Below are 140,794 nucleotides of genomic sequence, written 5' to 3' on the forward strand. Positions count from 1 at the left end.
GGCAGACTCTAAAATGAAGGCAGAAATTCAAGCTTTGACCTTCCTATCATCAGATTATCTTTCCAGAGTGTACTTACCCAACAAATTAAAATTTGGAGGATGGATATAAAAATATATCAGAATATATCTTGTGATTGCAAGAGGCTTTTCATTAGTTTTGTTTTCAGCAGTGGATGCTGTTGTGGAAAGAACATATGGTCTTAATAAAATAATTTCCGTCAATTGTATTTTTTGTCAAAAAAATGCTGCACTCTAATTTTCTTCAGAAGGCTTTATTTTATCCTTCTCTGTAGAGACTAATTTCTATCCTATGTTCTAAAGTAAATCATAAAAGAATGTATGTTATTTTGACTTTTAAATTTTGTTTGAAAAAAATGTTTACACATGTCATCAAAGTCTGCAGAAATATTCTATTTACTTTCTACAATACAAGTAATGTTAAGGCATGGAGTATCTTATTAGTAACAAAAATAATAATAACCTAACTTTGAGAGGTTGCAAATGAATGATAGTGTCCAGCAGTTTCTTCTTAGTTATATTTTCCTTTGTCTTCATAGTATAAGGGTCATACCTCATTCATTTACTGTGAAATTAGTAATGTTTATTATGAATAAATATTTGGATTGATGTAGTCTTCAGTGCTTTGTTTTGATTTTGAGCATACTTTTTTTTTAATAATATACTTATTTGAAAAATTTCCTCAGGGTTGTATCAGTTCTCACCCAAATTCAAGTCACCTGAATTCTTCTCTAGTCTAGGTTTAGAGAACAAAGAACTTGTTTTAAGATTAACAGAAACCTCAAGTTTTAATGAGGCCTTTCTATAACAGTAAAGATGTGATCTTTTCCTCTCATAAACTTATCTTAATTTTTCCAGAGATGGGTTTTATGATTTTATTCTGTACTTTCAATAAAGTTTTAACTGCACTGGAAAGTTTATTGTAATTGTAAGCAAGATTATGTATTTATAAGAGAAGTAAAGAAATGTTGGGTTAGTTTTTTATTGAGATAAATAATAATAATAGATATTTCTGAGAACTTGTATATGCCAATCACTGCTTACACGTTATCTTATTTAATTCTCCCGAGAAGAGCCTTGTCAGGTCAGTAGTTACACTTAAGAGTTTACAGGTGAGAACACTGAGGATGTTGCGTGTCCAAAGCCACACAGCCAGATGTAGGGGAACGGGGACAGTAACACTATCTACCTCAAGAGCAGGGCCGGGTGCAGGATATTTGGGGCCCAGTGCAAAAGGTAAGCGTAGGGTCCCTTGTTCAAGAGTTACTAAGAATTTCAAGATGACAGCAGCTGAGAATTAAACCGAGCATGGGGCCCGTCTCAGCCTGGTGCCCAGTGTGACTGCACAGGTAGCACAGCCATGAAGCCAGCCCTGATCAAGAGGTAAATAAGGTCAAATATAATAATGAAAGAAAATACTTGTATAGCACTTACTGTGTGCCAGGTATTCTTCTAGGTGCTTTATGAACATTAATTTCATTTTCACAGAAACCCTATGAGCTAGGTACCTTTCTTATCATCCCCATTTTACAGATGAAGAAACAAACATGCAGAGAGGTTAAGTAACTTTCCCAAGGTCACATAACTATCAAGCAGGGGAGGTGGGTCCTCATCCCAGAGACTCTGACTCCAGAGTTCATGCCGTAGTCGCGATACTGGTACATGGAAAGTGCTTCACGTTTGGCCGGGCAGGCACACCGCTCAGGACGGGTCTCCAATTTCTGTTGTTGGCGAGGTGTCAGATCAAGGCTCCCTGATGTCAAGCGTGTGGCGTCGCGCTTGTTATGTTACATTCTCTAGTCACAGCAGAACCAGGCATTTCATGCTGAGAACACTCTGGCAACTGTTAATTTGACTTACTTGCGAGACTATTGAAAATTCTAAAAACATTTTATAAATCTCACGTTTTTCTTTGAATTTATGCCATACTCCCTCCCTGAACAGCTAATAATCATTGAATTTTGACAAGTTTTGCAAAGGAGAAAAATACTAACTTAGAAATATATGGTTAAGCCACAAAATGTCTGGGTTAGGATACACTGTCAAAACGGGAAGGAATAACAAATTCTATAATAGCCATTAAAATTGGAAAATAAATTTGAAGAAGGCTTGCAGATACATTCAGTTTGGATAATTCATTTCAAGTTTATATTTGGAAATTTACTTAAAATAATTTTCATTTATTTGGGAAATGAAAATGGGAGGAGAGCAAAATGCACTGAGTTTGGCTTTGCTCCCTGTCTTTATCAGATGCAGCTGAAAAGTTAATGTTAGTAGCTATTTGGGACCCAGCTAGAATTCTCATTCTTAAGATTTGTTTCTAAAGAGTATTACTGTAAAATAGGCAGCTGTTTAAAATGGCAACTGACAACAGACATCCCCTCTACCATGTGTATTTATTATTTATTTGTTTATTTTTTATAGCTCACTTATTAGATTCAACACATAAAATAGTCAACTATAAAAGTTTCTAAATTCTTAATCTTATTTTCTGAATTTATCATGGACAGCTAACAATTTGAGGACTACACTGACTCCATTAGCTACACTTGGAGCAGCTCTATGCTATGTCACTTTTTTTTTTTGGCGGTACGTGGGCCTCTCACTGCTGTGGCCTCTCCCATTGCGGAGCACAGGCTCAGGAAGCGCAGGCTCAGCGGCCATGGCTCACGGAGCATGTGGGATCCTCCCGGACCAGGGCACGAACCCGTGCCCCCTGCATCGGCAGGCGGACTCTCAACCACTGCGCCACCAGGGAAGCCCTATGTCGCATTTTGAGCCATTTCTTGAAGGAGCTTTCTAAGAAGTCTCTCATAATGAGTTTTAACCTATATAGATCTCTCCCTTCCTCTGAATCTCTCTTTCGGCTACGTTGGGTCTTCATTGCTGCACGCGGGCTTTCTCTAGTTGCAACAATCGGGGGCTACTCTTTGTTTCGGTGCTCGGGCTTCTCACTGCGGTGGCTTCTCTTGTTGAGGAGCATGGGCTCCAGGCGCGCGGGCTCAGTAGTTGTGGCTCGCGGGCTTAGTTGCTCTGTGGCACGTGGGATCTTCCTGGACCAGGGCTCGAACCTGTGTCCCCTGCATTGGCAGGCGGATTCTTAACCACTGTGCCACCAGGGAAGTCCCTGAATCTCTTTAGCATCTGCTAGTGTTAGAGGGTCTCCTGCAGAGGCGGGGGGTGGCTGTGTCTCACCGTGAGGACAAGGACACTGGCAGCAGAAGTTCTGGGAAGTACTCCTCGGCGTGAGCCCTCCCAGAGTCCGCCATTAGCCCCACCAAAGAGCCCGGGTAGGCTCCAGTCTCTACCATCTGTATTTATTTTTAATATTTCCATAATTTTAATCAAGAAAGAACATTTGGATTGGAGTCTGTTTATAATTAAAGTGAATAAAAACTGGTGCAACGAAAAGATGTTCAGAGAATCTTGGTTTTTTCCTTAAGGGTTCATAATCACCCTCGTAAAATAAAAGCTCTCGTAATATCTCCAGGTTTCTGGGAAATTTAACCGTCATCATTGATGATGCTGATTGATTTCAGAAGTCATGATTTCATGAAAAAAGAAACCCATATCGCACTTTCTACAAAATAGGCAAAAAACACTCCAGGATTTCTATCTATAACTTCCCTTAATGAATGTCTCAGTTGAACTGTTTGATGTAGATACCTGTTCAGTGGTGCTGAAAAGAATAGATGCTGTCAAAGCTAAGCCACAAGTACATGTATACTAAACAGTATTTTCAACAGGATGTTTTTGTAGTGAACTACTGAGAAACATTACATTTCTGTAATGGACTTCTGTTCACCATTTAAAGGTTATGTATCCCAAGAAAATCTTGTAAAAACAAGCCAAGGTCTCCCTCTGCTGGCAGAAGCTCTATGTTCTCTCAAATCCTTCCACTGTTTTGGATGGACATTTATTTAAAATATATTCGTCCCAAGAGGGAGGGGATAGGGGGATAATGTATGCATATGGCTGATTCACTTTGTTGTACAACAGAAACTAACACAGTATTGTGAAGCAATTATACTCCAATAGAGATCTATTAAAATATATGTATTCAAGTCCTTGTTTTCAGGAATGGGGTGGAAGAGTCTGGGACACAACAAGAGGTTGGGAAAACCATGAGGATTTCTGTGTGAGACTGAACACTTGTAGACAGGAGCCCATTTTGTACTGTCATCTTTGGATGCCCCCAATTCCTTGTAAAGCTACACTTAATGTGTGCTTCGTTGCAACCAAGCTATTTACAAAACCTTAAGACAACGTATTAGGACTTTTTAATTAAAATAACAGAATTAAAGATCACTTCAAATGAAAAGGAACTGATACTAAAATTACAAACATTCAGTTTCTATTTACCTAGAAATGGAATATAAACTGTGTAGTCATTCATAAATACTCCCTTGTGTAAAAAACTGCAGAAGGGTATACTAATGTGAATAATAGCCATGACCAAAATTTAATTTTACTTTTTATTTTTAAAAATTTTCACCTAGACTTTTGGCTTAATAATCATACCCATGGATACAGATTGTTTTGATCCTCCTTTTTGTTTCTGAGGGAAAAAGTGAGGTGAAGCCACAGACTGCCATCTCTAAAGTCACATTTTGAGGGGCAGACTGCTTGCATCCCAATTGCACTTCTACTCACTGCCTCTGTAGCTGGGAGAAGTTACAACCTGGCCTTCATTTCATCAACTGTAAAATGGGGATAATAGTGATAATACCTAACCTATAGTGTCATTGTGAGAACAAGTGTGGGTTTGAAATAACACTCTTTAGAAAGAGTCAGGGAGTGTTACTGTTATATTTGGGTACACATGCTGCTACCATTGTTCCACTGATGGTATATGCAAAACCAGCTTGTCGATTACATACCCCTAAACAACAGAAAGATTTTTTTTTAAGCATGCTGAATAACCAGTATTGTACATAACAGAGGCTTCTGGAAGATTCCTTGGGCATGGAAAATATAATTCGACAAATATTAAACACCAAAATATGTAAGACTGTGCTTGGTGCTATATACATGGGCTTAAGACACAAAGTTTAAAATCTAGGAAGCTAGACAAGGCGAATACACCCACAATCTTATGAGACAGAATATGATAAGCACTGAGAGAGCTTTGAGAGGGCTTTGAGAGTTGAGAGATGCTATGAGATGATCCATTTGGTAAAGAAATTACAGGAGATGGAGTATCCAGTGCTTAAAGGAGCTATTACTATTATCATCATTATTTAGACGAGAGGTTCTGAACCTTGCCTGCATTTTAGAATCACTCGGAGAGCTTTTAAAAAATATTAATTCCCTCGTTCCACCCCAGAACAACTAAATCAGAATCTCTGAGGGTGAGGCATCAGTTTTTTTTTAAAGTTTCCCCACGTGATTCTAAACACCTCATCTAGATCCTCGGTGCTCAACTGCGGTCCGTGGCCTGGCAACCTCAGCAGGGAGTTTGCTAGAAATGTAGGTTCTCAGGCCCACACTGGACCTTCTGAAACTGCATTTTATAACAAGGTCCCGCGGATCCTCAGCCTCCCTGAAGATGTCAAGGCTTTTGGTACGCAGCCCACGGTGAGTAGTAAAGGAGAAGGGTCAGTGTATGTACCACAACCTCAGGAGATCCCTTCCTCTGTTTTTCCTTCAGACATTCTTAAAGGGGGAAAAAGCAACCAGCTGAAATATTCGGAGTTGGCACGTGTGCGCCATAACAGCCCCTTAATATTCCTATGGAACCTTACACTTAGTAAAAGGCCTTCATATGTGTTACTTTTACTTGAACCTAATTAAGAATAGCCCTGGAAGTTAGGCATTATTATCCCCATTTCACAGCTGGAAACTGAAGTCCAAAGAGACCAGTTGGCTCAAGATACCCCAGTCGCAAATAGGGAGACCAGGGCAGGAAACCAGGTAGCGTCCCATCAGCTTCTCGAAGGATGGCCTTAAGAACTGGCGGCAATCGTAATTTTGCTAGACTTGTCATTCACAAGAGAAAATTGTTAACTAACCTTCACCAGCCGGGGCCGCCGATTTATCAGAGCAGTCGCTCCGCAGCTGCATCGGGTACACCAACTTTCGACCAATCCGCAAACTGCTGGCACGAGGACTTCTTCTTGGCGTCAATAGTGCTTCTGCGCATGTGCGATTCCCTTCAGGGAGGAGGAGCCTTTTCCTTCCTTTCCCTGCCTTCCGGACAACACAGGAAGTGGCTCGGAGACGCATGCGCAATGTCTCCGCGGTAATTAGGGCTGTTTCCTCAACCGGCGTGAGAAGACCTCAGGCTCCCGGGATTCCAGTCACCTGGTTACTGCCTCCTCCGCGCCCGAGCCGGGTCGCAGGCTCCCGAGCTCTTTCCGCTCTCCGCCGCCGGCTTCCCTCCGCGGCGCGACTCTCAGGTAGGCCTCGTGCCGCTTCCCCGCGTTCCCCGCCGCCATGGCGCCGCAGAGGCCTGGTCCTCCCGGGCGAGTGCGGCCCGCCGCGAGGTGCTGGGGCACGAGCAGGACTGTTGGCGAACTCCATTAGTGGCCCCTGGGAGGGACGTCAGAGCTGCAAGGGGCCTTACGGGTCACCTCCGGTCTAACCCCCTCGTATTTCTCGTGGAGAAACCGAGGCACCGGGAAGGGTCACAGAGTGGATGGCAGCCTCTGTTGCCTCTCCCCTTCCTCGTCACACGTCTGGCTTCTCATCAGACACAAGCCGCCACCTCGTTGACCTTCCCGGACCGTTCTTCTGCGGAAGGCCATCCCCCTTTAGTCTCCCCCGTGGTAACCGGTTTCATCTCCTTTGTTGCATTTATCTGTCTCTGAAACTGGTTCTTTGTTTCTGTTCCCTCCGCCAAGTAGTCCAGTATCCACGTGCACACACTGTGCCCTGGCAAGTGTCTGTGAAGCGCCAGGCGCTGTGCTGAGGGCCAGGTGTGTTTTGGGGGAGCGTCCAGGTTGCTCTTTGCCGTGGTGGAGCTGGCACTCTCCTGGGGAGGCGACTGACTGCCAACAGGTTCCAGATGGGGACAGGTGCTGTGAAGAAGACGGAGATGCGATGGAGGATCCAATGTGTTACATTAGGAAGGCAGGGAAGCCTCTGGGAGGGGCCTTCCTTTAAGAAGATGCTTTTAACAGCTTTACTGAATGTCACTTACAATAATCCGTTTAAAGTGTACATTTTGATGATTTGGGGAAGTTTAATAGAGTCGTGTAAACATCATCACAGTGCGGTTTTAGACCGTTTCCATCACCCTCAAAAGTTCGCAGGAGGCCCCTGTTAAAGTGGGACCTGAAGATTCACACTGAGACAGCTGGGGGTTTGGGGGAGGGCGGATCACCCCAGGCTGGAGGAACAGCTGGTAGGAATGCTCCAGGGCTGGGAGGAGCTTGCATTGTTCACGGGCAGAGAGGAAGCCATCAGAGCTGGGGTGCAACCAGGAGGGAAGGAGCGCGCGCTTCGGTAGGCTGGAGACGTATGCTTGTCTTCCGAACTTCTAGAGGGTTCTCGGTGTCCTGCACAACATGTGGCCCACGTAGGCTGATTAATGCTCGATGGCCCTTGTTCTTCTCCCTTAGTTCGTCCCTAATGGCAGAAATGCTCTCTCCCAACTTGATGGTTGAAGAGAGGAAGGGACAGGCGTTTCAGGCACTGTGTGTACAACCTCACTTGGTTTTCGTAACTCTGTAAAGTGGATTTCAGGGTCTGTTTTTACAGGTGAGAAAATGAAGGCTAAATAATGTGCCCAAATCATATATGTAGTTCCTGGACTTGACTGCAGAAGCCCTTCATTCCTTTGTGTGCTTGTGCAGTTAACTGGTGTTTCAAATACATCTCAAACATTTGAGGCAGAGGTGGTCAGCAAGCACCACGGCCTCGCACAGGTTGCTTTCTGAGATACTAATGCTTTCATAGACCTAGTAGGTCTACACTTGATTATTTTTCATAAAGCTCGGGAAATTCAAATACCTCCCCAGAATTCCTCACAGTTTTCCCATTCTATGTTGTCTTCTTAAGAGATGCTACTGTTGTTATCTCCTGTCACATGAGCTGTATGTTATTGGGTTAGTCACTTTTGTCACTCAGCTGCTAGCCTCCTTTGGGAGAGGTTACTGATATGGTAGGCTTCTGGGTGTAAAAATTTACTAACCAATGACAGAATTGAAAATGTGGCATCAGTGTATGTGAGGCATCAGAGTTATAATACACAGACTTTCTCCTTGGAAGGAAAAAAGGGAAAGTTGTTTATGACCCACTATGCACTAGACACTGCGCTTTCTACATAGATAATCTGATTTGATCCTCAGAACAGCCCTGGAGAAGCTGTTAATATTCTCTATGTTTGCAGGATAGGGAAAAGGAGGCTTGGTGAGAGTAGGGTCCCAGCTCTGGCGAGTGGCAGAGGCATGGTTCTAACCCAGGTGGGCCTACTAGACTGTGGTGCCCAGGAGAAAACTCAAAGTGGGGAGATTCTTGCTGGGCAAATGTCCAAAACATAATGCCAAACCTTTTGCTACTTAAGCAGACCAAAATGGATTACTTTTTTTTTATTTTTATTTTTTTGCGGTCCGCGGGCCTCTCACTGTTGTGGCCTCTCCCGTTGCGGAGCACAGGCTCCTGACACGCAGGCTCAGTGGCCACGGCTCACGGGCCCAGCCGCTCCGCGGCATGTGGGACCTTCCTGGACCGGGGAACGAACCCGTGTCCCCTGCATCGGCAGGCGGACTCTCAACCACTGCGCCACCAGGGAAGCCCTGGATTACTTTTTTTAAACTCCTACGATCGCTGCCAGGGTTGGTTGTTTTTCTGAGTAACTTCATGCAGAGATATTGACCTAATCCAGAGTGCGGAAATTAGTACAAAGACAGTGAACTGTCACTAAGTGGGAAGCTGGAAGAATGGGGCCTTCTGCTGGTTTCCAGTTGTGTTCCTGGTGCTCAGCAGTGTGTCTCTAACTGTGTGAAAAGAAATGAGCAAATTTATATTTTACCTGGTGACTGAAAAATACTCTGCTGTAATGTGTCAATATTGGTGAATTAATTGTGACAAAGTTAAGAAGGAAACTGGATGTGGGGTGTATGGGAACTCTTCTTTTTTTAAAAAAAAATTTATTTAATTAATTTATTTTTGGCTGCATTGGGTCTTTGTTGCTGTGTGCGGGCTTTCTCAAGTTGTGGCAAGCGGGGGCTACTCTTCGTTGCAGTGTGCAGGCTTCTCATTGCGGTGGCTTCTCTTGTTGCGGAGCACGGACTCTAGGCACGAGGGCTCAGCAGTTGTGGCACGTGGGCTCTAGAGCGCAGGCTCAGTAGTTGTGGCGCACGGGCTTAGTTGCTCCGCAGCATGTGGGATCTTCCTGGACCAGGGATTGAACCCGTGTCCCCTGCATTGGCAGGCGGCTTCTTAACCACTGAGCAACCAGGGAAGCCCAGGGAACTCTTCTGTCTTAAGAATTTTCCATTAAAAACTATTCTAAAATAGAAAGTTTATTTTTAAAAAGCACTCTGCTTATCGCATATTTAGACCTCTTCAGAAGAGAGAAGCCTGACATCAAGCCATTTATTTATTTACGCTCTATTTCCCTTCCATAACTTAATTATCTTTATCTTGCCTCTCAGTGATGTTTATTACTTAAGAGAGGACCTGTCCTTAACTTTTCCCATTATTTTTTAGGGCCAAGATGAGCCTGTTTGGAGCAGCCTCCGGGTTTGGCACTGGGGGAGCCAGCATGTTTGGCAGCGCCGCCGCAGATAATCACAACCCTATGAAGGTACCGCCTAAGGCTTCATGGGTTTGTAGAGACACTGCAGGGGGCCCCACGCTTGTGACAGCGAGAGAAACCCAGATGGCTTGGGAGCCTCCTTTGGCGGTGAAAACTCTGAAATTTTGTCCAGGCTGCTTTCTCAAATACTGGAGCAGAGAAACTGTGTGTCCCCTGGACGAGTGTCCTATTCCCCCTGACATTCCTGATCACTGGAATCACTCGAGATGCCTGTTAAAATTGCATGTTCCTAGGGCCCAGCCCACAACTGTTGACTCAGAATTTCTGTGGCGGAGGGAGGCAGGTGATGCTGTGATTGAGCACTTCGGGGCAAGAGTGACCGGGTGGGCCATCGTCTGGGAAGTATGGTTGTGGGCCTGCCTTTGAGGGTGCTGCTTGTAATCCAGCAGCACCAGTGCTTTCACTGGCTTAGTTACACTCCCCCTTTTTATCAAAGTAAGAAAGGTCTAATTCACTTAGCTCTTGACACAAGGGAAGGCCACCATGAGGTGCTAGTGAGAAAGAAGGCAGTTTTGAATTGAATTGTGACGATGTATACATTTTAACACGGACTTTTTCCACCCCAGGATATTGAAGTAACATCCTCTCCTGATGATAGCATTGGTTGTCTATCTTTTAGCCCGCCAGCCTTGCCGGGGAACTTCCTTATTGCAGGGTCGTGGGCTAACGATGTAAGTGCTCCTTAAACGTTTGCGTGTTCTCTCTGGCATATCTCTTTGTATCGGCACAGTTAGTGTTAGCTGTTTTGTTGTTGTTGTTTTTTTTTTTTTGCTCCAAGTGAGTGAAGCAGAGAGTTCAGGCTTATTCATGGCTTTTTTTAAGCACCGAGTTTAGAGTGTGAACCCGTCTGAATGGCAGGCATCCCTTCTTGTGCCGATTTTTGTTAAGAAAGCAGGATCATATGCGGCATTCAAAAATTCCTACTCTAGTTCAGTATCTTGAAGTATATTCCCAGGTCTGTAGTATTCATTGAAAATAAAAGTTGTCCATGACGGTATGTACAAATTTCCCTTCTAGGCATCCTGCAAATGTTCTTCAGGCATATGTTAAAGTTTTTTCACCTTTAGATATAGCATAAATCCTGCACAGACACTATACTTAGCAAAAAGAAATCATAGCATATGAAAAGAAAGATAAAAACTGTGGTGGAAAAATAGGCGAAGGGTGTTTAGAGGCACTTCACAAAGGAGTGCAAGTGGCCTGCTGGAGTAATCTTGAAACATTCAACCGCATTCCTAATCGGATAAACACATAGTGGCTTTGCCACTCTCTTAGATATGGGACCTGGGCCAGTTATCTTAGTTAAGCCTCGTGTCCTGTTTCATGAGATGGAGATGACACTAAGTTCACAGAGCTTTAGCTGTTGTAGAGATTAATTCAGATAACGCATGTAAAGTACATCATGGGAAATCTTCAAGTCCCGAAATAGTTGAGACACAGGGTACAGACTTAAGGATTTCAGATAAATATCCTCCAGAAGAGCTGTACCAACTTACACATCTGCCAGTAGTACAAGTCTCAGCTTATCCGTGCTGGCGCCAAGTACTATTCATTTTACGTTTGTTCATTTGATCGGAAAAAAGTGTCTATAATGTAAATTTATGTTTATCTGATTATGGCTTGGAGCAAAGGGCTTAAAATGCATATAATGTATCATTAATTGGCTGTTTGTGTTAATTTGTTTTATTATTATAGGTTCGATGCTGGGAAGTTCAAGACAGTGGACAGACTATTCCAAAAGCCCAACAGATGCACACTGGGCCTGTGCTAGATGTCTGCTGGAGTGATGTAAGTTGCATTCAGTTTTTTCATGTTTTCAGAGTGTATATAAATGTATATGTTTTTATATAACCTGAAACACAAATAGCAAGTATGTGTACACATTGTAGAAGTGCTGTTTCTGAATTTAAATATAGTAATTTATTGATACTCATAATGTAGTCAGTTAACTTTAGTCATGTTAACTTTAATCTCTCTGAAAGCTTTTCTTGCATTAAAAAATCCATTAATTTATTGACATATTTCCTTGAGCAAGGGACTAGACAATTTTTTAAAGCCTTTCCTACCTCTGCATGTGCCATGAGCTTATGTTGTTTTAAAATTAGAAATTACTGTCCCAGAAAATAAGTCCTAGGGAAAGAATCAATCCTTTTCCATTATTAAACTTCTGAAATAGTTTGTTTTTTTGGAAATCTTTTTCCTCCCAAATCCTGAACATCAGCAATGTAGGTAAATGTGTTCAAGTTTATTCAGCTCTGAGCTCTTCTTTATTTTTCTTTTTGGGGGAGTGGGTGGGTGATTGGGGAGTTTAATGAAGGTACCATTTACAAGGAAACCAGCAGGGATGGTGAAGTCACACAGCAAGAGCTGCAGCTGTGGAGGACTCACCCCTCCCTACAGGAGGAGCCCAGGATCGACATCCCAGCCTTTCTCTCCTCCCTTCTGCTGATGGCGGAACCCTGCAGAAGTGAGAAAACAAAGGGGCCTGACTGAGAGTCTGGGGCAGCTGTGCTGAGGAAGCTAAGCCTCAAGGTCCCTCCTCAGGCTCATGCAAATTTTTTTTATTAGATGCGATTCGCAAACAGTAAAATTGAACCTTTCTAGTGTATGATTCTGTGAGTTTTGAGAAATGCATAGAGTTGTGGTCAAAATATAGAAGAGATCCATCAGCCCAAGGATATCCTCCTGCCCTTTGTAGTCAAATCCTCCTCAGCCCCCAGTCCCTGGAAACCACTGATGTGTTTTCTGTCCCTGTGGTTCTGCCTTTACTAGAATGTCATAAACAGAAGCCCTTTGAATCGGGCTGTTTTGAGCACACTGCATTTGAGGTCCATCCAGGTTGTTGTCTCTGGCAGTAGTTTGTCTTCCTTATTGCTGAGTAGTAATCCATGGTATGGATGTATCACTCTTTGTTCACCATCCACCAGCTGAAGGACATTTGGGTTGTTTCCCATTTGGGGTCATTACGAATAATGCTGCTATAAGCATTTGTATATTGGATTTTCTGTGAATATAAGTTTTCATTCCTCTTGCATTAATATCTAATAGTGGGCTTGCTGGGTCATATGTAATATATGTTTACCTTTATGAGAAATAGCAAACTACTCACACCGTACATTTGTGTGATCTTACTTAGCTTTCAAATAGGAAATGATTCTACTATTTATAAACATTTTGAGATGGTTAAGGAGCCAGAGTTGCTCCCATTTTAATCATTAGCTCTGACAGCCTTCTCTAAAGCATTTTTGTTACCTGTAAAATGTATTTCTGACATGTCTGATTGGGTTATTATGAGACTAATAATAGTTTTAATTTACCTGTAGAAAAATAGCAACTTGAATAGATTTTAAATATTTCTAATTTATTTTGCCTGTCTTTCTTTACTGATCAGTTAACAGATCAGAATTGTAAGTTTCTTATCAAGTATGGTAAGAAATAGAATTAACTGACACCGGAATTCTGTTGCTCGGATGGTACTGAGCAGGCTGTTGGCTTTTACAAAGACGTGTACCGCCTGTCCTTTCTCCATCACCATTAGAGTTGTGCGCCATCTAGTGGAGGCATCGAGACATAGACATGAAGAGTTCCTATTCAGTGAGCTGAGTTCTGAGAGAGGCAGGATGCGCTGTGCTGGGTAGACAGAACCCAGAAGGCAGCTATAAAGTTTGGGAAGGGGGCTGTGAATGCTCCACAGAAGAGGCAAGAATTGAGCTGAATCTTAAAAGTAAACCATCTGCTTATATAGCTTTAGAGCATTGTCTCATCCATTCCAGGCCTGGGTTCAAATTTCGGCTGTATCTCCACTTTTTGACTTTGCCAAGTTATTTAATCTCTGTGAGTATGTTTTTTCACTTATAAGATGACGATAATAATAGTTTTACAACAGGTAATAACATTATTTAGTTCAAATAATTGTCTGGCACCTATTGTATGCTAAGCGCTTGGGATATAGTGGAAGTCAAAGTAGGCGAGGTAGGCAAATCCTGTGCTTATGGAACTCATGATCTCTTAAGACTGACATAGAGAAACAGAAGGATTTCAGGTAGTGGAAATCAGTGACAGCTAGATTCAGCCACGTAAAGACTAGCGGGGCACCTGTGGGAAGTGGTTAAGAGATTTGTTTGAGGGAATATAGGGGGTGAAAGGCTGAGCCCAGACTTGGACCTTCCTGGCTCCAGAGCCCACGCACTTAACAGCCTCCCTCACAGGGGCTTACAGGAATAGGAGCTAGCCTGGGAGAGAAGGGCAGGTGTGGAAAGGCACAGAAGCACAGAAGAGCCACAGTTAACGCTTGAGGCATAAAAGCCAAAACTTGGTGAGGGTGATTCTCTGGCAGTCTGAGGACGGTCAGTCTGGCCACAGCAGGTGGACCTGAGAGGAGCTGAGTCGAGAGCACTTGGGAATCTCGTTTCTGTGCCCCAGCCGTTAGACAGACTGGCCTCTGTCTCAGTATGTCCACTGCGGCCTGGCATCCTGCAGCTGGTACGACTGGCGTTTTATGAGATGAAGGGGCCAGTGTTTCACTCAGCCTCGGGGCATCCCTCTCCATACATTATCGTCTTTCCAAGCGTTTGTGGAGTTGCCCTCACAGCTTCATTAATAGGGAAGAAGGTTTTCTCTCTTCTTTCACATGGGGAACTGGCGACTGCAAATGGGAAGAAGTTTTTGCTAGGGGAAGATAGTGGTAAATCTTTGAGCTGTGGAACCAGAAATGAAGTACTGTAGGGCAGGGGTCAGCAAATTGTGGCCCATGGGCCAGATCTGACCCATTACCAATTTTTGTGAATAAACTTTTCTTGAAACACAGCCACATCATTCATTTACATAATGTGTATGGCTGCTTTCAAGCTACAACAGCAGAGTTAAGGAGTTGCAACAGAGACCTTTTGACCTGCGAAGACTAAAATATTTACTATATGGCCCTTTAAGAAAAAAAATTTGTTGACAGCTGGTCTAGAATTTTCAACTCAGTACTTTTTGTTTTTAAATTACCTTGTGCTTCATGTTGACTAACCTACTTTATGAGTTCTGTGTGTGAGTATTTTAAAACCACTATACAGTGACTGCCAATTTTTTAAGCTATTCTATAGTTTACATTGGACCAGTGACTATCATAAATTAGTGTAGTTTTATTGCATGCACTTTCGAATGCTATGAGATACTGAGCTGAAAAATAATCATGATTGTACATGTGGTACAGAGTGGGAATGGGGGGGTAGAAAGATACAGTAAATGTGGCAAAGTGTTTACAAGTGGTGAATCTAGGTGATAGGTTTATGGGTATTCATTGTATTATTCTTGCAACTTTTGTGAAGGCTTGAAATTGATGAAAATAAAAAAATTTTGAAGTGGCTCCTGGTAGGTAATACACATCGATACAGGATGTACAAAGGCTGTTCTTGGAGGACATGCCAGTGGCTATGGCTGCCTCTGAGTGGCGAGCTGGGGTCAGGAGAGACTTCGTTTTCACTCTATAATTCTAAATGCTATTCAAGTTTTTTTAACCTTTTTACATATTATCTCTTAGAAAAAATTAACAATTAAAAAGAGCAGAAAATGTGTTTTGTATATGATACTGTAGCTTGCAATACTCTGGCCCCCAAATAATTGGAAAAATTAAAATTGCAAAATAAAACCTGCCTTGGTATGTTCAGTCTGATACCTAGATGTTCATATAGACGTTTTATTTTTCTTAGAATGTCAGATTTTTTTCTATTTTATTTTAGGATGGGAGCAAAGTATTTACGGCGTCATGTGATAAAACTGCCAAAATGTGGGACCTCAACAGTAACCAGGCGATACAGATAGCACAGGTAGTAAAAACTTACCCTCTGCAGGAAGGCTGGGCAAGGCTGGTGCCCAGGGTTGCGATGATCCCTTAATTACAATAATTCTCTATTATAGGAAAGATGCAGTTTGACCATTCCAAATCAATTAGATTTAAATATACCAGAAACCTCTGTAGCACAAAAATGACACCAATCTTGTACACATTCTCGTTTTATCTAGTGTTTCATAAATTGTTCTCTCATGGGTCTTCGTAGTATGTGGATGGGGAGGGCATAATAAGGAGCTAGTGACATTAAAACCTGTAAATGGTACAACTCATCCTCAGCATTCTGACACCCGTGTGCGGCTTGCCTTGTACCAACTGCATTTGGTCACACATTCATTCGACAGGTCTGTACTGAATGAATGCCTGTGATACTCCAGGCGCTGTCCTTAGGAGTAGAGATAGAGCAGTGAGTAAGAGGGACCCTTCCACACGCCAGGAGCTTTTACGGTCTGCTCGGGACAGCAGGCAGCTTCTGTGAGAAGACTGCTAAGAAAAGCAGAAATGAGGAAGATGAGAGAACCTGGAACCAGAGGGTCTGGCCTGGTGAGGAAGAGCCTCTTGACACTGAGACATTTTCAGGAAGGTGTTGTGTACCGTGAGGTTGCAGTACTGTGTGCTAGAAGCATCTCCTCAGTCTCTGAATGCGTGTCATCTAAGTGATACAACTGTGGTGGAGTTCCCTATGAGTTACTCCTGAATATCTCCCCCTTTCACTCTCACATGCTAGTTAATTATGGTTAAAATCAAATTAAATTTTGTTAGAATGGAAGGTAGATACATGCTCTTGATGTTACATTGAATGTTTTGGTCATGGGGAAGAGCTGAACTATCCTTTGGTTTCTGTTTGGTGTGACCTCAGTATTTAAGGTTCCTTCTCTTTGAATTTCCAGAACCAAAGCTGTGTAGCATATTATTACATTCACCTTGGTGTATTTTGGTTTTATCTTGAAAGCACGATGCTCCTGTTAAAACTATACACTGGATCAAAGCACCAAACTACAGCTGTGTGATGACCGGGAGCTGGGATAAGACTTTGAAGGTATAATATACTGTTGAGGGACTGCATGGCCTGACCAAGATTGGCGTTTATTTTATTTTATTTTTTTAAAATTAATTAATTAATTTTATTTTTGGCTGCATTGGGCCTTCGTTGCTGCGCGGGGGCTACTCTTCGTTGCGGTACGTGGGCTTCTCATTGCGGTGGCTTCTTTTGTGGCGGACCACGGGCTTCAGTAGTCGTGGCACACGAGCTCAGTAGTTGTGGCTCGCGGGTCTGGCGCTCCGGCTCAGTAGTTGTGGCATACGGGCTTAGTTGCTCCGTGGCATGTGGGATCTTCCTGGACCAGGGATTGAACCAGTGTCCCCTGCATTGGCAGGTGGATTCTTAACCACTGCGCCTCCAGGGAAGCCCGACATTTATTCTTGCACTATTTGGACTTTAGCTCTGAATGGTCACTTATTGGGTTTTTGTGGTTTTTTTTTTTTTTTTTTTTTGTCTTTTAGTTTTGGGATACACGATCATCAAATCCTATGATGGTTTTACAACTCCCTGAAAGGTGTTACTGTGCTGACATGGTAAGGAATTTTTAACTTAATGATAATTATTTCCTTTAAAAAAAAAAAAAAGGCACTTCTTACCTTATGATATCTTGCAATCAGAGGGTAACGTAAAAATCCTTCAAACTTTAGGAATAGATGTGGGATGTAGTTTGGATTGCCTCAGTCATCTTAAATCTGTAGATTTTTGTGCTGCATATGTTCCAGAATTACAGAAAACTAGATGTCGCATTTTTTTAGTCACTTGTATGAACATACGCAGATAGCCACATGCCATGCTGTCCCCAGAATGACATGCACTGTGTGGCTGTAGGAAGACTGGCAGTAACTTTGTGGTGTGGTGCTAGAGCTTTGGTGACTGTCTCTGAGTGAGCGGGATAGAAAGTAAAGAACTCTCTGTTGGTTTAGCAATAAGTTGAAGTTTTATACCAACTGTCCAGTAATTCCACTTTTAGGAATTTATCATGAGAAAAGTAAAGATGCAAATGTTTTTTGTTTTCTATAATATAGTAAAACATGGGAAGTGACCCAGTGGGCCAACAAGACAGACATGGTTAAGTGAACCCTGTTGTGGGTTCATTTGAGGGGATGTTAGATACGTGGCCACTGCTAGTGTTCTGTGGAAAATGTGTGGGGCGGTGCTCACTAAACATGCTTTGAGTGAAGGATCAGCATTATACAGAAACATGCATATACACACCTGTATAATGTTCAGGAAAAAAGACGGGGGTTAACATACCATAATGCTAACAACAGTTATCATTTGATGGGGTGAGAGAGGTGATGTTCATTTCTTCTCTATTTCTCAGTACATTTTCTAAATGTATACTTTGTAGTTATAAAAAATGAGTCTTTTAAAAAGATATGAATGTTCTACTTTCAAATATGATTTCTCTAGGTTACCTTGAAATGTGATAATATCATTGAACTGTTAAGCTTGAAAAAAAATTCAGGCTTACTTTTTGCGACTCTAAAAAAAATTGATCTAATACTTTGGTATAAAAAAGAGTACAGTCCACTTTAAGCATGTCTCTGCTTTCCCCTGTTTCCCAGATATATCCTATGGCCGTGGTGGCAACTGCAGAGAGGGGACTGATTGTCTATCAGTTAGAGAATCAACCTTCTGAATTCAGGAGGATAGAATCTCCACTGAAACATCAGGTGAGTCACAAGTCAAATCAAGAAGCTCATGTTTAGCACTTGTCGCAGGCAATCTGGCCATGTGGCCACATATGGAAATCGTTGTACTTTCCGACATTCAAAAGGGGGTGAATTTAAACACAAATATTTAGTGAGTAAATACCATCTTCTGCAAACATCCCCCGGGTGCGCTGCATGTTGCTGAATGGGTGCACACCTCGGTGGATCGGTTCCATTGTGAATCCACAGCTTCCGTCTTTAGCTTGGTCTTCACCTGCCACGGATTCTTAGATCTCCTTCACTCTCTTCAGACCCCTGGACGCTCCCTCCGAGAACATAGAAGCTGATGGTTGGGAACTTCCCCATCTTCCTCCTGCTGCATCTAGAACTCTGGCTACACCTGCATCTTCCCTGCCTTTTCCCAGCTGTTAGGTGAGCCTTCTCAGGAGCCTTAGGTTATCAACCACCTGCCTCTCTCCTATATCTCATCTCCCCTTTTCTTGTACTTCATTGGCACTGAACCAGGCTCAAGTCCAATCCTAGGAAACAAGCTTCTTCTGACCCCCACATCCTCTGCCACCTCCGTCCCTTTTTCCCTTTGAAGTCAAGTAAGTGTCTTACGTGAGCTTCCTTGGTTCCCTTACGTCCCATTCATCTCTCACCCTCCTTTGAGACTTCTGCCCCCGTTACTCCGCTGAAACTGTTTCTGGCATGGCCAGTGATGGCTTTCTAATCAGTAGCTCCAGTGGGTACTCATCAACCCTCATCTTACCGTGGCAGCAGCATTCACTGCTGTTCTTATCACATATTCTTAAACCTCTCCTTGGTTTCTGTAATGCCAGCCTCTTGCGTCCTGCCTCTCTGGTTGCTGCTTTGTCTTCCTTGCTGCTTCTTGCTGCATGTTGAGGTTCCCCAGGCATCTGCCCTTGGCCACTGGCTCCTCTACATCTGCCGGCCGTTGCTGTTGCTTAGGTACGCCTTGTGGGCTGGAGACTTGGATCCCCAGCAGGCCTTGCCTCTGTGCTCCTGACAAGGACACCCACAGTCTGGCAGCTCCTTTGCATCCTCCTCATGTCTCAGCCCCAGAGCATCCCATGCCAAACCCAGGACCACTTTCTGCAGATCATGTTACCTCTTCTCAGGATCCTCCCTGCTCATTCTCCCCAGGCTATATATAGAGAGATACGTGTGTGTGTCTTATATATACATACGTGTAGATTTTACTCATCTTGTTTTTTTTGACCAGAGCACAGACTCAGTGAGAGCAGGGATTTTGTGTTTGTTGCTGCCTCATTCCTGGCACCTGCAGCCAGGCCTGAATAGAAGGCATTCTGTGTGTGCCGAGTGAGCAGTCTTTACCTGCCCCTCCCCACCACCCCAGCCTGCTCTTCCCTGTGTGCTCTGCACCTCCGCCCCTTAGCTGTCTAAGCCAGAAATCAGGAGTCGTCCTTGATTCACTCTCCCTCCTCTCCTCCTCTCCCATGTCATCAACCACCAAGCTCACTTCTACCCTGTATGTGGTTTCAGATCTGTTCATTTCTCTCCTTCCCTGCGTCCACATTTAATGCACCTCTTCTTGATTGACAATAAGAATGTGGATCTGTGCTCCTTTACCCCTGGAGGCTGGGCCGTGGGCTGTTCCTGTGGGATCTTCTGTGGAGTCCAGGAAACCCTCCTTTGGGCCCTCAAACTCAGCGTTGGATCGAGTGTAGTGTCTGGCTTTTGCATAGCTTATTCACGGTTTAGAAATTCCTGGCCGCGTCCACTGTATGCTTGACCCTTGGTCCCCCGTGCTCCACAGGCAGGCACTACTTCCCTTTTCCAGTTGGGGACGCAGAGGCTCTGGAACGTTGGGTGACTTGCTGGAGGGCACTCACCTAGTCAGTGGTGGGCTGTGAATCAAAGTGACATGTTCTCCCGACCCACCAGGGGGCCAGCACCAGAAAAGGACCTGGTGGGGCTCTGAGGGCCGCGTGCCCTGCTGCAGTGACAGCAAGGCCTTCAGGGTGGCAGAATAGGACCTGGCGGGGCTCTGAGGGCCGCGTGCCACGCTGCAGTGACAGCAGGGCCTTTAGGGTGGCAGAGGGAGAACGGTGCCTGGATGGAAGCACTTGGTCCGAGGTTTATTCATAAAATCATGTGGCTGAGTAAAAGGAAAATAACGCTCACTGGAGGAGTAGAAATTATCTTCTTTACCGTATTTGAGAAATACTGTTTCTGGTTCTTTCAAAACCCGAAAATGGGGTAAAAGCTGTGTACAGTCACGTTAGTTATGGAATGTTACAGCTTCCATTGTGATGATATACTTTTTCCCCCCAACTGTAGCATCGATGTGTGGCTATTTTTAAAGACAAACAGAACAAGCCGACAGGTTTTGCCCTGGGAAGCATTGAGGGGAGAGTTGCCATTCACTACATCAACCCCCCGAATCCGTAAGTGAGGCCTGATCAGCTTGAAGATTTTCACTTGAGGCTTTTTTTTAAAAAGGAAAACTAAGTTGGGCCTTTGTTTTTCAGTGCCAAAGATAACTTCACCTTTAAATGTCATCGATCTAACGGAACCAACACTTCAGCTCCTCAGGACATTTACGCGGTACGTTTTTAGAAACTGTAACCCTGAGAATGTGTCTAGAAACTAGACTTGGAGGTGGGTAGCTGAGTCATTATGGGGTCAGAAAAGATCACTGTCATCGTGTGTGTTCGCGTGCAGAGATAAATGGCTTACGTGAGAGGTTTCAGTTTTCTGTTTTTATGAACATATTGACCGTCTTCGTTCTCTCTGTTTCTGAATGCAGGCTTAGGAGTTTTGGGGAGCGACTTCCACCTGTATGAGTGCTGGTAGACAGTTGATACACTTAGCTAAAACCGAGAAATTGCTATTTGCTGAAAAAGAAAAAGGCATTTTCCTGAGGTTCGCTCCTTGGTGTCACTAGCTTACATACTTATTAACCTCTGCTGACTCGTGTTTTGAACAAGAGACGAGATTCAGTCCTGGGCTGCCGATTGGTTCAGGAAGTGGGGCTAGTTTCTCTTGTCATCAGTGGGCCGCCAGCTCTACTGAACTGACGGTCTGTTCCATTTTGTGTCCTGACTGAACCAGGAAGTCTGCATTGGCGAGAACCTGATTTCTCCTCCCTCCTCTGCCTCTGCTTCTCATTGTACATATCCATCATTTGTAGGTGAATGGAATTGCGTTCCATCCTGTTCATGGCACCCTTGCAACTGTGGGATCTGATGGTAGATTCAGCTTTTGGGACAAAGATGCCAGAACAAAACTAAAAACTTCGGAACAGTTAGATCAACCGATCTCGGCTTGCTGCTTCAATCACAATGGAAACATATTTGCATATGCTTCCAGCTACGACTGGTCAAAGGTGAGAATTCCCAACCCTGCGTTGGGCCCCTTCAGGCAGCAGAGCCAGGCTCTGGAGTCGGAAGGCCTGGGCTTCAGTCGCAAGGCCTCCACAGACACGCTGTGTGTCTGCAAATGGCATGTCACCGTCACCTGACTGCAAAGGGAACAGCAGGGCCTCCCTCCCATCCTTTCTCTGAGAACGTGCCCACGTCAAGTGTTTGGTCACTGTAAACCCAGCGGCCGCCACTCTGGGGGGTCCAGTCATCCAGTGATGCCAGGGGTTGTTGGGCGAGAGTGAAGAGGGCTCAGCAAGGCCGTGGGGCTTCCACCAGAGGCATTGGCTCTTTGCTTGTTTGCTGTGTGGGGAGGAGGGAAGTTAGGGACTGACAGGGTCCTGGCTGTGTTTTGGAGTCATCCCAGTGTGATGGTAAAGAGAGCAGACCTGGGTACTTGGGCTCCATAGCCGTAGTGTCTTCCTTGTTCACATCCACAACGTGTCTGTCTTCCCTGGCCCTGCCCCCCGCCCTTCCCCGAGACACACACAACACACAGCACACATCTCTCTCCCTCTCCCTCTCCCTCTCCCTCTCCCCCTCCCCCCTTCGTTCTTCTCTACCTGTCCCCTGTCTCGTTCCCCCGTCTGTAGGCACACCGTCTCTTCTAACACAAGTGTTAAGAAGCCTGGTTTCCCTTCTGTTAAACTTGTCCAGAGTGGTGACCCCCTGCCCTCTTTGTTCCCCCGCCTCTGTCTCCTCCTCAGTTTCCTGGACTGTAGTCAGGTTCTTGCTGCCTTTCTTCTTGTCCAGTCCAGAAGCTTCCTTGCTGTCTGTGCTGGGCACCGGTCCATCCCTTCCTCTTTCCTTCACAAAGCCCTCCCCTTGGTTTCTCTGAGCTTTCCGTTGTATGTTGTCTTCCTACTCCTGTCTGCTCCTTGCCATCTCTGGTGGCTTCTGCTCTCTGCCCACCTCTTGTACGCAGGCCTTTTTCTGTGGTTCTCCTTCGGGTCCTCGAGGCGCGTCTGCATTCACGAAGCAGCAGCTCTTCCAGCCTAAGCAGGTGACTCTTTCATGTCTAACTTGGCTCCTGACCTCGCTCCCCACTTCTTCCGGTGTTCCAGTCCCAACGGGATGTCCGCCCCTGGCTACCCCCTAAGCACCTTAACCTAGGAGATCAAAATCTGGTGGATTCCGCCCCCGCTGTGCCCTCCCGCTTGCTGCTTCTCCTGTGTTCGTTCCTCTTTGAGGCAGACACCTCCTGGGCAGTGGGGTGTCGGTCTTGGAGTCGCCTTGGGTTCTCTTTCTCAGAAGAGCTGGGCAGTCACGGAGCTCTGTCCACTTCACCTGCGGTACATCTCGCCCGCTCAGCGCAGTGTTGTGATGCCTGCTCAGGCCTGTGGGAGGCGCACTCTCTCTGAGCGTTTGCTTATGTGAGCCGCATAGCTGCCTTTTTTTCCAGCAACTTTACTGAGTTGTAATTGAAAGGCAGTAAATTGCACACACTTAAAGTGTAGCTTGATCAGTTTCAGCATCTGTGTATATACCCAGGAAACCTTCGCCACAGTCAAGATAACGTACACTTGTGTCTCCCCCAGAAGTCTCTGTGTCCTTGTAATCCTTTCCTTCATGCACACAGTGATCTGCTTTTTGTCATTATAGGGGATTTGCGGTTTTCTAGAATTTTATATAGGCGGCTTCATATACTGTGTACTCTTTTTTGCTCTTGTGTCACTAGTTTGTTTTTACTGAGTAGTATTTCATGGTATCTGGATGTATCACAGTTTGTTTATCCATTCACCTGTGGAAGCCACGCACTCAGTTTTGCAAAGTGCGTGCTTTTTTGGTTCTGCCTGGCTGGGGTTGGACCCAGATTGTGGCCTGAGGCCTCAGTTTCCCTGTGGACCTCTTCGATGGATCTCCGCTGCTTCACCTGCTCAGCCTGCCGCCACATTAAAACTCCATGTTTAACTCACATCACACTCATGGCTCTGTGTGTTTCAGGCGTTGAAAAAATAATTGTAAATTGTAAGCAGTGTCAAATCAAAGCTCATCGCTTTGAATGCCACTCAGAATTAATTCATCTGAGCAATTAATGTCAACCGTGGAACACTTAAATTATAATCTTTTAACTTAAAGTTGCTTACGAATTTTCCATTGTTCTTAGTTGAAGGACAGTTATCCCCACATATGATTAATATTATTAGCTTGTTGCTTGAGCGTAACTGTTCCGAAAAGCTGCACTTTGTGTATTACGATGAGACTTAATGGTCATTGGGTGAGCAGAACTTCTAGAACTATCTTGGCGTAACTGTCAAGGAGTGAGAATAAAGCATATCGTTGCACTGCAGGCGGCAGAACGCACCCAGAGGCGCTTCCCACCTCCCTGTTCCAGGCCTTTTGGTTACCTCGGGTTTCCACTCATCTGTCTTACCCACACCACTCTGCTGTCTTCCTGAAACATAAGTCCTGTCATTGTCACTTAGCTTTGTGGCTGCCATTCCTTTTCCCTGTGGGACAGTTTTCACAGGCCTCAGCTTGTTCACAGCCCTTTCTAGCCTCGCCTGAGCTGGGTGCTTCCGACTCCCCCAGTGTCACACAGCCCCGCTTCCTCCTCAGCACAGGCGCAAGCAGACACGCTGACACCTGCACTTCACCTCCCTCCGCGTCTGCGATGGCGCATCCTGGGACTTGCCCCGCTCCCTGTGACGTCACAGACCAGAAGTCTCCTGTGCTGAGAAACCTCCAGCTCATCCTCCGCCATCCTCCCCTCCCCAGGCTGTGCTCACTGAGGGGGAGTCATCTTGGCATTAAAGCGGTGGAAGGTTGACAAAAGTCTCAGTGCTGAAAAGATAAATATGTAGAAAATCATCCTTCTAAGGGGCACATTGAAGACATTTCCACCAAGTCCTTAACCTTTACTCTGAGGATTAAAGTTTTTGTTTAACATTTGACTTTTATTTCTCTCCATTTACCTGTTTTATTCCTCCAGAGAGATTACACATCATGCATGGAGCACAAGACTTGGCATGTTAAAAGTGCCCACAAAATGCTAACCGGATTTTTAATCAATTTTTAAGGTACTGTTTTTTTTCCCCTTTAGGGACATGAATTTTATAACCCCCAAAAGAAAAATTACATTTTCCTACGTAACGCAGCCGAAGAGCTAAAGCCCAGGAATAAGAAGTAGTGGCTGGAGACTTGTGGGTTGTCCAGAGTTGTCTTCTCTCCACTCTGCCTCATCTCTGTACGAATTTGGGTCCCAGCTTTCAGTGGGTTGTCAGCCATGGATGTGGATTTCAACCCCTGAAGAAAACGATGTCATTGTTCAGCAGTCAGGAGCCTGGCGGCCACGGTGACTGTCCATCTCTCCATTCCACTGCCGGTTACAGGTTTTGTCTGTAACTCTAAGATCTTAGATTCATGTGGGCAACTGCCAGGTATTTTGCAGTGCTTCATTCAGCAGTGTATGTATTAGGGAACATTGGGAAACATTCTACGAGCCCTGTACTGTATTTTGTAATAAAATATTTAGAAGATTGTCTCCTAAGATCCCTTTGTCCGTCTCTCCCCTTGCCCACCCCGTAAGCTCTGAAGTGGTTGCCCTGCTCAGCATCATCATTGGGTTTTGATTTGTGATTGCAGATGCCCTGTGGGAAATGCAGAAATTTTGCCCCTTTGGAGAGAGGAACCCCTGAGCTGGGAGTATTTCTGCTGTGTGGATTGTCTAGCAGCAGTCTCTCCAAGCATTGGTGGGCAGAGTTTGAATGTGTTTTTCTTTTGCTTCCTTCATTCCTGTCTTGGACATTCCAGTGCTTTTCAGTTCTGCAGGGCAGATGTCCTGGTGACTGGAACAGGGGTGTTCGTGTTCTGAGTGACAGGCCTTTGTGGGCAAAGCGCAAGTGGGTGATGCATGTGTGGCCTTCAAGTTAGAACTCAGGTACCCTGCCTGGGAAGTACTTGGAGCTGGTGCCCCCAGTAGCCATAGGTTTGAGGTGTTGCTTTTTTATTTCATGTAGTTCAAAATTCCTGATCGGTAAGTATCTGAAATGAGAGTCTGTTGTGTTTTTGCCCTGCAATCCCGAATGCTTTTTCTGCTTTACTCTTCGGGGCTGGTGTGTAAATTAACTTCCTGAGTGTGGAGCTCTGGTATTGATAATACTGTAAGACATGTTTGCCTACTCTTAAAAGACAAAATAAAGTTTTCTACTGAAAGACATTGCCAGCACTCAATGGTTTAAATTCTTTGGTAGTCAGATCACAGATGAATTCAGACCATTAACTCTCTGGTTCTTTTGGCCTGAAAAGTTTTGTTTTGGGTTGGTTGTTTTTTTCTTTTATTTTTTTGAGAGAGAGGGAAAGGCAAGTGCACTAGAAAAGTCTTAATATTCAGGTTAACTGTTTACAGCTAACTTTTTCCTTCCCTTTATGAATCAGCCCTGCAGCTCTGCGATCTCTCTGTATCGGCAGACGGCGAGTAGGAAAGATTGCCATGAGGAGAGCCAAGCTCTAGCCAAGCTCAGGCTATTTCAGTAGCCAACGTTCGTTGGAGGTGAGAATAGATGGATCACTTTTAGTTTAGCCGCAGTTATTTTTTTTTTTTTGCGGTATGCGGGCCTCTCCCGTTGTGGAGCACAGGCTCCGGACGCGCAGGCTCAGCGGCCATGACTCACGGGCCCAGCCGCTCCGCGGCATGTGGGATCTTCCCGGACCGGGGCATGAACCCATGTCCCCTGCGTCAGCAGGCGGACTCTCAACCACTGCGCCACTAGGGAAGCCCTAGCCGCAGTTTTGTTACTCTTTTTTTACAAGCTAGTGGCTGGCTATGGTTGAAAATGACCACAAAATAGTGAGTCTTAAGTCATGAGCCTTTTAGAGTATTCTTTTCCAAGACTGGGCCTTGTCACATCACCAAGGGGATAGTTTTTCTAATTGGCAAATTTAAAACATTTGCTTAAGTCCAGGGTTGGACTTGGGGCTGCCAGAAACCAGGAGTAAAGTAAGCTCCTTGCTGGGAGACAGGCTCAGTTCTCTGTCGGCCTAGAACCCAGAACATAAAAGTCTGCTGTATTTTTTCTAATGATGAACCTGTAAATATTTGTTGAAGTCATTAAACTTAAGATGCTTGTTCTCATGCTTCCTAAAAGGTATGCGAAGTCTGAGGAACTCTCCAACTTCAGCATCCTCATCCCTGCAGGCACCAGTACTGTATGTTGCATACAGCAGGTGCTCAATAGGTAGTCGTAAATTTGATGGCATCTTCTAGTTTGGAAAGATACAAGTGTAATCTTGACTGTGCTTTAATAAGTGTCAAGTCATACTGCCATTAAAAATTTACACCCAGTTAAAAATAAGAGTTCCTGCTTTTACTGAAGGTGGAATATGTAAACCTCATGGAGAAGACAAGTTTTGTTTTCACTTACTTTTTTTCCAACATTTTTAAGGAAAACTTTCAAACATACAGAGGAGTTGGAGATTTGTAGTGGCCATATATCTACCACCTAGATTCTACAGTTAACATTTTGTTTCCATTCAATTTTCCACTTGGTTTTATTAGGCTTCTTCTCATCCCTATTTATAACATAACTTTCTTGATTAATTGTGGACATGATCATATTAAGATGCTGCTCAGGACCTCCATGGCGGTCCAGTGGTTAAGACTCCGCGCTTCCATTGCAGGGGGCGTGGGTTTGATCCTTGGTCAGGGAACTGAGATCCTGCGTGCCTCACGGTGCAGCCAAAAAAAAAAAGATGCTGGACAAGGTGTCCTTACGGTTTTTCCCAAGCTTGAGTACAGGGAGGAGCACCTCTCTGATCCTGTTAGTTTGGTCTGACCCCAGGTTCAGAGGGGCAGATCCTGGAAATGGCAGGGCACTGTGGTTCTCCGTGTGTGAGTGCAGGTCTGCAGGCCTGCGTCTGAGCCTGCCTGGGAGAATCCCGCTCAGGCAGGGGGGCCTTCCGAACCCTCCCTGCCCAGGGCTGCTTTACGGGCGGCTTCATCTGTCACCAGCCCTGGACAAGAGGATGCAGGGGTTGCGTTGGGTGGAACTATGTGTGTGCCCGACTCCCTGCAGTGAGGGATTGCAGTCCTTCCAGAGAAGTGGCAGTTCCAGCAGGGGAGGAGCTCCTCAGAGGCGGGGCCCTGCGCTGGACAGCGGGTGTCAGTGCAGCTTCCCAGGCAGGCTGAGCCACCGCTTCCACTGGTATTTACTGATTTTTCTTTAAATCGATCCACTTCTTGAAAACATAGTTACCTTTCAAAAATGAATTTGTTGCTGCCATAAATTTAGAGAAAAAATTTCAGGATATGGAAAACTAATATCTCTTGCCCAAGGTATTGTAGAAAGTAACCATAAAAAATAATACAGTGAAAATAAAGCAATGAAAATGAGACAGGAAATAATACAATGGAAGTTAAAACGTACACCTGAAAGTCGTCTTCAAGGTACAAACATACCTCGCTGGAAAATTCTGTAAAGGTGACATTATTCCATGTGTTCTAGGCTACTTGGTAGAGTGGAGGGATACTTTTTTTTATTCAAAACTTGAGTTTCCTTTTAAGGACGGGCTCTGTAAGAAATGAACCTGGAATGCATATAGGAACATCTAAGCCAGCATTTTCCAAATTAAATCATGACTCATTCATAGGTGGTACAATGACTGTAGTTGTAGCATTTTTTTAAATGGAGCCACAAAAGTTGACAGAACCCATTCCAGTACGTTGCATACAGTAATGGTAAGTATTGTGCTACCATTACATGTGTATATATGAATCTATGCATGTATGTATGATATATTTTAATATCGGAGATGGGCATTTTTCTCTGTCCCTGTTAATTTTTATATGGTTTAGGGTGAGTTCTTGAGGTTCAATAATAACCTCAAGTAGTATTGCATGAGTACCAGTCATAAGTATGTCCTTGCCTTCTCCCCAAAATGGGAGGGGTAGTTATAGCAATTCTAATGTGACATTTGAAATGGCTGTACAACGTTATAGTTAAGAACATGCACTCAGAGTTGGATTGCCTGTCTTCACATCCGAGCTCTGTCACTTACCAACTCTGCGACCTTGAGCATGTGATTAAACTTCTCTGAGCCTCAGTGACCTCATCTGTAAAATAGGAGACGTTAAAAGTAGCTACCGCAGAAGGTGGGTGTGAGTAAAGAGCTAGAGCATGCCAAGGGCTTCTGTGGCTGGCACGTAATAAATGCTCCAATGTCAGCTGCTGCTACTGTAACTTCATGGGGGGATGGCATCGGTGGGAAGTTTCCTATCCCACGGAGTCTGCTGGAACGAAAACGTCCCTAAGGATTGTCGCAGGGGGAGGCTGTTTCAGTGTGGCCAGCAGATGGCGCCAGTGACGCCAGTGGCAGTATTGGGGACAAGGTTCTGTATTCAGTTTCACCGGCTTCAGCTGATTAAAAGAAGTGGCATGTTTACTCTCCGTTTGCTGCTGTCAGTAAGCTTGTCAAATAGTTGGAAAGTGGAGTCAAAGATTATTTATCCTGCTAGAAGACTATTCTTTAAAATAATACACTTTTATCTTTAGAAGATGGATGGCCTCCTTAGGAAATGCTGAAGGGGACAATTTTTCAGTGGTCAGATTCCTGACTTTTCTACTTAAAATTTAATGCCCCCATTGGTTTCCTCCTGGGACATTGAAGCCTTGTTGTGTGGGGTGCAGGGGGTTCTGAGCACCTGCTCACCCTTTAGCATCCCTGCCCTGGTTTGGGAAGGAAAGATTCGGAAAATCTCCATCCCAGATGGGCATTGGAGACAAACAGGCCATTTTACAATGAGTTTTAGTAACTTTGGGTGCTCTAGGCCTCTGCGTGACTAGTCAGAATTGAGATGTAAAACGTACACAGAAGATTTCAAACAAAAAGAAGAATGTAAATATCTCATTAACTTCTATCAATTATACGTTGAAATAATATTCTGGATGATAAAATTAATTTCACCTGATCATACTTCTGTACCTGTAGCTCCTAGAAATGCAGATCTACTGCTCGCAGTGTATTTCCCTGGGACGTTGGGGCTCCAGGCCCTCTGACTTTTTGTAGGTTTCCCCACTCATCACATCATATGTTAAAATACACCCACATCCCTCCTTAAATACACATTCTTGCTGCAAATTTTCTGAAAATTTTTGTTTCATGTGTTACTTCTGAAATTATTTGGCAGTCTTTAATTCACACTTGGCAATGATTTCTTAATGATCACCTTGAATACCAGGAAATTTCTCATACATGTTTTCTGACAAATTTTTGGAACACTAAACCGTTGATAGTATTACATTTGTAGACACAATGAAATGTTAATTTGGGGTGGTTTTTATATTTTGAAGCCAATTTCCTCTCTCTCTCTCTCTTCCCCCCCCCTCAACCCCTCTCTCCTCCCACCCCCAGACACTTTTGTAGGCCCTTGAACAAGCTGTATAGCCCCAGTCATTGCGTCCACAGTGCCCGGTGGGAAATCTCTCGGGGCTGCAGTGTTTGGGAAAGGCAGTTTCAACACAAGCGTCCTATTTCCTTGAGAGGTGCTGGGTTGATAGCCAGAGACTGCCACCGTTTCGTAGCTCTGCAGGATGTCCTGCTAAATGAGGTTACCCGGATTTCACAGATCTTGTTCAGCAGAAGGTGGGAGAAGGTGGCAAAACCATGCGGCTGCAGTTTTGAGAGTTTTTCATCACAACAGGTGTTATGTCACCAAAAGGCAAATGGAAGCAGAGTGAGTAATGTTGTAGCCTTTTGTATGTAAGTCTATTGTAAATTTTGCATTGATGTATGTTGGGAAATATTCTTTAAGGTGAGGGCCATTTCCAAAGCAAATAAGAAAAACCTGTTACACACTTGCTGAAATAATAAGTCAGCCCCTAAAAAGCAACGGGTGTGCATTCTTTTGGTTTTTTCCCCCAGGCGTGGGGCAGAGGCAGTGATGGGGAGAGGAACTGGACACAGTACTAAGAAGAAGCTGTCAATCCCCAGCATCCCATGGATCCAAATCAGCACCACCCTTCGGGTCATCATGGCCACTGGCAGTGCCGGGTCACCCCCGCACCTTCAGTTTCTCTTCCCCGTCACTGGTCAGCAGTGAAGGTCTCTCCCTCTGCTTTTGAGTCTTGAATTTAGATGTGGCCGGGAGCCCCTGGGTACAGTGTCAGCACTGCTCCAGGTGAGTTTATGGGCGTTGGTCACTCACCAGATTTCACAAGGCTGCCTGGGGACTGGGAGGGGCTGGCCGATGCTCCCTGTGACCCGGGCTTCCGGCCAGGACTCGCTGCTTGCAGTGGAGTCGGACCCCGCTTCCTCCTGACCCTGGGCGCCTCCTCGGCCACCATACCTGCCATCGTTTCCACTCCCTCACAGATCTTGCTGACTCCTGGGTTGGCCCTTAAAACAGAAGTGCAATGGAGACCGATTCTTTTCTGAGAGTGGGAGGTACCCGCTGTTCTCAGATCAGTGCGTGTCTCCTGGCGCCAGGGCCCAGGGGCGCCCCCAAGGCTCTTCAGCTCTCGGACTTCATGTGACGTGAGCCTGTTCCTTGGCCGCATCGGTGGGACTCCGCAGTGAGGGCCCTTGACCAGTGCGGAAGGCCCCGAGCGTGATTCTGCTTAACAACTCAGTCGCCTGCAGATGCAAAGAAGGTATTTGTCATGGGCTGAGCTGTGCCCCCTCATTGTATCTTGAAGTCCTAACTCCCCAGTACCTCAGAACGTGACTGGATTTGGAGAAAGGGCCCGAATCCAATATGATTGGTGTCCTTAAAAGAAGAGATTGGGATGCAGACGCCACAGAGGAAAGACCATGTGATGACACAGGGAGAAGACGGCCGTCTGCAAGCCGCCTTGCAGAGAGAGAGGCCTCGCAAAAGCCAGCCCTGCCCACGCCTTGACCTTGGGCTTCTGGCCTCCGGAACTGTGAGGAAATGAATTTTGGTGGCGCTTTGGCCCAGCACCCTGAGCTAAGTGTTCCCAGGGAGCCATGTGAATTTCAGCTGTGTGACAAGGTGTCCCCCTTGGAATAGAGCCCATGTTCATGTTGCACCTACAGGAACCTTCACACACGCTCCTGGGCTCCCAGAGCTGCCAGGCTGCCTCTGCCGGGGCAGGGTCTCCCACCAGCGCTCACTGGGAAAGACCCCTGCCAGCAGGGAGGCGCCCTCCCCCCCCCTGCAGGGACAGGCTGGCCCTTGTCCTCAGTGTTGGTTCTCGAGGACCACTCTCAGCCTGGGGATTAGCCACACACCATCCTGGGGAAGGGGCTTCTGCTGGCGGGACAGGCTTCCCAGCACCCAAAGCTAAGACACGTGTAGCCTTCCAGGTGGGGTGGGGCTGACTGTGTTTAGTCCACATTTTCACACCAGCAGCAGCCGCTCCTCTAAGGCCGACAGAGGTGGTGTCCCAAGGTGTGCACTGACACACCATCCTCAGTCCCCAAGGCGTCCCCTGCTTCCCACGCCACCCCACACGGTAAGAGGGGCTTTGCAGATGTGACCAAGGCCCTGGGCCTCGAGATGGGGAAATTATGCTGGATTACCCAGTGGCCCAGTGGAGTTGAAAGGGTCTTTAAAGTGGAAGAGGTGGGTAGAAGGGAGAGAGCGTCAGAGAGATGCTGTGGGAGAGACACGACTCTGAATGTGGAGGAGGAGGCCACGAGCTAGGGGTGCAGGCGGCTTCTAGAAGCCAGAAAAGGCAAGCAAACGGATTCCCTCCTGGAGCCGCCAGAAGGACCACCCCTGCCTACACCTTGACTTAAGCCCCGTGAGACCCGTTCTGGGCTCTGACCTCCAAAACTGTAAGAGAAGAGATGTCTGCTGCTTTAAGCCATAAAGTGTGGGCACTCTGTGACAGCAACAACGGGAGCTAATGCAAAGGGGTCCTTACCTGGGACCCAGAGATCCCATATGTAGACTTCGGGGTCCATGAAATGGAAGGGGGGAGTGTTCATCTTCAGCAACCAGAGTCAGACTGAGGCACAAAGGAGCCACAAACTTGGCCAGGGCCCCACCACCAGCAGCAGCTGTGACCCAGCCACGAGGCTGTAGCGCACCGTGTCTCTGATATCCTGACACAGCCGTCTTGCTCATCAGGCCTTCACAACTACAGACTCACTAGCTGGATCTTATTGCTCAATGCACTAGTAAGGGAGCACATGCTTGCTTTTCACTGTTGTAATAGCTGTGTTTTAGTATGATTGTTTTCCTAGGCATTTTATTAAGTGTCTAAGGCCATCCGTCTGAGGAGGGTCCTTCAGTCTCAGCAGACTGCCCAGGGCTCCGTGGCCTACACAGAGCTGTGGGCCCCTGGGAGGGGACATGACTTGAGGAGGCTGGGCCCTTTGGCTCTGGTTTGGAGAGCAGGGAAGGCATCTTGAACAAAGGGATCTGGGACTCTGCCCCAGGGCACTGGGGAGACACCAAAGCAGCACACGTGGGAGGGCTGCCAGGGTCCCTGGAAACTGATGCATGCCTGGTGAGAAAACCAAAACTGCAGGAGTTCGCATTGACCAAGCTCCCATTCGGTAAGAGGATGAGCTCAGCACCCTGTGTATGATCTCACTTCAGCCTCACCGAAGCCCTAGGAGGAAGTCACTGTCGTTATGCCCGTTTTACAGATGAGAAAACTGAGGCCCAGAGAGGTGTTGGCTAGCAAGCACGTGATGCGTGCAGGACACAAGTGTGGCCTGCCCTCTGCCCGAAAAGAACGGGGAGGGACTTCACTACCTGACGGTGATGATCAGAGAGGAGCCCAGGGGTCAGGTTACTCTTGGAAGCGGAAACAGCAGAGCTCAATCCATGCCCGGCTGGCGTGCAAAAGTCTCTCGCGCTTCCTCTTTTGGTTCGCCGTGTCGGTTGTTTTATTTCAAGGCTCCTCGGGCCTCCGCCGGTTTGGGTGGAGGTGGGTGCAGGTGGCCTGCACGGCCCCAGCTGCAGCCCAGGTCTGGGATGCAGAGGGGGCTGCCCAGGCTTGACTCCACAGGAACACTGCGTCGCGTGCATCTCGGTTAAGATAAACAGGCTCTGGGGATCCCTCCACGTTCCCAGACTCAGTCTTCTGGAATGCGTTCATTCACGCATTTGTTCCTTCACTCAGCACATCTTTACTGAGTGCTTTCCATTTGCGAGGCCCTGGGTACACGTCAGTGAACAAAGCAGCCAGCAGCCCGTCCTCCTGGAGCTGGCCTCTCGTGGGGAGGCGGTCCGCACAGAAACAAACAGATGTATAAAGCAGGGTCGGGCAGGGACACGAGCTTTTGAGGGGTGCTGGAGGAGAGGCCTGGATGGAGTCCGAGTCCCAGGCCCTGAGAGCATCCAGTCAGCGACAGCAGATCCAAACACCAGGTCAGCTGCCTTCCAAGACGGGCTGGAAACTGAGAACCTGCGTCGTTCCTGGGGCTGCGGCCAGATGCCGCCTCTGAGATGCAGGTGGGGATGGACGGTGGGGTCTCAGCCTGGCTACTCGCTGAGTGAAAGGTCCAGACTCAGGAGACTGCCAGGAGGGGGGGCAGGGAAGGTGGGCGCGGGTTCCATTCCCAGTGGGGGTTGGGAGGGAAGGATGGGACCGGACATAAACTGGGGATGTTTTAAGTGAAAGGATCCTTAGTTGAACCCCCACTTTTCCCAGCTGAGCAGCTGAAGCCCAGAGAGGTACAGGGGTGCTTCCCAGTCCCCGGGGAGTCCCAGGACCATCACGTGGCTCTGAAGCCCGTTCCAAACCATGAGTTTGACAGCCGTGATTCCACCCGCTCAGGGCTGTGGCTTCCTCTCCCCTCCGGCCGTGCTAGTCTTCTGGGGCTGCTGCAGCATCTGACCATGAACTGGAAGACTTAAGACAACAGAAATTTACTCGCTCACAGCTCTGGAGGCCAGAAGGCCGAAGTCAAGGTGTCGGCAGGGCCGACCTCCCCGAGAAGGCACTAAGAGGGAAGACTGTCCCCTGTATGCCTTTCGGTGCTGTGGGTTCCGGGGCCGCCAGCAATCATGGCACTCCTCGGCTTGAAGGCGCATCTCTCCAACCTCTGTCTCTGTTGTCACAAGGCCTCCTCTTGCATGTCTGTGTCTTCACGTGGCCTTCTGATAAGGACAAAAGTCATTGGATTAGGCCCCATACTGCTCCAATATGACCTCATCTTAAATGGATGGTAGTACAAAAATCCTATTTCCAAATAAGGTCATATTCACGGGTACCAGAGACTTGAATATATTCTTGGGGGACACAATCCAACCCGTGGCAAATGCCCACATCCAGGCACAGTCTCAGAGTAGGGTCCTGAGTCCAGGCTCCCCTCATGGAGACAGTGACAAAGCCTGTAAACCATCTCCTGAGTGAGCTGTGTCAGGCGAGGGTAGGCAGTGGGCAGGGGGACAGGGCTTTATCCACTTGCCACATTCAGAGCTGTGAGCCTGGGAAAGTGTCCTCAGGGGAGGAGAGGCAGCACGTGTGCTGGGCAGCAGCGGACAGACCCACACCCCGAGCAGCCTGGCCTAAATCGTCACTCCTGTGTCTTTCCATTTGGCTTCCCAACCCCCCTTCCCTTCTGCTGGTGATGCAGGGATCTAAGGGGACAGAGGATGAATGAGTCAATGATTCAAACCTGGCTGTCCTCTTCTTGAGACACTGATGTTCCCCCGTCCCCTTCCTGGCTGGGCCCGAGTGCAAGGTGCATGCAGTGAGCCCACCCACCCGGGGGTGACCAATGTCCCGCCCGTGTCCTGCTCTGTCCCCTTGTGATGAAGGGCTTGGAACTTTAGAGAGAGGAGCATCGGCCCAAAGGCCCAAAGCGTTGGGACCAAGATCAACCTCTGGGCTGACCTCCCAACCCACCATGTGATGGACACCAAAGGAAGCAGGGACAAATGACCCCTGTCCAGCCATGCTGGCCCCTTCAGTAGAAATTATCAAACTGCATCTGCTTCATTTGGGAACGCTTTCAGTTGTCATCATGGAAAACCCAACTACAGTGGCTTAATCATGTTGGGATCTATTCTTCTTACCCAACAAGGAGCCTGGTTGTTGGCCTTGGTTTAGCCCAAGTTTTCTCAGTTTCAGCACTGCTGACATTTTGGGCTGGATAATTCTTTGTTGTGGGTGCTGTCCTGTGCAGTACAGAATATTTAGCAGCTTCCCTGGCCCCCACATTCTAGATGCCAGTAGCGTTCCTCCCTCAAGTTGTGACCACCAAAAATGTCTCCAGACATTTGCCAAATGTCCCCTGGGTTTAGCGGTATCAGGACTGGTGTCTGTGAGTCGCTTGCACTTTGCCTCAAGGTCGTAAGTCAGCTGCCACAGCTCTGAACATCCCAACCACGTTCAGAGCGGAAATAACAATAAGGGGCTGGTACCAGATACCATTGTTTCTTTGAGCAGAAGGCTGGAAGCCAAACAGATTTCTACTTGGTTCTCACTTCACTCGACCTCTCTGAGGTCTCACCTGCCCAGCCCTCAAAGCAGGGAGACAAGGCCTTCTCTAAAGGCTGTGGGAGGAAAAATGGGATCATGGATTGGCCATTTACTGCTCTGGGTGGCCTTGGGGGAGTCACCCTGAGCTTCAGTTCCCTCCCTCTTAAAACTGGGCTAATAGTACCTACCTGAGAAAAAAAGGTGTTTTGAGGTTAAATCACCTAATTACATGTGCCACCCAGTTCAGGGCTGGGCTCAAAACAGGAACTAAAACAACTGACCTTTATTATTATCAGTGGTGTGGGAGGATTAGCCACTAAAAGTGCCCGGCACTCAAAGGTTATTCCGTTAGTGATGGTGGCTGGATCTCCTGCCTCTAAGCTTTTGCATTGTTACCTGTGCTGTCCCCTATGCGCCAATGGCTCTGGCTCTCACCACTTGCTCTCACCAATTCCCAGAGGCCTTACCTGACTGTAAAGAACACCTGTCACTTTTCTTTGCTCCCATCTCAGGACCCTCCTGGAAAAATTTTCTCCCATCTCAGGACCCGCCTGGAAAAATTTAAATGTAAATATAATATTCATTCATTCATTTTCTCTCCATTCCTCCTAGAATGTAAGCTCGTGTGTGTGTGCGCGTGTGTGTGTGGGTGTGTGTGTATTGGGGGTGGGGTACGTCATTAGTTTCCTACTTGCAGTCTTCCCGGGGTCTAGAACCCTGGCCTGGCACCTAATGGATCATTAATAAGGATGTGTTGGGTGAATAGCTAATTCTCAGGCAGAAGTTGGTGACACGTGGGCACGTGGGGCCACCCGACGGGCGGAGAGATTGGTGACGCAGAAACTTAAGGGCCGGAGAATGAACACGTGAAAGAACCGTAGCGGGCGCATCCGCCTTTTAAGAGACTGACGCCCCCTGCCCTCTTCCGGGCCGGGCGGGAGCGCGAGATGCACTCAACGAGCCTGCCCATCCCGGGGCGTTTCCCTTTTCTGACCCCGTGTCCCCGTCCCGGGCGCCAACCGCCAGGCTCGAGACCCTTCGGACCCCGCAGCGCCAGCACGTGCTCTGCAAACGCCCGCCGGCCGGCGCGCAGCCGCACTCCCCGCAGCGCCCCTCCCTGCGCGGCCGCTCCGCCGGGAGGGGCGAGGTGGGCGGGGCGGGGCGGGGCCGGTCCGGGCGGCTCTGGGACTTGTAGGCCTGGAGTCTCGCCGCCCGCGCCCCGCCTGCCCCCGCCCCTAGAAGTCCTGTCTGTCACGGAAAGGGAAACTGAGGCCCGCTGATGGGACCCAGTGTGCCCAAGATGGAGCGGCCGCACGGTGACCGCCTTCCCTGGCCCAAAAAGTGGAGGTCACACTTTCGCAAAGTTTTCCAAGGGCGCGCTGAGTGTCCCTTGTCTGGTCGAGAGCTCTCCTCGGCTTCTTCCTTCCATCGTGCATTCACTCAACAAACATTTCCCGGGGGCCCTCTGCTTGCCAGGCCGCACAGCTTGAGCAAACCATCCAAGGGCCCACCTCGCAGGGGAGAGAGACCTTAAACCCATGAATAGGTAACGAGGGCTTGGGGAGGTGAAAGTACACTGAAGGAAAAGAAAAGCAGAATAAAGGGCGAGCGATGAGGTCCAGCCCCGAGGCAGGAGTGGGCCTGGGGAGTTGGAGGAAACTGGGAGCGACAAGACCAGGGAGAAATGAGGGGAGACTGAAAAGTGTGTCCCCGGAGTACTCGGGGTTCCATTCCCAGCGTGAGGGGGCTGGGGCGGGGGTTTGGGGGGAAGGAAGGTTCAGACCAATGGTTGCCGGGTGGCGCGCGGGGTCAGGGCGTCCAGGGGCTTGAGGCACAGCTGGTCTGGGCCTGGAATCAAACGCAGCCTGACAGAGAAGGTGCCTGATAAACACCTGAAAGACTAGTGAACGCTTCGCCTGCCTCCCTGTACCCCTCAGTCCGCCAGGAGCTGGGGTCACCAGGAGCGACCCCACTCAGAGCAGTGGTAACTTAAAAAAAAAATGCACAACCTAAAAGTTAAGAATTATGTTTTACTTGGCGGACTTTCTGCGGACTCGAACCCTTGAAGCAGCTCTCAGGGACTGCTCCAAAGAGGTCAGGGAGGAGCCAGGATATAGAGGAGTTTTTGCAACAAAAACCAAAACGTGGGAACATCAAAAGATCACTGTTAGTTAAAGAAAAACCAGACATCTCAAGTTAGCGAATTTAGCGCTTTTCTACGTATGCGAAGATGCAAGAGTCTGGGCTCATTGAAATCATTCCTTTGATGTGCACCTTAACCATCTAGGGCCAGTATCCTGTTTTGTTCCACCCCGAATCCCCTCAGGGTACACAGTTGGGGGTGGCTGCAGTGGCTGATGGCTGCAACATCTTTTGTTTACTGACATGGCAGGTGACATTTTTCGCCCACAGCAGAGTCCCGACTGCACAGGACATCACAATGCTGGTGCCTGGACATGTGGAGGGTTTGAGATCCTCAGGGCCTGGCTCTGCACGGCCGTGTGACCCACTGGTTGGGGGGGGTGCTGGTGCCAGGGCCTCGGGTTCAGTGCTCTTGTCAGACATGAAATTCCTAATAACTTTGGACAAGATGCCCTGACAATTCTGTAGCGGGTCCTGCTACAGAGACCCAGGGGTGGGCCTGTTTCTAGGGCTGGGGAAGGGAACAGGGCCACCCTCTGCTTGTTTTCCCCCAAGGATGGCCCATAGAGATGGAGGGATCCTTGGCACAGGGATGGACTTTTGAGGAGGCCAGAACTACTTCCCCTGTCCAGTCACCTTCTCAGAGGGGCCTCCGGGACCACTCTGGCCACTCCTGGATGGCAGCACCCTGATTTATTTCTTAATGGATAGTACATTGTATATTTACCTGTTTGTCTTGTTCATAGAAGCTCTGTGGGGTAGAGTGTGTTGCGTGCATTTCTGCATCCCCCACGCCCTGATAAATATTCGTCGAACGAATTATATTTACATATAAAAACAAAGGCTGTTTCACCTTTAATATGCGTTCCTGTACCGTAAGCTGCGCTGGGGAAACGATTCAGACTCACTAAACATGGTCTGAATCGTTTACATCTCATTCGCTAGACGGTGCGCTCCTCGAGAGCAGGGGCCAGGAACCCAGTGAGCACGTATTGGTGCCCCCAAAACACCCGGATGCGCTCCCTACCCTTGTGCTCGCCCTGCCCCTGGGCTTCAGCAGGGCACGTGGGGCGTGGCGTGGCGGGGCCGGACTACGCCTCCCGGCGGCCCCCGCGCGCCCGGGCGGGGATGAGGGGGCGGGGCAGGACGCCAGGGGCGTGGCCTGGGCGGCCGGGGGCGGGGCCGACTACAAAGCCCGGGTGGGCAACGGGGCGCAGAGTTCCCGCAGCGCCGGCACGAACGCGACGCAGCGCAGTGCCGCGCGTAGAGCGGGAGCGACCCGCGAGTGGACGGGCCCGGCGGCTGGGCCGGCGCCCCTGCTGCCCCGCTCGCTCCCCGCCGCCCCCAATGAGCGCAGCCTCACGCGGCCCGGGTCCGTAGACGGCGGGGCGCCCCCCATGCTGCTGCAGCCCGCGCCGTGCGCCCCGAGCGCGGGCTTCCCGCGGCCCCCGGCCGCCCTCGGCGCCATGCACGGCTCGCAGAAGGACACCACGTTCACCAAGATCTTCGTGGGCGGCCTGCCCTACCACACCACCGACGCCTCGCTCAGGAAGTACTTCGAGGGCTTCGGGGACATCGAGGAGGCAGTGGTCATCACCGACCGCCAGACGGGGAAGTCCCGCGGCTACGGCTTCGTAAGTGGCCCCGCGGCCGGGCGCTCCCCGCCCCGCACTTATCGCGGCCGGGCCGCTGAGTCAGCCGGCGGGCGCACGCCAGCCCCGGGCGCCTCCCGCCGGCTCGGCACCTGCTGCCCCCTCTCGGGCTCCAGCCGGTCCTGCCCCCGCCCCCCAGGCCCCGTCTCCCTGCCCCCTCCCCACGCCCGGTTTAAAGGGAGAGCCGCTGTGTTCAGTTAGGTCTCCGAAGTTTGTGGAGAGGTTCTCGGCACTTCCTGGAGCAAAAAGCGAACGAGGAGCCGGGCTTCAGCCCCGGGCGCTCAGGAGCTCTGAAGCAACCCCATTTTATTTTCCAGCAGCTCCCTCAGACACCCCAAACAACCTAAGTAAAAATGGGCCTGAAGACACCTCTTCTACTTCCTTTCTAACTAGGGTGTTCCTAAACCCCTCCCACGAGGAGGTTTGTCGTCCCCACTGGCCGGGACCCCTGCCTCCCTTCAGGGTGGCCGTGTCTTCCCTGGTGGTTGTTTCCGTCCTTGAGGGCAGTGTTTCCTAGCACTTGAACTCGGGGGAGGAGCCGGGGCCCAGGGGCAGCTTTGGGAGGGCCCCAGGCTGGGGTCAGAGGGGACTGGGCTGGACGCCTTGGGTAATGGGCACCCGGGGCGGGGGGAAACGCGGGCCCCGTGCCAGGGCTCTAGAGCCCTCTCTCCGTTCCCCCCGCCGGCAAGGGAAGCCCCTGATGCGTCTGTGCTCCTCCAGGTGACCATGGCTGACCGGGCGGCGGCTGAGAGGGCTTGCAAAGACCCTAACCCCAACATCGACGGCCGCAAGGCCAACGTGAACCTGGCCTATCTGGGCGCCAAGCCGCGGAGCCTTCAGACGGGTGAGAGCCCTGTTCTCCTTCCCTGGCATTTCTGGTTGCTATATTCAGCGTTGGTATCTGTCGGGTGAAAAGGCAGCCGCCCGCCCCCCCGCTCCCCCCCCCTCCAGGGGTGGCAGTCGGCTGTCATGTGCTCCCAGAGAGCCATCTCAGAGTAGTCATCTCCCAGCTTGGAAGCTGAACCCCTTCCTCTGGCTGTGTGTGCCGGTGGGACAGGGCGAGGAGGGCGCGTCACCCGGTTGTCAGCTGTCCTCACCGGAGGGAGGAAGTTGGCCCTGGGGCTGGAGGTTGGGAGGACCGACACCCAGAGGCTGCCGCCTCTCGGGTCCCTCGGCCTCCTTCGGCTGGGAGTTTCGGGGTTCATGTGGAGGTGGCCTGGGAGGGGAAAGGAAGCTGATTAACGCGTTGGGTTAGAGGTGGGTGATTGTGAGGTGCTTTCCTGTGTCAGGCCGGGCCCCTAACTGGTCCCTCGTTTTAGGCTTTGCCATCGGCGTGCAGCAGCTGCACCCCACCTTGATCCAGCGGACTTACGGGTGAGTGGACAGGGCTGGCTGGGATGGGGGCGGTAAACAGGCCTTGGAAGCCAGGCCGGGGGCTGTGGGCTTCCCGGGTCTTCTAGTGCAGGCGCCCATCGGTCGGAGGGAGCCTCTTACCCTGGGACCGCCGACCCCACGGTGGTCGGTTGCGCTGTCTGCAGCCACCTTTCTGCGTCTGAGAACCGATCTTTGCTCCAGCCTTTCAGAAGCGTGATTGTGTTTTGGGAGTGGGAGGTAGACAAGCTGGGAGAAGGGGGAGAAGGCAGGTTGCGTTTCTCTGTCCCCCAGAAAAGGCCGCACCACAGAGACATGGGAGCATGAGCTCTGGAGCCTGTGGCCTGGGTTCAGATCCCGGTTTCTCCTCGCTGGGTGCGTGACCTCCGCTCACGCAGCCACCAGTGCCTCAGTTTCCTCACCTGTGATATGGGATGGTGACAGCACCTCTGAGTTCTGTGGGTGGAGGCCTGGCATGGGCCCCATGCAGGTTAGGTAAGTATGCTGGAAGGGTTTGCCGACTAGGAAGCAGGCCAGGCTCTTTGAGGGTGCCCCTCTGACCTGCTCCAGTGCCCGACAGATGGCGGCAGCAGGTCACTGCCAACCGGTCCAATGTTTGCGAAGCTGCAACAGGTGAGCCCGGATCAGGGCCAGATGTCCCCACCCGAGTGGGCCCGGCCTGTGGACGTTTCGTCTGATGTGCTTTAGAGCAGTGTGTCCCAGCCTCCTCCATCCGAAAAGGGCCTTCGTCGTTGTCTTTCTTTGTTTTTTTTTTTTAAACGTCTAATAAGGTCTAGCAGGTGCTTGGGAAAGGAAAGAAACTTTAGGGGCACAAAGGAGCCTGCCATGCCCTGTGATTGATGCCGGCTGTGTGCCCCAGTGCAGGGAGTGTGCTGATGGGGATGGGGGTTTGTTCTGGGGGGGCAGATATAGAACAGGCAGCCCCTTTTAGAATGTTAGAACTTCTTAAGCTATCAGAGACTGAATCCCAGACCTTGCGTTTTGTGCTGAAAGTTGCAAGTGTGTATGTGTGTGTGTGTGAGCGAGCGTGTGTGTGAGCGTGTGTGTACCTGCCCCAGAGACTTGGTTTAAGGGGCCACCTGGCTCACTGGGGCAGCGTGAACCGGGCACTGGAGCAGGTTGGGAGTTGGGCTTGGGTGGACTGGGCAGGTCAACCATGATTCGGGGCTGCTTACCCTGACAGGCAGCCTCTGTGGCAGCACAGTGGCCCCCACGTGAACTGGAGGAAGTGTGTGAGCCCAGGTCGCGGTCTGTTCTCCTGAGAGGAAGCCTGGAGGGCGGCAGGGAACAGGGGGTTCTGGTTTCCTTCTCGCCCTGGGATCTGCTTCACCTGTGTCTGCAGCCATCTTGGAAGGCGTTTGGGGACACCCCTGTCTTCCTGCCATCACCCAGGTTCTTCCTGTTTGGGTTCAGGCCATACGAGGAGGGTGTTCCTCACTTTCCACAGCCCTGGCTCTGTTCCCCAGGGCAGGGGCTGGGCCAGGGGCTGGCACGGAGATCCGGGCGTGAGCCCCGAGCATGTGCGGCTCTTTCCTGCTTGAGATGCGACCGTAGCTTCCCGCCCGAGCCTGGGCTCCCTTTTGATCTGTCACAACTGCCTCTGGGACTTGGTGAGCATCAGCACTGGGCCCCTGGAGCCTGCAGACCTGGGTTCAAACGCTGACCTTGTCACTTACCAGTTGGTCCATCTTGGCAAGAGATGTTCTCTTCTGAGCCTTCACTTTCCTCATCCGGAAAATGGGAATAATAACCACCTGAGGCAGTGCTGGCACGTGGGGCCAGGGGCTCCATGCCTGTCTGCCTTCTCTCCTGCCCTCGCGGCAGCTCTCTAAGGTTGGGACCGATATTACTCTTGCTTCTTAGGTGGGGAAACTGTGGCAAAGAAAGGTTAAGAAGGTTAACAACCTGTCCAGGGTGGCTGAAGTGACAGGATTTGAACCCACGCGGGCTGGCTCTGGAACGCGCGCTCTCAACCGCTGCTCTCTGGGGCGGGTGGGTGGGAAGGGTGCTCCGACCGTTTCCCTCGCGGTCCTCAGAGCACCACCCACGGCAGGGTGGTCAGGCATCGGTCACCAATTTTACTGCCATGTGCTCCCGACTGCAGGCGACAGCGTTTTGTAAGTGAATCTGCTGGCTGGCCATTTAATACCTGTGACGACGAAGAGGCTGCTGGCCCTATTTGTGGGTTACCAGGGGGGTGGAGACCCAAACAGGGACAAGGATCAGAGGGACAGTCCAGCTCTGCATTTCCAGCGGCCGGTGGACCGCAGCCTCTCAGAGCTGTGCCGCCTCCCGCCAGGCCTCGCTGAGACCCCAGGGGGCAGGAAGGGTGCCGGGCCGGGCTTTTGGGGTCAGCTGTCTCCTCCCAGCGCCCGCCCGCCTGGCTGGAGAGTTGGGCCGTCAGCGTCCCTTTTGATTTTGCAAACAACGGGCCTGGGCTCGGCCGGGCCTGACTCAGCGGTCGGTGGTGGTGGCTCTGGGTTGGCAGCAAGGCCTGGGCAGCCCAGCGTTTGCAAGCCCGTTAACCCTCTCCTGCCCCGCGGAACTTTCCCCGACTTTCTGGCCCCGATCGTGTGCCTGGGACAGCTCTAAAGATTCCACAGCTTGCTTCTGGGCAAGGCCGCTGCGGAATCCTCATCTGGCTGGGTCGTAAATGTCAGCATGGAAAGAGTTGCCAAAGAACTTCTACACTCGCTGCTTTTTGCTTGGATTCCCTGCCCGCAGTTTTTCTTTTCTTCAAGAACGGGATTTTTCAGGACCTGACGCGACCGGGACACTTCCGTCATGTTACCTACGTGGGGCCGAGGGTTAGAGTTAGGGTTAGGGTTTGGAGAAGGCTTCTTTGGCAGGTGGCAGGTGGCTCGATCCCGGCGGGGGGGACTGCGGCCATAGACCCCCCAGCCGACCGGCCCTTTGCTGATGGGGTGGGACAGTCAGCAGACTGCAGGCACAGGTCCAGGCAGAGTGTTGGGTCTGGCTTGGACGGGGCCTCCCAGTGTCAGGGCTGTCTGTCCAGGCCTGGGCCTGAGGCTTGTAGGAGCTGAGGTTTGTCCCAGGCCTGGCTGCACTGGGAGCCTCTCCTTGGGTTATTTCTGAAGGGCCAACTGCTTCTCCGGGCTCAGCTCCCCACCCCAGCTTCTTAAGGGTGCCTTGTTGTGGGCTCCACAGCCATCCACCGCAAGCCGCCCCCCTCGGTGCTGGGTTGGGGCCAGTCTCTAGGTCCCAGATGGCAGAACAGGGTCCCGGGGCTGCTGAGTGTCAGGCAGGCCTCGTGCTGGAGCAAGGCCCCGGGCTCAAGGCCAGGCCCAGCCCCTTCTCTCTGGGCTCATCTCCCCGTCTGCGGGGTAGGGACTGTGTCGGTGCCACCTCCCAGGGCCCACTGGGGATGGGACCCTCTCCCGGGCACGTGCACACGCTGTTCTTCCTAGAGTTTCAGGGCCCCTACACCCTCTGTGTGAAGGGCCCCAGTGCCCAGATGGAGACCTGCTGCCCTTACTGTGACCAGGCTGTGGGTGTGTGCCTGCCCAGGGGGTCTGAGCAGAGTGTCTGGGTCCCCAGGGCGGGAGAGGGGCCAGAGAGTGACAGGAAGATGTCACGGAGCACAGTGGGCTGGGCAGAAGGCCGAGAGCTGTTCCCAGAATCCTTCATTCTTTGTTGAGCGCCTGCTGGATACTTTGAATAAAAAAGGTGTGGTTGGTTCTCAATCTCGCTTTCTGGCGGGGAAGCCAGACCATTAGACATCCACGTGGGCACCCGAGGGCCGAGGTGGTGACGGGGACAGCTGGACAGGGCAGCTGGCCGGCGGAGGGCCTCGTGGCCTGGGACAGGCCTGTGTCGAGATTGTAACGGTGGGTGGGTGACTGTGCGTGCGATACAGAATCATGGACTTACACCCGAGGACACCCCTGAGCTGGTGGAATCCGAGCCAGGCCCGGAGCCGAGCTCAGAGCGACGGTCCGGCGTGCGCCTCCTGGGTTTGGTAGCATGTTGGGTTATGAGACGTCACCTCTGGGGACCCCACGGGAGGGCCCTTGGGGCCTCTCTCTGCTGTGTTTGTGCTTTCCGGAGAGTCTCTCGTGATTTCATGATACGAAGTAAATAAAGCCGGGGGGAGTCGCAGCGCCTGAACAGGGGGCCTGCGCCTTGGAGGTGTGGCAGGAAGTGAGGTCAGAGCCGGAGGGTATGGGGGCAGAGAGGAAGCTGGTGCCCTCCCGGGTGGTATCACGTGGCTTGTTTTTACTTTCAGGGTGTCTGGGGTGGCCCTGCCCCTCCCCAGCCCGTCGCTTCCTGTTTGGCACTCGCTGGAGCGAGGAGTGGGCCGGCGCGTGGCCCTCCCTGGCGGGCGGCCCGCGCACACCTGTTGTTTGTCCCCGTCTGCTGTAACAGACACTGGCTTCAGGGGCGGTTCTCGGGCTTCTGTCCAAGGATGAGCTCTTCGCCGGCCCCAGTGGCCCTGGCAGGAGGGGCCCCCGTACCGAGGCCTCGTCAGGAAGCCTCTGGTCGAAGGGAGAGGCCTGACCACTCGCAGGCTGATGTGGGCGTCTCACTTGGCCTCACGGGTGTGTCCCAGAGCAGGGACCCGGGTGGGGGGCGCCCAAGTGGGCGGGGCCGCCCCTTCTCACTGCAGCGGGAGGAGGCTGTGTAAGGAGCCTGGAAGCCCCGCGACTTGTCCGTGTGACCCTTTGTTCTCACGACGAGTTTTCGTCCTTGAGCCTCAGTTTCCCCATCTGCCATGTGGACGTGATGCGTGCCCTGCAGCGTGCTGACGGGGGGCGGGGTGCATCTGGATCATTCTCCTGACCCCTCCCACGTGGCTGAAAGGAGGAAGCTGTGCTTTCGTTCAGCCAGTTTGTGGCAGGTTGGGGACTTCGTGGAGATGGAGGGAGCCCTGGCCCTGCTCGTGATTACGGAGCTTCCTTTGGCAGAGCGGTGGCGGCTCGGGTGGCGACAGGCGCTCTGCGGGGAGAGGGGCAGCTGGGCAGGGGAGGCTGGTGTGAGTGGTGGGAGATTGGCGGGGTCAGAGGCCCAGCAGGGTGGCCTCAGCTCACGTCGGGCCTCGGTGGCCCAGGGGAGCATTTGGATTTGCCTGAGTGCTGGGGGGCCGCTGTGGGCCCTGAGCAGATGAGGGCCAGGTCACTTGTGTCTTATAGCGTCTCTTCAGCTGCTGGGTAGGCCTGAACCACCGAGGCCAGGGTCGGGGCGCCACTAGGGGACCTCGCAGTGATCCAGTCCACGTGCGAGGCCGTGGTGGCCGCCCGGGAGTCAGGAGCTGTGGGGTTCTGAGCACATTTAAAGAACGTGTGAAAGAAAGTCTGAGAAGATTCCAGAACTTTGGGCCTGAGCTAATGGTGGGTCAGTTGGCCTTGGCAGTGAGGGGAGGCTGCAGTTTGGGGGGAAGAGCGGGCGTCTGGGTTTGGACAGGTTCCGGTGGAGATGCCGGGCCAGGGTCTGGCACTGCCCCGTGGGAGATGTGTTTTACCTGCTTTGTGGTCCGACGGCCCCAGGGAACCTGGATGTCCCCCCTACGGAGAGCCCTGGGAGGCCCCTCCCCGGCCCGAGGATCCCGAGTTGTGCCCCAGCGGCCGCCGGCTTCTCCAACCCCTCAGGCTGAACCTCCAGAGAGCAGAGAAAGTGAAATGGGCTCATTTGCCTTTTTTCTTTCTATTTTTGGGGATAGCTGTGCATTCACCAAATGAGTGCTTGGGGCTGCAGCTGATCCCTTTCCGCTGACAGTTTTGCTCTGAGTATGTGGGTGGCGTGCCCGTCTGTCTCCCGGGCGCCGGCTCCCTCGGCCCCCTCACCTGCCCCAGCGTCCCCGGACGCTCCTGCGCAGACCCCAAGACCTCTGCCTTCAGGGCTCCAGGGGAGGCTCTGTTGGACTCTGTAGCACCCTCAGTTTACCCATGGGGAAACGTGGCCAGAGAGGGCCGATAGACTTGGACAGGCGCGGCCAGGACCCAGGCTCGGTCCTCGCCCGCCGCCCTGGTCTCCATCGGCCGAGGCAGCTGGCTGGCTCCTGGCTGTGTGCCGCTTGCCCTGGGTGCGTGGGTCTGGGCAGAGATCTCGGCCATCACCCTTTCAGCAGGGGGTGCTCAGCCTGAGCGTGTACCCCCCCAGGATGGTCTGGCCTTCTTTTTTTTTTTTTTGTGGCGGTATGCGGGCCTCTCACTGTTGTGGCCTCTCCCATAGCGGAGCGCAGGCTCAGTGGCCATGGCTCACGGGCCCAGCCGCTCCGCGGCATGTGGGATCTTCCCAGACCGGGGCACGAGCCCGTGTCCCCCGCATCGGCAGGCAGACTCTCAACCACTGCGCCTCCAGGGAAGCTCTGGTCTGACCTTTTGAACCTGGCTGGCTGCAGCCCTCTTCCCAATCTGGGGGTTTGGGGGTTTGCTTTGCCCAGGCCCTGGGCATCGGGTCAACTGACTTTTAGGTTCTGACCCCAAACCTGACCGTCCTGCTAGCTGGTTTGCTTTTCCCTCCAGGGCCCCGGGCTACCCTCCATGGGGCTGGGCTGGGTGGGGGCTGATCTTGCTCTCCCTCAGGCTCGAGGAGGGGGTCTCTGGGGTGTGGAGAGGGGGCAGTCCCGGCCCCTGGGTCGAGGCCGAGGCTGGCAGGTGAAGAGCCAGACTTGAACTGAGGCTGCGGGTTCTGCTTCCCCAGGGTCCCCGGCTGTGTCGGCCGGGCTACTTCCTCTGCCTCCCCAGGGCCGTGACTCCCGGCCCAGGAAGCGGCAGCAGCCCCGGAGGGGCCCCTTTGCCACTGGGTGCCCGCAGGGCCCTTGGCATTTGGGTTGGCTGGGCACTTGGGACCCAGCCGTCCAGGCCAGGTTCCCGCCCTCGTGGGGCTTGCATTCTCGTGGGGAAGACAGCGGCGCAGAAGATGGATGACAGGGTAGTCTGGGGTTGTAGGAAGGAAGTAAGGCCGGTGGGGGGACGTGGTCAGGGAAGGCCTCCGAGGAGGTGAGGTTTGAGCTGTGGGAAGGAGCCTGCCAGCAGCGGGAGCAGCAGGTGCAAAGGCCCTGTGCTCGGAGAAGCAGGTGCAGTCTGGGGGACGGAAAGGAGCTCTGGGAGGCCGGAGTGGGGACAGTGGGCTGGAGGTAAACTGGGGAGGTAGGCTGAGGGAGGCCCTGGGGGGTGGGGAGCAGTCAGGGTTTGGCTCTGGGCAAAGGGGAGGCCCCTGTGGGGACGTGCCTGAGTGGCATGGTCTCCCGGACTGTTTTTAAGACGACCCCTGGCCGCAGAGTAGGGGGCTGCGCAGCAGGCCTGCCAGGTCTGGGTGGCATGCAGGCTTGCTGCTGGGGGATGGGGGGGAACGGGGGCAATTGGGGGACTGGGGGTGGGGTGGACGTGGGCAGGGGAGTCCCCGAGGACAGAGCGTGCCAAGCCTGTGCCCTTTTCAGAGGCCTGCAGAGCAAGCACACGGAGGCCGGCAGCACCCTGACCTTTCTGGGGAGTAGGTGGGGCGCTGAGGAACCCGCTGGACGCCCACCCTGTTCCCCGGTGCCAGGCGCGTGAGACCTCCCCCGTTGTGGTGTGTGGGCCTGGGAAGGGGGCGCAGGGGCTGTGCTCAGATGGGGCCAGCCGGTGGTTTGGCTGGGGTTTCCTTTTCATCGAAGAGTCCAGTGGGTTCCCGTCGGGGGGCGATGTGTGTGCACCAGCTCAGTCCCTTGGTCCCTGCCTGGCCTCTTCCCAACCCTCTGCATGGGTGTCAGTGGTCGTGACAATGGTATTTGCCTTTTTCTTTGCAGTTTACAGCAGGGTCTCGACCTTACCGTGATGCTGGAGGGTTCTTCGTGGTCGGCGGGGGGGTGGGGGGGGCATCCTGTGCACTGTTGGTGGTGTCCCTGGCCTCCACCCGCTGGCTGCCACTGGCACCCCCCAACCCCCAGTGTGACACCAGGAATGTCCCAGATGCAGCTGAATGTTCCCTGGGGGCAGAGCCGCCGTGGCTGAGAAATGCTGTTCTGGTGGAGGGTCTCGGTTCTCAAGCCCTGACGTCAGCCTCTGCCAGACCCCTTTTACAGATGGGAAAACTGAGACTCACAGAAGCTCTGTAACTTCAGCGCAGAGCTGAGGGCCCCGGTCCCCTTCCTGGGGGTGGAGGGGGAGCTTCGCAGCTTCCTCCCACCTTGACTCAGCAGTGCTTAACCCAGTGGCAGAACCCACGCCAGCCGTTGTCTCCCTGGCCGTGTGACTGCTAGTGCCTCGGCCTCTCTGAGCCTTGGTTTCCCTCTCTGGGAAATAGGGTAACAGCAGCACCTATTTTATGGCTGTGAAATGCTTCATAAGTCATCTTGGGCTTTTCACAAACAGAGTGGGGAGTGGGGAGAGGGTGCTTGAGGGAAACAGGTGAACAAATGCAGACACGCAGTGTCCCCGCAGGCCAGGAAGCAAGGGAGTCCCCCTTCCTGTCACCCTGAAGCTTATTCGCCCACACCGTGTCTGAGCGTCCCCCAGCAGGGCAGCTCTGTGGTGGCCAGAGCAGAGCTTAGTCCTGACGACGCTGAGTGTCAGAAACCTGGTAAACGTGACAGCTGCCTTGGCCAGCAGCCTTGAGGCAGGTGTGGCCAGAGCCCCGGGTACTTCTGCCGTGGGGACAGCGTGTGCCTGGTCCAGGTAGTGGTTCTGCAGTGTCTGTGTATCCGAATCTCCGGGGGCCTGTCAGATGCAGGTTCCCGGCCCCCATCTGACTTGGCAGTCTGCGGGGATCCACGTTTTTAGCAAATGCTGTCTTGAAGCAGTGGTGCGCCTGCCCGTGTTGGGAGAAGTTCTGGGCTCAAAGCTTCCGTAGCTTCCCACTAAGGAATGTTCTAGGGTTCCGGGAGCCGCGTGGGGCTCACGTGGTGGGGGCATTGATGATGCCCAGGGCAGCACAGTGGGCACCGCACCAAGACGCGCTCCATCGTGTCTCCACTGGCTCCTTTTCAGAGAGACATCCGGGCAGCCGGGGCCCCTTCCCTTTCTCGGAGGGGTCTGTGCCCACCGGCTGTTGGTCAGCACCGCGTGTCCAGCCCCTCCCATGGCCCGGCCCTGGGCGAGGCACCACCTGCTCATGTGAGGTCCAGTGGGGGAGATGGGCCAGGAGCTCGGGCTCCGAGCAGCTGCCCCCTCCTCCGAGAAGCCTCCCCCGACCACTCCCAGCTCTGGCTCACGGGTTGGTGTGTTTGTTTCCTCTGGAATCCACGCGCCGAGAGGCCAGGGGCTGGGTCGTCTGCTCACGGCTGCCTCCTTGCCCAGAGCACACGCGCAGACACGTGAGAAGGCTGGTTGCAGCGTGGGAGACCAAGGCGGGATTCGAACCCAGGCCCTGCTCTGTTCAGGGCTCTTGTTCCCACCAGGGAGGCAGGAGGGGGTGGGCAGCAGAAACTCCTAATAGGGCGGAGAGGGAGAGTGGGAGCCATGGCCTGGGCGCAGGGTTCCTGGCCAAAGCTGCCTGGCTTCCTGACAAGCAGCAGTGTGTGGCCTTGGCGACCATAGGAGTGCTGCCACCCAGGAGGGCAGACGACGGGGAGGCGGGGACCCGGTGTAGGCACTCCCTGGCCGGGGGGAGCTGGGGCCCCTCCGGGACAGGCCAGGTGTGCCCAGCCTCTCACCCCCAGGGGTTTGCTGCTGGATCCATGGGGCTGTGGTGCCCGTCGCCACCCCAGCTCTTTCCTCGCTGGGTCGTTCACCCCTCGCTCAGGATTTGCCCCTTGTATTTGTGCGTTTGTTGTGGTAAGGCACGCGTAATCTCAAATCTGCTGGTCTAGGGCATGAAATATATTCACACAGTCGTGCGGCCATCACCACTGTCTGATTCAGAACTTTGTCGTCGCCCGGAAGGAGGCCCGTAGCATTCACTCCCCTCCCCTGCTTTCCGAAGCCCCTGCAGTGTAACCACTTTCTTCCTGGGTTTGCTTTTTTGGAGATGTCACGTGAAGGGAATCATTCAGTCTGTGGCCTTCTGTGTCTGGTCTCTTTTGCTCAGCATCGTGTCCTCAAGGTCCATCCACACAGTGGCGTGTGTCAGTGCGTTATTCTTTTTTATGGTGGAATGCTCCTCCTTGGCGTGGGCACGCGGCAGTCTGGAAATCCATTCATCAGTGCATGGGTGCTGGATGGGTGCTTGCTTTTCCTTTTTGGCTCTTGTGAGTAGTGCTTCTCATTCGCCTTTGTGCCTGTGAATCCATTTGCCTTTTAGAGATGCTCAGACCCACGTGCAACCCTGACACAGCCTCCTTCCAGGCCTTTTCTTTGCGTTCAGAACATTGCCCCACATAAAGTTGCCCTCAGTCAGCTCTTGGACCCATAAAAATGGCAGCTCCATGCAATTCCACCTCACCCGTCCTCAGCATGGATATAAATACACATGTGATTTTTTTTAGCATGAACATTATCACCATTCAGTATAAATATCACAGTTTTGCATAAACAGTATCTCTGTTCTGCGGCTTGGCTTTCTCTCCCGGCAGCGTGGAGGGGAGCGGCTTGGGGCTGAGCGTGGACCTCGTCCTGCTGCCACGTGGGGCGGTCTGGGGACACTGGACGCTGCTCCGTCCCTGTGGACGACACTCGGGTTTCTCTGCTTTTTCGCTGTTCCCAGGGGTGCCGCCGGGACCCACTGAGCCCCTGTGCTTATTCGGGAGGGAGGGCTGCTGGATGCCGAGGGGCCTGGCAGGGGCAGGGAGCCCAGCTTCCAGGGCCCAGCTTTCTGTCCACTTGCTCTCCCAGAGCTGCCCCAGTTTCTGCCCCTGCCAGGCCTGCGGGAGCACCGGGAGGAGACGGTTCCCTTTTTCTTTCAAAGCAGCTTCTCTTTGGAATGGAAGGGGGGCAGACCAGGGGTCCGGGGCCTGTCTCACAGGCGTGGAGGGACGCTGGGGCAGACCCCAGGTGTGTAACCACGTCAGCCCCATCCCGTGTGACTTGTGCGGGCCCGAGAGGAGGAGGAGGGGCTGATGCTGGAGGCCACGGCGTCTGCCCTGCCGAGGCCGCCGTGTGTCCACCGCTGCCGTGGGGCCCGGCGCTGGCTGCAGAGCGGGCACCTGCTGGTACTGCCTTCCCGACCCTCAGTTTCTCTGTCTGCGGCGTGTTGGGTTGCCCCTACAGTGGAGGGCTGCACGCACGGAGCCCGCGGGGGCATCCTGCAGGGAGGGACGAGTGCGGGGTGCAGCTCTCAGCTCCCAGGCTGATGCCCGGGGGGCCTTGGGCGAGGCACCTCCAAGACCAGTTTTTCTGTTGTAAAATGAGATGGTTACCTGAAGGCCAACCTGGGGGAAGTTTCAGCCAGTTCCTGCACGTGAGGCGTGGCCGCCGGCCTGCTGAGCCTTGTCCCTGAGGCTCTGGCCATCATCTTTTTTTCGCAGCACCGTCATTGCGGTTTTGCGGTTATGCTTGTACGACATCGTTGTCTTCGTTCACTCAGCAAGTGAGCCCCCGCCTGGGCCAGGGTCTGTGTTGTCAGTTCACGGGTGGCTGACGTTGTAGTCAGGGCAGACAGATGTGGTGAACGAGTAAACTGTGCAGGTGTCACTGCAGGGAGTGGCACGTGCTGGGAAGATGAGCCCAGGGAAGTGGGGGGACAGGACTGGCTTCATGGACATGTGACCTGGGTGATCACACAGGGACCTGTGCCCAGAAGGGCTTGCGCTGGATTTGATGCTGAAATTGTTCATCATTTTTAAACTCCCCACGCCTGCCCCCAAATCATGTTGTGTTGCTCCTGTGAGGGATGTGTGGTGTTTGGGGTGTAGGGTGGGATGGGGGAGGCTGCCTGGAGGGGTTCACGGAGGAGACATTTGAGTGCAGACTTGAAAAAGGGAGGTGGGAGCCCTGTGGGTCTCTGGGGAAAGTGCTGTGCAGGTTGTGGGCATGGCCAGTGCAAAGGCCCTGTGGTAGGAGCACCATTATTGTTGTAATTGCACCCATTTTACAGATGAGGAAGTAGAGATGCTGGAGGGGGGACACGGCATCACCCGGCTCTTCCGGCACCTCCACTCCACCCGAGCCAGCTGTGTTGCCCCGCTCTGTCGCCCGACCCTGACCCTGACCCTCTCTGCTTGGCCCCACAGGCTGACCCCCCACTACATCTACCCACAAGCCATCGTCCAGCCCAGCGTGGTGATCCCGGCGGCCCCAGTCCCGTCACTGTCCTCGCCCTACATTGAGTACACACCGGCCAGCCCGGCCTACGCCCAGTACCCACCGGCCACCTACGACCAGTACCCATATGCCGCCTCGCCCGCCACAGCCGCCAGCTTCGTGAGCTATGGCTACCCGGCCACCGTGCCCCAGGCCCTCTCAGCCGCGGCCCCCGCGGGCACTGCCTTCGTGCAGTACCAGCCTCAGCAGCTGCAGCCCGACAGGATGCAGTGAGGGCCGTTTCTGCCCCTGCAACTGCGGCACCATCACCACGCGCTGGGCGAGTGCCAGCTGAGCCCAGGGGTGCACACCGCACCTGTGCCTCGGGAGACCCTGCGGGACCCCGCCTGCAACCCGGGTGGCCCAGAGACCACTTCTCTTTACACCCAGGACCGTCGCGCCTTGAGGGAGGACTTTGAGAGAAAAGAGTGACCGAGAGCCATTTGAAGATCAGCCTGAATGTCGCGCACGCACTGTCCCCATCCTCCCGCACCCCTGGAGCCCATGGGCGGTCCCCCCAGCATCCTGTGGGGCCTTCTAGACCCTCCACAGACCCCAGCGGCCCTCTGGGGTGAGCAGAGACTTTGTCCCGCTCAGAGAGGCCTTGCTCCAGGGAAGCCCAGGATCGCGACGTGTGTGGACTGTTGTTGCTCTGTCTGCACAGCTGTGAACCGTGCACGGGGGGGATCACCGGCCCCCTGAATTCCCATTTTCTAAATGCTGGCCCCGGGGCGCTCCCCCTCCCCCCGGCCCCCAGACACCCAGGTGCGGCAGGGCCACCAGTGACCAGCGACGGGGCAGCTGGCCGTGATCCTTTACGTCGAAGCACTGCGACTTTTTTTTCTTATCATCATTGTTTTGCTACTAAGATGATTCAGAATTTCAGTCTATTTTTTCAGCAGAGACTCTCACCACCAAGAATCCAAAACCTGTTTTTGACTTTGAAAGACTCGCTTTTGTCGATGGCTCTACACCCGAGGAGCCAGTGATAGTATTTCTGTGATAAGGTGTCTGCTGGCCCAGGTGCCCAAGCCCCTCAGAGGGTGGGCGTCTCCAGACAGTAAGTTGTCTTAAGCTTGTCCCCCTCCCTGCGGCCATGACGGGGCTGCGGGCCGAGGGGCTGGACCGCAGCGCCCTGGCTGGCAGGGTGGAGGCTCAGAGTGCCCCCCGCGGTGTCGCCTGCTGTGTTTGTACCAGCCCAAGCAGCTGCGGGATTGAGCTGAGACACATCTGCTTGCCTTGGGGGTTCGGGGACGGGGGAGGTGACAGTTCCCACAGCCCACGATGGGGCTCCTGGAGGGGGAGGGGAGAGTGAGATGAGGGGACAGGCCCGAGGGGGTTGGGGCATGCGGGCCGCTCCTGCAGACCTACCTCAGGGAAGTGGGAGGCCTCGGGGCTGCTGCACACGGGCAGGCGCTTCCCTGCACGCCAGGGCAGAGTCAAGGCCCAGAAAGCAAAGTAGCTCAGATTCTAATAATATTTTTATTAGAATGTTCTGATTATAAAAATAAAACTTGTTTTCTTTAAAGAAAAAGTGGGTCTGTAGTTTTTCCCTCGAAGTGGGCGCCTCTGAGCCCCATAGACACCGGGCTCAGTCTCTGATGTGCTCAGAGCAGGGCCCTGGGGGCAGAGGCTGGGCGGCTCCTTGGAGAAGGCAGGGCACTGCTGGCAGAACCCGGGCAGGAGCTGCTGAGAAGGCATAGGAGCAGGTGTCCAGGCCCCCTGCCCTCAGGTTGCTGGCAGCCGGGCGCGGCGCAAGTCAGGAAGGGACGTCTGGGTGTGCGGGAGAGGGGCTCCATCCCGGGCTGGTCCCAGCCTCTCCCACCATCCAGCTGGAGCCCCGACTCAGCACTGAGGGAATCACGGGGGCCTCTTGGAGGGGGTGTGAAGGCTGGAGAGGAGGTTCATTCACTCATTGCCTCACTTTCTCCCTCATTCATTCATTCTAAGAAGTGGCGTGTGCCAGGTCACATGCAAAGCACTGGGGATAGTCATAAAACACAGTCCTGCCCACTGGGTTTATAACGTACTGGGGGCACACAGCAAGCATGCAGACTAGTGGGGGAGATGCAGCGAAGGCAGATGGGGCAATTTCATATACTGGTCAGGACGTATCACCGGGGGTGACGGAGAATGAGTGGGTTCTAGGCAGGAGGAACAGCAGGTGCAAAGGCCCTGGGACAAGGAGGCCAGTGTGGCTGGAGAGGCACAGTGAGGGGAAAGTCAGTGGGAGGTGAGCTTCGGGGTGGTGGGGATGGGGCGGCAGCAGAGACCCGGTGGACGGATGTGCTGCGAACGCAGCCTGGGGAGCGGGGTTAGCAATGCACAGACACGGCCTGGCCGGCGCAGCACAGCGTGGTCGATGCCACGGGGGAGGGGGGCTGCACAGGGGCGAGGGGCCATCGGGGGCTCCTGGTGACCTGGGGGAGTGGGGTGGGCGCTCCTGGTGGGAGGCCAGTGTGGGCAGAGCTCGGAGGTTGCGGCTTGGCCTCCTTTGGGATGGTCGCTCTCCAGACGCCAGGCTTGTCCTCCCCGCGCCACCGCCCCAATCCTGCAGAGCGGAGCTCGGCCTCCCAACGCAACATGTGCATCTGTCCCGCCTCCCACGTTCACCTACCACGCACAGCGGGTGAGCCGGGCTCCCTCCGATCACTGTGAACCCCTCCCTCACCCTCACAGCCGACTCCTGCTAAGCCTGTCTCACATCTGCCCCCCTCCTCCCCTCCTTGCCCCCTCCCCTGTTTCCAGCCCCAGTCCAGGGCCACCCCCTCTCTCCTGGACCCTTGCAGCGGCCCCTTCACGGCTTCTGCCCCATCCTTCTTCAGTCCACGCTCCACGTGCAGGTAGAGGGTCCTGTTGAACATGCAGCCAGAGGGTCACGGCTCCTCCAGCTCCCCTCTGCGGCTCCCCATCATCCTTGAGGAAAAAGCCAAAGCTGCCACTGTGGTCTGTGAGGCCCCTGCCCACACTGGGCACAGCTCACCCACCACAGGACCTTTGCACCTGCTGTTGAATCCTCCAGCTTTTACCTGCCGGCCTCCTTCAGCTCTCAACACGGAAGTGTCTTTGTCCCAGCGGCCTTCTCCGACCCCAGTCTCGGTCCAGGCAGCTGAACTGTGTCTCCCTTCATCTGCGTCCTCACCTGTCTCTGTCCCACCCCCTTTAGAACACCGATGCCAGGGGGGCAGGGGCTGTCTGCCTTGTGTCCCCCACACCTAGTGCTGTGCCAGGCACAGCAGCGAAGCTGAGGCCTGCCAGCACTCAGAACTTGATTCTGGTGGAGGACACCAGCGGGAGTTCTGGGACCATCCATCCCAGCTGGAGTGTGCTGGGCAGATCTGAGGCTGGGGCCAGGGAAAGGGGGGCGGGCAGAGGTCAGAGTTGCTGCAGGGAATGGGGCGGAGGAGACGCATGGGGAGCACAGCACCTGCACGGAGCTGGGCAGCTGGGTCTGACCCCCGAGTCCAGTGACAACTCCACATGGTCAGCCCTTGGCTGTGAAGTGAGATGGGCCACCCCGATTCGGGAGGTGGCTGGGGGTGACCGGGAGCCACCTTCTCTGTCCTAGCGTCCCTGTGGGATCTCCTTGGGCCTTTTCCGATCCCTTTGATTCTGAGATTTGCAAATTCCCCCTTTCTGTAGTCCAGACCTCCAGCCTCTGTCCAGGGAAGGGTCAGGGTTCCCGGGGTCAAGTCAGGTGGGATCCTGCCAGGCAGGGTCCCCTTTTCTTACCTGGAACCGCTGATGCCCCTCCCTGCCTGCCCCTGCCACCTGCCCATCTCCCTCCGGCTGGGTCTGAGTTTGCAAACACTGGCAAGGGGTCAGGGAGGTCAACATGGGGCTCCCAGCTCAGAGGAGACATTGCTGCAGCTGATAAGGGCCGTGGGGCCATGGAGAGAGTTGCAGGTGCTGCCAGGGTTATCGGGAGGGCCACTTGTGGCCAGCCCGTTTCCTGTCACTATCTGCCAGTGGCAGCCTCTGGGACAGACCTCGAGGACTCAAAAACATCCTCCTGGAGCCCGGGATTGAGGGCTCTGGACGGTGGCAAACCCAGGAGGGACAGAGCTTGCAGGGTCAGGGCACTGAGTGCAGAGCAGGGGCGAGCTGAGGGCGGCAGGGCCGAGGTCTGTGCCCGCGGGGGATGTGGTGACTATGATTATACATGATGATGGTGAGCACTGCTGACAGCGTCCGCGGTGCAGACTCGGCTCAGGCGCTGTGCAAGCGCTTTTCACGGACGGTTGGTTACCCACGAGGGGAACGCTCAGAGTGGCCCCCTTGCACAGATAGGGAAACTGAGACACGGGAGTGGGGCCACCACTGCCCAGGCCCCTGAGGAGTGGCGGTGGGAGGTGCTCTGCCGTGGAGCTGAAGGGTGACCCGCGGCCCTGGTCCCCCCCAGGCCAGCAGGGTGAGCTTGGCCAGGCCTTCACCTCCCTGAGCCTCGCTGGGAATGGGGCCATGACCGTCCTCTGAGGCCGGGGCTCTGTCCCTTCTCCGCTGCGTCCCCAGCAGACAGTGTAGTGAGAGTGGCCCCAGTGATTGGTTCAGGGATAGGCATATGACCCAGTGTGGGTCAGTGAGTCAGTCCTCCTGGATTTCTGCTGGCACTCCTGGGGGAAGGAAGCTGTCTTTCTGCTGGGGAAGCCAATCTGGGAGCAGATAAGCCTGGAGCTGCTGGGGTGAGGGGTAGGGTGTGTGGGGGGGTGGGGTTGAGAGGTGGGACTATTTGTGCTCATGGAGGGACTGTCTGAGAAGGAAGCCAGAACTAGGGAAAGTAGAGCTGAGGAGTGAAGATAGGGTCTTAGTGACATCTTTGGGGCCCCTTGATCCAGCTATGCCTGAGTTAGACACTGGACTTTTCCATTACAAGAGCTAATAAATTTCCTTTTTCACTTAAGCCTATTTAATTTTTTTTTTCTGTTCCTTGCAATCAAGACTCTGGATATATACAATCTCAAAGGGGCTGCATTACTTAAAAAATTAGGCTGAGTGACATACAATTAAAAAAAATCAAAATAACTGGTTTTTAGCAAGTTACAAGTTTTTTTTTTCTCATGTAAAAGAAGTCTGAAGCAGAAGGTCCAGTGTTTAAATGAGAGCTCCAGTCATCAGAATCAGGTTCCTTCTAACTTCCCATGGCACTATTTTAGTGCATGGTTTACTTTCTCAAGACCATCTCATAGAACAAGATGGCTGCCAGAACTCCAGCCATCGCGTCTGAGTTCCAGGTAGCAGAAGGAAGCAGGAGGAAAGTGAAGGAATACCTCAAGCTGGGAATTTCCAAGGAGACTTCTCAGAAATTGCGTATTCCTCTTCCATTTCACTGGCCAGAACTTAGGCACATGGCCACACCTAACTGTTGGTGGGGGGGTAATGCAGGGGTTTAGCTGAGCATATAGCTGGAGTATAGAAAGACTTTGGTTACTAAGGAGGAAGGTGGGAATGTCCATCATGCAGTTTCTGTCTCAGACTCTCGCAGCACTTAGCTGTGAGTGCAGGATACTAATGTCTCATTCAAAGGGGCTTTGTGGAGACTGTTACTGACTCAGTCTCTCTTTCGACCTTCACACCAGCGAGGTGAGCTGGGTCTGTCATCATTATGCCCATTTCCCACATGGAGAAATGGGGGCTCAGAGTGCTCACAGAATTTGCCTGAGGTCACCTGGCTCCCCAGGGGCAGTTCTGAGATGGCAGCTGAAGCTTCTCCCTCATGGTGTGTTCAGGTCTGGTGAACAGTCATCACGGGGCATGTCACCCTTGCGCAGGCAGGACTTGCAGCCTGAGGTGCTTTCACATTTAGGGTCCTCGAGTGGGGTGCTGGGTCTGCTGCTGCCAGGGGAGAACCGCGTGATGTTTTCCGGTGTACTGGCTCTTCTCCTCCTGGTCAGAACCCTCCCACAAGGAGTGGGCTAATAGTCCCATTTTACAGAGGGAAAGACTGGGGCTCAGAGGGGCTACGTGGCTGAACGTAGCTGGTCCAGGCTTGGGTTTGTCTGTCTGACTCCAAAGCCTGTGTTGTTGGCTCTGTGGCCTCCGGGAGCTTGAAGTGGAACATCTTGGCCTGGGCTCCCGCCCCTCCCCTCCGCCCTGCACGCCGCCTCCAGGCAAGCAGACCCCATCGGGCCAACATGGTGCAGTGCCAAGGGCCGGATGTTTGGGCACCTCTGGCTCTGTCTCTGGGCAATAACTGGGTCGTGGTTACATCACCTGCACATGGGGTAATCCCCACAGTCGCCCTCCCTGGGCCACCACTGGGATGAAAGGGGGTGACTTAGGCAAAGTGCTCAGTGATAGCCCCCTGTGGGGTGGGCGCCCAGCTCCTGGAGCCCCCAACCCCCATGCCAGTGGGAAAGCTGAGCAAGCAGTGGAGGGTGGAGGTGAGAAAACCACCCTAATTCCTGCGAAAGCCGCCGGCTGCCTCTCAGAGTCCCGCCTGTGGATGAAGGACCCCATGTTTCCAGTCAAATGAGGCAGCTCCCACCTTGTGTTACCCTCAGCTCTGGAACTAAGGCTGTCCTCAGAGTCCCAGAACTCATGAAAACTGACATTCATTAAATACTTCCTATGTCTGTTCTTTCTCTGAACCCTCCCAGCAACCCGTGGGAGGTTGACTGTGCCCAGCTCACAGATGGGAAAACCAAGGCTGGGGAGATTCAGCTGCTTGCCCAAGGCTAGAGAGCTGGTGTGGCTGAGCCAGGATTTGTACACAAGAATCCTGAATCAGGAGGGCACATGCTGCCCTTCCCAGAGGGCTGGGCTCTGGCCTCCCCATCCCCGCCCCATTCTCCTCTCCTTTGTCACCGCCCCCCCCCAGCATGTCCCTGCCCTGACTGCTGAGTCACACTTGTGCTTGTCCCCAGAGATGTAAACTCTGAACCAGACTCCCCCTAGGTTTGGGGACCATCCAGATACAGCGAGAGTAGCAGGGGTAGCTGTCCAGCGTGCCCTGGGGCTGGGTGTCTGCACAGGGCATGGTGTGGGGTGGGCACCTGGCCCTCCAGATACCTCCTGGGCCTCCTGCTGGGGCTGATAAGTGCACGGCCTTGCTTATCAGCCCTGTCTGCTCACCCCAAGCCTTGTGTACACATCGGGGTGCCCAGCAGCCTGGAGATCAAGGATGGGGCAACCCCACCCCCTGAAGCCCAGCCCACCAGACAGCTGAACTTGGTGCACTAAAGGCAACCCAAGAGTTCCTGGTGCCTCCTGCTGGCTTCTTGGCCCCGTGATAGGGATATTTTTAGAGAAATTAAAGTCTTTTTAAAAATAAATTATAACATTAGAACTGTTGGGGAAAAATTCCAAAATAAAGGAAATTTATTAAAATAATCTACACATGTGTATAAAAACGGGAGGAAGGAAATAGACGAGATGTTAATGGTACTAGGACTACAGGAGAGCTTTACTTTTTTCTTAACACGGTTCTGTACGATTTACAACTGAGCAAGAAAAGTTGGAGAATGAAGTTTGGCACTTGGTTGACGTTACATCTGTGTCACGTACCCCGAATACTAACAGGGTGGGGTGCCCGCTGGCTTGCCTGTGTTGCTCTTCTGCATGTCTCTGATGAGCCAGAGCTGGGTGGGGTCCACAGCTGTCCTTGCCTCCACCCGCCTCTTGCCTATGGGGACCCACTCGATCTTCTAAAAAGGTAACTCAGAGCGTGCTGTTCCCTGGCATAGGAGCCCCTGTGGCTCCCCACTGGCCTGGAAGAAAACCTCAGTTCCTTGCCATGGCTCAACTGGCCCAGCCACCTCTCACATGCCTTTCTCAAGAGCCACTCTCCCGCCAGGTGTCCTGTGCCAGGTCCTTTCTGTCCCTCAGCCTGGGTCCAAAAGTCACCAAGTCTCAGCTCAGATGTCATCCCCGCTCCCCACCTGCTAGATGCCTTCCCAGACCTTCTTGTCGAAGCTCTGGCCTCTACCCTGCCCCCGATCCGTGTTCTCTCTGATTTTTCTTTTGGGGCAGTGGTCTCTCTTTCTGTCGCCATCATCTGGGACAAGAGCCTGGACCTGGCCTCAGAGCGTCATTGGAATGAGGCTGGGCGGCCTCTTGCTCCCCCCTCTTCCTACTTGGGGCTGACCGGGTCCTCTGGGCTGCGTTCTCCCGACAACCCCACTCCTGCCTGACCCGAGGCCTCCCACCATCCCCGCCCACCAGTGCTCAGCACGCCCGGGACTGCCCACCCCTGTGCGGTGTGGACCTGGGCTCTGTCCCATTGGCGTACACGAGCTCTCCTGACCCAGGGAGAGGCGAGCATCGCAGGAGTCTGCTTGGCTCCCTTGGGCCCAGGATGAGGGAAGGACTTGTGAAAAAGGCCATAATCCGGAGTCTGGAGCTGTGGTTTCATGAGTCTCCAAGGTCACAGGGGGTGTGGGACTGCCGTGTTCCTCCTCGTGGGGAAGGAAGGACAGAGAATCCTGCACTTCCTGAGCACCTAGCTTCTGCCAGGCCCTGTGCCCGCCACTCAGCTGTGTCAGCTCCCAGCAACCCTGTGCAAGATGCATGTACACTGTCCCCATTTTGCAGATGCAGAAACTGAGGCTCAAAGTAGTTAGGGAGCTGGCAGAGCTGGGGCCCAAACCCCAGAGGGTCTGACACCAAAGCCCGCCCCCCCAGCCTGCTGCCGGCTTCTCCTCTGGAGGGAATGGCAACATGAAATACGGTGCAGCCGTGAAGAAGTACATTTATGACATGGAGAGATGTTCACGGAGCACTGTGGAAAGGAGAGAGCAACACTGGCAACACTGGGCCCACAGTCCCGCATAGCAATGATTAAACACGTGCTTTCCCCCTTTTCCACAGTCCCCACCAGTCCTTATTGTGCCTCTCACCAAGCTCTGGTGGGCATTTTAGTTTGCCAGCTAGGAGCCATGGGAGAGAGACAAGGGCGGGGAGAAAGCAGGGGCCACATCAGATACACATATGTATCTGATGACATCCACCTCGATGTCTAACTAGAGGACATTCATGTGGTTAAGCCTTGATGGATGGATGGAGGGAGGGAGGGATGAATGAATGAATGGAAGAAAGTATGGACAGAGAGAGAGAGTGAGAGAAGGAGGGATGGAGAGAGAGAAGGAAGGAAGGACTGATGGATGGAGGGCTGGGTGGAGGGGTAGAGAGATGGAGAGACATGGATGAAGGGATGGATGGATGGAGTGACGGATGAAGGGTGGATGGAAGGATGAATGGTAGGTTAGATAGACTGCTACCCCCCATCCCCACTCCAGCAAAGTCAGCACAAGGGTCCAGTGCAAGGGTTTGGAATCAGACAGGCTTGAGTTTGAATTTGAGTTTCTTTCCTTACAAGCTGTGTGACCCTGGGTGAGTCACTCACCCTCTCTGATCCTCAGTTTTCTCATCAGTGCCTCCTAGGACACCAGTGGAAAAAGCAGTGAGGGCCAGGTTTCAGGGAGGAGCTCGAGGAGTGCCAGCCCTTTGTTACAGTCAGTGCTTCTGTCCTGCTCGGTCCTGAGAAAACGGGTCAGTTCCTGGGGAGATTTGGCATTTCCCCCTCCAGTTCTGAGGATCTTGGGATCTCGCTGGATTGCTGCCAATGCTGATAGCACCCTTCGCTCACTGGCTCTAACCTCAGCTGGACGGATATAACCCACCCAATACACAAACAGTCTGCTGTGAACAGGGGGAGGGTCCTTGCAGCACCCCCCCCGACCCTGACCCCAGTCCTGGCTGCACCGCAGAACCTGCCTCCACAGGGCTTCCCAAAACAATACTGCATGGGCCCCACCGGGACCAGCTGAAGCCCAGTCTCTGGGAGGAGGGCCTGGGCATGGGTATTTTTTAAAGAGCATCTAGATGGTTCTAAAGTGAAGCTTGGCCTAAGAACCACTGTGTTTAGTACCTTTCAATTTTTTATATGTTTCCCCCTGTCCGTTTTTCCTTTGTTTTTGTCTCTCGTTTCTTCAGAGGTCAAAAAGGACTCTGCCTTCCGTAGCTGGAGAAAGAATTCAAATTTGTTTCCTTTTTAGGGTTTTGATAGTTCACTTTAAAAAATATTTTTTTGTGAATCCCCTTGGAGTACAGCTGGTTAGAGCGGGAGAGACGGGAGCCCATCTCTTTCCTTCATGTGGCTCTAAGACCCTCCATGAGTATAGCGTGGGCTTTTATTATAACTTAGACTGGTTTGAAAGGACAACGCTAAATGCAATCAAAGCCAAACAGTGAGATGCCAGTTCACAGCCCCTAGGATGGCTAGAAGGAAAGGCCAGGAAAGAGCCCATGTTGGGGGGGTGGGAGGGGTTGGAACTCTCACCCTGTGGCGGGAATGTGAACGGAGGACAGGCTGGCAGTTTTCAAATGATTCAATGTGGAGTTACCATATGACCCAGACATTGCCCGCCTGGGTATATACCAAGACAAAGAAAGACATACGCCCACGCAAAACCTTGTCCATGGATGTTCTAGCAGCCCTAGTCACAGTAGCCCCAAAGTGGAAACCACCTCAGTGTCCACCATTGAAAAATGGATAAACAAAGTATGGTATCCCATCCAAAGAATATTACTTGGTCATAAAGGGAACCGATGAAAAGGGAATGAAATTCTTTTTTTTTTAATTAATTTTTATTGGAGAATGTTTGATTTACAATGTTGTGGTAGTTTCAGGTGTACAGCGAAGTGAATCAGTTATACGTATACATCTATCTATTCTTTTTTTTAGATTCTATTCCCATATAGGTCATTACACGGTACTGAGTAGAGCTCCCTATGCTATCCAGTGAGTTCTTATTACCTATTTTATATCTAGTAGGGTGTACATGTCAATCCCATCTCCCAGTTTATTCCTCCCCCGCTTTCCCCCTTGGTAACCACAAGTTTGTTTTCTACATATGAAATTCGGATACATGCTACAACTCAGGTGAACCTTGAAAACAGGATGACAACTGGCAGAAGACAGTCACAGAAGACCGCATCTTGTATGACTCCATTCATATGAAATGTCTAGGATGGGCAAATCCATAGAGATAGAAAGTACGTCCGTGCTTGCAGGGGCTGGGGGGCGGGGGTGGCCTGTCCCATACCAGGCACACCTCACCAGGCAGGTCTTAGGAAACCAGCAAGGCAGTGGCTCTGAAACAATGAGAAAAGACAATGAAAGCATATTCCAAAAGAGCAATGGACGTCACCGCGGGAAAAGGCAGAACTCTGGGCCCTCCCCACACTTCTTTATCGTTGAATATCACTTCTATTTTGAATGATGCATGCGATGGGCACCCAGTCCTTCTTGATGTTTGTACCCAGGGTATCGGCTTGGCTGGAGCCGTGGGGCAAAGGCTGCGACCAGGGCCAGGCCCAGCCCAAGTAGGGAGTCGTCCCTGTGCTGGGCTGTGTCTCTAGGACACAAGGGGAGGGGAGGTTCTGGGCTTAACCAATCTGGGGAGGAGACCCAGACCTCTCTGAGGCCTGCACCCCCACTCGCCTGACCCTGGGCCTCCACCTCTATGGTCTGAGGGTGGACGGGGGGGCATCAGGTATAACCTGGGGGGCAGGGGCTCTGATGAAAGGGGCATTCATGGACTTCAGGGCGGGCTGAGGGGTGCTGTCTGGCGAATGGATTTTACTTTCTACTCTATACGTATCTTTGTTTGAATGTGGTACCACATTCATGTATTGCTTCTGTGATTATAAAAAACAAGAAGAGTGAAAAGAAGTACAATCTCAGAGTAAAACACTGGATGGCTACAGAGTTCAGTAACGTACAAAGGAATATTCCCTCCAATCCCAGATAACATTTGTGTTTGTTTCTCCAGATTTCTCTGTAGCAAGGCAGTGACAGTCATAAATATTTTTAAATGAGACCTCCCTATTTTTCAATGTGCTTGTCCACTGACCTTGGTAGCTCACAGCCCCCTTGTCGTTTCTGCCTTCCGTGAACTCTGCTAACTTGCATTAGCGCCTGCCGTGCACAGACTCTCTTCTAGGCCCTGCGGAGACAGCAGGGAATAACGCAGACAAATCCCCGCCCTCACAGGGCTTTCAGTTTACTGGGAGAAGCGGGCAATAGACAAGGAAACAGGTAACTAAGATCGTTACGGAATCAGCAGGAGCTGGGGAGGAAATTAGCTGGTGATCACAGGACCTTTGCACGAGCTGTTCCTGCTGCCTGTGCCCTTCCCGCAGATGTTCACGCAGTGCCCATCCTTGGCCGACTCCTTGCCATCTTCCCACTCTGCACTCTGCTTGCCTGCCTCCTCTGGAGAACTTATCAGGGTTGGTACTTCTCAGTGCATTTTATTTGCTCATTTAATATCTGTCTCCCATCCTGGACTGTAAGCTGGGAGGGGCAGGAGCAGGCCAGAGACATCCATGCTGGTACGCAGCCTCTGCGCCCAACGCCGGGCACGTAGAAGGGGGCTTCTAATACGTGCTGGCCATGTGAATGCTAAATAAATTAAATGATCTTCTGAGTTGAGGAGAGGCCATCTGAGGCAGTGGGGAGTGCATCTTCAGGAGAGGATGCATGGGGGCGTGGGTACCCTGCCTGTGGGCTCTGGACCCAGCCAGGACCTGACCTGGGAAGGGCCAGCAGAGTCCAGGCCCGGGGAAAGGAGGGATCGCCTGGTCTGGGTGTGAAGGATTAGCAGAAGTGAGCAGCCGTACACCTCCCTCCCCACCCAAGTCTTCTGGGAAGGATCAGGGATGCCCGCGGGAGTGTGGGAGGTGGACGCCTCCCGTGGGCTCCTCTGGGGATAGGCTCGGTCTCTTCTGAGGGCTGCATGATTCAGTTTTGACCATATTTGCCTCAGAGCCAAGTGGCCACCCCACGGGGCCATGGTATAAATATCGGTTTGTTTACTCTGTGTCCCAGTTGAGCATGGTTCTGAGGAACGCAAGGCTTCCCTGTTGTTTAGCCTGTGAGTTTGGAAACCGGGCCCTGGGGGTGGGAGTTGTCCAGAGGTTCTGAGTCACATTCGCTGGGGCGGCTTGGGGTTCCTCGGCCCAGGCCACCCTGCGTGGTGCTCATCTCCAGAAAGTAAAACAGGCAAATTCTCTGTGCGAGCTCAAGCCCCCTTGTGTGGCGGCTTCTGTGGCGCTCTGCCCTCTAACTGTGCCCGAGTGTCCCCCTGGGAACCAGCCGTTCCCTACATCTGTCCCCGAGGCTCAGGTGGCTCCACCCCTGACCCCGTTGAGATGGGCATGTGACCCAGACCTGGCCAGAAAGAATGTCGCATGCCACTGGCCTCAGTGACTGACTCGGGGGTAGGCACATGGTCCAGCTACAGGCAATGAGAGTCAGCGAGACTTATGATGGGACAGCTGGGAGAGGCAGGCCCCCTTGCCTGTGGATTTAACCTGGGGGATGGGAGCCTGGAGCTGCCAGGGTGACCCATGGAGCCTGAGCATGAACCAGCTTAGGAGGCAGCAGAGAAATTAAATCCCGAGGACAGTGTTTAAACTGCTGGATCCAGCCATTCCTGAAGTCAGGCTGAGAGAGCCTGTCAATTCTCTTTTTTCATTAAACCAGTGTATTCGTTTTCTATCAAATCGTCACAAACTTAGTGGCTTAAGACAACACATAATAGATGATTATGTCCTACTTTTGTGGGTCAGAACTCCAGATACAGCATGACCCAGCTTGGCCTTCAGCTTGGGGTGGCAGAAGTCAGGGTGCCTGCAGAGCTGTGATCCTTACTGGGGGCTCTGGGGAAGAATCCTCTTCCAGCCTCATTCAGTTTGCTGGCTGAATTCAGTTCCTTGTGGCTGTGTGACTGTGGTCCTCATTTCCTGCTAGCTGACAGCAGGGGTAGGTCTTTTCTTCTAGAGGCTGCCCACATCCTTCTCGTGTTTTCCCCATGGCTCCCTTCAGCCACGGTGGGTCAAGTCCCTCCTAGTGTTCAAATCTCTCCAACTTCCTCTTCTGCTGCTCCTCTCTGCCTCCTGCTAGAGAAAGTTCTCTGCTTTTAATGACTTATGTGATTAGATTGACCCCACCTGGATAACCCAGGATATGCTCCCTCTTTTTTTTTTTTTTACGTTTGGCTGCATTGGGTCTTCGTTGCCGGGCGTAGGTTTTTCTCTAGTTGCGGTGAGCGGGGGTTACTCTTCTTTGCGGTGCGCGGGCTTCTCATTGTGGTGGCTTCCCTTGTTGCAGAGCACAGGCTCTAGGCGCACAGGCTCAGTAGTTGTGGCGCACGGGCTTAGTTGCTCCGCGGCATGTGGGATCTTCCCAGACCAGGGCTCGAACCTGTGTCGCCTGCATTGGCAGGTGGATTCTTAACCACTGTGCCACCAGGGAAGCCCTACTCTCCCTCTTTTAAGATCTATAACCTTAATCACACCTGCAAAGTCCCTTTTGCCATGTAACAATATATTCAAACTTCATATAGTCACAATTTCCCGGGATTAGGACACAAATGTCTTGGAGGGAGGGGCGTTATCCCACCCACCACAGCAGCCTGACTTGGGCTTTCTGTCATTTGCAAAGAAAAGAATCCTGAATGATTCACCCTCCTTCTGGAGAACGGTTAGCTGGACATGACTGGATTATGCAGCTGAATTTCTGACTTCAGGAATGGCTGGATCCAGCAGCTCAAGCACTGTATAAGGATCCAAGTTCTCTTTATTTCTCAGCCTATGTTGGTTTCATGCTCAGAGTCCATGGCCCCTGGCCCCCAACCTCTGGGTTATTCCATTGGAAAGAAAATGTGTCTCCTTCCCGCTGGTCCCTAACCTTAGCCAAGCCCGTCACAAAATCAACCTCCTTTATCTTGAAGGGCAGTCTAAGTTTCTGCTCTAAAATCCCCCACGTCGGTTAGATTCTGGCTCTCCCTTTGACTAGCCTCAGAACCACTGAATGTTTTCCCCCAAGTGACAGCACATTGTGCCCCAAACATTCTTATTTTGTTCCTTCTACAAATGTCCAAGCTTATTCTCTCTGCTAGGCACTGGAGGTGCAACAGTAAAAAAAAAAAAAAGTGGGTGTGGCTACTGCCCTGACAAGGGCATAAGCAAAAAAAAAAAAAAAAAAAAAAAAAAAAAAAAAAAATCACTGCCTCACAAATTTGTGAAGGAAACAAGCAGGTGAGGTAATGGAGAAGAACCGGGAGAGTCCAGGTGAGAGGCGGGTCCAGCAAAAGTCACTGGAGGGCTTCCCTGTTGGCACAGTGGTTAAGAATCTGCCTGCCACTGCAAGGGACATGGGTTCGAGCCCTGGCCCGGGAAGATCCCACATGCTGCAGAGCAACTAAGCCCGTGCGCCACAACTACTGAGCCTGAGCTCTAGAGCCTGCAAGCCACAACTACTGAGCCCATGTGCCACAACTACTGAAGCCTGCACGCCTAGAGCCCGTGCTCTGCAACAAGAAAAGCCACCACAATGAGAAGCCCGCGCACTGCAACGAAGACCCAACACAGCCAAAAATAAATAAATAAATACATTTATAAAAAAAAAAAAGTCACTGGAGAGAAGTCATGGAAGGGGGCAAGACGGCAGAGCGTTCCAGAGACGGTCACAGCCTGTGCAAACGTCCTGAGGTCGGGTGCGCTGGGCCAGGTTGAGGAACTGCGGGGAGGCCAGGAGGGCAAGAGTGTGGTCGGGGGAAGGCGGTTGAGGCTGGCAGAGTGTAGCGGGAACTGGGTGGGGATGAAATGCATTAACCTACCCCCAAGTCCTATAAAACAGAAACTGGCTTGGCTTTGGACTAGCAGCTTCCGGGGGGGGTGGGAGCACCCCGTGACATCTTCCTCCCCTCCCCGGGGCACCCCTCCCCTCCCCCAGCACCTCCGCCTGTGCAGTGACGGAGCCAGAGACCATCGCCAGCACAGACTTCCGCCCCTGCTTCCGCCGGCCTCTCAGAATAGCGTTTGGCACCTCACTGAGGTTTCCACCTGCCGCCCTGGCCCTGCAGGCTGTCTCCACCCGCCCTTCCTCTAAGAGGAGGGGAAGCACTATTGTTCCTCGGGTGGTTGACTTAGTGAGAAAGGGGAACAGACAGGTCCAGCCCCAGGGGGTGTGCCCAGCATCCCCACCCCCTTTGCCCCCTGCCTGGTAGTTTCTCCCACCTCCAGATGCCAGTAGTCACGTTCCTGCTCCTAAGAGCGGTGGCATTTTTATTCAGGATAATTGCACAGCTTCCATTCACCAGTGTATCGACTGGGAATTGTGGGGCGAGGGGGGCGGTTTGTGGGATGGGAAAGTCCCTCCCATCCCCCACCCGGTTCTCTTCCCTCCAGGCATCCAGGGCCTCCAGTTTCAACACATTGTATTTTATGCTTCTGTGTGTCTGTTTCCAAGTCAGCACGCGCCATCCGCTCTGTGAGGCGCTTGTTCCTTTCCCTTAAATACATCTTGAAGATTCCCCGCTGAGCCCACACTGAGCTTGCTATCGCCTGGTTGTCGGCTGCCTAGTATTCCACGTGTGAGTGGGCGTGCTCTACTGCCCGCCCCCTGGGATGGAGGTGGAAGTCGCTTCCAGCCTTTTGCTCATTCAGGCAGAGGTAGAACGAATCACCTTGAGCAGAGTGGCTGGTGCACCTGCCGTTGTCCGGTGCGTGCACACCTGCTGTGTGCCGGGATTTCACCTGCAGGCTCCTTCTCAGCCCTCACACGGCATTGCCGGGAGGTCACACCAGAGGAGGTAACTATTCAGGGCCACGCTTTTAAAGTTCATGTCCCAAACTCAGTGGCCTGGCTAGAACTTGACCCCTGAAATGGGGTCACTGTTCTTTCTGGGGCATCTGAAGAGGGATCACATATGCCCCAAACCAAGCTTGGAGATCATCGTGGGGTCTTCCTGTTTTTCTTTTCCTGCTTTGTCCTCACCATGCCTGCTGCCCCCTCGTCCCTGGAAAAGGCTGCCCGGTGCCAGGCCCGGGTCCCTGCCTTGCAGGTGCCTGCAGAGCTCCGCCCTGTGAGCCGACCTAGTGCCCTGGGGTGGGGGCTTCATTACAACTCCACCAGCACCAACCCCCTCCTTCCAAAGAAATAAATACATTCTGTCTCCTTATTGTACTTATTGAACAACTACCAGATACAAAGTCCTAGTGAGGAAGACAAAAAATTCGTAAGTCATCATTGGAATAATTATTTAATTTCAGTCTGATAAATACTACAGTGAAGTGCCAAGCCCTCCCAGGTGTTCCTCTGCCTCAGGGCCTTTGCACATGCTCTTCCCTTTGCCTGGACCACTCATCTTCCAGGTATCCACACGGCTCAATTCTTACCTTGTTGCATTCAAACTCATAGCCCCCTACTCACCGTGCTCCCTCTCTCTTGCCTGTTCATTTTTCTCTGTAGCTCTTATCACGCCTCAAACCTACGTTTACTTTATGTATCACTTATTATTGCTTATTCATCTGTCTATTACCTGTACCCCTGGTGGACTGTCAGTCCATAACGGCAGGCATTCTTGTTTGCCTTGTTCACTGCTCTATCCGAGGTGCCTAGAAAAGTGCCTGATACACAGTAGCTTCTCAGTAAATATTTGTTGAATGAATGAATGACCTAACAGGGGATGTGACCTACTTAACTCTTCGGGGACCAGGAAGGACGGTGTCAGGGGATGTTTTCCTACCACTGGGGACAGACCCAGGTTTCATGGGGCCTGAAGTTTATACAATTTGGGGCACTGTCTTTAAGAAAAAGAGTATATAGTTACATGTACAGAGTAAGGGCCAGAGATTGAAAAAAAGACTGGCATTGACGAAGGGAAAGACATTCCAGGCAGAGGGAGCAGCCTGTGAAAAAGCCAAGTGTGGCCAAGAGCCAGGGAAGGAGGGAAGGTGTGTGTGGCCACAGCATTGCCAGGGACCCCTGAGGGGCTGGAGATCCAGTGGGGGCCAGCTTGGAAGTGACAGGGTGTGACATGCGGGGCCCTGGTTTCTGCAGGATCCCGGGAGAAAGCCCGAAGAGGACCTCCGGGTCCTGCAGGACGGAGCCCTGCCAGCCGAAGGCATTCCCACTCACTCTACCGGCCAAGCAGGGGGTGGCCCAGCCCTTATACCCCATTCCACCCCAATCAGCCTCCAGGAATGCATTTCCTGGCCTTGGGGTCCCTGCTCACCCCTACCCCACCCAGAGAGGTCCCCCGAGGCTATCTGGGGAGGCTCCACTCTGCCTCCCCCCCAACCCCCCGCCCCCCCCCCCCACGCCCGGCTCTGCTCAGAATAAAAGCTTGGGGCCCTGGCTGGGGACCCTGTGCTCTGACCCGAAGCCTCTGCCAGCCATTTGCATCACAAATGAGGCTGGGTCAGGCTATTGGGCCCTGGCCAGCCTGCCTGGTGCTGCCCTCGGTGACTTAAGGACACAAGCCACCATCCAGCTGCTGCACATTCTGCTCCCTCCCCCTGCTGCCTAGACTGCACCCCTGGGGGAGGATGCCCGGTCCCCGGTCCCCAGCAAGCCTGGGATCCTCCTGACCAGCCAGCCCTCCCACCAGCTGGGAAGAACAATTATGGCTGACAAACTGAGCTCGTGTCCTGTCTCTGAATGTCGGAGGTGGGGCGGGGAGGGTAGGGGGGCTCAGCATGTGACATTCTGGCCTGTAGCTCTCACAGCAGCCCACTCTACAGAGGAGGAGACTGAGGCTCAGAGAGGGTGAGCAACTTGCCCAAGGCTGCTCAGCTAATAGCCGGCAGAGCTGGGACTTGAATCCATGCCATTCTGCTCTAGAAGCTGTGCTGTGAACAGGGGCCATCCCCTTGAGGGTCATCTGTGTTTGTCCACCATATGCAGTGGGCCCTCATAGCTGCTGGATGAATAAATGGTCATCTGAGCTTTAGCCTTTCTCCCCAGCATGGTCGGGGTGAGTAGGTGGGCTGCTTCTCTTTCTAGACTCTGAGCCCGTGAGGTCAGGGCGCTGCCCATGCCTGTTTGTGGTCCTGGTATACAGCAGGCACTTAATCAGTGTTTCTGGAATAAATAATGGAATAAATCAACACACAGACTCTTTCTGAGCCTGGGTTGTGCTTTTCTGCTGCAGGTTCCTTTCAAGGAAGAGGTGGGTTGTACCCAGCTCAGGGTCCCCAGGGCTGAGTGTGCGGCTTGGTTCTGGAAAGTTCTCAGAGGTTCAGCCATGACTTATCCTCCACAAGCCTCGCCCCGGGCTGGCTGGGGCTCCTGCCCCAGATCCTGGGGGCCTGACCTGGGGAGGAATTCAGGGCTCCCTCTAAGCGAGCCTGGGCACAGGGAGGCCCCTGTCTCTGTCCCCTGCCTCTCCCTAGCTCGGCCCTGGTGTTCTGTCCTGCCCCAGGGCCTTTGCTCCTGCTGCCCTCCTGCCTGGCCCTCTCCCAGCAGCTCTTCCAGGGCTGGCTGCTTCGTCACCTCCTCAGAGAGGTCCCTGTCTAGCTGCAGCCCTTAGATATTTGCTATCCTCACCCCGTCTGTCTCCAGAGCTCTGTGGATGCCTTATCATTCCTCTGGGGTTTTGCCGGTGTCTCCTTTAGAATGAAAGAGGGAGAAAAATGCACACACTACATAGAGCAAAACAGAACGAGAAGGGAGAAGATAGAGGGAGAGAGTCAGATGGAGAGAGAGACAGGGAGAGACTGATGGAGAGAAGGGAGAAGATAGAGGGAGAGAGTCAGATGGAGAGAGAGACAGGGAGAGACTGATGGAGAGAAGGGAGAAGATAGAGGGAGAGAGTCAGATGGAGAGAGAGACAGGGAGAGACTGATGGAGAGAAGGGAGAAGATAGAGGGAGAGAGTCAGATGGAGAGAGAGACAGGGAGAGACTGATGGAGAGAAGGGAGAAGATAGAGGGAGAGAGTCAGATGGAGAGAGAGACAGGGAGAGACTGATGGAGAGAAGGGAGAAGATGGAGAGAGTCAGATGGAGAGAGAGACAGGGAGAGACTGATGGAGAGAAGGGAGAAGATAGAGGGAGAGAGTCAGATGGAGAGAGAGACAGGGAGAGACTGATGGAGAGAAGGGAGAAGATAGAGGGAGAGAGTCAGATGGAGAGAGAGACAGGGAGAGACTGATGGAGAGAAGGGAGAAGATAGAGGGAGAGAGTCAGATGGAGAGAGAGACAGGGAGAGACTGATGGAGAGAAGGGAGAAGATAGAGGGAGAGAGTCAGATGGAGAGAGAGACAGGGAGAGACTGATGGAGAGAAGGGAGAAGATAGAGGGAGAGAGTCAGATGGAGAGAGAGACAGGGAGAGACTGATGGAGAGAAGGGAGAAGATAGAGGGAGAGAGTCAGATGGAGAGAGAGACAGGGAGAGACTGATGGAGAGAAGGGAGAAGATAGAGGGAGAGAGTCAGATGGAGAGAGAGACAGGGAGAGACTGATGGAGAGAAGGGAGAAGATAGAGGGAGAGAGTCAGATGGAGAGAGAGACAGGGAGAGACTGATGGAGAGAAGGGAGAAGATAGAGGGAGAGAGTCAGATGGAGAGAGAGACAGGGAGAGACTGATGGAGAGAAGGGAGAAGATAGAGGGAGAGAGTCAGATGGAGAGAGAGACAGGGAGAGACTGATGGAGAGAAGGGAGAAGATAGAGGGAGAGAGTCAGATGGAGAGAGAGACAGGGAGAGACTGATGGAGAGAAGGGAGAAGATAGAGGGAGAGGGTCAGATGGAGAGAGAGACAGGGAGAGACTGATGGAGAGAAGGGAGAAGATAGAGGGAGAGAGTCAGATGGAGAGAGAGACAGGGAGAGACTGATGGAGAGAAGGGAGAAGATAGAGGGAGAGAGTCAGATGGAGAGAGAGACAGGGAGAGACTGATGGAGAGAAGGGAGAAGATAGAGGGAGAGAGTCAGATGGAGAGAGAGACAGGGAGAGACTGATGGAGAGAAGGGAGAAGATAGAGGGAGAGAGTCAGATGGAGAGAGAGACAGGGAGAGACTGATGGAGAGAAGGGAGAAGATAGAGGGAGAGAGTCAGATGGAGAGAGAGACAGGGAGAGACTGATGGAGAGAAGGGAGAAGATAGAGGGAGAGAGTCAGATGGAGAGAGAGACAGGGAGAGACTGATGGAGAGAAGGGAGAAGATAGAGGGAGAGAGTCAGATGGAGAGAGAGACAGGGAGAGACTGATGGAGAGAAGGGAGAAGATAGAGGGAGAGAGTCAGATGGAGAGAGAGACAGGGAGAAGCTGATGGAGAGAAGGGAGAAGATAGAGGGAGAGAGTCAGATGGAGAGACAGACAGGGAGAAGCTGATGGAGAGAAGGGAGAAAATAGAGGAGAGAGTCAGATGGAGAGAGAGACAGGGAGAGACTGATGGAGAGAAGGGAGAAAATAGAGGGAGAGAGTCAGATGGAGAGACAGACAGGGAGAGACTGATGGAGAGAAACACAGAAATAGAAACGAATGTGAGAGAGAGACAGAGCAACTCAGAGGCAGAGACACAAAGAGAAACCGAAAGGAAACAGGACCAGCGTCCTGGAGAGAAATGGAGCCGGGGCAAGAGGGAGGGGACAAGAGAAAGTACTGTGCGGTGGACAAAAAGGGATATGGGGGCCCTGGGCTTCCTTCTGGGGTGATGGGAAGGTTCTGGAATTAGATCGTGGTGACGGTTGCACAACTCTATGTATATGAAAAGCCACATAATTGTACGCTTTACAGGGTTGCATTTTATGGAACATGAATTTTGTCTCATTTGAAAACATGAGAGGACATCAGAGAAACCCAAATTGAAGTACGATCTACAAAACACCTGATGCTCTGCAAATCCAGCAAGATCAGGAAGGACAAGGAAAGAGCGAGGACCATCCCTGGGCCTGCAGGAGACGAGATGACTAAATTCAATGCAGGACACGGGACAGAGAAAGGACACTGGGGGAAAATGCGAATCACGTCCGCGGTTTAGTTAATGGTGCTGCATCAAAGTGAATTTCTTGGTTTGGATCATTGTACTATTGTGTAAGAGATTAATATTAGGGGAAGCAAGGTGAAGGGGACGTGGGGACTATCTTTGCACCTTTTCTCTAAGTCTAAAATTATTTCAAAATTAAAAAGTTAAAGCAAACAAAGGAGACAGAAATGACCAGAGAGCAGCCCTGGGACAGAGGAACTGCCTGTGCTCCTGACCCCGAGGAGACCCCAGTCAAGGCCCCTTCGGGATAAAGCCCTGGGCTGCGGGGGCGGGGGGGGCTGGTGTCTAGTCCTCTGCCCATTACTGACAAAGAGGCTGCTGATGCCCCAGAGCAGGCTCTAGTTCCAGCTGAGGTACTTCCATGCCCAAGGCTGCAGACCCTGAGGCTCACCAGCAGAGGCTGCTGACAATTTGTGACTCTCCTGTTGTTCATTTAATGGTTTCAGCAGCGTTTGGGGCAGCCCCGGGCGCTCCCCTGCACCCATGACCATGCCTATTGATGTCCCTCTGTTCCACCTTCCCTCCGCCCCTGCTACCCCAACACACAGCCCTTGGTGCCTGCCAGCTGGCTCCCGCAAGGCTCCTGGCATCCTGGGAAAAAACGCCCCGGATCCTGCTTTCCTGCGAAAATAGCCAAGTGGCAGCCCCATGCTGGGGTTGGGGATCACTTCATGTGGGTCCCCACACAGGACAGGCCGGCCCCCCGTGTTGACCTCTGGGTTCCTGGAAGGAAAATGCTCATTTTTATTTCCCTAGAACCCATTCCTGGACCAGGCATGTAGCAGGTGCTCAACACTTGTGTGTCTCCCAGACACCTTACTCCCAGGACCTCAGCCAAAGGCAGCTCTTTCCTCACCCAATGCTTTCAAGCTTTTTAAAGTGGTGAAATCTACCTTTTAAAAATGAAAATATTCAGAGAATAATAAGCCCCTACTACCACTACCCAGAATTAAACATGACACAATGAGACATGAAGATTTTGTCACATTTGTCTCTAATCCTTTTTCTTTTAAAGAAATAAAATGTTACAGATACAGCTCAGCTTTGCTGTAACCCCCATCACCCTCCCCCCACAGCCAACCTCAGTGGGAGCGAGAGCTGCAGCCTCATGCCCAGGTTTCTACCTACATGTTTATGGTGATGGTCAATTTTCCGTATTGCTCTGTGTGCACCGTTTAAGCAGCTTGCTCGTGAACAGTCTCCTACAGCGTGCAGAGCTCTGATTTTGTGTGTTCCAATCAAATACACGTTGAGGTGCCCTCCTTTTAAGGAGCCGTTCCCCACCCCCTCCCCGACCCCTGCATCTGCCCCAGCTCATGCATCTGCAGCCCTGGCAGCCACACAGGGCTCAGAAGGGCCCCACGCCAGGCTTAATGCTCTGCTGTCTCCGTCTTGAAATTCTTAGTAACTTTTGCACGAGGGGCCCGCATTTTCATTTTGACTGGAGCCCACTAACCGTGTTGATGTTCTGACAACGTGGAACACCTAACCGAGCCCCCGTCCTGTGCCAGGCCCTGGCTGGCCGGCAGCACAGACCACCTCAGCACATCCTCCAAAGGCTCTGTGAAGGGCGCGGTTCCCGTCAACCCCATTCTGCAGATGGAGGCACTGAGGCTCAGAGAGCTCCTGACTCGGGAGCCCATGCCCTGAAACAGAAGACCCACTTTGAAGATTGAATCTGCTCCAGACCCCTTTCTTTCCTTTTTTTTTTTTTTCTTTTTCTTTTTTTTTTTTTACGGTACGCGGGCCTCTCACTGTTGCGGCCTCTCCCGTTGCGGAGCACAGGCTCCGGACGCGCAGGCTCAGCGGCCATGGCTCACGGGCCCAGCCGCTCCACGGCATGTGGGATCTTCCCAGACCGGGGCACGAACCTGCGTCCCTGCATCGGCAGGCGGACTCTCAACCACTGCGCCACCAGGGAAGCGCCAGACCCTTTTCTTTTAAAACCAGGGTCCTGCGAGTTGAAGGCTTCCTCGGCGGACCTGGCCCCTGGGCCACAGAGCCGGTTCCCCGCCATCCCCGCGGCCACGAGCCAGAGCTGCCTGGCTTGTCCGTGCTGCCCCGGCCCCGAGGCTGAATTCATTTCACCACACTTCCTCTCCCCGTGGGGACTGTCTCAATGTGGGGTGAACCAACCCGGGGGTTAATCAGAGCGCCACTTCCTCTTCCCAGAGACGACCTCTCACAGCCTGCCTTCTATAATTAGACCCCGGCCTGCCTTCCCCGGCTGGGCGTGGTTGGGCCTGAGGCTGCTTCCGGCTCTACAGAGGGGTTTCCACGCGGCTTCCCAAGAACCCCAGGAGCCTGTGGGGCAGGGGGCGTGTGCGGGGGATGCTCAGGCCGCGAGGCCTGGGATGGGGCCTCCTCCGGCTTCCTGGCGGGCCCTCGCCGCCACTACCCCTGCCGTCATGCGGGTGGACCAGATCCATTTCTAGGATCTGGGAGACGGGTTTTGCCATAGTCTAGAGCAGCGGTTTTCCACTGGGGGGCCGTCGGGCAATGTCTGGAGGCATTTTCGGTTGTCACAGCTGGGGAGGGAATTGCTCCTGGAATCTAGGGGGAAGAGGCCAGGGAAGCTGCCACACAGCCCGGGGCGGCCGGCTCCACAACAGGGAAGGGCCCGGCCCCAAATGTCAACGGTGCTGAGTTTGGAGGAGGACGTAGTTTTGACCATGAGGACAGCAGAGGAGAGGAGGTGGCTGGGATTCGAGGTATATTCTGAAGGTAGAGCGGACAGGACAGGGTGACGTCTGATCATGGCAAGTACCATTGTTGAGAAGGAGCGCGATGGGGACGCCCGAGAGGGAAGGTGACAACAGCTTGTGGGAGGAGGTGACAGTGAGCAGAGGCTTGAATGATGAGGGGCCTTCCTGGAAGATCTCTGGGAGAGCTGTAGGGAGAGGAAGACAGGTGCTAGGGCAGGTGGGAAAGGATTCTGAATCTGGGTGAGGAAGTGAGAGGAAGCCAGGAAGGAAGGCGGGGGTCACATCCTGCAGAGGCTTATGGGCCAAGAAGTAGGAGTTTCACTGGCAGCCTCTGAATGCAAAGGTGCTGAGAGCACAGGACGGGGGTCCGGAGACTGGATTTCAGCTTGAATTGGATACTCACTGGCCAGGTGACTTTGGAAAAATTACTCTTTGGGGGCTCCAGTTTCTTCTCTGTCAAAATAGGGGCAATGCTACCATCTGGTCCCCCCAGGAGGCTTCTGTACAGTCAGTGAGGTGCTGACACAGGACACAGGATGGGGAGGTGACTCCCCATTCTAATCTGAGTGTTTAAGAGTGACCCACAAGAGCTGTAAGCTCGAGTCCCAAGTGTGGCGGACCTCCAAGACCCAGGCCAGGGTCCAACCAGCTCGGGCAATGAGCGTCCACAGGACTCTTGGAGAGCCATCTTCAACAGCGACCCCATGTGGTGGTAAGACACCATGACTGCAGTGAAGTTTAGTGGGGAACAGGCCTCGCACCCACCTGTGGGTTGAAGACCCTTCAAGGTGCGGGAGGACCCGAGAAGGAGGTTCTGGGCATCTTGTTAATACAGCGCCTGGAAGCCTGAGTGATTAAGGAACAAAGAGATATAGTCATCCCAATATCATAACTTGGAGGAATTTATTCTCATGTCCTTAGTTTGGAAGGAAAGTCTCCTGACACTCGGGGACTCCGGGAGGGCTGGGGGTGAGCAGGGGTGGTCACGGGGGCAGGAATGGTGCCTGTGACACTCCTGCCTCAGTGGGCTGGCCTGTTTCTCCAAGAATGCAATCAGTTCCTCTGGTCCCTCCTTGCTTTCTCTCCAGCTTGGGTGCCTGCAGTCCCATCCCAGGGAAGGAGTTCCTCAGTTGGGGAAGCTCTGAAGACACTCAGGTGAAGGGACGGCAGGAGATGGGGCGGCTGGGGGCGGAGGCTCTCACCACCTTTTCAGGCTGCAACCTCTCCCATCTCCCTTCCTGTTCAGAAGACATTTCCCACGTGGACCCGCCAAAGGATGTCACAGAAACCATCCGAGAAACATTCCAACGGGGTGAACAAATCATTTGTCCCCGAGAAAATATAGACGGTTGTTACATGGAAGAAGGCGCAGCCTTGCAGGCAAAGAAAGAAAAAATGCCAACAAAAGCCCCACTGCGCGCTGATGCAGTTAGAAAACAATTTGAAAATGATAAAGCCCAGGGCTGGCAGGGATGCGGGGAAAGCAACACATCAGCTTTGCTATAAATTGATTCCGATTTTTTTTTTCTTTCTTTTTCGGCTGCGTCGTGCAGCACGACGTGTGGGATCTTAGTTCCCCAACCAGGGGTTAAACCCGTGCCCCCTGCATTGGAAGCGCAAAGTCTTAACCACTGGACCGCCAGGGAAGTCCCCAGATTCAGATTTTGAAGATCGATCTGTCTGTATGAAATAAACACTGAGAAACTGCACATACCCTCTCACCCAGCATTTTGTCTTTTGGCAAAGTGTGGCCTTATTTAAGAGTGGGAAATGGAAAAAACAAAAGCCCCACCCCCCAGATGCCCTGTGTTAACTTCTGTGGAGTTAACTCTGTGGAGTACTCACGGTATTTGAAACGCTGAACACGTGTTACCTCTTTAACCTTACAGCTGCTCGGCGAGGTGTGTGTTTTCTGAGCTCTCATTTCAGAGATGACGACCTGAAGGCCCCTGGAGTCCAGCCCTCCCACCGCGGTCACGCCGGTGGTAAGTGGCAGAGCTGAGGTTTGAACCCAGGCTGCCCCACCGGAAACTTGGGGGGCGGTCCTCACCCCACACTACTATCGCTCTGTACTGTGAAAGGAGAGTCGTCCACCAAAGAGACGCTGCTGCAGCTATGTGTGTGTGCGCTGTCACCAGGAGGCGACCAGAGGCAAAAGAGCTCCTTTCTGCTCCCTTCTGGTGGTGAATGCATGCCTGCTGCCCGGCAGGCATGCCCTGGCCTGTGGTTCTGGAATGCGGGTGAGCCGCTACCCCGGAGACCTGCTGTTGGTGGCCGGTGTTGGTGGGCCCGGCCCAGGCCACAGACCCAGCTGGCACACACGCTCTGTGTTTGTCCAAGGAATCACGCCAACGCCTTTCGTGCCGCCTTGATGGGAGTTGAGCAGTTGAACCGATGCCCAGAACCCTCATGTCTCCCGCTCGGGCAGAAATGCCGGTGGCCTCGCGGCTGGAAGGATAGTGACAGCTCCAGGCACCTGCAGCTTCAAGGAAGGCGTGACATTTTGGAGATGCTCTTGGCACAGGCCAGAGCTTGGATCCTCTCCCTCCCAAGAAGGGGATAGGAGGGGACACGTCCCTGTGGCATGTCCGAGGCTGGTGTGAGTGTTGACGTGCTGCGAACCCTCAGGGAGCAGCGGCTCGTGCTCCTGGGGTCTCCTCTCCCCATCTCTAAAGAGCAGGGTTGGCCCATGTGAGTTTGTTGAAAATATGGGGCCCAGGCTGCCACGGCCACGGGACGCTGTGCGTGGGGCAGATGTGGGGCACGGGCGAGAAGGCCATCCCTTTGCAACAGTTTTTCTGTCCTTCTCAGTTCAGCTTGGTGCTCGCGTGTCTTGACGGCCGGCCACCCCCTGCCTGGCCCCCTCTTTAGTAGGCCTCAGGCTCAGAGCCAGGGGCAGGCAACGGCATTTTAATAACATGATTTGTCTTCACCGTGCTCGCTTTCGGAGTTACCTTCTATGAGTGGCAAGTGGTACTGGTTTTCTGTCTACGTTGGTGACAGAGGATTTCCTTGTAAGAAAACTGAAGTAAAGCTAAAAGGCGAGTCATCCTAAATAAAAACGTGAGGCAAATGGTAGGTCAGATGGATGTGCTCAGTCATAGAGGTGACCCCTGAAAGCCTGAAGTCTGGGGCCCAAAGCTAAGGGCCCTCCGTGGTCCTCCCTGACGACATGGCCCTGGACGGTGTGGGTCTTGCCAGCCTCTCCCCTCCTGGCTCGTCAGTCCTCTGTGTCTAGGTGGCCAGTTCTTTTTTTTTTTTTCAGCCGTGCCACGTGGCATGCGGGATCTTAGTTCCCCGACCAGGGATCAAACCCGTGCCTTGAGCAGTGAAAGCGCAGAGTCCTAACCGCTGGACCGCCGGGGAAGTCCCAGTGGCCAGTTCTCGAGTCTCTGGGACCTTTGGCCTCCCCTTCCCTTCCTCCTCTCTCTTCTTCCCTCCTTCTCCGTCCTGCCAAGTCAAGGCCAGGAAGGATCGCAGTGCAACCCCCTGCCATTGCCATGTTGGTCTGAGGGTTTCCGTATGGGGAGGGTGGCTGGGCTGCCCTGGGTGCTGGCTTTCCCTTCCCCAACTATTTCTCTCCACCTTTGTTAGGCCAGCGCACCAATTCTTACCTTGCCTGCTCATTAGAGAGGCTTCACAGGGTGAGGTGCAGCTTAGAGGACAAAGCGTCACGTTTAATACTGATGACAAGAGCTCACGGTCACTGAGCAGTTAACTGCATGCAGGGCACTGTGCTAAGAACTCCTTAGGTATTAGCTCATTGGATCCTCACCATAATCCTGACGTCATCTTTGATCCCTCCCCCCTTATTCCCCATCCCCTGTCTCCCGCTGTACCCAGTCCATCAGTGAGCGCTACTGACTCTGGAAAACATCTCCAGAATCTGACCTCCCCACCTTGCCTGCTCCCACACTGGGCCAAGCCCCATCACCTCTTGTCTGCATGATTGCCTTCTCTTGGTTGCCCACAGGCAGTGAGACAAATCCTTTAAAAAGTCAGGTGTGGTTCTGTCCTTACTCCGCTTGAAACCCTGCAGCGGCTCCTCAGCCCCTGCACAACCGAAGCCCGGCCCGCCTCTCCTTCCCCACCTCCTGCTTCACTATGCTGCAGCCACTCCAGACCTGAGCTCGCTGCAGGACCTTTGCACTGGCTGTTCCCGCAGCCCAAAATGCCCTCCCCACAGTATCTGCCCAATATCTGCACGACTTGCTCCTTCACTTCATTCAGGCTCTGCTCAAGTGTCCCCCTCCTTGAACAGCCTGCTGTGCCCCCTTATCAAAGGGGACCCCCCTTCACTCTCTATTCCCTCCCCCGACATATTTATATATATATATAAATATATATATAAATATATATTCATATATAAAAATATATATTTATATATATAAATATATATATAAATATAAGCAAATATATATTTGTTTATATATATATTTATATATAAACAAATATATTTATATATAAACAAATATATATATATATATATATATATATTTGTTTGTGTCCCCCCACCTAGAATATAAGCTGTAGGCAGGGATTTTTGTCTGTTTTGTTCTCTGCTGTACCTTCAACATCTAGAACAGTGTCTGGCATAGTGTAGACGCCTACTGCAAATTTGTGGTATAAATGACCAGCCCTAGGAGGTGGGCGCCATTGTTATCCCTACTTTGTAGGTGGAAAACAGGCCCAGAAAGGTACAGCCACTTGCCCAGGGTCGCAAGGATCTACAGGGAGGGATTCCCCAGAGCCCTTGCACTCCACCCCTGTGGAGTGCTGCCTCCTGTACCAGGTAAGGGTCTGAAGCAGACGTTTCTAGGCTCAAATCCTTGCTGTACAGTTACCAGCTGTGTGCCCCAGGGTGGCTGTCTCACCCTCTCTGGGCTTTGCTCCTTGCCTGCACAGAGTTCACAGCCCTTCCTTCCAAGGGTGCCCCAAGCCTTCCAGGAGTGATAATTGGCACAGCTCTTAACACAGGGCCTGGCATCCAGCAAGCCTCTGGCGATTGTCCCTCTCCCATTTATAGATGAGGCAACTGAGGCCCGGAAGATGCCCAAGGTCACAGAGCCTCTGGATTCAAAGGCAGGCCTGTGTGACTCTGGGTCTTTGCCTGGGGGACGAGCTCTCCCCGTTTGGCCAGTTCCCGGGCCTGCTCCTGCCATCCGCGTCCCTGGCGACAGCCCCGCCCTCCCTTTGTTCTGCTGTCGCTGGCTGTCCGCAGCAGGTGGCGTTGCCCTGGCGCCAGGGGGAGGCTGAGGCAGCCACACACAGGTTGCTATTTGCTTTCCTCTCCACGGCCTTTCCTGGCCTGGGCGGAGGTGGGCGTGAGCTCAGGTGTGCAGGTGCGGAGGATTTGCGGTCCGCTCCTCCCCGTCTGAGCTCCTGGTGGTGCCTGGAGGCCTTGACTGGGCCACCTGCAGGGTGAGTGACCAACTGTCCTGGTCTGCCCAGGACAGAGGGGTTTCCCAGGAAGCAGGACTTGCAGTGCTAAAACCAGGAACGTCCTGGTGGCCCACCCTGTGGGGTGGTATGGTGGGCTGGATGGCACGTGGGGAGGAGACAGGATCAGCTACCCCGAGTACACTGCTCTGCACCCCTCTGGCCCTGCTGCCTGCGGGGTTCTGTACGGGGCCTGGCTTTGGCGTCAGGCAGAGCTGAGTGAGGAATCCCTGTCCCCTCCCATAACAATCACTTGGGCAAGTCATTTCAGCTCTTGGAGGCTCAGTTGCCTCGTTTGTAGAACGGGGATAAGATTCCACTCTCCTCACAGGGGTGCCGAGGAATCAAATAAGAAAACAGTCATAAGCATTTAGCAGAATGTGGACATCTGATGCAGGAGAGCATGTCTGATTATATTATTAGATGTCTGCTTAAAACCCAGCTTCCCAGCACTCTTAGAATAAAGCCACGGACCTTTGAAGCTCCTGTGATCTGCCTCTGTGACCTCTGGCTGCATCTCTTGCTCTTCTCTGCTCACTCTGCTCTAGTCACGCTGGTCTCCTGGCTGACCTAGACCTAACCCGCCCTTTCGCTGCCTCAGGGCCTTTGCATGTGCTGTTTTCTTTGCTTGCAGTACCAGACTCCCCCACACCTACCCCCTTCCTGGGACTGGCTTCTTCTCATCTTTGGGCCTTGGTTTAAAAGTCATCTGCACAGAGAGCCCTTCCCTTTCTACCAAATTTGAAGGGATATTTATCTTCTTGGGAACAGAATGTTTCTTAGATGGTTCACGGCTGCTGCCTTAGGCCCTAGGATGATGCCTTGCCCAGAGCAGAGCTCAGGACACGTTTGTCAAGAGGATGAAGAAATGAATGTTGTTGGCCTGTGAAGGTCCCCAGCAGGCTGGAGAAAGAACCCAGAGTCTTAAATGTCTTTCCTTCTCCGAGCCTCGGTTTCCTCATCTGTCCACAGGGGTGAGAGGGGCATCCAGCTCCTTGGGGTTTGTGAGGCATGGATGGGGGTACAAAGATGGACCAGTCTGGACTTCCCTGGCGGTGCAGTGGTTAAGAATCTGCCTGCCAATGCAGGGGACACGGGTTCGATCCCTGGGCCAGGAAGATCCCACATGCCTCGGAGCAACTAAGCCCGTGCGCTACAACTACAGAGCCTGCGCTCTATAGCCCGTGAGCCACAACTACTGAGCCCTCGTGCCTAGAGCCTGTGCTCCGCAACAAGAGATGCCACCGCAATGAGTAGCCCGCGCACCGCAACAAGAGTAGCCCCTGCTCACCGCAACTAGAGAAAGCCCACGCGCAGCAACGAAGACCCAGTGCAGCCAAAAATAAATAAATAAAATTTATTAAAAGAAAAAAAAAAGATGGACCAGTCCTTTCACCGTGGCCGCACATAGTGGGACTCAGGGACTGGCGGCCCTGCCCACGGGGACCTCACGTGCACCTCCACACCCACCCTCTCCCTGCGTCCTCAGTGGTACCACCACACACACTACACACAGATCAGAAAACTGAGTCCCAGAAGGAGTCGTCCCTGTCTGGTCGCCCCGAGCTGGGCAGCCTCCTCCCGAACGTGGCTGCCTGGCCCGGCCTCGCCTCCCTGGCCCGGCCTCGCCTCCCTCCTGCCTGCGAGGACTGGGCAGGCAGCTGACGCGTCACATGCTCTCGGCTCCCCGCAGAGACTCCAGCACGCCGTCAAAGCTGTCAAACAATGTCCCTGCCAGGTTTTTACAAGAATCCAAGGCCTCACTGCCCAATGCCAAACACCTCTTAAGACAATAGCTCCGGGGCCTGCGGGCCCATCCCGAGCGCACCGCCTCTGCTCGGCCACATATAGGCAAAAGCCTCCCTCTCCCATCACCGGACGGGCATCTGAGGGCGGCTGCCCCAGCCTTGGCCCGACCCCTGGCATCTTGCACCTCCAGGTCCACCAGCCTCTGGCCCAGGGGCCGGGTGAGGAGGCCAGGTGGGGCGGCGCGGGCCGCCAGGCCGGGCAGACACAGGGCCGGTTCAGGGGCCTCCCAGTGTCCTGTCCTCTCGCAGCCTGAGTGGCTGGCAGCACAGGCTCTTCTTACCAAATAAGGCCTGGGCCGCAGTGCCTGGACAGGCTCAAACTCCTGCAGAGCGGCGGGCGGCCCGCTGCCGGGTCACCTCTTCCTCCTTGAGCACAGAGCCAGCTGGCCCTGCAGAGTGCTGTCCCCGAGGTTCAGGGAGCCCCACCTCAAGAAGCCCGGGGGGACTGGTCAGCATCCCCGGGAGAGGCCTTCCGTTGGCATGTTCCATATGGAACCTTTGGAAAGCTCCGTTTAGAATCTGAGATAAGTCAAGATGCAGAAAGATCCCGGCGCTCCTGCTGTGGCCCCTGGAGCCCAAACTCGGCCACAGGGGTGAACTGCCCCCACCAAGTGCACACGCCTGCACCTGCTCCCACGCCCCCAGGGCTGTTCTGCTGTTGGGTGTGATCTGTGGGTCACCAGTTACACCCGTCAGCTCCTTCCCAGTGCCTGGTCCGTGCTATTAAAGGGCAAGGCTGGCCAAGGGGCGAGGTCAGGCGCACAGGGTCTCTAGGGAAAACTGAGGACCCCTGGGCACTGACCTGTCCCCAACCTGTGCCTGTAGTGGGGAGGGGGCGTGAGCACAGGATGAACTGGGAGGACCCCGTCCCTATGAACCAGCCTGAGCCGCACCTGGGGGAGAGCGTCCTGCAGGTGGGGAACGGGAAGAGGGAGGGGCAAGCCCGCCGTGGGTGACGGGGGCGTCGGGGGCTTGTCACGTCTCAGGAGCCACTGTGGGGCGTGGAGCTCCCCCGTCTGCCTGCCTGGGTTCCAGAAAGCAGCTTCACTTCTTGGAACCTAAGTTTTGCCATCATTTTTTTTTTTTTTAACATCTTTACTGGAGTATAATTGCTCTGCATGCCATCCTTAAAATGGGTATAATACAGACTCTACCGTAAGGGTGGCTGCAGGAATTCAGCGGGATAAGGTGTGTGGAGGGGTTTTGGAGAGAGCTGTCTGAGGATTAAGTGGGATGCTGGGTGACGGAGGGGATCCCTCCTTTCCTGGGAGATAGGGGGAGACAGGGGCCCTCCCTCTGTTCCCGATGCCACCCCTGCCCAGTTTTTCACTGCCGTCCCTGCTTTCTCAATAGCCTAGGGGAGCTGGGGTGGCATTCTGAGGTCTCCTGAGCCACTCCCAGAGCAGAAAGCATGCGGCTGGGGGTGACACGATGTTCACGTGTGAACACGCATGAGTGTGTTTGAACGTGTGGGGCCCCCATGAGCTGCCATGAGCACAGCTGTGTGATCGTGAACGCATGCTGGAGTGTGGGCGCTCGGACCCCTGGCCTGGGCACGAAGGTGCGGTTTCCGCTGATTTCCACTTCCGAAGACTTTTCATGAGCTCTGGGAATCTCTGGGTGATGCGGCCCCTCTCCTGGGATTGCTTATGGAATTAGGGGCCCAGTGCAACATGAAAATGTGCAACCCCTTGTTCAAACAGTATCGAGACTTCCAAGGTGGCAGCAGCACAGCATTGAACCAAGCGTGGGGCCTTTCGGAGCGTGCTGACCCCGTGTGACTGCCTCGGCCCTGTCCCCTCCCTCTCCCTGGCAGCGTGAGCGTGTGCGAGCTGGGCTGGGCTGTGGTCACGCGATCAGCAGGAAGGGTCTTTAACGTCTGTAAAAGTGACCTCGCAACCCCCAGTCATGGAAGCAGCCAGGAGCCAGGTCGGGACATGGAGCCCCTGATAAAAGCAGCTGTTCTCCGTAAGTCCAGGTGAGCTTTGTTCCCTTGGACCAGAGGCCAGCGAGTGTGTGCAGCTCCTGCTTTTAGCCAGCCTGGCGGGACGCTGTGGGTGAGGCTGTCTGTGAACGGGACACCCATCGGGGGACCGGGATTGGCTCAGCTGGGTGGGCAGCAGGGGCAGAGCTGGTGAGCCCTGGAGGCAGAGGCCAGGGCCAAGGGGCAGGATGTCCTGAGAGCCCAGAGCCCCTCCCTGGCACAAGAACCGGACGCTGCCATCTGGGTGCTTCTCCAAGGGTCTTGGGGCTGCCCTGACGGCTGCCACTTGACACCGGCCCTAGGGTTACACTCTGCTGGAAAAGTGTGTTTCCCCACCTCTCTGCAAAGTTGTCTGTGATCTCCAGAAACCACCCACCCATTGCTTGAACGTGCCAACTGGGAACCTCGGGGATTCTGCCCAGAACCTTCCGGGTCCTCCCTCCTGAGCTCTGAGGTCCCTCAGGGAGGGGACCGGGCTTAGCTTGTTTGCTGGGGTCTCCCAGAGCCCGGCACAGCGCTGCGTGGGAGGGACGAAGAGACTTTGCGTGGAGGGGAGCACACAGGCCCCTTCGTAACCCACGCCATCAGAGCCAGGAGCTGGTGTTCATCAGAATCCTCCTCTGAGGCTGGGGTCACAGCGAAGGTGCTATCTAGTCCTTTGACATTTTATTTTAATGGAAAGCCTGATGATTCACGTGCATTTGCTTATTTTTTGATGTAGAGAAAAGTCTTCTCTCCAAGGGTCTGAGGGGTCTGCTGACAGCTCACGTCTTTCTTGCATAAACCACACGCCTAAGTCATCTCCTGCTTTTTGCAGTTTCTTTAAAGTGGAGAAAGAAGGAATATGTTCACAGAGACAACCAACCAGAGAGGTTCTGGGCAGACTTCAGTGCTCTAAAGTAAACTTGTCCTTTCAGTTAATTAATCAACAGAGATTTATTTGGCATGACTGCACGCTGGAGCTGGCCGCTAGATGCTGAGAAATCAGAGGAAAAATGAGCTGAGGGACATTCTGCCTGAGTGCAGCGAGGTTGGTTTTCTGTTTTATAAATTCAGAAACCAAGGCTCAGAGAGGTTGTGTGAGTTACCTAAGGCCACACAGCATGTGCATGGCAGGCTCTGGCCTGCAAGGAAGCTGAGTGCAGAAGTTGACTAGAAGAGATGGGAAAACAGGGTATCATTTAGTGGTTAAGATTCAGGCTTTGGTGCCAGTGGAGTTGGGTTCACATTCTGCCTCTGGGACCTTGGGCAGGACCTTTCCCTTCCAAACCTGGGTTCCCTCATCCTCTGAGGGTTGTACTTTTCTACGGGCCAGCTGACCTTTTGGAGCCTGTTTCTCACCTGTAAGATGGGGACAGCAAGAGTACCACTTCAGCCACTCAGCAGATATTTACTGAGAACCTACTACGTACCACGCACCATTCTAGGAGGTGGGATGCAGCCGTGAACCAAGCAGCCCCCACAAGTCATTGTGAGAGTTGATGGGGGATGTGGGCTGCGTGCCCGGCCCCAGCTCCCTCTTCAAGCCAGAGATGGGGCGCGTCCGGGCAACAGGGCTGCACTGCAGGTGGACTTTGGCCAAACCGATCCCCAGCTCTGAGATTCCATCATCTGTCCGCAGCCTGCCGGGCCAGGTCAGGAGACCTAGGGAAGCAGGGAGAGGACTGGGGGCCAGAAGAGGGGGAAGGACTGGGGAGAGGAGTCGGGAAGCGGGGTTGTCACCATCGTCGCCCTTCTCTGGGGTAGAAGCGAGTTGATGGGCATGTCTCTCCGTCAGCTCTTCACTGCCCTGTCCTGTGGACCCGCAGGACCACCCAGTGGGGCAGGGGCCCCAGTTGACAGATGAGGAAACTGAGGCACAGGGGGTGGTCACTTGCTTAGCATCACCCAGCTCGTGGTGTGGAGTCGGGGTAGTGTCCCTCTGCAGCCCGGTTTTTAAATTATAAGGTATTGAGAGAGGAGACGGATGGGGAGAGGATGGGAGAGAGAAAGAGACTTGACTACGGGAAGACGATGCCCCGCTTCGGGGGGCTTTCTGGACCCCCCTCGCTTGCCCTCCAGCCGTGCCTCTCTGAGGGGCTCAGCCTCAGGCCAGCTCCTGGGCAAGCTTTGGTGCCTGGACCCGTGGAAGCTGTTACTCTTCTCTGAAGATGGTGCCCCCTCTTCAGGGTTGGGTTTTCCTTCCCAGCCAGGGACCTGGCATCTCTGGAAGCCTGGGAGGCTATTTTAAAACCTTACAGCTGGTTTTTATCGAGGCTGCTGATACGTACGTGTGGAAACCTGGGGTTCGTTCTGCCAACACTGAGCGAACTTTGCAAATGAGCGGGGTGGTGCTGGTCAGAGCGGAGGCTTGGCGGGGGGCGTGCAAGGCTGCAGCCAGTGTTCTGTCCCCATCGGGACTCTGGGAGGAACGGGTCACCCACCGGGTCTCCGTGCGACCCCGAGCAAGTCCCTTCCCATCTCTGGTCCCCAGTCTCCCAGCAATGAAGACGGGGCAGCCAGGAATGGTTGCGCATGCCTGGCCTGCTCTCGTCTTTCAGGGGGGAAAGCGAGGTTCAGAGAGGGGCTGCTGCCGGCCCAGGTCACCCAGGAGTACCCAGAAGACGTAGAGTTTGAAGCCAGCTCTGGTCTGACTGTAGACCGCAGCCGCTCCGCTCCTTCGCATGGCTCCCAGGCCCACTTCACCCTCGCAGCGAGGAAATGCTTATAGTCCCATCTCACAGAGGAGGAAACTGGGGTGCAGAGTGTGGTGACGTCCCCAGGGGTCTGCCCTCCAGTCACTTGTACCGGGTTTCCTCCTGCTTCTGTTCCCTCTGTCTCCCCTCTCACTCCAAGCGCTGCTTCTTCAGGAGACCTTCTCTGACCTCCAAACTAGACTCCACGCTCCTTTGGGGCGCTCACTATATAGTTTTTCTATTTGCTGCTGTAACCCATCACCACAAACGTAGTGGCCGAAAACGACAGCCTTTATTAGCGCAGTTTGCGTGGGTCAGAAGCTCAGTGGGCCCCACCTGCTCCCTGTTTTGGGGTCTCCCAAGGTGGTGACAGGCTGCACTCCTTTCTGGAGGCCCCGGGGAGCGCCTGTTTCCTGCTCATTTGGGTCGCTGGCAGAATTCAGAGGCTTGGCTCGTGGCCCCCTCCTCCAGCAGCCTCCAGGCCAAGTCTTTCTCCTCTGCCGTCTCTCTGATTCTCTCCTTCAGTTCTCTTCCACTTTTTCTCTTGAGGTGTGATTGACATATAACAATATATATCTGTATATGTTATCTTCCACTTTTTTTTTTTTTTTTTTGCGGTACGCGGACCTCTCACTGTTGTGGCCTCTCCCGTTGCGGAGCACAGGCTCCGGACGCGCAGGCTCAGCGGCCATGGCTCACGGGCCCAGCCGCTCCGGGGCACATGGAATCCTCCCGGACTGGGGCACGAACCCGTGTCCCCTGCATCGGCAGGCGGACTCTCAACCACTGCGCCACCAGGGAAGCCCTATCTTCCACTTTTAAGGCTCTTTGTGATTACATTGGACCTGGATAATCCAGGATAATCCTTCATCTCAAGCTCAGCTGTTTATTTTTTAATTAATTAGTTTATTTATTTTTGGCTGTGCCTTGCAGCTTGTGGGATCTCAGTTCCCTGACCAGGGATCGAACCTGTGCCCTTGGCAGTGAAAGCGTGGAGTCCTAACCAATGGACCACCAGGGAATTCCCAAGATCAGCTATTTAGATAAATAAATCATGGGGATGTACTGTACAGCACGGTGACTATACTTCATAATACCATATTGCATATTTAAAAGTTGCTGAGAGGGTAGATTAACTTGAAGTCCTCACCAGCAGAAAGAAAAAAAAGGAAAACATTTTGTGACTGTGCATGGGGATGGATGCTAGCTATTGTGGTGATCATTTCTCAATGTACACAAATATTGAATCCTTATGTTGTACACCTGAAACGAATATAATGTGTGTCAATTATACCTCAGTTAAAAATTAACTAATAAAAAATTTTAAAAGATTTTCTCAATGTAACCTGAAATAGAAAATGAAGTGAGTAGAAATTTAAAAGAATATGTTTATTTTGTTTATTTGGTTGCACCAGGTCTTGGTTGTGGCAGGTGTGCTCCTTAGTTGTGGCCGGTGGGCTCCTTAGTTGTGGCAGGCGGGCTCCTTAGTTGTGGCAGGTGGGCTCCTTAGTTGCAGCAGGCAGGCTTGTTAGTTGAGGCATGCGAACTCTCAGTTGCGGCATGCATGTGGGATCTAGTTCCCTGACCAGGGATTGAACCCGGGCCCCCTGCATTGGGAGCACGGAGAGTTAACCGCTGCACCACCAGGGAAGTCCCTAAAATGAGTAGAAGTTTCGCAAAAAATCTTTAACTTGTTCCCTTAAAAGTGGGTCCTTCTAATTTGCCTAGATGTTTTCATTCATTTTCTAATTTCTCATATATTTCTGTTTCCTGCCTAAGTGACTCCACAGTTTTAAGAGTTTCCAGTCTGTGCACATGAAATTGTCACACATCCCAACTGTACCTAACGTTTAAAATTAAGGGAAAAAATCTAGTATGGTATGTGAAACAAAAAAAGGTCAGCTGTTTAGTAACCACAATTCCATCTGCAGCCTTAACTGCCCTTTGCCACGTAACCTAACAAATTTACAGAATCTGGGGATCGGGGTTGGACAAGGTTGGGGGACCACTATTTTCCTCCCATAGTTACCTTGTTGGCCTTTTGCATCACACACATTTATCAAATTTGTTGTTATATATTCACTTGTTAGATTCTTGGTTTTCTGTCTCCCTCCCAAGACCGTTAGAGGGTTGGAGGTACTGAGTACAAATTCCCTGGACAAACAGAAGAAACTCCATGTTGTTATATATCAACAAAGAGGGTTGGATGCTCAGTTTCTCCCCTGCCCCCAACAGGGCTGCTGTGTCCAGTCGCACAAGTTGTGGACTGCACAACTCCAGGGCTCGGCTCACACCTTAAGACTCTGTGATCCTTGCGGTTGCGTGGGGTCCAGCCTTTAGGCTCGTGGGCCATGGCTCTGCCTCTGAACCTGGAGCCTGTGTTCTTAACCCTGGCTGCCTTTGGAGTCATCTGAAGGGCTTTTAAAATCCTGATGCCCAGGCCACACCCCAGACCAGTTGCCTTGGAATCTCTGGAGTGGACCCTGGCATCTGCATTTCCCAGGTGACTCCAAGGTTGGGCTGAGGTGCGAGCCTCCCTCCTGAAGGGTCAGAGAAAGAGTTATGTAACACAGAGGGCGGGAAGCCCACTCAGCTAACTTTGCGTAACTGAGGCCCAGCAGCTGCTGGTGACACATGTGCTTTCCTCTCCCACGGGCCCCATTTCCTCACTCTGTGTGGCTGTGGCCCAGCTCCTGGGTTTCCTGTGGCCAATTAGCCGACCTACACGGGCGGCTGCCCTCATGGCCTCAGGGACGATTTCGGATCTGCCAACATTCGGCTGTCCGTGGACATGGGCCGCTCTTGTCCATCAGCACTGCTCCATCAGGAGTGGTGATGTCTCTCCTGGGTGACCAACTGGCTGCAGAGAGGGGCAGGGAGGCTTGGGGCCGGGCAGAGGGGGAGCAGATTCTCTCAGGGAGCCCATGAGGGCTCTTGCTTGGATGTCACTTGAAGGTTGCGAGATCCTAAGTTCCACTTGGCCGCGGTCGATTTGCTGGCCCGTTAGTCGGGAATTATTTCCTCGGAGGGCGCCAAGCACAGCTTCCGAAGTCTGGGCGGCTCACTTTTGGGGCCAGGTGATGAAGTGTACTGGCAGCCGGAGTGAGACAGGGCATCACGGTCTGTTGGGGTAATGTGCTGTCAACGCTTTGTTTCCAGGACACTTCTGCTCTGCCGGGCGCCTTGGGACCCAGTGGGAGGGGGAAGGAGGGGGTGGATTGGGGGAGCCCGGGGTGGGAGCCAGCAAGAGATGGGACTGTGGCCAGCACATCTCACCATTTCCCAGGAGTACTCGTGGCCCTGCCCCCGCCAGTGGAAGGCTGGGACACATGTCCGGGCCTGGCAGGTGTCTGCCTTTCTCCAGGGTCACCCAGAGCCTCACAGCCCCGGGCCTGGTGGCCCTCTGCCCTCGGCACTCAGCTCCTTGCCCTCCCCAAAGGCTTGTGTTTCTTTGGCCTGTTGGCCGGGGGCCTGGACACTTCTGTTTCCTGCTCAGTGAAGTTGGCGGTGCGGGTGGGGAGACTCAGGGTCAGTTCAGGGCAGGAAAGTGGAGGACCAGGGCTCCTCCCTGGCAACCCCCCAGAGGTGAGGCATCACGTGGAACACCGACCCCCTTGACGCTAGCACAGCCCCTCCACCCGTGGCCCTGGGGCGTTACCGTGCTAACAGTCTGCTGTGCCCTCTGCTCTGGCTTGGCCACGCCCCAGATGGGGCCAGTCAGACGCTGCAGCTTGCCCCAAGAAAGGGTGGAGGTTCTTGATAGAAGACCACCCTTCTCGGTGGTGCTGCAAGTTTGTTTCCATGATAATACCTGTCAAAGCTTGCTGGGCACCGGCTAGGGACCGTTCTCAACCTGGGTACGAATGAGTTCATTTAATCCTCAGAAAGCCTTGGGAGCCAGGTAAACTCTTGTACCCATTTTGTAGATAAGAAGACCGAGGCACGGAGAGCTCAGCTGACAGGGCCGCACACTCTTGGGAGCAGTGCTAGCGCGGGGACACAGCCTGAGTGCCTCGGCTCTGGGAAGAAGCCTGTTGACCCTGAGTTTGCTCGTGCTTTGGGAGGGGATTCTCGGCCCGGCCAGCCGCAGAGGTCACGGGGAGCGCTCCGGCCGCTCAAGGGGAACCGGAAATTTGGAAACCACATTCTTATCTGCTCCCCACAAGAGCTGCAGCTCGGCAGGGCTCCTGAGCAGCGAAAGTCGGCTGGTTCTTCATTCACTTGCTTGTTCGTTCATTCGTTCGTTCACTCGCTCATTCATTTGTTCAAACAATGTCGAGGCAGGCCTTCTCCTGCGCTGGGGTCTCTGCCAGCCTGGGTCAGGCCATGCTTCCTCTCCTGGAGTTCCATGTCCGAAGGGGAGACTGATAAGAAGTCAGCAAGCACGTGGTGTCCGTGCTGTGGCAGGTGGAAGGGCTAGAAAGACCATTAAAGTGGGTTATTAGAGACTGGAGGCTGATGGGATGGGTGCAAAGAGGTGGTCAGGAAGGCCTCTGCGGAGGTGACATTTGAGCAGAGACCTGAACGAAGAGAAGGGGTGAGCCAGGCAGAGGAGAGGTGTGTTAGTCTTCAAAGCTGTGGAACAAAGTACCGTAAACTTAGCGGCTGAAAGAGCACTCGGGGTGTCCGCGGGTCAGGATTTGGCACGTTTCAGCCGAGCTCTGTGCTCAGAGTCTGACAAGGCTGCAGCCATGGAGTCGGCTGGCCTGCATTCTCCTCTGAAGGCTCATCTTCAAGCTCCCTCAAGTTGTTGGCTAACTCAGAACTGAGATGCCTTTGTCCCACTAGCTGTTGGCTGGGAGCTGCTCTCAGTTTCTGAGGGACCTGGGAGCTCCCAGGTCCTTACCACGTGACCTCCTCCTTCGGCCCTCTCACACTTTCAAGCTCTGATTTCAGACGGTCCGGGTCCCTTTTAAGAGCTCACCTGATTAGATCAGGTCCACCCTAGGTAATCTCCCTTTCGAGAAACTCCAAGTCAACTAGTTAGTAACTTCCTCCTGGGATGGATATTCCGTCCCATTCACAGTGCTGCCCACGTTCAAGGGCAGGGAATTAGGCTGGGTGCCTGCACCAGGGAGACAGTGATCTGCCACCCGCAAGGGATGCGGGCTCTGCTGTGTTGCCCGGGGAGACAAGAGCGCTGTCTGGAAGGACTCCTGGCCAAACTGCCTTAGAAAGAAATGTCAGTGAGAGGCACAGGCTCCATTCCAAAGCATTCCTTTGGACAGCTTTGGGAGTTTCTCCAAGTCCTGGACACTGTGTTTGAGAGCCAAGTGTGGAGCCTGCTCCTGTATGGCTGTATCCTTCCCAACAGAGAGAGACGGGATACTGCTCAGGGCTCTCTCTGTCACGAGTGACACAAAACCTGCCTCAACTGACTTAAGAAAAATAATTTTTATGTAACTGAAATGGTCTGGCTTCAGGCACAGCTGGATCCAGGAGATCAAATGCTGTCCTCGGGACTTGATTTCTCTCCATCTCTGGCTCTGTCTTCCTTTCCAGTCAGCTCCTGGCAGCTCAAGATTTACAGCCGCCCACCTCCCCTTCCAATAGAAACGCAGATTATTTCTCTCCAACGGTTTCACAGAATTAACTCAGACTGGTTTGTTCTGGGGCATGTTCCTATCTGTGCATCAGTCGCTGAGGCCTAGAGGATGGGCTAAGCGGATGAGCCAGGCCTGAGTCACACGTCCACCCTTGGACCCTGGGAATGGGGTTCCCCTGCCCAAACCATAGGGAATCCAGTGGGGCAGAGAGGGTCCTGTAAGAAAATTCTAAGTGCTGTTTCCAGAAGATGTGGGGATGCATACCGGGGCATGGGAGGGGGGGACAGAGAGCGATGTCAGAGACCATAGCTGTCTCTGCATTTGATGAGACAAAACCAGGGGGGAGAGGTGTGAACACCCACGTCCCACACCAGCCAGGGGCAAGAAGCCAACTGAGGGGAAATTCTAAAGCCACTGCATGCGTCTGTGTGAGTCAGTGGGCGCTCCCTGAGGTGGGTGGATGGAGGGAAGAACTCAGGGGGCAAAGGGGATACAGCCATCCCCGGGGGAGAGGGGGACTTCTGGGAAGGGGAGGAGGCGTGGCCAATTCCCTGCTGTGATGGCGGGGGGTAGATAGCAGGAACACCCGGGGGCACTGTCTCCTTGGGCCACGTGGCGAGGCCTGACCCATCTCGGGGGCTCCAGCTCCGGCCCAGCAGAGCCTGCAGATCTGCCTCCTTCAGGTGGCCATGTGGGCTTCGACGATGGGTGCATCAGGGCAACGTGTGGGGAGAGTGCAGCCAGCACCTGGAATGTTCCACCTGGGGAGGGACCCTGGCTTTTCATGATACCTGGGACACTGGGGCAGTATGGGCAATCAAATTTGTGAGGCCCAGTGCAAAGTGAAAATGAAGACCTTTGTTTAAAAACTTAAGAGTTTCAAGACAGCAGAGTATCAAACCGAGCACAGGCCCTTCTGAGCTCGGGGCTGCGCGCCTCCCTGGCCGCGCCCGCGTGTGAAGCTGCCCTGCAGTGGGGGAGGAGCCCAGCACTTCCCTCCAAAAATCAAGTTTTATTTGACTTAGAAGAATTGAGTCAAGTGATGCCTCCTGCTTCCACTGCGGCATGCTTCTCCCCGCCAGGCACTCCGCCCGGAGTCGCGTCCTGTCTGGGCTGTGGTAGGAAGAAAGACGGACTCTGCTCACCTGTGCCAGAGGGGAGAGATGCCCTTGCTGGGCTCAAAGCCTCATTTCAAAGGTAGAAGAATCTGAATGTGATTCAAATCTGGGTTAAATACTGCTTTTGCCATTGATCAGCTGTGTGACCCCGGAGAGACAGTTCCTCTCTGACCCTCAGGCTCTTTCTCTGCAGGATGTAGGTTCTGATAGCGACAGGTTGGTTGAGCCCGCACGGAGCAGCATTGGGGATGGCCACGTCGCTGGGCTCTGAGGTTTCTCCGTGTCTATTGGGAGAACTTGTGCAGGGTGTGGGGCATGCTTGCTGGGGGGCGCTGCCCGTCTGCAATCACCCCGGAGACGGGACACCCTGAGAACGGGGCCTGGCCTCTGTCTGCGGCCACCTCTGCTGGCACTGCCTCGCGGTGGGGTGAGGTGAGGTAATCCCCCGTCGTGCACTCCCAGGTTCCTCCTGTGGCTCGGCCTCCCCGCACGCCCCCGCCCCGCCGCAGGGCCCTGGCTGTTCTGCAGGGTCACCGATGCCAGAGTCCTTTGTTTTGTTCTGAGGGGCCCACCTCCTTCCCTCCCTCTGTGCGTCCCCATCTGAAGGCCTCCAGCGGGTCCCGGGTCCTCAGGCAGGAGCATCTCCATGAGTCTGCAGGCTGAAGGTCTGCTCTGGCTGCCAGTGGCCAGAGGCATCCCAGGGATGTCCTGAGAAGGTCGTCTCTGTGCTCCGTAGTCCCATCAGATGCTGACTCCATCCTGCAGTGTGCCTGGGGGAGGAGGAGCTCAAAGTGCCCACCCACTGCCGGCAACGGAGCAGGCGTCCCCTGTGTGTGAGGTGATTTTCTTCCAAGACCACGGGACCCAGAGCAAAGCCATTTCTGGCATCACGGCAGATGTCCGGCAACTGCTGGCTGACGGCCTCTGATTGGCTTATCTCCTGGAGCTGCGTGGTGATACTTTGACTTTTCCCAGAGCCCCCTCCCCTCCTCCCATTGCCCCTCTTGATAATGGCGTGGGCCACTCTGACCTCTAGATCGATTTGCGCTTTGACCACTGGGGAGCTATTGGGGGAGGTGGGAGCAGGGGTGGCCAGGCTGCTTGGGTCAAGGCATCTGTTAACAGCGGTCTCCACATTTCGCTCTCGGAAGGCTGAGAGACCCCTGAGCAAAGGCTGGCTTCAGGAGCGTGTGACCTGGGTAGTCACACGGGTGCTCGAACCCTAAAGGACCCCACGCTTGGTTCAGTGCTCTGCTCTCACTGTTGGGAAACTCTCAATACGTTTTGAACAAGGGCCCCGAATGTCCTTTTCTCGCTGGGCCCTGCCCTTGGATTATGGGGCTGGCCGAGGCCCTGAGGTTGCCCCCCCCCGCCACCGTGGGAAGAGCCCCTGTTTCTCCCAAACATTCTCCAATGTCTGCTTCCTCCTGAGAGCTATCTCATTGATGTGGCCCTGCTGGGGGCAGTTCATTCATTCTGGTTCAGGGACCCCCTCAGAGCTGCTCCGCTGCACCCCATTTTTGATCCTCCAGCTTTTTCTTTAATTTTCGACCTTTTTCTGGCCATAGATTCATCGAGTCTGAGCCGGTGCCAGGCTGACCTCTCTTGCTGCGGCATCTCACTTAGTCCTCACAACACCCCAGGGGATGGAAACAATCGTCAGTCTAGTTTACAGAGGCCGGGAGACATGCAAAAGGCTGAGACAGCCCTGAATCCAGGCTGCAGAGCCCAGACCCTTAGCAGACGTTTCCTGCCCACAAAGGGCAGAGGTCTCTGCCACAGAGGTCGGAGGAGAGACAAGCGTGTCCTGGGTCCACATCCTCCGCCCCTTTGCAATCCCCCTTCCCCAGGGCTTGCTCTGTGCTGGGGACGGCGCAAGACTTTGAGGGGCTCGGGATCCATGGCTGCATCATTGGGGTGGGGTTGGCCACCCGTGGGACCCGTCTGGGGGCCACGTGTTGTTAGTACCAGGAGCCAGCCTGCACCTCGCCTGGGCTGGCAGAGTGGCCTCCCTGGGGACACGAGGCCTCGGCCGAGCCAGGGTTCCCAGGGCTGGGTTCTACGGAGCTTTTTAAAGCCATTTCCTGGGCTAGAAAGAGGAGAGTGCCAATTGAGTGCCTGGCTGAAGTGTGAGACCCAAACGTCCTGGAGCCCGGTCGTGGAGCCTCCTCGAGTTTCTGCCCCAGCCCGACAAGGCATCTGGAGTGAAACGGGCCCAGGAACCTCTCCTTAGTGTCCCTTATGAGGGGAGAAGCTCTGAGCAGAACTCTCCGGACTGTATGTGCCCACCAGTGTCCCAGGGGTTCCTTACAGTCCACGTTCTGGTGGTGCTAATGCTGCTGGTCTAGGGAGAGAGAGAGAGAAGGAAAGAAAGTGGAAAAGGGAAAAAAGAAAGAGAGGTGGAGAGGGAGGGAGAGAGAGAGGAAGGAAGGGAAGGAGGGAGGGAGGGAGGAAGGAGGGGAGGAAGGGGGCATGTACTCTGTGGAAGAGAAGCCCCAGGGGGTGTGGGTGATGCTGTGTGGTGGTGACTGGTACAGGTTTTGCCACTGGAGTCCTAGGACCGAATCCCAGCCCCATCACTGATGGCTGGGCCTCAGGGCCTCAGTTTCCTCCTCTTGAGAATGGGCTAATGACAGTTCCTGCTTGGTGGGCTGGGGTTAGGAGGCAGAGGGCCTGGTTCCCGGCAGAAGCTCCGACTATGTAGTTTTACGGTCATATTTGAAGTATGACCAAGTGTGGATCTTTCCAGAGACCCCACCCTGATTTAGGACTCCTCTGCAAAGATGGGTTTATCATCAGGCATTGGAAGATTCTTTTAAAAGAGCTCCTGAAGGCGGGGAAAATCACATATCATGTTTTAGCTGCTGGGGAGTGGGTTTGCGGTAGAAGATTGGAAAGGAAACTTGAATTTTGGGCTTTGTATTCTTTTGTATGTATAAGCTCCCTGGGGCCCCTTGAGAACTTCAAGGGGTGCCCTTGAACTCTGAAGAAAAGTTGCAAAGATAGCACAGTGTTTGCATACGTCCCTCACTCAGTTTGAATTTCCCGTAACGCTGTCATTCTACGTGACCGGGGCTCTTCATCAACCCCGGTACATCATCACTCACCCAAGGCTAGACTTGATTTCGAGTCCCCAGCGTGTCCGCGTCAGGATCGCATCCAGGATGTACTTTGCATTTAGCACTCAGGTTTCCTTAGCCGTCTGGTCTGCGACAGTTTCTCCACCGTTCCTCGTTTTCGGTGATCTTGGCCATTTTGGGGAGTAGAGCTCAGGTGTTTTGTGAGATGTCCTGCGATCTGGGTCTGCCTGATGTTTTCCTCGTGGTGAGACCAGGGTTTGGGGTTTCTGGAAAGAAAACCACAGAGGTGAACTACCCTTCCTGTCACATCCTCCCACGGGCTACATGATATCCACATGGCATGGCTTTTACTTGTTAGCCATCCTGGAAACCTAATAACAGCACATCTCTCCACCCAAAGTGTGGAGGTGTATACATCTGTCTCTCGGAGCTGTGGAGGTCTCCACAGCAAAGTCATCGCCAAGGGTCACTCTGAGGGACGGCAACAGGGACCAGTCATGGGAGCGGTCGTTGGGGACTTCAACCCCATCTGTCGTATTTTCATGTTTACAAGCTATTTGCTTTTTCTATGAAATGGTAATTGAACGTGTGAGTAGCCCCAGGAGCTTACTCACTGCACAGAACCAAACACACGCATGTATACACATACACACACATGTACACACACATAGTTACACAAATACACACATGCACACATACACACACACATACACACAAGTGCAAGCACACTGGGGAATCTGAATAAAATGGGTGGCTTGTAACCACGTCAGCATCCAGGTTGTGATGTTACACTATAGTTTTGCAAGGTGTTAGCACCAGGGCAAACTAAGTCAAGGTACATAGGATCTCTTTGAATTATTTCTTACCCCTGCATGGGGATCAATTATCTAAAAATTAAAAGCTTAATTTAAAATAAATGCTCCAAATGCTCCTGCTTGTCTCCAGAATTAAATCCAAGCCCCTCCGTGCTCTGGCCCCGCCCACCCCAGCACACACCTGAGTTCCCACCTGTGGTCCACACACCCCTTTCCCCCGGGCTGTTTCAGGCCCTCCTACCTCGGCGTCCTCCCACCTCAAGGCCTTTGCACGTGCGGTTCCTATGCCTGGATGGCTCCCCTGTCCGCAGGTCCACTTCCCCCGGGTCCGTCCTAGTTGTCCTTAAAGTTTCATTTCAAGTGTCACTTCCTCTGGGAAGGGTCTCCCTCCCAACGGCATCTGTCAGCTCCGCCTGTCCCACCCTGCAGCAGCCCGCGCCTCTCCCTCAATGCTCCCATGGCGTGATCGTGTGGATGTGTGATTATTGGCTTACTGTCCACCTTCCCTCTAGACAGTGAGGTCATGCGAGCCCCAGGGCTAAGTAGGCCCTCAGCAAATTCTTGCGGATGAATGAATGGATGAATGAACGAATGAAAATAGGCTTTGCTCCTCAGTTAGTCTGAAACAGGGCCAGAATTTTAATCCTGGTAGTGGAGATGCCAAACTTTCCACCGGAATAAAACTTGTGTTGTTCTTCCGGCCGCTTCTGGTGCGCCCTACCTTGGATGACGTGCCTGTTTGATTTGGGGAGGTTAGGGGCTCATGGGAAGGAATTCTGAAGGACTTTGTCTCCCACGGGGCTCTGGAAGGCCAACAAGGTATTAAGAAATATCTTTCATCAAACTTTAATTCAGCCCTGAGAGCGGATTTAATCTCTGCAAGATAAGCTTATTCCAGGAGTGCAAACAGACGCCGTCTGTGGAGCGCCTGCCTCCACTCTGCTCCGAGAAGCAGGCCTGGATCTGCTCGGACACAGGTTCAGCCCAGGAGTGTGAGGAAAAAGGCTTCAGACGTGGATTTTCTCTTGGAAGCCTCTCAACCAAAGTTTTGGGAGGTGTTTGAGGATGTCCTTTTGAGACCAGGCTCCAGGCAGGATGAAATGCCCCCGGGGGTCAGCCAACCTCACCTGGGCTCAGAGGCTGTCACTCTGATTCTCTGGCTTCCGGTCATCCTCCCTCCAGCCACCCCAGCCTCGGTTTCCCCATCTGTAAAATGACCAGATGCTCGGCTTTCAAACTTGTATGCGTGTAGGTGTGCAACGTTTTCCTCCCATAAAACGTCTCAAAAGGGTAGTGAATGTGTCATTGCAAGCTCCCTCCCTCCCCGCCCCCCTTACTCGGTGGTGAAGGAACCCCCAGGCAATGACTTCAACCGACACAGCTGCAGCTTCACAGCCAACTCACTGTTTTCTCCGGATCTCATGTTTTCATATACAAAACAGTGCCTGCAAATGAGACCGTGCTCGGGAAGCCCTCCCTTGCGCGCTCAGCATCTGGTACACGGGAAGGGCTTAGCAGCGGGTTGAGGGTGGCCCCCAAAAGCTATGTACACCTGGAGCCTGTGAATGTGGCCTTACTGGGAAAAGGATCTTTGCAGATGGAATTAAGTTAAGGATCTCAAAATGAAGTCGTCCTAGATCAGGGTGGACCCAAGTCCAATGACGAGTGTCCTTAGAAGAGGAGGGGACACACAGGGAGAAGCCATGTGACGATGGAGACAGAGACTGGAGCGAGGCAGCCACAAGCCCAGGACCCCTGGGGCCACCAGAAGAGGCCAGGAGAGGACCCTCCCCCAGAGCCTGCGGAGGGACAGAGGCTCTGCCGACGGCGTGACTTTGGACTCTCGCCTCCAGAACTGCGAGAGAATAAATTTCTGTTGTTTTAAGCCAGCCGGTTCGTGCTGCATTGTTGCATCAGACACAGGAAAACGAATACAGATGCCGTAAATGGCTGTGATGATAATTAATCTTCCACCTTCTCGTCCAACCAGAGCTCACATCCCCGTCTCAGTTTAGGTTGCGTGCGGATTCCCTGCGCTGAGGGGAACATCGTGCGTTTGTGGGTGTCCCCTTCCCCACGCCTTCCCGGGCTGCTCGCTGGAGGGTGTGTCGCCCACCTCTTTACCTCTCTTGCTACATGATTTTTAGGAAACTTCTCTGACATCCTGCCATCTGACTTGGCCAATTTCCTTGCTGAAATCAGACCTCAGCACGACACTGAACCCCCAGCAGGCTGACTTCCTGGAGGCTGCACCTCCCCAACAGGCCCAGGTGGATGCGCGGGGAGAAGGCTCCGCTGTGTTGTCCTGGGGAAGCGATTCCTTCCAATTCCAAGAAGCCCTACGTCCCGGGGACTTCCCTAAGGAGGGCCTCCAACTCTCACAGGCTGAGGAACTGGAGGGTGCAGGAGAATGTTTAGCACCTTTTGAGGGGATATGGATAAAAGTGAACCATCAGGGGAGAGGCCAGTGGGGTAGAAGGCATTTGTTTTGGAGCAGGACGGAGCTGGCCATGAATCCCTCTCCACCTGTATTAGCTGTTGACCAAAGTGCAAGTTACACCACCTCTCGGAGCCTAGCCTTACTCTATTCAGCCGCAAAAGGAGATAATAATGGTGCTGACAGCACAGATCAAGGAGATGAGGCGATGTTCTACAGAACAGCCTGGGCCGGTGCCCCTGGAGTTGTGCGACCCAGTGCTGTGGATCCAGAGGGAAGGCATCCCAAGACGGCACATCTTAAGACGTGTCAGCCCTGTGTGACTTAAGGAGACGCCCCCTGGGGCCACCTCTGGGGAAGTTTGGGGGATAATCACCCAGACCAGGCCCCCAGCAGGAACCTGCTGCTTCCAGTCCAGAGAACAACTTGTCAGGCCTGTCTCCACCCCACACGGGGTCCCTGCGGTTCTTGAAACTCAGAACGTCTGAAGCTGAAATTTCCGAGGTTGGCCACCACGGGCTCCTTGTCTCCTAGTGCCCAGTGCCAAATCCTCTGCTGTGTATTTTCAGTTTGTTTTCCTGCATCCTGGCCACCCTGGTCTGTATCTCCCTCCCTCCAGGCCTGGACCATCAGAAGCACGTGTTCTCACCTCTGAAACGGCACGTGGTGTTCATGGCAAAGGAGACTGTGCTGGGGAAGTCCTTCCTTAACACTGAGGCTCTGGCATGTGGGCCGGTTGCTGCCGGCGTGGTGACTGCTCTCCACTGTGATCTACGCTGGCCTGGGACTTCCCCTCCCTCCTGGTCACAGAGAGAAGGACCTCCGTTGCCGATGTGTGGACACGCTGAGCTCCGGCTGCCGCCCTGCGCGTGGCTGTCTGCGTCCCGCCTGCTGGGAGGACTCCTTCCGCTAAGCCTTGCCCTCTGAGGGCTCCCTCACCCGAATGTCTTTCTGGATTGTCTGAGCCCTTCTTTATTCCTTCAGACCCGTTTCGAGAGTCACCTGCGATGACCCAGCTCAGCCCCACGAAGGTTTCCCCGGATTTTCTTGGCCTCCGTGCCCTGGATGTGAACTTGACTTTGCTTTCTAGCTGACAATAATGAGTATTTTTCAGCTCTCTGAAAAGCTTCTGCCTATATTATCTCATTTAATTCCTGCACTATCCCTGCCAGTTTGGGTGGTGTGAGCCTCACTGGCCCCATTTCACAGGGAGGAAACTGAGGCCCCAGAGCTCAGACTGCTGCCCAAAGCCACACAGCCAGAAGGGGGCAGAAGTGGGGTGTAGACTCAGGGCAATGTCACATCTGAGCCCCTGTTGGTTCCATCCGGGGGCACAGAGCCCTTCTGGAATCCTTCTAGCAGGGCTGGGGCTAGGGTGAGGCGAGTGAGGCATGGCCCTGCTCACAGAAAACGCTGTCATCAAGATACACACGATGCCAAAGTAAAAAGTATCGATGCCAAAACCATCCGTGATGCCCAAAAGACGAAAATGTTTAACCCAGGCTGCAGCCCTGCACTGGCACCATCCCGCCTTATTTGCCTCACCTTAAACCCGGCCCTGGCGCCAATAAACATGACTTACACAAACAGACGGCGGCTTGGGGACCGGAGTTTACCAATTTGAATTTTCAAACTGAAGACTTCACGTATGTGCTGCCTCTGACAGCCACCTAATTTTTATTATGTAAACTTTCCAGCATGCGGAGAAGGTGAAAGAACGTAGTACAGCAGATCCTGTGGTGTGTGTCGTTTTTTTCTCTGCTCTGGACCATAAGCACCTCAAGGCCACGGGCAGCCCCGGAGGCCCTCGAGCGCAAGGGTTCGTGCACTTCATACAAGGGCCGCATCTCGGGCCCACCCCAGACATGCTGCCTCAGATCCGCACCCAGCGAGCCTCCCGGGGCAGCCCTGGGCACAGTCAGGCTTTGCGGTCAGACACACCAGAGTTCAAATCCTCGTCCTGGCACTTCAATTCGACAGTGAGCGTCAAGTGCTGGGGGTTCTGCTGAGTCCTTTGCAGGCATCATCTCATTAGTCTCCATAATAACCCAGAGGCTTTTTCAGCCAGTGACTTTGTCCCCCAGAAGACACTTGGTGATGTCTGGAGACATTTTGCTTGTCACTGCCGGGAGGGGCTGCTACCGGCATCCCGTGAGTAGAGGCCAGGGATGCTGCAAGGCCCCCCCAGCACAGGACAGCCCCACAGCACAGAATGATGCAGCCCAAACGGCCGTGGTGCCAAGGCTGAGAAACCCTGCCTAGGGAGCCAGTGACTATCGTTCTCTCTGTTTTGCAGAGAAAGAAACTGAGGCTTAAGAAGGGGAGTGTTTCAAAGCCACCACCCAAGTGGTAGGTGGGGGGCCATGACAGCCCCCCAGGAGGGTTGCTGTAGCAACGGGAGAGCTCGTCCAGGCAACTGACTTTTTACAAAGCACCTCCTCTGGGTTAAGTGCTGGAATCACAGTCAGCCTTCGATCAGGGCTGCCGCGGATCAAACCAGACGCTCATAATGTTTGCTGAACACTCAGGAGCTGCATCGTGGCCGTTACCCGTTAGACTCCGAAGAGTCCAGCTCTGACGTCATTCCCGTTTTGTATTTTCATTTGGACACAGGGAGGTCCTTGTGGGGGGTTGCTTGTACTTCCCACTTCCTGACCCCAAGTTCCAGGTCTTGGTGCAGAGTTGAGCTGCCCTGGGGGGCCCCCAGAGCCCTGGGGTTCATGCTGGGCAGCAGCCCGATGCGGCCCATCTGGGGAGCAGATGTGCTATTTACAAACCTCTGCCCGAGGCCATGAGAGGTGACGGAGGGATCCCACTTCTTGGGGCTCTGGTTCCCAGTAACACGCCTGGTGGGTCCAGCAATATTCAGGACCTACTTCTGCTAAAAAATGATGCCTTGTTTATCCGAAATTCAAATTTAACCGGGCGTCCTGTGTTTTATCTGCACCCCTACTTCCTGGACCACCCCCCTCTCTCCACTTCCCTCCTCTATTATTTTATGTAAACTTTTTATTGAGGTGTAAAATATACAAACAGAAAAGTGGACAAATCTTAACCGACCAGATGCACGGATCTTCACAAAGGGAGCACACGAGGGTAACCAGCAATCACATCTGGAAAGAGGACGTGACCCCAGAAGCTTCCTCGTGGCCCTCTGGTCCCACTGTCCCACCCTGGGGTTACCCCACTGTCCTTATTTGCAGCTCCACACATCACAGACTCTTCCTGTCTTCGAATGATCTAAGCATGGACGCACACAGCGTGTTCTCCTGGTCTGACCTCCTTCTCACGTGGAGATGCAGCCCTGTGGCTGGTGCCTCATCTGTCCTCAGCGACTGGGAATATGCCACCATCAGATACACGACCCTTTGTTTGCCCCTTCCCTGTTGATGGGCATTTGGATTATCTCTAGTTTGGGGCTCTTATAAATAAGAACGTTCTCGCACAATCCTGCCTTAGGCGTCACCCTCGCCCTTCACATCCATCCCCAGTTCACGTATCAGCACGTGGTTGATCTGTCTGGCCGTCTCCCCTTTGGCTGGAAGCCCCAAGGGGGCTGGGCTGGCCTCTCACTCTAGCACCCAGCCCCTAGCACATTGGCTGCACATGGTAGGTGCTTAGTATGGACTTGGGGGATGAAAGAACATCTGCTCCCTCTCTCCCCGGGCATCTCGGGTCAGGGCTGTCCTGGGAGCTGCGTCCATCACGAGCTAAGGTGGGGCACAGAACTTGGATTTGCATATGCACTTTGACTGTGGACCCAGACAACTGCCATGCAAATGTTGGGGAAATGGGCCCCTGAGGCTCCGGCAGAAGAGATGGAGGAAGCGGCTTCCCCTGCAGCCTGCCGGCCGATGTCCTATTTTTACCTTCCACGGGCTGCCTGGACTCGGCAGATGTCGCCGGTGGTAACATTCCTGGGCTTCTCGAATGCTTCCAGGCACCCCGAGTGCAGCGGCTCAGAGCTGGATGATAAAGGCCGATAAGGATTCCAAGCCCAGCACCGGCCTGGCCCTGGAGCTCCTCAGACCTGTGCTATCAGAGTCCTGTAGAGGAGCCCAGTCCTAGCTATTCTGGGTCCTGGAAAGCCTTGGGGGGACACACTGCTCTGAGGAGAACCAAGAAGGAACCCAGAGCAGCCGGGACGGGAGATGCAGGCCCGCAGGCAAGTCCAGCTGCAGACGGCATTTTCCAGCCAATGCGATTGTTTCTGAAAATTGCAAATTAGCTCCTAATATGTGAGAATCAGGAGGAACGTTCACGTGAAGATGCGGTTCCTGCCTTTCTCTAATCACCCATTTTGCACCTTCCTGACCCAGGGGGCATTTGAATTGTGGCCCTGGGGTGACTTGGTCCTGTGGGGGTGGGATTGGGGGTTCAGCTGAACCTCTCATTTTACACGTGAGAACTCTGGCTGCGCAGAGGTTTGCAGCTCAGGTGTGAGGTCCCTTTAGAAATCCTGTCGCCTCCCAGCTGAAAAGTTCTCCCTTCTGTTTAAACACCTCTCCTTGCAAATTAACTCAGTCTCTCAAAGTCTCTCTTTTTCTCTGTTAAAAAATATTAAAAGCAAATTTAAGGGCATTTTTATAAAGGGGAGCACTGTAAAACGCCCCCCAGGCTCAGCTGCCTTTGAATATGCAAATATTCCCTTCCTGTGGCGCCACCAGAGCCTCAAAGCACCAGGATGAATAACAGGTCTGGTCAAAGTGGCTGCCCGATCGGCTGCTGTCACTGTCCTAAGATGCACACATGGGCAGCGGCTGTTTTCCGAGGGGGTCCCCAGCATTGGTGACCATGTCCTGGGTTCTCCGTCTTCTTTCTCCCACTGGCGAGCCTCAGTTTCCCCATCTGTGAAATGGGCATGGCGACCTGCCTCACAGGTGGTTGCGTGGATCCAGGAGATGATGTGGTGGTGGGCTGGGCTCAGGGCTGGGGTAGGCAAGCCCACCCCCCCAGGTGGCATCCTCAGCTTGGCACCCCTCCCGCTCACTGTTCAGGCTGTTTTGACGTTGCCTTGCTCTCCTGCAATTGCAGGGCAGTCCTGCACCCACAGCCTTCCTTCTCTTTTCTTTCCTTCCTTCCTCCGCCTTCTCCCCCTCCTTTCTTCGCTCCTTAGGTGAGGTTCTTGGGAGGCACGTAGAGTGACTTTTTGTGGTAGGCCTGGCTTCAAGGTCAAGTAGCCTTGTCGGGGCCAGGCTGAGTGTAAGGACAAAGAGCTTGGGGGTGCGGATCTCTGGGGGGGGGTGGGGGCTGAAGATCCCTGAACCAGCCCCCCAACATCTGCCAGACTCTGGCCTGGCCTCCCCTCTGGACACGGAGTCTCTTTGCATATGCAAAGGAGCCATGAGCCTCCCCAGGCCAGGGCAGCACCATTCCTGCCACCTGCTCTGGAAGGGGAGGCTGCGGCCACTGAGTCCTTCCAAGGAGCTGAGTTAGGGACCCTCCATTAAGGGGAGGAGGGGAGCCCGTACCCCGTGGGGTGGTGGAGCAAGCCGCTGCTGGCTTTCCCTCCAGCTCTGCTTCCTCTCTCCTCTCTGTCTCTCTGTGTGTGTGTGTGTGTGTGTGTGTGTGTCTCTCTCTCTCCGCTTCCCCTCTGCCTCTCCTCCTCCCTCCCCTCCCCACCTTGTTCTTCACCCTGACCCCTTCTGAGGGGACCTGACAGCCCAGGCTGTTCTTTCCAAAGGATGCCTCCACGTGGAGAAACATCAGGATTTACTCCGGAGAACACGAGATGCAACACGAGTGGAAGCCCTCCGGCCTCCTCTGCTGCCCAGCAAGCGGCTGGAACTCTCTGCGCCCCCTTCCTTCCCCCACAGGCTGTGGGACGGGGGCGGGTGGGGGTTAGGGTTATAGTGATGATGCTAATTAACTTGCAGGAGGGGCCAACCTAGCCTTCAGCAGAGACAAGATGACACCTGGAGAGCCCAAGTTTGAATCCTGGCTTAGAATCCCACTGGCTGAACTTGGCCTAGCTATTCAGCCTTCTTGAGCCTCTTTGTCTGTAAAGTCAGGGTGGTCATTCTACCAACCACAGGGTGCTGTTGTGATGAGGGCATCATGGGTATTGCCACTCCCACCCCAGGGCCTTTGCACATGCTGTTCCCCCTGCCTGGCATCCCTCTCTCACACAACTCACTCCCTCTTTGTTCAAATGTCAAATTCTTGGGCCATCTTTTGAAAAAAACACATGAAATCCATCCTTCCCTCCCTAGCACTCCCTACCCCATCCTTGCTGTATCTTTCTCCACAGTACAGACCACCCTCTGCCCACCAGGCATCGTACTTCTTTCTTTACTTCTTGGACTGTAAGCTCTGCCAAAGGAGAGGGTCTCAGTCTGTTTTCTCCCCAGCACGTAGTGTTCTGCACACACCAGGTGCTCTGTAAATACTTGTGGACACGATCGGCACATTGAATGAATGGCTTGCTTCTTTCTCATCGTGAGTAACGAAAACACACTCTGATCCTGCATCTGAGTTACCAGGACATTCAGATGTCTGCACCCCTCTCAGGCAGCAAAGGAGCAACACGGAGGTCTCCCGTCTCGGGAATGGAAAGCAGAGAGGACCCTGATCACTCAGAAAGCAGCCAGGAGGGGCTCCAGGGGGCGTGAGAATAGAAGAAACGGAGGCTAGTTTGCCAGGCACTGGTCTGAGGAGCCCACCCCAGCCACTGCGAAGGATCGCCTGAGTGCTGGAAGCTTCCGGAAGGGTCTGCTCCACAGCCCTTGACTTCAGATCTCAATCTTTTTTCTCTGAGTCGCTGAGCAGATTCTGAGGTTGCCTGAGATCTGACCCTCAGCGAGCATCTGAGAATGCCTTAGTTCTTGGCCCTCGCCATGGCTGGCGTCCCCGGAGAGCTTCAGCAATACCAAGCTGGGTCCTGCCCCAGAGGGTCTGGTCTAGATGCAGCTGGGACACTAGGATTCCCTAGGGGATTCTACTGCACGGCCACACTTGAGGATCCCCGTGTTAACGGATCTTTGTGAATGGGAATAACGTTAACTATTGTTTATCTAACATCTTCTTCATACTGGGTGTTTTTTGGGCAAATGTCACAAAACTGGGCTCCCTCCAGGGGCCAGGCAGGCCATTGTAGGAAGCGGACTGAGAGGCGATAGGGAGTGGTGGGGACTGTGGTGAACTGGGGAACCATGGCCCGTCCTAAAGGGGCAGCGAAACTCAATGCAGATGGTGGCCAGTGTCCTGGGAAGCAGGCCCAGTGGGCGAGGGCTTCTGATGAGTCAAGAGAAACAGGAACTCTGAATTTTAGTGGGAAATTAGCTCATTTTAAAACACCAGCAATTGGGCTTCCCTGGTGGTGCAGTGGTTGAGAGTCCACCTACCGATGCAGGGGACACGGGTTCGTGCCCCAGTCTGGGAAGATCCCACATGCCGTGGAGAGGCTAGGCCTGGGAGCCATGGCCGCTGAGCCTGCGCGTCCGGAGCCTGTGCTCCGCAACGGGAGAGGCCACAACAGTGAGAGGCCCGCGTAACACAAAAAAATAAAAAAAAAATTAAAAAAAACCCAAAAAAACCCCACGAGCAATTAATTCATATTAAACGCGGGGGGTGTGTGGAGTGAGTAGTCATGTCCATTGGTTGGATGTGGCCAGTTTGAGATCTTGGCTTCATGTCTATTATCGCTTTTCTTCACTGCAGTATCCATGGGGGTTAGACATTATTGCTCTTTTTAGAGAAGAGGCAAGAGATTCCGAGAGGTGGGGTCATTTACTCAGGGTTGCCGTGGTAGGCAGAAAAACGGCCCCCCAAAGATGTCCCCGCCCTAATCCCTATAACCTGTGACGTCCCCTTATGTGGCAGGAAATTAAAGTTGCAGATGGAATTAATGTTGCTAACCAGCTAACTTTAAAAGAGGGAGATTGTCCTAGATTATCCAGGTGGGCCAATGTCATCACAAGGTCATTTAAATGTGGAAGACAGAGGCAGGAGAGTCAGTGTCAGAGTGAGAAAACCAAGACCGGCCTTTCCTGGCTTTGAAGATGGAAGAGGCCATGAGCCAGGGGGTTTGGGCAGCCTCCAGACGCTGGAAGAGGCAAGCAAATGGATTCTCCCCTAGTGCCTCGCGCAGAGTCTCACTGCCCAGGTTGCAATCCTGGCTCCATCTTTGAGCTGTGTGACCTGGGGCATGTTTCTTAACTTCTTCTGAGCCTTGCTTTCTGCATTTTCAAAAGGTGAATAATGATGACATTTCCCCTAAGGGATGGTTGTGAAGATGAGGTGGGATAATCAGTGTACACCCCTTGCACTAGGACTAGCCCATCGCCCATGGGCTTCTGATTACTATTATTACTGTTACGGGACAACGCTTAAAGCTCTGCGCTCACACTCCAGCTGTGGGCTCGGTGGGCACCCTGCATCAGCTGTGGGCTTCATTTGGGCCACGTGTGTGCACGGTGGCCGGGGATAGAGGGTGGGTGCAGGGAAGTTGAGGGGGGCACTAGTGTCTCCCAGGCTTGCATTTCCTGTGAATAAAAGTTCTAAAAACCAGCAACCTCCATCCTCTTTCCGTTGAACTCTCTGTTTTTCACAGTCCACCTGAGATGGCTTCGACCTCAGATTTCCACACCCCCTCAGCGCTGCGGATGCCTATTCACGGCTCTCTCCAAAATTCTAGAGTTGCTTCTAAAGGGCAGGTGCCGTCTAGCATCACCCCACATCACCCTCAAACCCCCTGCAGCCACGTGGGATCGTCCTCAGGCTATAGACGTTATTAACATAATAACAGTAACAGAAAACATTCGCTTGGTGCGAAGCACCAGGTCTGTGCCAAACACATTTGCCTGTATTGTCTCATTTCACGATCTCAAGAGTCCAAGCGGTGGCCTGTCCTACAGAGAGGGAAACTGAGGCACAGAGAGGTTTAGTAACCTATCTCTTGGACGAGGAGATGAAGCTCAGGGGCAGTAACTAGTTTGTAATCCCTTACAAATGGGAGGTGGGAGCTGGAATCCTAGGCCAGGCTGGTCTTACTCAGAGCCTACGCTCACTCTTCCGTCATCTGATTAAACAATACTTCCAGATTTTTAATTTCCCCCCAAATACCACCTTCCTCACAGACACCAGGTGAGCACGTTTGGAGGCAGGAGAGCTGAAGAGAAACTCAGCTTCTATTGGCTACTCCAATAGATGTCCTTGCAAAACCATGTGGCTTTGCGAAGAGAAACTTTAGTCATAAAGATAGATGTTTCACCGTCTAAGTCAGATCACCCCACGCTGTGAACTGTGCTACTTAGAAATATTGTTCATTATTAGATTGCTGGTGCCGTTTGGTAAGGAATTTAAATCCCCCATCAAGTAAATGAATTGCTATTAGTTTGAAAGTGGTGTTGGGTTTCCACTTCTTTCTAAATAAAGCCTCAGGAAGACAAAAGGACAGGTGGAAGTTACAGGTTAACTTTTTGTGTGCTTGTAAAATTCAGGATGCATGCAAATGAACACAAACGTGGTAATATGGATATTAACTTAAACTCGCTGCAAGATGGCCACTTTTATTTTTTACTTCTTTTTTTTTTGAATTATAGTCGGTTTATAATATTGTCTTAGTTTCAGGTGAAGCGTGACACTTTTAAACTCATTTATTTGAATCAAAAATACTTAAAAAGGGGCTTCCCTGCTGGCGCAGTGGTTGAGAGTCCGCCTGCCGATGCAGGGAACGCGGGTTCGTGCCCCGGTTGGGGAAGATCCCACGTGCCGCGGAGCGGCTGGGCCCGTGAGCCATGGCCGCTGAGCCTGCGCGTCCGGAGCCTGTGCTCCGCAACGGGAGAGGCCACGACAGCGAGAGGCCCGCGTACCGCAAAAAAACCAAAAAGACAAACAAACTTAAAAAGAACTTTTCAACACTGCTTTGGTAAATGGAAAACACCATCACTTGCCAGAAACAGTAATAATTATCATCATTATTATTAGTGACATTTTGAGCATTTCCTCTGTGGCAGGAACCGCCAGAATGCTTTACAAACTGTGTGACACATTCATCCTCACTGATGTAACTCTATGAGGCCGGTACCATTATTCCCATTTTACAGATGAGGAAACTGAGGTTTCCTTCTTTCAGTCTGTTCGAAATAGGGGTCTCTAGTGAGGACATGAAACTGACTTGAATTCATCTTTTGAATGCACCTGAATCACCATGTTCCCCTCTCCTCTTCCCTTATTTCACCCAGCCCCTATTCTTCTTGAAAAGTTTAGAAGCTTGGTCCAGCACCCCGACCCACACCTGAAGCCTAGGCTGGTGAATGCCCTTTCCCCTCTCCCGCACTGCGGCTCTGAAGCACCCACCACATGCACCCTCTCCACTTCCAGACAGAGCTCATGGAGGGCAGAGACAGAATCCCCCCACCCCATCCCCAGCACGCGGCACACAGTAGGTGCTCAGTAAACAGTTGTTGAAGAGATGAATGAGTGAATGAGTGAAGCAAATGCTGGAAGCAAATTCAAAGTCCAACACAGCTGAGGTTCCCCGCCCACAGGCACCTGGACGATCGAGGTGGTCCCTGTCTTTGGTTTTGGTAGTGACCTGTCTATTTTAAGGTGCTGCTACTCTGAACCTCCTTTTCTCATCTGCAAGATGAGGGACAGTAGAAAGGGGGTCACCCTGCATCTCCCTCGGGGAGCTGTTGTAAGGATTAAATGAGTTCACATTTAGATTAGAACAGAGCCCGGCACAGAGCAAATGCTCAAAAGTGTTAATAACAACAACAATATTATGTACTATCGTGATGTACATTATCTAGTTATCTATATATCATAACTATTTATGACAAGCGATCTTGGTTTTCCATTTATTGTAGTTGTGAAGTTTTATTTAAAAATAAATGTATTTGATTTTTAAAAAGTGAGTTGGAAATAAGTAAGTATCTGTGCAGCGGTACCCAGATATGGCCCCAATCCTGAGTTGGTACTGAATGACAGGTTAACATAACCATCGGGGGGGTGGGGAGGTGACTCAGTTGGGCACAGCTTCTAGAATACGTACCCTGGTCACCTGGAGACAGGCACCACTGTGGCCTGGGGCGTGGGTTTCAGAGTAGAGAGGCCGAGGCTCTTTGGAGAAGGCTGAAGATGCTTTGCCAAGGACCTCAGATGTGCTGCCACCCTGGGCGTCCCCATTTTGCCTTCTCTGAATGTGCAGCCTCCACCCCAGGCCCGGGCTGGTATTTTTAGCACACAGGCACCCTGCACAGCCTCATACACTCTGACCAAATTTAGAAATCACAAGAGGTCTTTGCACTTCCACACCCTTGGTAGGAGTAATGAATGAAAAGCTCCCCTTCCCCCCACCAGTCCAGCTAGAGCCCACCCTAACGTATGCTGGGGTCTGTCTACCGACTGGTGAGACGCCCAAGATTTATCGCACAGTGAGAGAAAGCAAGTTGCAGAATCACATGTGTGTCTGGGTCTACTTCTGCAAAAAACAAAACAACCCCCCGTGTGTATGTGTGTCTGGGACTGCATAGCCCAGAGAGGGGCATGGGGCAGGCTGCTAACAATGGGAATTGGGGGGTAGGGTGGGTTGGGGTGTGGAGTTGGAGGCTGGGGAGATGAGTAACTCTGTCCCTTATATTTATATAAGCAAAGCTTTACGTTTACTATTTACAGTTAGCTGAAGGTTTCTGAGGCTCTGTGTGATGGTCCCTCACTGTTTCTGACAACTGGACATCCACTGCCCATTCCCTAATGCAGGGGTCCCCAACCCCCAGGCCGGTACCGGTCCATGGCCTGTTAGGAAATGGGCCGCACAGCAGGAGGTGAGCGGCAGGCGAACGAAGCTTCATCTGCATTTACAGCCGCTCCCCGTTGCTTGCGTTACCGCCTGAGCTCTGCCTCCTGTCAGATCAGCAGTGGCATTAGATTCTCGAAGGAGCGTGAACCCTACCGTGAACTGCGCATGTGAGGGATCGAGGTTGTACGCTCCCTAGGAGAATCTAATGCCTAATGCTCATCTGAAGTGGAGCTGGGGAGCGGCTGCAAATACTGATTACCATTAGCAGAGAGGTTAGCAGAGAGGTTTGACTGCACAGAGACCATAATAAATCAGTTGCTTGCAGACTCATATCAAAACCCTATCAGTGAGTGGCAAGTGAAAACAAGCTCAGGGTTCCCACTGATTCTGCATTATGGTGAGCTGTATAATTATTTCATTATATATTACAATGTAATAATAATAGCAATAAAGTGCACAATAAATGTAATGTGCTTGAATCATTCTGAAACCACCCCGGTCTGTGGAAAAACTGTTTTCCACGGAACTGGTCCCTGGGGCCAAAAAGGTTGGGGACCACTGCCCTAATGCTCTCAGATGTGCCAGGGACACTACTGCTCCCTGCTCCGGTCCACTGGGTGCTGACTCCACCCCCAGTTCCAGGGAGGGGCGTGGCCAAGGCTGGCCAATCAGAGCACTGCATGGCCCTGGTTCTTCAGGGCTAGGTCTCTCAGCTAGCAGAGAGGTTACTGCAGACACTGTTAAAAACGGAGAACCCAGGACCCTCTGCTTAAGAGCTACTCTGGAAGCTCTGTCACACCAACGAAGTCATTCCCGTTGGCCAAGCTTGTCTGAGGTTCGTCTGAGGTTCTTCTGAGTCGTGACTGGGTCTCTGCAAGCACATGAGGCAGCACCCTTATGAATCCACATAAGCTGATGGCTGAATTCTCAGGAGTCTCGCATAGCACTTGTCAAACATGGCCACTATTAAAACTAAATTATATAAACTTACCATTGAGTTATATTTAAACCAAAGGTAATCAATACTCGGCACTTACCCTCCCTAATTATTTCACGACACTTTGCTATTATCCATGACCTTGGGGTTATTTATCTCTATTGTCTCTGTACAGTGGAAATGCTATAGGACAGCGTGTGCCTGTGTGTCTCCCCGCTCCACACACAGTGAGTCACACTGGTAGCTTGAAACCCGCCATGGTTGGGAGTATTCACACCATGGAAATTGGCAAACGCTGCAAATATGGCTCCCCCGCCCCAAACTGTGGTTAAACATTTACGGGCATGGCGCTGAAAGGAGGCCTGATAATGCGTGCAGGGCCCCGTCTGCTCTTCAGGGACCCCAAGTAACAGGAAGGAGAGATCGTAGCATCCTCGGGGCAAGAACCACAGTTGATCTCCTTTGGTTTCCCCAGCATCTAGCAAGGACATTCCATTTATGGGTGTCAACTGACTTGAGGAAATCAGGGTCCAAGGTCACCTGGTGGTGGGGTAGGGTCCCGAGCTCAGATCCCCTGCCCCACCTTGGAATCAGCCCTTCTCGTACATTCATCTCTGACACCTGGAAGACCGAGAGGCCCTGCTGGTAGCTGAGCCCAAATGCTCTGCCGCCAGCAATGAAGGAGACTCTGCCCCTCCCAGAGGTCCTAATGTTCAAGGCTTTTGTTCTGAGCACTCATTTCTTAACAACTCGCAACTGTGCAAGATGGTTTTAGCAAGTGATGGGCACGGCATTTAATAACACAAGGTCCCAAGCTGAGGCAGGTATGCCTTTCCAAAATATATGAAGAAAAACTGAAAGGATAAATAGATGAACCCACAATTATGGTTGAAGACCTCAACACTCTTCTCTAAGTTATTGAAAGAACAAACAGACAGAAAATCAGTAAAGATATAAAAGACCTGGATGGCACTATCAACAATGTGACCTAAGTGACATTTTAGAACACGCCACTCAGCAACAGGATACACAGTTTTCTCAGGTGCACATGGAACAGTCACCAAGATAGACCATATTCTGGGCCACCAAACAAACCCTAACAAATTTAAGAGAAATGATAGCATACAAAGTTCATGCTCTGACCGTAATGTAATAAATCTAGAGTTCACAAACCAAAAGGTATACGGAAAATTCCCAAATATTTAAAAACTAAATGCACTTCTAAATAACCCATGGGTCAAAGTGGAAATCTCAAGGGAAAGTAGAAAATATTCTGAACTAAAAATAAAAATATAACATATCAAGATTTGTAAAATGCAACTAAAGCAGTGTTGGGAGGGAATTTTGTAACATCAAGTGCGTATGTTAGAAAATAAGAAACATCTCAAATGAATTATCCAAACTTCTACCTTAAGAAACTAGAAAAAGAATGGCAAATTTAACCTGAAGGGATGAAATTATAAAGATAAGAGCAGAATCAATGAAATTAAAATCAGGAAAAATGAGGGAGAAAATTAATGAAACAAAAAGCTGGCTACTTGAATCAAGACCAACAAAACTGAAAAACCTCTAGCTGGACTGATCATGACAAAAACAGAGAAGACAGAAATTAGCAGTATTGAGAATGAAAGAGAGAACATTGCTATAGACTCTACAGACATGAGAAGGATAATATAGGAATGTTATGAACAACTTTACATCCTAAAATTTGACAACTTAGGTGAAATGGACAAACGCCTGAAAGACATGGACTACCAAAGCCCACTCAAGAAGGAATAGTTAACCTGAATAATCCCATAGCTATTAAAGACATGGAATCCACAGTTAAAACTTTCTAACAAAGCAAACTCCAGACAAGGTGGCTTCACTGGTAAATACTACCATTCAAGGAAGAAATAATCCTAATTCTATACAAACTCTTCTAGAAAACTGAAGAGGAGGGAACACTTCCCAACTCATTTCTTGACGCTAGCAGTACCCTAAAACCAAAGATATTACAAGAAAACGACAGACCAGTATTGCTAGTGTACGTAAATAAAAGAATCTTCGGCAAAATATTATCAAGTCAAATCCAGCAAAATATAAAAAAGAGAATACATCATGACCAAGTGAAGTTCATCCTGGAATGCGAGGCTGTTCAACATTGGAAAATCAGTCCGTGTAATCTATAATATTGGCAGATACATTAAAAAGCATATCATCATCTTAATTAATGTAGAAAAAGCATTTGGCAGAATTCAGTACTCATTCATGATTAATTCTCAGCAAACTGGTCATAGAAAGAAATGTCCTCAGTGCAGTAAAGGGCATCTACAAAACACCTACAGCTAACATCTTACTTAATGGCAAAAGGCTCAGTGTAAATTGAGTTCCCTGTAAATTGGAAACTAGGCAAAGATGTCTACTCTCACTACTCCTATTCAAAATCATACTGGAGGCCCTAGCTAGAGCAATATGGCAAGAAAATTAAAACATAGATTGGAGAGGGGAAAAAATAAAATTGTCTCTATTTGCAGATGGCATGGTTGCCTATGTAGAAAATACCAAGGCATCTACAAGCAAATTGGCAGAACTAATAACAAGTGAGTTTAGTAAGGTTGCAGGATACAAGGTCAATATACAAAACTCAACTGTATTTCTCTACGCTAGCAATGAACATTAGGAAACTGAAATTCTAACAACAGTACCATTTACAATAGTACCAAAACAAGAAAAACCTCATGAAAAACTCAGGGTAAGTTCTAACATCTGTGCAAGGTCTGTACAGTGAAGTCTACAAAACAAGGATGAACAAAATCGAAAACCTAAATAAGTGGAGAGATACATTGTGTTCATGGATTGGAAGACTCGATATTGTTAAAATGATAAATTCTTCCCAAACAGATCTGTAAATTCATCCCCTCCAAAACGTACTTTTGTCCAACAACATGTACGAATTTGTACTTCTTTTGTGCAAATCAACAAATGGATTTGTAAATGTATATGGCGAGGCAACAGATCTAGAATAACCAAAACAATTTTGGGAAAGAAGTACAATGTTGGAGGACTCACATTTTCTCATTTCGATGCTTACTATAAAGCCACAGTAATCAAGACAGTGTGGTACTGATGAAAGCCTGGATCAGTGGAACAGAATGGATTCCAGAAATAGATCCCACGTGTGGCCAATTTACTTTCAACGCAGCTGCAAAGGGAATTCAATGGACAAAGGATGGTTTTTTCCACAAATGGTGCTGGAACAATGGGTCATCCCTATGTGAAAAAGAAACCTTGATCCACGCCTTGTATCATATACAAAATTTGACTCAAAATGGATCCTTGACTTTCATGCAAAACATAAAATTACGAAACTTCTAGAAGTAAACCTAGAAAAAAGTCTTTGTGACCTTGCGTTATGCAAAGATATCTTAGCTAGGACACAAAAAAATGATTCACCACCAAAAAAAGGATAAGTTAGACATCACCAAAAATTTTTTTAAAAAATCTGCCCTTTGAGAAACACCACTAAGAGAATGAAGAGAGAAAACAGAGAGAAAATACTTGCAAAATATATGTCTGGTAAAGAACTTGTGTCCAGAATCTATAAATAACTCTCAACCCAATTTAAAAAATGGTTAAAAGATTTGGCCAGATATTTCATCAGGGAATATGTGCAGATGGCAAGTAAGCTCATGGAAAGACTTCCAAACTCACTAGATATCAGTGAAATGCAAACTAAAACCACAATGAGATGTCACTACACACCTACTAGGACAGCTCAAAACAAGACAACCCCCTGACGATACCAAGTGAAGGCCAGGATGTGGGCAACTTGACCACTCATACCTGGCTGGTGGGAATACAGGTGTGTCCACTTTGGGAACTGGTTTGGTAGTTTCTTATCAAGTTAAACAACTTCTGTCTTATGACCTAGAGATCTCCCCTCAAGAGAAATGAAAATATATATTTGCGCAAAACCTGTACACAAATGTTTGTAAGAGCTTTATTCACAATCCGCCCAAAGTGGGAACAACTCAAATGTCCTTGACCTGGCGAACAGACAGGTGGACTGTAGAATAGCCATACAGTGGAATATTGTCCCCCAGTAGAAAGAAATGAACAAATAATCCAGGAAACAGCAAGGCTGAATCTCAAAGTCATTACATTGAATAGAAGAAGCCAGACTCGGGCTTCCCTGGTGGCGCAGTGGTTGAGAGTCCGCCTGCCGATGCAGGGGACGCGGGTTCGTGCCCCGGTCCGGGAAGATCCCACATGCCGCGGAGCGGCTGGGCCCGTGAGCCATGGCCGCTGAGCCTGCGCGTCCGGAGCCTGTGCTCCGCAATGGGAGAGGCCACAACAGTGAGAGGCCTGCGTACCTCAAAAAAAAAAAAAAAAAAAGAAGCCAGACTGAAATATATAGTGTATTTGATTGGAAACATATGATTGCATCTACATGACATTCTGGAAATGACAACTGTAGGGTCATAAAGAAACCAGTGGCTGCCATGGATTGGGAGCCGGGGAGCAACAAGGGAGCACAGTGGGATTTGGGGCCGTGGTTACATGGCCATTCGTTTGTCAAAACTCAGAATTGTACACTTAAAAGGGGGAATTTCACTCTATGTAACTTATACCTCAAAAACTAAAACTATGTAAAAAAATGTATTGTTGGAAAATAGCACTAAGAAGAATTCTAATATCCAATTCACTTAGATAAAAAGTTGTGATTAGTAAATGAATTTCTATTTGGCCAACATTTAAAGGCCCCATATTCCCATGACTGATTTCTGATTCTTCATGAAATTTTTTAAGAACAAAATTTTTAAAAATGTGAGCAAGTATCTACCCGTACACATGCATCCATCCGTCCTGACATTATCCTACCTGTTGCAGTAAATGGTAAGGATAATTTTTAAGAAGATCCAGCTGTTCTTATTCTGAAACGGGTCTGTGTTATCCAAAGTGGACTCTTAGCCTGACACAGGACACATGCAAAGTTTGCAAAGTCAGACAAATGCATTTTCAAACGTTCGTGCTCTACGTGACACATTTACCGGCAGCCTGATAGTAACTGCCGTACCGTTGGCAGGTCCCGGATCTTCCTGCCATCTCCCTCCCCTTGCCATGGGTCACGCGCTGCCACCGTGAAACAGCTGTCCCAGGCCACCTGAGCGTGCGATCTCGGTGCCAAACCACGGAGGAGGCCCCGCAAATTCCAGAACACAGCTCACATGTCGCTTCCAGAGGCTCTGTCTTCTTCCGTTCCCTGTGGGACAAAAACCAGTTGACAGGACACCTGAGAGCTGCTGAGTTGCTCTTTGGGGTAGAACCACCCAGAGCGAAGTGCTTAGGTCCTGGTATTAAAAGCATCTTCACTTTTCCAGACATTGGTGAAAACAGGGAAGAAACCCAGCCTGGAGGGCAGACGATGCCGAGGTGGCGTTGCCACAATACTGCCTGATTCTCCGGTGCCGCTTGGAGCTGCTAATTCCGTGGACTGGGGTGTCCAGTTCACACGCCCCTGGACAGTCCCAATGCCCAGAGAGATTTCTGAAGCTCCATGGTCAAGGGCCTTGGAGGAGCTGGGATTCCACCCCCGCCCCCGTGACGGGAGCAGGTGACGGTCAGGTGTGTGGTGTGGTGGGACACAGAGCCACACTTCAGGAGGGGCCTCACGCTGGCCGAGGCCAGTGGGGGACCAGGTGACCAGTGCAGTGAGAAGTACACGCCCAAGCGACAGGCGACGCTGCTCCGAGCAGGACCCAGGCCCTCTGCAGAGACAGGCTGCCACTGGAGCAGAAGCCCCCCAGAGAACTGGGGTGTTGCCTGCAGACACAGGCTTCAGTCCAGGTGGGGCCGTCCCGCTGTCCGCACTGCCCACCTGCAGCTCCAGCCACGCCATCCATCCCTGAAAACACCCCTCCCCACCCCCTCCAGCAAGGGTGCCAGGCTCCCTCTGTGGCTCGCTGCTCTTCCCACGTCCTGAAACATCACTTCCATTTCGTGCTGGGGCTTCCGAGGGAATTCAGGAATCAGAGGTAACATGGGTTCCCGCATACGGTACTGAATAGCCACAGCTTTGGGATCACATTCTAAAATCCAGGCGCACAAAGTTGAAAAAGAGTGGTCAACAATTGCGGCCGCTTCTAGGGAGACGGTCATGCCGGGTGACGCTTCAGTCTCCAGGGCTTGTCCCAGCAGAAAATGTTCCAGGGATTTCACTGCTAAGTTGGGCACATCCATTAATAAAATTTCAACTTCCTCTAGCTCCTTCGAAAGACTCCTACTTTCAAATATGAGCTTTTTTATTTAGGGAGTTGGCATCAGGCTTGCTAATGACACTCTGTGGCCAGGACAGAAAAAGCCTAGTTGTTCCTATAGTCCATTTAAAATTGAGTTTTGACAACTGGGGCAGCTGTACTTAAACCCTTCTACACCAGCAGCAAACCTTGGGCGTGCCTGTGTAGTGAAACTCTTTTTCTGCTTAAGATAAATGATTTAACTGACAACATATTTTTATATTGTTGAAAAATCCTAGGATCCTTTTTTTTTTTTTGTGGTATGCGGGCCTCTCACTGTTGTGTGGCCTCTCTCGTTGCGGAGCACAGGCTCCGGACGCGCACGCTCAGCGGCCATGGCTCACGGGCCCAGCCGCTCCGCGGCACGTGGGATCTGGGGCACGAACCCGTGTCCCCTGCAACAGCAGGCGGACTGTCAACCACTACGCCACCAGGGAAGCCCCCTAGGATCCCTTTTAGAATTATTTTGTCAGCATTCACCGACGATTTCAATGCCATAAGCATGTTACTCTCATTTGTAGGGGGTAAAGCGGTTCTCATGCTTTGCAATACTAGATGATCTTCTCTCCAGAAATTCATTTAATGTTTTCAAATGGCCATTAAGTGAAAGGGCTACCTCGGAAAAGGTTAAACACAGCTTTTCCAATCAAGTTACTGACTGATGCTGATTGATTTAAAGTAATTCATTGTCTGGCGTGCTGTTTTCTGTTATTACTTTCCTGACACTTATAGTTCAGGCCTTGGGATACAATTATAATAATTATCTGGATGAGTCTTTTAATCGGCGACCTTTGGACTCTTCAACCAACTGTCACACTTCATTAACAGGAAATGACATCACGTGCCGGCGGTCGTCTGGCTGCTTCTCTGAGGAATATTCCACCATGAGCACTATTTGTAGTCTTCCTATATGGTCTCCCGTGGCTGGCTCCCAGCCATGGTGGCTCAGTTAAGAGGTATTTTTTCCTTTACTGCATTTTTTTTGTCTCAACAAGCATGGTGAGCATCCCGTATAGTACTTACCTGCAACTGCTCAGAAAAACCAGCACGTATGTCTTTTGACATCCTAAACTGTGCATACTATAAAAGACAATGATTTATGGAAATGAGGCTCCTCATGGCAGCCATGCCTTGGAAATGAGACAGAAGCTACTCAAGTAGCGCCGTAACGAGGCTGCCCCTTAACATCTGTTTTATCTGATACTCAATTAAAAATAAACTGCAATAAAAAAATTGGGGAAATGTAGAAACAGTCGGTTTGATAAGCCAAAGGTCTTAAGGCTGTTCATTGAACATGTTTAAGTATAAATAACACTGCCCACTCAAGACGGATCGTCACACAGGATACATCCCCAGGGGCTGTTCAGTAAGATTATCAACGGTTAGCCAAATGCGTAACATTTATGCTGGAAATAATACCTGGAGAATGAGAAATTCCTGCCATTTTCACAAGGCTGTCGAACTTCATAATGTAAGCTGCTTGAGGGCCATCAGGACTTAACGCCCCTTGTGGTCCCAACCCTTTCAGTGACTGATCTCAAACAATAGAGGCAACAGTCATGCCTCAGGTGTGTTTCAAAAGCATCCTTTATATAGTAGAACTGTTGTCAAACCATGTTGTAATTTGAACACCCTTGCCCCCAAAAAGAGGCATTAAATTGTGCAAGAAGTGTCCATTCTAGAATCATTTCCTGCTGGATTCGCAGGACTATGTCGAAGGCGGTGTCTCTCTGGGCATCCTGACCCCGGGGCCACGAGTGTCTTCTCTTCCAGGTCCTGGAAAAGCCCTTTTCTCACTGAGCAACCTCAAGGGCCAGAAACCCTCCTGTTGAAGACACAGCTTTTTACTCACTTTTCTGTGTTGTACGAAAGTGATCAAATGAATCGCCAAGACTGTTATGACTTGGGTTTGTTAACTGTCTCCAAGGTCTGGCGTCCGTCTCCATGTTTGAAAAGAAAGAAACCACTGCCCTCTTGTGGAGACTGGTGTCATTGCTCCTGTCACAGAAGTCAAAGGTATCAGGAATTTCTCCTTTGATCCAGGCGTCAGTGGGAATCTGGGCATATAACGGAGTCAAAGCCGAGCATCTGAACTTAATTCTACCTAACAGCTCATCCAGATGTTATACATGCAAAACACTGAAAATTACCTATGAAAGACTGTTTCTGGGGAGTTTCTGATGGTGTCTACATACCAACTGGGCTTACATTTTCAAACCATGTTTCTTATGTTATCTGTTCTTTTTAAATTAAAAAACTTACATGCTAGTAAAATACATGACATGACGTTTAGCATCTTAACCATTTTCAGCGTACAGTTCAGTAGTGTTAAGTACATTCACTTTGCAACCAATCTCTGGAACCCTTTTCGTCTTCCCAAACTGAAACTCTGTCCTCATTAGACAATAATTCCCCTCCCCCACCCCCGGCCCCTGGCAGCCACCATTCTGCTTTCTGTCTCTATGAACTTGACTCCTCTAGGGAGCTCACATAAGTGGAATCATACAGTATTTGTCTTTTTGGGGCTGGCTTATTTCACTTAGCAGAATATCCTCAAGGTTCATCCATGCTGTAGCAGGTGTCAAAATTTCCTTCCTTTTTAATGATATTCCATTGTGTGCAGAGACCACATTTTGTTTCTCCATTTATCTATCTATGGACATCTGAGTTACTTCCACCTTTTGGTTATTGTGAGTATTGCTTCTATGAACATGGGTGTACAAATATCTCTTCAAGACCCTGCTTTCAATTCTTTTGGGTCTATCCCCATACTGCTGAATCACGTGGTGATTCTATTTTTAATTTTTTGAGGAACCACCATAGTGTTTCCATAGAATCTGCACCATTTTACATGTCTGCCAACAATGCACAAGGGTTCCAGTTTCTCCACATCCCCACCAGGCAAAGAAGACGTGTTTTTAGAACCACCATTCACATATAACAAAGAAAGGCAATTTTAAGTCATTTTATTTTATTGAGTTTTGCAAAAACCTCTTTAAACAACAGTCAAAGAATAAGAAACTACTGCAAAAGTTCAAATAGGCCCAATTATAGCATACAACAGACCATGGGGTTAGTCTTATTATGTGATTTCAATTAATTCACTGTCATAAAATGAATATACTGCCTTTCCTGCTGGGAAATTGCTTCCATATGTTCACCTGACATGGGGCTTCTGAACTTGGGGTATTTTCACACCAGATCAGCATTTGAAGAATCTGAATTTAGTCAACTAGATGGGAGAAATTCTTTCACAATGCATACATACATCAAATTGTATATCAAATCATCACAAGATACACGTTACAGTTTTATTTGTCAATTATATCGCAATAAAGCTGAAAAAAAAAAGAATTTGAACTTAGGACCTATCAGTGATTTTAAAATATGGGGTGGAGGGGAGTTCCCAGCAAAAGCAGCTGCTGAGCTAAAAAAAGAAGAAAAATACGACTCAGTATAAAGATAAATACTAGTTAATTCTAAGTACTAAAGAGGCATTTCATGTGCTGCTCGAATGTGGGAAAACCTCTTTGGCGTGGCCAAAAAATACTCATTATAGGTGCTCTAAAAAAGTACCAGTTCTCTGCAAGTACACATTTTCATTATCAGATTTTTCTGTTTCTTCTCACTCGGCCAATTATTTAAAAAATATAAACAAAGGCGTTTTAGCAAAACAGAAGGGTGACAAACTGATATACTAATAAGCTATAACGGAATGTAATGGGGGGACTTCACACCTGCCGAAGAAAATTAAGCGAGCCCTGCTGATCTGCCCCAGTAAAAACAATTGCTCATCCCTTTCCAGTCTAATGTGAGGTTTCTCTTTTTCTACTCAGTTTTTAAAAATACCATTAGGATCCTTTGCATTGAATTTAGAACTAATTAAAAGTATTATGGTAGCTTTAAATTTTATGGATAACTCATTTGTATAAAAAAGGACATAAAATTAGTCTTTTATGTTTAAAACGCGTAATATCAGAAATATCACGGGTGTGTACAATCCAACCTGTAGCTCCCCAGCTTCGCCTGTCTGGTGAAGCACTAAGTAGTCTACGTCATCATGGAAATGACTATTATCCAAAAATCACTGCTCATTCATTGGGGGTCACCCTGCCAGTATCAAGTGAATGAATTCATAGGTCTGAGGTTTCATCCTCCAATTCAGGATTGGGGCCCTTTATCAAATACCTGCAGTGTTTCTGAAATACCCAACTGAAAATACGCAAACAATTCTAGGCACTACCACAAGCTCTGGAAAAACTGTGACCATCCGTTGTCATGAATTTAATTGTTTCAAAGACAGTGCTAAACCCTCGTAACGCGCGTTAAGAACGACACGTTGTCACACCGAACCTGGACTCCCCTTCAGTTCTCCATCATGGCCAGGATCACCTCACAGGTCATGTCTTCATCCGGGTCCTCGCCTCCAGCCATGGCTTCTCCGAAGTCGATGGGAACCAGCCCCCCCGGGTACTGCTCTCCGCTCACCAGGGAGGCCTCCTCAGCAGCGGCTTCTTGGGGAAAAGGCACAGCGTTGGCAAATTTAAAATAAAGCAGCCACGAAATCAGAATTGATAAACGCTGCGATTGTATTTTGGAAACAATGGCTGAATTTTTAGCGCAGCATTTTAGAAAACAATACTTCCATTTATAGGACAGTACAAATACCCTGATCTCAACTGTTTAAGGCAGGGCTTCTCAACCCCAGCTTTAAGGCAGGGCTTCTCCACCTCAGCTCTGCAGACATTTAGGGCCGGAGGGTTCCCTGCTGTGGGAACCTGTCCTGCGCACCGTTAGGCGGTTAGCAGCCTCCCTGGCCTTGACCCGCGGGGTGCCAGAAGCACCCTCCCCCAGCTGTGGCAGCCAGAAATGCCACCAGACACAGGCACCTGTGCCCCGCTGAGAACTGCGGCTTGAGGTGAATGCAGATCCTGTGAGTTACTGGCCGGACGGCTTACACAAGTCTTGTCCTGGTGCCCACAGAATGACACTGATGACATGAAAAAGGCCAGCTGCTCTCGGGACACCTGTCCCATCAGCTAATCAACATACCCCGAGTCACCTCTGGGCCAAGCGTCCTGCTAGGTACACACCATGAGCCACACTCAGATCCGTGACCATCCCTGCCCTCCTTCCAGCAGCTTCTAAACAGTCAGCCCAACTTTGGGAGTCTCAAAACAGAGGCTCACATCCACATCCAACCCCCTACCCATTTTCCAAATTCCTCCCCGAGGAGACCCGTGGAAAGTCACTGACGAGGCACCGGGAATGAGAGACAGAGGGCCCCGCGCAGAAGAAGGCTGTTATCGCATGTGACTTCAAACTTGTTGCAACATAGTTTTGCTTACGGTTCCTTGAAGCATTTGGGAGGGGGGAGGGGGGAGAGGAATAAGACTCAGGCCTTGTGTACGAAGATGAACACAAGAGTCGCGGAATAGGTGCCGTCTGACAGTAACTTGCAGAAATCTACCGAGGACCTGGTGGGGGACACGCTGACCCACTGACACAGCAAAAGTAGAAATGAAACGATGACCTGGAGGATGTAGGTTCAAAAAAAACCCTGAAGTGCAAATCAAGTCCTGTTTCTGGCTAATACAAGTCAGGTTACTTGTCTCAATTCACACTTTGCTTTGAATACGCAGCTGACCCTCTTCGATACGCAAAACGTTTTAATATATCCAGTCTTTTCATCCCCGATTTTTAAAACTGCAAGAGTTTTGCCCTTTCTGCCCTTCTGGCTCACGAACAGTCAACGCCAGCCGTGTCTCCAGGGTCCTTCCCAGAGCTCGTCGACAGAACGGTCCTGTTTCAAAGACTAGTGTAAGTAAATGGGGGAGAAGGCGCACGTGGGGACCTACTCTTCATCATTAAAAAAATTTTTTTCTGTTCTTTCAATGTCAACGTCCAGAAAGCACGTTGGGGAGAGGTCAGCTCAGGATTAATGAGGGTGAGGTGCTGCCCCGCAACTGCAGAGGCCGGTGCCCAGGCTGGAAGCCCACAGGCTTGAGCAATGGAGGGGCCGAGGGGGCAGGGGAGAGGGGAGTCCGTGGGAACAAGAGGGAGCAGAGTGGAGCTGGGAGTCCTGCCGGTGTATTTATTTTTTCTCAAGACACAAGTATATTTGAGGCTGTCGAGAAGGATCTGGCTGAACCGGACGAGCTGGCCTCTGGGGAGAGAGAAGAGAAACGTGGAGGGGTGAGCAGGTGGGAGAGGTGCCACGGGGTGTCCACGGGAGCCCGGGGTGGGCTGTGGCCTCTGCCATCCAGTTCTCCACTGGCGGACGGCACGAAGGCCTGGGGTGTGGGGCTGCACTCAGGATAAAAGGGACCACGTGTGAGCTCTCGGTGGGACATGGTAACTCCTGCAGGAGATAAAACAGGTGCTCCAGAGATGGGCCGTGGGTGCGATTCTGGATGGTTGTAACTGAGCTGGGCAGCTGGGCACCGACTGAGGACCCCTAGGTCCTGCCAGGTAACCCGCCCTCCAGGACCTGGCTCCCGCGATGCCTCCAGAGTTTGAGCTTTGCCAGGTGGGTGAGACGTGGAAGAAGAACCAGGGAGTTTGGCATGTGGACAGTTACTGAAATGAGGGACGCTGCACAGAGGGGAAAGGGACGGACTGTAGGACGCCCTGTTAAACGTGAGTTTCCGATAAACACTGAATCATTGCTTAGCATAAGTTTATCCCAGAGAGTGTGTGGGATATACTCAGACAACGAAGTTATTCATTGTTTATCTGAAATTCAAATCTAACTGGGCGTGTCCTCCACTTTATCTGACAACCCTTGGAGGAAGGAAGAGGCTTCCAGCTCTCCGTGGGAACATTCACAAGTCCAGGATTGGGGCTGGAATCAAAATCTAGGGAATTTAAAGGATGAGGATGCCATGCAAACATTTTCCATTTGTTTTTGCTGAAGGTTGCCTTGGTTTCCAGTCACACTCTAAGTCTAAGATTCTCATACGAAAGGAACAGAACAGCTGCACAGGAGCTAGGGCCTCCCCCGCGTGGAGCAGAACCTTCCACAGGGCCGACAGCACACGGACAACCCCTGTGTTAACCTGGGGACTCACATCTGCTCCCTGAGGCTGGAGGGAAAAGACTGACGCCTGGAGTGGGTTGAATGGCAGCCCCGCAAAAGACACGTCCACACCCTAACCCCCAAACTGAGACTGGGACTTTATTTGGAAGAGGGGTCTTTGAACATGTAATGAAGGCCCTCGGGATGAGATCATCCTGGATCTTCCAGGCAGGCCCTAAAGCCAACGACACGTGTCTGTATGAGACAGAAAAGGTGAGACGCAGATACAGGGGATGCGCCCACGGGCGGACAGAGGCAGAGACGGGGTGATGCAGCCACAGGCCCGGGGCGCCTGGGCCACCGGAGGCCGGAAGAGGCAAGGGAGGGTGCCCCGCCCCCAGCCCGCCCCAGAGCGTGCAGATGGAGCGTAGCCCTGCTGATGGCCTTGATTTAGGGCTTCTGCCTCCAGACCTACGAGCAAATCAATTCCCGTTCTAAGCCACCCAGCATGTGGTCATTTGCTGCGGCAGCCCCAGGAGATGGACACAGGCCCATAGCTCCACCAGGCACAGGGACGGTCCACCAGCACGACCAGGGACAGCGGGGGCACGTGCAGCGTCATCGCCTGGCTCTCACGTCCCGCCAGGACCCCACGTGACGGGGGGTGTGGACCCACCGGGGTCCCCAGGCTCACTTCCTCTGCGCATCCTCCCACTTCACCAACCCGCCCGTCGGGGCAGCAGCAGCAGCAATGGCTGCTGGGAACAGGCGCCTGCTGGGGTCGGACACTTAGGGTTTCTGGATGCGTCCCCTGCACAGCAACGCTCAGCACCCAGGGAAACGTACAACCAGAAAAACCACCGTCAGAATAAAACCTGATTCATTTAACACGAGGTACCGTCTTCCTTGGCTGTCTCTTTCGGGTTGGTCGGCTTCCTCATTTTTGTTCGTCTTCCTTTTTCCGAGGTGGTTGGCTTCTCTTGCCTGGAGCCACACTTTTTCAAGTGTCTCTGCATGTTATTCTGCCGGAGAAAGGAGAGCACAGGGAAAGCCAGCATCACTGGGAATGGCGTGGAAAACCCACGGCTAAAGAGACGGGAAGCGGGGAGGAACGCGCGCCTCGGGTAATCTTGTACAAAAAAGATGGTTTTTTTAAAGGTGACCCTTTTCCGTTGTGTTTCGGTCTAGCCGAAACCCAGCTTATTTTTAAATATTTTTAAAGTCATGGACGTCAGTGAGAAGACAAAATTCATTTTCCTAGACTGCTTCTACTGAAGTGAGGCTTGAAAAATTCAATATACCCTCGATTTTATAAAAATCAGTAATATACCATGGGCATTTTACTGCCCTACCAGCTTCCCTCCAGACCCCCTATGCATGGAGGTATTAAGACTGTACAACATTTGGAATGAAAAAGGCAGCTCAGAGCTTTCCTATCGAACCTAGTAACGATATATTTTTGTCTATGAACACGCAGGATGGTTTAAAATAAGTGAGAACACTTACACTAAGTCCATATGCTGAAGTAAGATACTGGCGGCATGTCATTAAATATGGTGATTATATAAAATGTGACCCCTAGTTTCCACTGAGACTTCAGTGTGGTGGTCGGGGCTGTCCTGGTGCGTCGGGGGAAGCGGAAGGATCCATATATAAGGGGGGGGGGATGGTATTTAAATTTCTTCCATTTTATGCTTATCCATACGGGTTGGCAAACTGCTTTTGAGCTACAACGGCAGACTTGAGTAGTTGGGGCAGAAACTGGTCTGTGAAGATGAAAATATTTACTCTGGCCCTTTACGGAAAAAAGCGTGCCAATCCCTGGTTTATAGGATGACGAAGTATATAAAACCAAGCCTTTTGGAGTCAAGGATTCCTTTGTGAATATGATAAAAAGCAAGGCTCCTTCCCCAGCAACAGGCACGTGTATCTCCACACACAGTCTCCCTACGACTTCACAAAGTTCATGGTTAAGAACTCCTGACACAAGTTTGGATGAGCAAACAAAACAAACAAAAACACATCCAGCCTTTACAAAGTAAGTGGGGTAAGATTTTAAGTAAACCTATGGACATTGACGGCCCAGGGGGCAAAGTAATAATACAAACCTCTGTGTCAGGGAAATGTTTCTCAAGAGAGGAGGTGCCCAGTATTCTGAATCCAGAGCAGGGGGTCCTTACTGGGGAGGAGAGGGGTGGCCCTGTGACATTCTGGTCTAGAGATACCCTGGGACCACTGTGGGCTAAAGAATGGAAGTTTTGAATCCTCTACTTTTTAAAAATTAACTTGAATTTGAGTATCCAGATATACTTTCATTTATTTGTCTATGTTTAAACACAATTTTTAAAGAGCAGTTTTAGGTTCACAGCAAAATTGAGAGGGAGGTAGATTTTCTTCCCTACAAATCCTCTGCTGTCTGCCTATTCTTTCTTCCCCCAAACCCCAGCCCCAAGCGACCGCTGGTCCTCTTACTGTCTCCACAGTTTTGCCTTTTCCAGAGCGCCACAGAGCTGAAATCACAGTGTGGAGCCTTTCCCGACTGGCTGCTTTCACTTAACGCACATCTAAAGTTCCTCCATGTCTTTTTTTTTTAAGATTTTTTTGATGTGGACCTTTTTTATGTTTGCTCTTTCTAAAATATTAATTTGAATGTTTATTTCCTCTTTTACTTTTTGTATTATAAACTCATTTAAAGCTACAACTTTACAAATATTGACGAGCTAATCCTAAAATTCAAATGGAAACGCCAAGGACTCGAATAGCTGTAGTTTTGGGCTGCATCCCATTAGTTTGGACACGCGCTATTCATAAGTTTTAAATATAATCTTAATTCTATTCTTGATTTCTCCTTTAGTCCTAATCATGTTATAAAAAAGGGATTTTAAATATTCAAAGTTGTATTGCTGATTTCAAAACAGTTTTTTGCAATGGTCAAAAACATGATCTTGCAATTTCAAGTATTTTGGAAGTTAAAGAGAAATCTGAGGTTTTCTTTATGAACGATTTTGATAAAATTTCTTCCAATTCGTGTAATGTCCTGCCCCATAACGTTGAAAGTAAATACTAACTTAAGTTTCTACCATCTAATTGTTATACTTTGCCCACTGTGTATTGTGAGGCTAAGAATGAAAACCAAGTATTCAGTCGGTAGTTCTTTCTTTGTGTCTGTACCATCAAATCTTTTTTAGAGAGAAAAGACACAGAAGTTTACTAGCTATTCTTAACGAAGAAATAGCTTCACTCCACTCGCTGTCATACAACATCTGAGAATTTTCAACAGGAAAATAAATGGCTGCTCTCATGTTCAGAAAGGGGAGATGTGAGGAGAATGACACCATTTTCATCAACCTGGGACACTTAGAACCCTTCACCCCACCAACACTTGCCGCAGTTCTTTTTGTATTACTGTGTACACTATGAATTCCTAACACAGGAAGCTAATGCAAAGCATACTGTTGTCGTCCTGGACAAAGATAATGTGCTGGTAACAATGTCACTTCTTGTATTTACAAGTTCAGCGAAAGAGATGAAAGGGACACCCATTCCTCTTCTTGGGAATCACAAGTTGAATAGAAGTATTCAGTACTGGTCATGCTAGGTCTCTAAAGAACTAGGCACACACAAACCAATAAGTAACCATAAGTCCATAAATAATCATTATTTCACTTAATTGAAGTATTCACTCTTTCTAGATAACATCCTCAAAATAGTTTTTTTTCTTTAATATTAATTTTTGTTGTTGTTGTTGCCATTGGTTTGTTGGTTTCAGATTACCATAAACTTTTGTAACTTCTCTTAAAAATAAGAGTAATAATTTTCCAACTGTAATGACTAAACATTTATGCCACGCTAAATTATTATATTAAAAACCTGCTTTTTAAATTATATAAAGGGAATTAATAAGAAGTTCTCTAACTAAAAAAATGTTTTTAATTAAAAAAAAGAAGAGTAACAACAAAAAAAGAGCGACAATGTTAGGGAACTAATAGATTTAACGATCCTCAAAGATATAACTCCAACCTTATGAATCCGGCGTCCTTAGGGCTAGCACAGAGCCTGGCACCTAGTAAGTCCTTCACAAATTTGTGTTAAATGAGCATATGTGGCACTGTCCAAATGATGCAGTTCCAGAAAAAGCACTCTGGCGCCATCCGAGACAAATCACATACTTGCCGCATGGTTAAGATCCCTTGACTTATCCGGTCCTCTACCAAAGCTTTTCTCTCCATTCTTGGAAGCCCTTTTAATCCAATTCTAGTTCTCTGATGCTAACATTTTCTTTACAATCTACTAAAGAAGGAGGAGTCGGAAAGGGACAAGGGAGAGGAGGGAAAAGAAAAGAAAAGGAAGGTATACAGACCACGAAACTTCTCCACCGTCTCCATCTTACTGCTGTTTGCTCACAATGAGCCATCCAAAGTCCAGGAGGTTATGGTCTCTACAGGTGTTCAATCAGGCGTCTCACTGTTGATGTGGACCATTTTTAAAGCCTTTATTGAATCTGTTACAATATTGCTTCTTTTTCAGGTTTTGGTTTTTTGGCTGCGAGGCATGTGGGATCTTAGTTCCCCGACCAGGGATCGAACCCGCACCCCCTGCGTTGGAAGGCAAAGTCCCAACCACGGGACCACCAGAGAAGTCCCTCTCCGTGTCTTTTCATGGCTTGATGGCTTGTTTCTTTTTAGCGCTCAATAATATTCCACCGTCTGGATGCTCCACAGTTTGTTTATCCATCCACCTACTCAAGGGAGTCTTGGTTGTTTCCAAGTTTGGGCAATTATGAGTAAAGCTGCTATAACACCTGTGTGTAGGTTTTTGTGTGGACATAAGCTTTCAGCTCTTTTGGGTAAATACCAAAGAGCACGACTGTGGAATTGTGGGGTATGAGTATGTTTAGTTTCGTAAGAAAGTTCCAAACTGTCTTCCAAACTGGCCGCCCCATTTTACGCTGCAACCAGCAATGAAGAAGAATTTCTGTTGTCCCACCTCCTCACTGGCGTTTGGTGTTGTCTGTATTCCGGATTTTGGCCATTCCAATAGGTGTGTCGTGGTATCTCATTGTTTTAATTTGCATTTCACTGATGACATTATGATGGGGAACAATTTTTCATATGCTTATTTGCCATCAGTATATCTTCTTTGGTGAGGTGTCAAAGTCCTTGGCCCATTTTTTAACTGGGTTGTTTTCTTATTGTTGAGTTTTAAGTGTTTTTTTTTTGCGGTACGCGGGTCTCTCACTGTTGTGGCCTCTCCCGTTGCGGAGCACAGGCTCCGGACGCGCAGGCTCAGCGGCCATGGCTCACGGGCCCAGCCGCTCCGCGGCATGTGGGATCCTCCTGGACCGGGGCACGAACCCCTGTCCCCTGCATCGGCAGGCGGACTCTCAACCACTGTGCCACCAGAGAAGCCCTGCCTACTTTTTCTGTTAGCGCCCTTAGCATATGAATCGTAGTTTTAAGTTCCTGGTCTGATAACTCCAACATCCCTGCCATTCCTGATGCTTGCTCTGTCTCTTCAAATTGTGTTTTTTGCTGTTTGGCACGCCTTGGAATTTTTCTTTTTTTTGCATAAAAGGAGCTGCTGTAAATAAGCCTTTAGTAATGTGGTGGTGTGGGGTGCGTTCTCCAGCCTGTGTTGAGGGCTCAGCCTTTCCGTGAGCCTGTGCCTCTGGGCTGTGGTTTCTCAGTTTCTTTTTTCTCCCCTCTTGGGTGGGACAGAATGTCTAGAATGGGGTGGACTTGGGTATTTCCCTTCCCCAGGTCAGTTAGGCTCTGATAAAACCCCAGCAGATTAGGCACTGGTTAACTAGTCTACCCCTAGAACAGGCCTCGGTAAGAAGAATGGTTCCTTTTCCACTCCCCCTGCAGGAAGCAGAAGGAGATTTTTTTGTTTTTGTTTTTTAGATATTCGCTGTGGGAACCTTGTTAAACTCCTGGTGGTAAAGCTCACAATATTGTGGGGATCCCCCTATGACTGGATCCCCCTGCACCTTTCAACACTCAGTTGTCCACGCCGAGCCTCCAGCAATTCATCAGTGACAGCTCTGGTTTTCCTACACCGGCACTGGCTTCCACAGAAGTTCCTGCTTCTAAGTCTCTGCTCAGGTAAGAGGGAACTCCCTGCATTCACCTGTCTGTGTCTCCAAGCTTGCGGGCAGCAGTTTGCCCTGTGGCCTCGCCTCTTTTACGGATCCTAAAGAGTTGTTGACTTTTCACTCTATTCAGTTTTTTACTTGTTAGGATGAAGTAGTGACTTCCAAGTTCCTTACACATGGAACCAGAAACGGGAAATCCCTTTCTTTTATTTCTTATAAACAGCTTTATTGAGATATAATTCCCATGCCATAAAATCCACCTGTTTAAAATGTATACTTCAAGGTTTTTAGTTCATTCACAGAATTGTGCAACTATCCACCACAATCAATTTTAGAACATTTCAAAAAGAAATCCTATACCGTAAACACTCTGCATTCCCCCTCCTTCCAGCCAGGCAGCCACTAATCTACTTTCTGTCTCTACGAACTTGCCTGTTCTGGACATTTCATCAAAATGGATCATATAATATGTAGCCTTCTGTGTCTGGCTTTTTTCGAGGTTCACCCACGTTATATAGCATGTATCAGTGTTTCACTTCTTTTTGTGGTTGAATAATATTCCAGTGTATGGGCGGGCCACGTTTTATCTGTTCGTTAGTTGATGGACATTTGGGTAGTTTCCACTTTTTGGCTATTATGAATAATGCTGCTGTGAACATTTGTGTACAAGTTTTTGTGTGGCCATATGTTTCAACTCTTTGGGATACATGCCTAGGAGTGGAATTGCCGGGTCACATGGTAACTCTATGTTTAACTTTTTGAGGAACTGCTGGACTGTTTTACAAGGTGACTTCACCGTTTAAAAATCCCACCAGCAATGTATAACAGGTTCAGTTTTCCCACATCTTTTATTATCTGCCTTCTTTGATCACAGCCATTCTAATGGCTCGTCCTAGGGGTATCTCACTGTGATTCTGATTTGCATTTCCTTAGTGACGAATGTTTTCATGTGCCTATGGGCCATCTGTATATTTTCTTCGGAGAAATGTCTACTTAGATCCTTTGCCTGTTTTTAATAGGGTATTTAACTTTTTATTATAGTGTTGTAAACGTTCTTTCTATATTCTAGATGCAAGTCCCAATGTGCTTTCTTGAATGGAAGGAGAAGTTTCAAAACTTCTGACTTCATGTTCTGAAGGATTCTGTGAGGTTGGCTTACTCTTTACTCTGCTTTCTTGTTTCTCACACCAAAGGGCAGCTTCTTTACAATTTTAACTCAGTATGAATGACACTGTTTTTGGAGCACTGCCACCGACCGCTTCTGTTTGAAATTTTCAACTAATAGCATTAACACTCCAGAACTGTCCCACACACTACCCAAAAAACACAACTACCCTACCATCTTCCTCTAAGAGAAAACATAGTTTTTTCCATAAAAATAGTCAAGTTCAGATAATTCTAAACTTTTATAAAGTACAGACATCATCTAGGGATCTAGCTAATCATCTGTGGTGGCTTTAAATGTCCACAAATTCTTTGGCGCTCTTTCTTTCAAAAGGGACTTTACCCCTCACCCCTTGAATATGGGCTGAATTATATGCTGCATTTCTAATGAACAGAAAAGTAGGGTCGTGTCACTTCTAAGATTAGGGGACACTGTGGCTTCCTCCTTGCTCTCTCTTGCTCTGGTCACGAGGACACTTGAGCAGCCCAATGGAGAGGTCCACGTAGCGAGGAACTGAAGCCTCCTGCCAACAGCCATGTTGAGCACGCCATCTTAGAAGCGGTGCCTCCAGCTCCAGTCACGCCATCCAATGACTACAGCCCCTGACAACATCCTGACGGCAACTCACGAGAGACCCAGAGGCAGAACCACCCAGCTGAGCCACTCCCAACTTCCCAACCCACAGAAAATGAGAGATACAAATGTTGGTTGTCTTAAGCCACTACGTCTCGAGGTAGTTTGTTATGCAATAGATAACTAATACGACACCTAGAAAAATAAAACTGAAGAGTAAGTGTATTTCTGAGCACAGTACCGAGAGCCCTATTCTAAGAATATCTACAAAACATATTAAAAACTGCATTCTCTCTGTGAAGTAGCCTAAATCTAATCCACAGGGACAATTCTTAAAATGTTACCCTAAAAGCAGGGGTTCTTGGTAGATTGTCCGGGAGCCTGAGAACTCCCTAAAGCCATTCGCAAGATTCTGTCTGCAGGAGTGTCTTTTTTCACGGAAGGGAAACCACATGTTTATAAGATTTTCAAGAGTTTTGTGACTCCAAAAATCTAATAACCACTTTCTTAAGGCATGACAGATGCTACCTTAAATCCTGGCAAGTTTCTATAATCAGGATAAAACTGCCCAAGTGTGACACCGTGCCTGGGGACACAGGGATCTTTTCAAGGAGGATTTATTGGGACTTGAGGGAGCTTACCAAGCGGGTAAAGCCTTTGCCACACCTGGGGCATTTGTAAACAGTCGGGACGAAAGTTGTATCATGGTATTTCTTGAAGTGCACGTTTAAAAGTTGCTTCTGTGGGAAACGTCTATTGCAGGAGAGGCAGGCAAACGGCTTCTCTCCAGTGTGGGTACGTATGTGAACTGTCATATGACGTTCCTAGAAGGGAAGGAAAACAAATGGCTGAGCTACTGACAGGGATTCTTTAGCATCAGACGTTATTTATTGTATACCTTTTTTTTTTTCCTCCCCAAAGATGTGTGCATTTTTAAGAAAAAACAAAGCAAACGCATTCTTGACACAGCACTGCCGTGGAAGTAGCGCGGTCTGGCCTCTAGGAAACACGCTTACACAGTCCCTGCCATCAGGTTACCAAGTTCCAGGATTAATCCCAGCTGGTCCTACAGTCCCAGGAGGGATGGAGTAGAACATACCTCGGGGAGTGAACCCGTCATCCATTTCCCCTCCCAAAGAGCTTATGTATTTGCAGCCCTATTTCTATAATTATTTGCCATGATCTGAGTTTACAAAGGGCAGATGGAACCTGCAAACTTGTAAATCTATTGTTAGAGTTTCAACTCAGCAGACTTTTGGGGTCTGAAGGACATTAAGCATCTAAACATTTTCCCGGCTACTTCCTGATAGTGTTACAAATCTTCATATCAATTTAAAGGCATAGTGGGGGACTTCCCCAGTGGCACAGTGCTTAAGAATCCATCTGCCAATGCAGGGGACACGGGTTCGAGCCCTGGTCCAGGAGGATCCCACATGCCGCGGAGCAACTAAGCCTGTGAGCTACAGCTACTGAGCCTGCGTTCTAGAGCCCGAGAGCCAAAACTACTGAGCCCATGTGCCACAACTATTGAAGCCCGCATGCCTAGAGCCCGTGCTCCGCAACGAGAAGCCACCGCAATGAGAAGCCCACACACTGCAACAAAGAGTAGCCCCCGCTCACTGCAACTAGAGAAAGCCCATGCGCAGCAATGAAGACCCAACGCAGCCAAAAATAAATAAATTTAATAAATTCCTTTTTTTTAAAAAAAAACCATTTGGGTGAAAATAATTGTTTTTGGCAAAGAAATCGCCAAAAATTTTAACTAAGATTTATATGAGTAAATCATTTGGGGCATCAGGACAAGAATATAGAGAGAGCCAAGTAAAAGTACACATTTTATTTGTTTTACTTAAAATGGCATGATTATTCAGATGGAATATACGACCACTTCTGCATTACTGTTAATGCCCTAACTGATGGCCTTCCTTGCAATCTTTCTCTCATGAGCATACACCTCCCCGCCACACACCTTTCAGCTCATCCCTCTCTCCCAGGTAAGCATCACCTGGTCTCCTGCTGGGAGTCGTGGTCCAACCTGGGAGGGCTGCTCTCCAGGACCAAAGCGGCTCAGTGCACCCAGCAGTGCTCTGGCCTCATCCCTGGCCTCCAGGTACCCCTGTCTGCTCTCTGCTCCCCAAACACCTGGGGCTCTATCCTCCCTGGGACCACCTCCCAAGTCTCATCCATCTTCCAGGAAGCTCTCTTAGCTGATTTACACAAATTTGAGCCTGAGGCATCCAAACAGTCTAAACCTCAAAATCTACGAGAAAAACTCACTCTCCTTTATTCAAAGCATATGCTATTTCTAGCCCACACTTTGAAACACAAGAAGAACTGACCTCCACCTTTGGTGACCAGTGGCAAGGTATTCACAGTAGCACACGATGCTTCAAAACCGCTGTTCGGTTCTTCAGCTTTTGGTCTTAGGACCCATTATACTCATAAAAAATCATGGCCAACTCCATGGAGCTTTTGTTTATGGGGATGACATCTATTAATATTGACTCAATTCGAAATCAATTGAGAAATTAAAAATATAAAAAATATTTATCAATTCACTGAAAAATAACAACAAATCAACTATGTTAACATACCTCTGTAAATGTCTGTTATCTATTTTTAAATTTTTATTTATTTATTTATTTTTTGCGGTACACGGGCCTCTCACTGTTGTGGCCTCTCCCGTTGTGGAGCACAGGCTCCGGACGCGCAGGCTCAGCGGCCATGGCTCACGGGCCCAGCCGCTCTGCGGCATGTGGGATCTTCCCGGACCGGGGCACGAACCCGCGTCCCCTGCATCGGCAGGCGGACTCTCAACCACTGCGCCACCAGGGAAGCCCTATTATCTATTTTTTTAAAAAACAAAAACACTAATGTCTCGCCTCATATATGAGATGGCGCTATTTGGGACATACCTGTATACAAAAGTATTTGCTGTTTACCTGAAATGCAAATTTAACTGGTCATTATCTATTTTTATTTCTAAGTGTGGCAACCTTATTCAAAGGAAATAGCTTCTGCCTTCGGTCTGCAGGGGTGTGTTCTTGTGGCCGAAATAGATGAAGAACATCTGCTCTCCCAGATACGTAGCTGGGAAAGGGAGCAGAATTTTTATAGTTTTTCTCAAATAATTGTGGGTATTCTTCTCTATTACACCAACATTCAACAAGTGGTGATTTCTTAAAAGTTGGTTAAAATGTGGGGCCTGAAACCACACCAGTGAACTTTTTGTACTTTGTTATGTTAAAATGTGCTGATCTTTTTATACTTTGAATGGATCTTTAACCCATGCGTGATTTTGTAAATAACAGGTGGGTCATTTGGAAAACATCAGAAGCTCTGAGTTATAAAGAGCTTCTAGGTGTTGAGTACATACTATTAAAAATGCTTTCTTAAAATCACTTCAGTCTCATTTGAAAAGTCTTAAGTATTAGAAAGCTGCCAGGTTCACGCTGATGGATGTAAGTTTTCCAAGTGGGAACTGCTTTCTTGGCAACCCATTTTCCTTGACGTGGCAGGATCACTTCATTGGCTTTCAAGAGAACGTCTACCAAATACCCAATAATGGAATAAGTAGAGTTTGTCGTCTGTTCTTTCAAGAAAAAATAGTGATGCATGAAAAGGTGGCTAGTTGAGCTGGCAACTCAAAAGTCCCACAGATGCCTCCTCCAGATGACCACCGTGCTTTGGAGGACAGCGGAGGTGCTTTATGCCAACTTCGTAGTTCATCACGCAGACTATTAAAAAGAGCATTCAGGGTCAATCAAGATGGAATAAATTGAATAACTTTCACGGCTTTGTCAAGGACATTCTTAAGCAAACTGCCCTTCCTTTTTGCTGCCAGTGCACGAAGAACAAGAACACAGTGGTCCTGCTTGGTGTGGCCGCACTGACTCACGTTAAAGCAGCTCCACTGTTCTTGCACCATCAGTGCCAATGTCACCTAGTGAAAAGGGCGAATAATGTGTTGGCATTACAACTAGTTAATAACAGTGATCTTGATCTTATGATCCTGATCGGTTTCAAGGACCTCTAGGGGTCTGTGAGCCACACTTTAAGAACGCTTGCTTTCAACTCTCGGCTCCTCCCCCAAGTGCCTGAAACACAGTACCTGCTTGCAGGCGTAGTTGCAGTGTTCACACTTGAACCTCTTCTCGTTTTTGTGAGTTTTCTGGTGCTGAATGAGAGCATAGCGCTCGTGGAAGACAGCAGAACAGTAGCGGCACTTCATCTCTGCAGCT

The 140,794-nt window shown here is 51.4% G+C and overlaps 4 protein-coding genes across 9 annotated transcripts in view; 3 read left to right on the plus strand and 1 right to left on the minus strand.

Moving 5' to 3' along the window:
- The window catches only part of LOC115844482 (SPO11 initiator of meiotic double strand breaks), a 12,824-nt gene extending 12,715 nt beyond the window's left edge, over positions 1-109 (plus strand). For both annotated transcript variants that reach the window (XM_030841601.2, XM_030841602.2), the window contains one exon: positions 1-109. This exon is cut by the window's left edge and continues 11 nt beyond it. In XM_030841601.2, coding sequence (XP_030697461.1) covers positions 1-109 — 109 coding nt within the window.
- Positions 110-6,226: 6,117 nt separating this feature from the next.
- On the plus strand, positions 6,227-25,881 carry LOC115844547 (mRNA export factor). Its single transcript, XM_030841747.2, has 12 exons — positions 6,227-6,416; positions 9,673-9,769; positions 10,348-10,452; positions 11,477-11,569; positions 15,508-15,594; positions 16,570-16,656; positions 17,121-17,192; positions 18,228-18,335; positions 20,640-20,746; positions 20,831-20,906; positions 21,493-21,687; positions 24,765-25,881. Exons 2-12 carry the CDS (start codon positions 9,680-9,682, stop codon positions 24,849-24,851), a joined length of 1,107 nt encoding a protein of 368 aa, XP_030697607.1. The 5' UTR covers positions 6,227-6,416; positions 9,673-9,679; the 3' UTR covers positions 24,852-25,881.
- A 13,552-nt stretch (positions 25,882-39,433) lies between these two features.
- Positions 39,434-76,062, plus strand: RBM38 (RNA binding motif protein 38). 3 transcript variants are annotated; one of them, XM_060285042.1, is made up of 4 exons: positions 39,434-39,839; positions 40,578-40,701; positions 41,177-41,231; positions 74,889-76,062. In XM_060285042.1, exons 1-4 carry the CDS (start codon positions 39,603-39,605, stop codon positions 74,908-74,910), a joined length of 438 nt encoding a protein of 145 aa, XP_060141025.1. In that variant the 5' UTR covers positions 39,434-39,602; the 3' UTR covers positions 74,911-76,062. The 3 variants fall into 3 exon arrangements, with proteins under 3 accessions (XP_060141025.1, XP_060141024.1, XP_060141026.1); XM_060285041.1 differs by lacking the exon at positions 74,889-76,062 and adding an exon at positions 53,296-54,645; XM_060285043.1 differs by lacking the exons at positions 41,177-41,231; positions 74,889-76,062 and adding an exon at positions 53,296-53,393.
- A 48,688-nt stretch (positions 76,063-124,750) lies between these two features.
- Positions 124,751-140,794, minus strand: part of CTCFL (CCCTC-binding factor like) — a 28,150-nt gene continuing 12,106 nt past the window's right edge. For 2 of the 3 annotated variants that reach the window (XM_060285039.1, XM_060285038.1), the window contains 4 exons: positions 140,665-140,794; positions 137,195-137,377; positions 129,620-129,743; positions 124,751-126,217 (listed from right to left, as the gene is read on the minus strand). The exon at positions 140,665-140,794 is cut by the window's right edge and continues 31 nt beyond it. In XM_060285039.1, the coding sequence (XP_060141022.1) occupies positions 126,069-126,217; positions 129,620-129,743; positions 137,195-137,377; positions 140,665-140,794 (586 nt within the window). In that variant the 3' untranslated portion in view covers positions 124,751-126,068. Of the gene's footprint in view, positions 126,218-129,619; positions 129,744-137,194; positions 137,378-140,664 lie in introns of those variants that run through there. The other variant, XM_060285040.1, reaches the window with a different exon arrangement.

Source organism: Globicephala melas, chromosome 15 (genome assembly GCF_963455315.2).
Source record: "Globicephala melas chromosome 15, mGloMel1.2, whole genome shotgun sequence".
Lineage (NCBI taxonomy): Eukaryota > Metazoa > Chordata > Mammalia > Artiodactyla > Delphinidae > Globicephala > Globicephala melas.

Excerpts from the sequence above, each read along its gene's own strand:
- LOC115844547 (XM_030841747.2), top strand. The coding sequence starts at position 9,680 with ATGAGCCTGTTTGGAGCAGCCTCCGGGTTTGGCACTGGGGGAGCCAGC. Across the intron at positions 10,453-11,476 it reads CAGGGTCGTGGGCTAACGAT|GTTCGATGCTGGGAAGTTCA; the intron begins GTAAGTGCTCCT and ends TTATTATTATAG. Across the intron at positions 16,657-17,120 it reads GCTGGGATAAGACTTTGAAG|TTTTGGGATACACGATCATC; the intron begins GTATAATATACT and ends TTTGTCTTTTAG.
- RBM38 (XM_060285041.1), top strand. The coding sequence starts at position 39,603 with ATGCTGCTGCAGCCCGCGCCGTGCGCCCCGAGCGCGGGCTTCCCGCGG. Across the intron at positions 39,840-40,577 it reads AGTCCCGCGGCTACGGCTTC|GTGACCATGGCTGACCGGGC; the intron begins GTAAGTGGCCCC and ends GTGCTCCTCCAG. Across the intron at positions 40,702-41,176 it reads GCCGCGGAGCCTTCAGACGG|GCTTTGCCATCGGCGTGCAG; the intron begins GTGAGAGCCCTG and ends CCCTCGTTTTAG.